The sequence below is a fragment of the Acomys minous genome, assembly GCF_964271855.1.
Source record: "Acomys minous genome assembly, chromosome: 5".
Classification (NCBI taxonomy): Eukaryota; Metazoa; Chordata; class Mammalia; order Rodentia; family Muridae; genus Acomys; species Acomys minous.
Genome location: NC_140494.1, coordinates 110,187,760 through 110,308,696, shown reverse-complemented (window position 1 = coordinate 110,308,696; position 120,937 = coordinate 110,187,760). Strand labels below are relative to the sequence as shown.

Sequence of the window (120,937 nt, the reverse complement as noted above, 5' to 3'; positions counted from 1 at the left end):
TGGAGCTAGGGCTCCGTGGGAGAGACTCTGATATATGTAACGGGTAGTTTAACTTATGTCACCCCTAGTGGTGGAGGCAGGTACAGCCTCCCACCTGGCGATAACGCTGCTAGTTTAACTTATGTCGCCCCTAGTGGTGGGGACAGGTACAGCCTCCCACCTGGCAATAACGCTGCTAGTTTAACTTATGTCGCCCCTAGTGGTGGGGGCAGGTACAGCCTCCCACTTGGCAATAACGCTGGTAGTTTAACTTATGTCGCCCCTAGTGGTGGGGGCAGGTACAGCCTCCCACCTGGCAATAACGCTGCTAGTTTAACTTATGTCGCCCCTAGTGGTGGGGGCAGGTACAGCCTCCCACCTGGCAATAACGCTGGCAGTTTATAAGCCCTTTAGCCTAGCAGTTCTGAAATTATGCCAATCTAGCCAAGCGTTTCCTTGGAAAACATTCCTATTATTTCTATTTACATATAAAGTTAAAACCATTATTTTCCTATGACATTATTTCAGTTTTGTCCAGTTTAATTTTGAGGAACTTGCAGAGTAGTTTCTTTGACAAAAACCAGGGAAGGAAATCCAGGTAATAGATCTTGCTTATGCAGGCTCGATCTTGTTGGGTAGGAGAAAGACAGGTTAAATATGAGTTTTAGAAATTTACCTGGGTCACAGTGCAGTTGATACATTTTACTCAGGGGACAGACCTTAAAACTTTCCTCTAAACCCAGTGAAAGAGAGAGAGAGAAAAAAAGGGAGGCCTAAAAACAGATTAATCAAGATAAAAGACTTTCTCAAATACTCTGCATTTTTTTCTAATTTATTTTGCTTTATGTATTTACTTTGAATGTTTTAATTTGTTCCCACGTATGCTAGCTCTCAGTGGGCCGTGATTGCAAGAATCATCTTTCTAGTCTTCCTTCCTCTTCCTGCTTTTCTGATTCTTTCTCACTCATGTTTCTTAGCTTTCTCAATTCTAATCTATGAAGTACAGTCCCCAGTGGATAAGAATGCCTTGAACATTTTATCCAACAGTCTCTTGCACATATATGTGTGTATAAGTTTCCGAGAGAGAGAGAGGAGGAAGGGAGGGAGGGAGGGAGGGAAAGACAGAGAGAGAGAGGGGAGGGAGGGAGGGAGAGAGAGAGAGAGAGAGAGAGAGAGAGAGAGAGAGAGAGAAGGGAGGGAGGGAGGGAGAGAGAGACAGAGAGAGGGGGGAGGGAGTTTCTAGGTCAGAGGACAATTGTGGGTATTATTCATTAACTACCATTCATCCTTTTAAAAAGAAAAAATATTTTGTGTGTGTCTGTATGTCTAAGGTCAGAGAACAACTTGCAGAAGTCATTTCTGGGGTCAGCTTTGTGGCAGACACTCTTATCTTCTCAGCCACACCCCCCCCCTTTTTTTTTTGAGACAGGACCTCTCAGTGTCCTGGAATGTGTCTGCTGGTCAGACTTGATGGTCAACAAGAGCCAGGGACCCACCCATTTCTGCCACCCTGGCACTGTACCACCCAGCTTGTTTGCTTTTTCAATTTACACGCTGGAGCATGAACCCAGGTCCTGGTGTAATTTTCCAGCCTTCATCTAATATTCCCATAAAGAGCTTCCCAGGAGTATATAGGAAGAATTGGGTCTTCAAAACAAAAACACTGTAGTTTAAGCCTTTGAAAATTAGCCCACAGAGAGGGAATGGCAGAACGCCATGATGAAAATTAGGTCACATGAGTTCCAATTTTGTCTAAGGCAAGTTACTTAACTTGAGGGGGGTCTCAGTTTCCTCATTTGGAAAACAAGGAAGCTGGATGTCAATCTTTAAGGCTCCCCCGCCCCCCCCCCCCCCCCCCCCGCCGCAGCCCCAGCATTCTGCAATTCTAGGCTATAGTTGAAGCCCTGAGGAAAGAGTCGTTTATATGGGGCCAATGCCCTAGCAGGCACTTCCTCCTGCAGTGACCCTCAACCTTGGGTACAGACCCCTTTGAGTGTCCTCTGACCCTTTCCTTGGCAAACACAGATATTTTCATTACAATTCATAACACTAGAAAAATTACAGTTATGAAGTAACAACAAAAATAGTCTATGGTTGGGGGTCACCACAACATGAGGAGCTGTGTTAAAGGGTCGCAGCATTAGGAAGCCTGAGAACCGCTGGAGAGCTATACACAACTATAGGGTATTTTTCAGACAATATTTCTAAATTTCTAGGAGTTTAAAAACATAGTATTGTATTAAAAGTAAAATGCCTTGGACTTGAAAAGCAAGTCTGATCCCATTTGTCCTGTCTGTGGAACTCCAGTCCCATGGAATAGGTGTGTGGGTTGGACAGAGGGAGCCAGCTGCGTGATTAAATCTCTACGATCAGGTGGGGAGTCTTCTGACTCCAGCCATGTCAGCACTCAACATTTCGGTTCTTTAAAAAACAAAACAAAAAACAAAACACCCACCTATATTGTAGCCAAGTGTAGTAGCACACGCCTTTAATCCCAGGACTCTGGAGACAGAGGCAGGCAGAGCTCTCTGAGTGTGAAGCCAACCTGGTCTACAGAGTTCTAGCACAGCCGGAGCTGCACACATAGTGAGGCCCTGTCTCAAAAACAAACAAACAAAACAACAAAACCCCTGTATTTAGTGTGTGTGTGTGTGGGTGTATGATGGCACATGTGTGAGGCCAGGGACGCCTTCTATCTTTGTAAAGGTCCCATGGATCAATCTCAGCTCAGCAGGCTTTGACACAGCACTTTTACCTACTGAACCATCTCACCGGCCAGCTGACATTTCAGTTCAGTAGCCCAGTTAGCCCCTACAATTAAATGTGCCATCTCACAAATGTCTGTATGTGGGACGTGGAAGCGATGAGGGCAGAACACAACAGGAAATTAGATCATTAATGACAGGTATATTTACTCAACTGTTAAATATAGACTTGAAAAAAAAAAGGTCAAATGCGACTGACATACTCGGAATGGGTGTGTGTGGGTGTGTGGGGATGGAGAATGGATGCTCCATATTTGCCAGTGAGAGAAGGGCATCCAGGAAGAGCCCTGGTGTGAGAGGGGAACAGAGGTACAGTGGGGGTGGGACGGTGGGTGGGGCCATTCTATCCTGAAGTGAAGAGGAGGAGAAGGAGGGGGTCGTGGAGGACTCAGACTATGACCTGCACAGCAGTGGGAAGGCACTGCAGCTAAAAGGAAGATATTCTGAAGGAGTGTGGCATAGGATTTGGTCAGCTGAAAATAGGCAGCAAGTAAAGAGATTAGGACAACTTAATTGGTTTCGTTATATGACTTCAAAAATAGGAATAATTTATTTATTCATCCCTTCCCTTGTGAAATAAAGTCTTACCGGGGAATACTAAAATATTATCAAGTACAGACCAGACCAAGTCTTCTGCTGCAGATCCTATTGATTACCAATGTTGCACAAGGTCATGTTTGCTTTGACAGAACTCGTTTGGTTTTGAGCCTTCCTTGAAAGAAAAGCTTGTTTCAATGCTCTAAAGCAGAGGTTCATAGAGTAGCTGAAGCTGGTTCTGGTAATCCTGGTCGCCATTTGCCTTTTAGACCTCATACTCTTACAAGTGGACAAGACAGTATTAGAGGCGAATTCTGCGTACCAGTGCAGCAGCCTGAAGACAGAGCGAGAAGCCTGCTGTCTCCCATTGTGCCAAACATTAAAGGGAGCTGTAAATATAGGATAGATGGCGGTCTCTAAAAATGTTATTTAAGTATATATATGATATACTTTTCTTAAAAAAAAAACCAAAAACCAAAAAACAAAAAACCAAACCAAACCAAACCAACAACAACCCACTAGGTAACTTTTAAAAATTCCTCTTTCTTTCTATTACAGTAATATGATAAGTAGCCAAGAGAACCAGAAGCTCTCTGGGGCCCTTAATAGTTTTCAAGAGAGAAAAGAGATTCTCTGCCCTGAAGTGACACTTTCCCACATCTAATAAAGACAGAGGAAAACACGTGTTCTCTTCCCTGTTCTGTGGTTACTGACTACCTGACTTGATGGTCAAGGAGACGAATTCCTCTCAGAAGCATTTTAGCTTATCTACCTCTCATTGTCATGCCACTGTGTCTGAATAAAGAGGGACAGGCCTTACCTGGGCCGAGAGGAAGGTTTTGGGGTCACTTCCCTCTTCCTGACACTGGATGTTGCAGAAGGTGGCGGCTGGAGCAGGCAGGCAGGAGAGCTGAAAGCATGGAGGCACAGAGAACTTGTGGCTCCAGCTTCAGTCTTCAAGAAAAGGACTGAGGCGTGAGGAATGAGGAAGAACGCAGCAAAGGGAGGAGACTGTGCCTGGCACGCCTCAGACCCGCCTTCAAGTAGTGCCTCTGTTCCAGGAGAAAAATCGAAGCAAAATGTTAGAAACACAGGCATTTCCTTTAATGTAAATGTCACTATTTAGTGAACCATCTCTTCTGCAAAAGTTGGGGCCTGGCCCTTCCAAAGAACATGGCTCTTTCAGAAGGTAAGGGAAGCAGACTAAGGAAATGAACCTGCTTGGTTAAGTAGAGCATCCTTTCTCACACCAGTGTCTGTTTTGAGGCTCTTGTCACATTTTAGCATGAGATACATTTATCTAATACTAGTGAATAATCAGTCATACTGGAATAATTTCTATAATATAGTCATTATACCTAAAATATCCCTAACATATACCTTTGGGGAAATAAATATCTTTGTATAGTATTTTCTTTCTTCTCCTTTAAGGCCTTATTCAGGCTTTTATCTTCCCAAGCTTAACACGGTGTCATAAGACACTTGAGAGAGGCTCTTCAGATTTACCTCTCCCCTCTTCTGTTTGTTTTTTCAAGACAGGCTTTCTTTGTATATCTCTGACTGTCCTGGAACTCTGTAGACCAGGCTGGCCTAGAACTCATAGAGATCCTCCTGCCTCTGTCTCCCTAGAGGCATGCTAGGATTAAAGGCATGTGCAACCGCTGCCGCAGATGAACTTCTCAATGGCCTGGAAACAGTCCATTTTTTCCCCACTATCATATCAATATCTCTATCATTATAATTTTGTCTGTGTGTGTGCATGTGTGGGTGTGTGGGAGTTGCACATTTATGTAGAGTCAGAGGCCAACTTCAAGTGTTGTTTTCAGAACTATCCATAATGTTTTTTTTTTTTGAGACAGGGTCTCTCACTAGGATGTGGGGTTCACAGGATTTGGCTAGCTAGGCTGATGGGCTAGTAAGACCCAGGGACCTGACTATCCCACCACCCAGTGCTAGGATTGCAAGTGAGCGCATCATGCTAATAAGTCTAAAAAGGGGGGTTGGTTTTGTTTCTGGTGTGTGTGTGTGTGTGTGTGTGTGTGTGTGTGTGTGTGTGTGTGTAGGGGGTTGAATGTTACTATTAACTATTATTTAATGTGAGCTAGCTGGGGATTGAGTGCAGGTCCTCCTGCTTGTGTGGCTAGGACTTTACTGGCTGAGTTGTCTGCTTAGCCCCACCATTAGAAATTTTTTTTAAAAATAAAAAGCTTGAGTAAAATTTTAACTAAAAGCTGGACATAATCGCTTTAGTGTCTAATCCCAGGGCACCTACAGAAAATGAGAGGCGGAGACAGGAGGATCCCCAGAGACTCCAGGGCTGGGTTGCCTGGGCTATGCCTGGCAAAGATACCCTAGGCTGTCCTTTGTCTGAAACATGCATACTGTGTCATTAGAGCACTTGTAGGCTCCCCTCCCCAAATGCAAACATTAAACAGGACCAGGACCATTTATTCCTGGGCTGGTGACAAATTTCTGGATTAAAATATTTAAAATATGATTTAGGGAGGGTTTTTTTTTTGTGTGTGTGTGTGTGTGTTTTTTTTTTTTTTACAGTGTTTCTCTGTCTCTGTGTAGCCTTGGCTATCCTGGACTAACATTGTAGACCAGGCTGGTCTTGAATTCATAGAAATCCACCTGCCTCTGCCTCCTGAGTGCTGGGATTAAAGGTGTGCGCTACCACCGCCCAGCGGGAGATTACTTTTTAATGCTTATTTTTAACTCATTGATACAGCCTTCAAAACAACTTATTGATATAGTTTTCAAAATTGTTACTTCTAAGGAATGGAGTATAAGTATAGCCTTGAAATAATAGCAGTATTTCTTAGGGACTTTTTATTCATTTCCAGCTAAAATTGTTGCTTTGTTAGCAATGGAAAAATTTTTTTTTTTTGCCAGTACAGAAATTGTAAAAGGGCTTCTAAAGCCCGGAAATATAAAATGCTGTGTAAGTAGGTAGTTTTGAAGGTTTTAAGAAAGAGGGTAGAGTTGTCATTTCCTAAAGTCATGAAAACATCATGTCCATGGCCTGATTACAGAGGGAGTGTGTGGTGAGATGGTTGGAGGGACTTGGTGTGATGGAGTACCAGGAGAAAAAGCAACAGTTTAAAGAATGTACTAGGAACAAGAGTGTGACTAAATCTGAAATGGCACGTTTTCATTCTCCAAGTGACAGGAAAGACTAAATGGTTGCTAGTCACAAAGTGATCAGCAAGGTTAGCTCAACTGTAGAGCATTGGGCTAGCAAGAACATGCTCCCGGGTCCAGTCTCCAGCACACACAAGAAGAAGGTCTAAAGCAGATGCCAGCTTCCTTCTGTTCTGGAGATGCAGAGTTACAATTTGTATACAAGGTTCTTTTTTTTATGATATAGAGTAATTATATGTTTCTGTATAGACCTGTTGGCAGTCCCTGGAAGATTCTAAGACACTGCCTAACTCTAACCCTCCACATCCTCTCACTACCCATTTAATTCATACCTACAATGAAGGTAACATTAAGACAATAAAGTAACATGTTACGGTTTTCTTTTAATCTGATAAAAAATTATGGGGAGTAGTGGCACACTCCTTTAATCACAGCACTCAGGAGGCAGAGGCAGGTGGATTGCTTTGAGCTCGAGGCCAGCCTGATCTACAAAGTGAGTCCAGGACAGCCAAGGCTACACAGAGAAAACCTGTCTCCAAAAACAAAAACAAAAACAAAAAATTATGCATTAGGATAGGGTTTTTCTTTATATATTTTAAGAACCAAATGGATAGTTATTTGTTTAGAAATAATACAAGATGAAGGTTGGGAGAGGGAATAGAATTTTTGATTTAATGGACTTTTAAAAATAACAATGCTGGCCAGGAGTGGTGGCGCACGTCTTTAATCCCAGCACTGGGGAGGCAGAGGTAGGTGGATTGCTGTGAGTTTGAGGCCAGCCTGGTCTAAAAAGTAAGTCTAGGACAGCCAAGGCCACAAAGAGAAACCTTGTCTCAAAAAAGCCAAAAAAAAAACCAAAACCAAAACCAAAACAAAAGGCAACAAAGCTAATGATAATAATATAGAATAGCTAAGATTAAAGCAGGAAGATTATAAAATCTGGTCTAGCCTGGACCAGAAAGCATGACTGTCTCACAAACAAACAAACAAAAAACAAGAAACCAACCAACCAGACAAAACATACCCCAAAATAAAACAAAACCCCACAAACAAACAAACAAACAAAAAAACCCCAAATAAATACTGAGTGGAGAACTTTAAATTTGCTAAATAGGAATGCTTGACATTTTAAATCCTTACATTTTAATTTCATGTTCATACCAAAAGTTTTTAGAAAAGCCATAGTCTTCTAATAAGGGATGGCTTTTTACTTTGATAATGGTCTCGTGTACCCCAGGATAGCCTCAAAAGTGGCCAAGGATAGCCTTAACTTAGAATCCTCTAGCTTCCACCTTCCTAGTGTACATGTGTGCACTGGTTTATGGGTGCTGGAAAAGGAATCCCAGTCGAGGAAAGTCCTATAAACTGAACACAATCAACTTTTCGAAAAAAAATGTATTACTTGTCCATCATTACATTACAGATAGTAAAAATTTCAACACAGATACCCACACTTTCAGGTAGGTACCCCTCACATCCCATAACAGAGAAGGAACATTCTAGTTAGCCACTTCCTAGCATTGATGCTAATCTTTAAACAAAAGGAAAACAAAACAAAACCCCAAGTGTTAAATAAGAGCTTTCTAAAGTGTACAATTACACGCTTAGAATTCATGGAGGCATGTCATTGACCTTTGTTTTATGAGGCAATATACTTGCTTCTGCACCAAGTCAACTAACCGGAAAGAATTTAGGAAGTTTGTCTGTGAAACTGCAGGTCAAAGTCGGCATGTGACAGTGTCTAATAATGATAAGCTACGAGTCTGCGAACCTTGTGATTTACTAAGTACTTTTTGAACGCTAGTTGTCACCTAAAAAAAAAATACACACACACACACACACACACACACACACACACACACACACACACACACACACACAGTTTTCTTTAAGGGTGTGATTCAGAGTTTCTCGCACCACAAAGCCGGACACAAATGGAGACTGTGTGCTAGAGGAACTGGCTGAATCTCCTCCTGTCTGCACCCGCTAGGCTGAGCATGCCCGTTCCTGAGAGAAATACTTAATGTTCTCTGGGGCAACGCCTCTCTCCTCCATGGAGACCACTTTTGAAGTTTACTCTTCCATCTGCACAGTGTGGGGAGCATGCTTTCTGTTTTTCGAAGATTCCACGTTGAGAGAAACAGGCGGGAAAATAAACGGTAGAGAGGCTCCAAGCCTGAGAGGCCTTCACGTGACCCGCGCGCTGCCTGCTGGGAGGTGTGCTCTTGGCGCCTGCGCAGAGGGGCACGAGGGCTTCGCCGCCTCCAGCTGACCTGAGGAAGCCGATCGTGGCGGAATCTCGGATTGCGAGTGGGACAAGAGGGTGAGTGCGCGCACGCAGACGCGCGCGAAGGGGAAGTCGAGTGTGAAAGGAAGCCGTGAGTGGGGATGGGCGCGGCGGCGGTGGCTTCTCCGGGTCTGGAGCCTGGCGTCGGGCAGCAGCACCAACCGGAAGGTGTGAGGGAGGCGAGGGAAAGAGGCGGGAAATGGCGCGAGGCAACAATAGTGTTGTAAAGGCGGAGCAGAGCGCTGAACGCGCCTGTAACCCCAGCGCTCAGGGCACGGGGACATGAGGATTCCTGCGAGTTTCAGTCCAGCCTCGGCTACCCAGTGAGTTCCAGGCTAGCTTGGTTTATCTAGTGAGTCTCAGCTCCAGAAAACCTGAGACCAAACCCGCAGAGGAAAAAAAAACTAAAGAAATAACAACAAACAGTTGTGCAATGTGACGCCTCAGATTTTCACAGGGTTAGGACGAGCCTGTAGCCTAGACTTGGACTATTCAGGAGTTTTAAATTATGACAGAGGTCACTTTTACAAATACAGAGTTATGTAATTATAGAAGTTTTATCGGATGTGTGTATACGTTGTTAGTTTGAAAAAGGAAAGAAGAAGCAGAAAAGAAAATTGAAAGGGGAAGAAGACTTTTTCCTCATGTTGGTTTTCTGAGTTACTTTTTGACCCTTTAAGAACATCAGTGTATCCACACGTGAATTTTTATTTATTTATTTATTTATTTATTTATTTATTTATTTATTTATTTATTTATTTATTGCACTTCAGCTTAGTACTGTGAAGGTAAGGGTAAGCACACGGAAGGACTGTGCTTTAAAATTGGGAGCCTGGCATGGTTCTGCACACCTTTAATCCCAGCCCTCAGGGAAGCAGGGGCAGCCGAGTTTCTAGGCCAGCCTGGTCTAGAAAATGCATCCAGGACAGCTACACAGAGAAACCCTGTCTGGGGGGGGGGGGGGGGGAATAATTTGAATGTAAATAGTTCTTCAATTCTAAGATGTAGAGATTATCCTTTTTAAGTTCCAGTGCTGTTCGAGTTTAAACCATAACATATCAAATCCCTAGGAAAATAGCTTCAGGATTTATGGGAAAGCAGTGTGGTGTCATATTAAGGTAAGGGTAGGGCAATGGAAAGTCTCAGACAAGAAGAATGAAGAGATCTTGTTTTATTTGTTTAAACATGGCCGACCATCTCTGCCCATTTCCTCATTTGGAAAGAGCGAAGGACAGAAAGAGGGGCGCCTCAATTTACAGTTTTAACATTTAAAGCTTTATAAAGGCAGAAGAATCTTAAATGCTGTAGTGCTGAAGCAAGATAGACTCGCCATGGCTCGTAGAGGCTGGTAGTTGCAAATGGCGCCATTGGTAAGTTGGGCTCAGATGGAGGGCCTTGGAGGCCACGTGATAAAACTTGAGTTTACTGACCCAGAGGGTTTTTGAATGAAAAGTTTTGAGAGGTAGGATGAATTAGAGAGGGGAGAAATTAAGTTTAGGAGGCAGGATCAGGAGAGCAAAAGTTAATAACAGAAGTGGGGAAAGGGCATAGATGAAGAGAACTGTCGTGTGGAGTTTATACTCAAAATTGGCATTTCTCTAAACTTTATAGTTTGTGTCTCCAGAGTATTATGGCAAACCATTTTGTAAAACCCGACTCTAGAAACTGCAAGAGGTCAAGAGATTTGGAGGTAAGCTTTATGCCCCCTGGAGCTGCTTACTGTATTTTACCTATTTCTGGTGGGGTTTTTTGTTTTGGTTTTTCTTCAAGAAAGTGATCACTCGAATTTAGTGTTTTCATAGTCCCACAGGTAGGAGGAACTAGCTTTTTCACTAAGAACAGCTGTACTGGGGACTTTCTTCTTAGTAGCTTGTAGCTTTAACTATAACCAGAGTGAGCCCATGTCTTTGTGGCACACAGGACTTACATGTGTAGTTATTTGCCAAGATGGGTACAATTCTTACGGACAGGTCAGGATAATACCATATCGCCAGATTTAGTGCTAACTGCTTTCTTTCACTGCTGAGCCATCTCACCAGTCTCTCTATTGCAAAAATTTGCAAGTATTTGGCTGTTGTCTAAATTACAGTTATTGTATTATTATAAAAATATCCATGGTTGCAAGATACCAGGATGTTTTTCATTGAGTTAAAAGCCATTTTCAAAATCTAAAACAAAATTTAATATTTTAAGCAAGATATCTCTTGAATCTAAAGGTTTCTTTGAAGATAAAAATGTAAATAACTGGTATGTAATCTCTAGTATGTTTGTTTGTTTGTTTGTTTGTTTTGTTTTTAGGTATTTTGGTAATTTTTCAGTGCTGGAACTGAGTCCAGTGCTTTGCCACTGAACTAACACCAACTTTAAGCATAGAGTTTCATTTTTAATCCTGAAGTTCTGGGGTTGAGCCTACAGCCTTAGATGTGCTAGTGTTTACTGTTGTACAGAACTATGTCCCTAGCCCCTCTGAACAATGTTTGGTTTGCTTTTTAAATAAGGAGAATATATATGTCTCAAAGATTTTACATTGATCTGTTTCCTTTCTTTTCTTAGCCTCAGATGTCTGATAGTCCACAGGTACCCTCTCTTGGAAAATCAGATTCATCTTTCTCTGAGTGTTCTGGACTCTTTTATAAAGAGGAAGCCCTGGAGAAGGAGTTGAGCGGTGATGTATAACAATGCTTGTATTTGTGCATGTTGACTGTATCATGTAGGTTGGTTATATTTATAACCCCAATTTTTTTTAACAGATATGAGCAAGGAAATTAATCTAATGTTGTCTACATATGCAAAGATTTTAAGGCAAGTAATTATGGTCTTTTGAGTATTTTTGTTAGAAATCCTTTTCTCCTAAAAATTCAGTAGTGAAAAACTTAATTTCATGGCTTACAAATTTATCTGGTGCTGGGCATGGTGGCACACACCTTTAATCCCAGCTCTTGGGGAGGCAGAGGCAGGTGGATCGTTGTGAGTTCAAAGCCAGCCTGGTCTACAGAAGTGAATCCAGGACAGCCAAGACTACACAGAGAAACCCTGTCTTGAAAAAAACAAAAACAACAAACAAACAAACAAACAAAAATTATCTGGTAACTAAAAATGTGAAGTTTTACAATTCTGTTTCAATTCTTAAAATAGATGAGTTGATTATTTTAAGGGAGTAATCCCCAACTTGTCCAAATATCATTTGTCATATTTCTAGTGCTAATGTCAGAGTGGATATGTCTTGGTCTCAAAATCATAGTATCTTTTACATTTTATACAGTTCTTTCTTTGATGGTAGTATTATTTGGTGAAATTAATGTTAATGGGTTAGAGTAAATATAAATAACATATTTATATTTTATCACTATACATTTGAAAAATGAATCTAAATATTGGCCTGAGAAAATGAAATTTTACAAGGTGCTTTATAAGCTGTCTGAATAATAGTTTGTTTAATTGTAATAATTTATGTAATTTATAATTACATTTATAGTATAATAGATATACTTTCTGTGTTTTAAGTAGACTGTTTTAACATTCTCTTGAAGAATATTAGTAAGTTAATGAAGCTCTCTCATGGCAAAGCCATGAAAATGAAATAGCTAACAGATGCAGCACAAAGAGCATGACAATGATGGTGTGTCTAGACTTTATTAACTTGTTTCAATATCAACTTTTTCCATATTAGTGAGAGAGCAGCAGTAGATGCATCTTACATCGACGAGATAGATGGACTCTTCAAAGAAGCCAACACTATTGAAAACTTTCTACTACAAAAAAGAGAGTTCCTAAAGCAGAGGTTTACAGCGATCACCAACACCCTGCAGAAGTAAAGTACCTGTACCAGCTAAGAGTGTTCCTGTTACTGCTCTGTTCTACCGTTAAAGGAAACATGTAATAAACTGTAACTTCTTCTAAATTTAAAAGAGGCTTTAAGATGGACATTAATAGGAAGTGTGTAATAATTACTTTGAGGATCAAATATTTGGCACAATATATAAAATGTAAATTAAAATTGTATACATGCTCTTTTCTTTATCCTTTACTCCCAAATCGCTTAGCCCTTCTTAAGCTGTGAAAAAGGACTCTGTTAATTAGATTATGCCTAATAATATTTGTTTAAATAGCAGATCATTTTGGAGATAGTTTGAAAATGTTTTTCTTGGTCAGTATTATAAAAGAACATCAAAAACATTAAAGGTAATTTGTCTAGTTTTCCAACATATAAAAAAATTTTACAATGTGCTACTGCCATTTAATATTCCCATTTGGTTATTTTTACTTTTAACCATTATATTTAACTAATAAAAATTTGGCTTAAAATATTTCTTGTGATAAAAATAAAAACTGAAAGTTACTATAACCTGGCTATTTCTCTATTTTTTAAGTGTCATGCTATATGGAATCCAGGTGAATTCATGGCGTAGCTGCCTCAGCCTCCCTAGTGTCAACACTAAGGTTATGTACCACTAAGTCTGGCTGTTTGAGTGGCTTTTTACCCATTGGCCACATTGATTTGTAAATTTAACGAACTATATTTAGATGCTTTAGCTATAGGGTGGATGAGATGGGAATTAGTAATATGGAACTCATGAAGTCAGCTTAAATGAACATGGCTTTGGCAGGCCACTTCAATCCTATGATAACGTGAAGTTGAGTCTGGTCTAGATAAGTGGTTCTTAACCTTCCTAATGCAGCAACCTTTAATACAGTTCCTTCTGTTGTGGTGACCCAACATAAAATTATTTTTGTTGCCACTTTATAACTGTAACTTTGCTACTGTTATGAATTGCAATGTAAATATCTGTGTTTTCTAATGGTTTTAGAGTCTTCTGTGAAAGGATCATTCTGCCCCCAAAGGGATCCTGATCCCCCGGCTCTAGAGGATCTCATATCATACTGAAAAATTCCTCCTTTGACACAAATAAAGTACAACTATGATTTTAATTCAAAATGACCTATGTGATATATAAATACATTAGTTTGATCCAAAAAAATCAGTCTCCACCTTTAATCATATAGACAGTTTGGTCTTCCATATGTATATTTTCCAATATAAGCAATTACAACATGGATGCATTTACATAGGGCACCACAGGGAATTTGTATTCTTAAATTAGTATCTTTTTACCTTGCTGCTTGTAAACTTTAAAATAAATTTTCATTTCATCAAGTTACTTTTCTGTTTGTTTGAGGTGAGATCTATGTAACCCCGGGTGGCCTAGAACTCGCTATGTAGACCAGGCTTGCCTCAAGCCCTCAGAGAGTTCCAGTTGCCTCTGCTTCTAGATTGTTGGGATTAAAAGAGAGAAAAAATGGTGGGCGGGGGGAGGGGGAGGAGGAATTCAGTGCTAAATCCCATATCTTGGTATTTTTGTATCTTAGCAGTATTTGCTATTTAGATTTTCAAAGATACTTGTTAGACTAATAAAATCATGTATTGTTATATATTTTCATGGTGTCCTGTTTTACTTCATTCCGAGAGAATGATTTTAATAACACTAATGGATGTAAAAGAAAAGGGATGAGATGAAAGGGGGGAAGGGCCACCTGTTGCCTGCCGGGCTAAATTTGGACTTTATTCTTTGTCCCAGTCATTCAGAGGAGAGACGTTGTGTAATGAACCCCTGACTCCGGTTCCATGGACTTAACTACAGGTGGGGGCACATTCCAGAAAGGGATGGTTAAGGAGGGAGACTATTATTTATCTGATTTTAATGTCAAAGATTATTTATAATTGGTTAGGATACTTGGCATAGCACTGAGACTACGCTTAGCAGTGCTTTGAGGCCCCTCCCTTACCTTCCTCTTCCCTCGCCCCCCTCCCCAGTCGCATTTTGTCACAGATCCAGGGACAACCAACCGGGCTCATTATTTACTTAAGGCGAGTGGCTGTAGATTGGGAAATCCTTGAGACCTGCTGCCGGCCCTGAACTGAGTTAAATACATTTTCTTAATTCTTTCTCTGCTTCCTCAGCAGCCTTCCTGGCACTGCAGTGGCGGCTTTTTCTGTGGCGATGGACCGGCTTCCAGGTAGGGACCGCCCCTCTACCCCTTCCTCTCCTGGCCCTCTTCTTACCTAGGGGCAGTAGGTTGCAGGCAGCACGCCAAGGGGGAGAAGTGAAAGAAGGCTTGGTTTGCCAACCACACGGTTGGTGTATTCATTACGGAAACAGCCACTGTGCTCACCCAGTTACTGTGACGCACTGGGACGAGATTGAGTCTAGAGATCTTGGATGCCACATAGGAAGGGCTTTTCTCTATTCTGATTTTTTTCCCCCGACTGAAAACCACTACTTTGTGGTCTGCTATAAATGTTTGGTTCTCCTATCTGTATTCTGGGAAACTGTCCCAAACCCTATGGGTTTCATTTTGTAGTTTTCTAGTTATAGCTACTACTTCAAGAATTTATTTTCAGCAATTAGTTGATATAGAACTGCCAGAAATGTCACCAATATGCACAGTAAATTATAAAGTTATCTAATCCCTTAGTGCTGCCCTATGTAAGGCAATGTGTTAGGTGCTAGGAGAGGGGAGGACTAGCGAGACTTTGTATTCAAGGAGTACTGCTAGGTTGTAAAGTGCGCCTATCTTTTTCACACAAGACAGCAAGGTAACGAGCCCAGGACAGCTACCTACAGGCAGCGCTTAGGAAGCGGCTGGCCCGGACCCTGGAGCTTGAAGGCCAAGTTAAATAAGCAAATTTCATGTGGAGGAGCTGGGAAATAGCCTAGGCGAAGAACGGCCTTGAGAAGAGACTGGGGAGTAGTTCAGTTAGGCTGGAGTGAACAGCTAGGGTGGGCTGAGACTGTGCAAGGCCTTCAGGTGCCTGGTCAGGCAGTTCCAACAATGACAAGTGGGTTGTTGCATTATGGAGGAGTAAATGATGTAGCCAGGTTCATATGTAGGACACTTAATTTAGTCACAGTGCTTCTCTGCCTGCTTCGTGTCATTGCACTGATGGAAAACCATCTTCCTTGCTCATCCAGATAAATGAGGACCTCAAGTCCTGATGAGGAATGTAGAGCTGGAGGCAAACGTTTGAGGTCTCTAACCCTTATAATGGCCAAAGGGCTCAAGGCACTCACTTAGAAGAAAGCTCTGGTGTGCAGAAGAAGCTTCATTCCTCACCGAGTCTCTCTTTGCAGCTTCTCCTGCAATTGGGAGGCGGTTGTTCATCCAGTTAAGAGTCAAGGGTCTGAGTTAGGCAGTGGAAGGAAGTGACACGTAGGAAGGAGGAGTTGAGGCAGCAGTGCTGAGGAAGATGGGTGTAGGCTAGGAAAAAGTGTGTAGTCCCAGGAAGGAGAGACTAGTGGAAATAGTTACTCATGCAGAATTTTGAGCCTGGGAAATTTGTGCATAGACCATGGAAGTCATCTTTTTTTCAAATTCCCCCTACTGGCCTGTGCCATTGTGGTCAGAACTGTGTTGTAAGGGTAGTGAATAAGATGAATTCTGCGCCCACAGAGAAAGTGAAGGGAGATGTTTGCTGGCGGAAGAACTGATTCAGAAGAGAAGAGAAGAGCGCTAAGAGTCGTCTAAGACATAACTGGAGAATTTAAGAGCCAAGACGTAATCACTAAGGGAGAAAGTTGGAATTAAAGAGTAAAGGTCCAAGGTTATATACCTCAACATTTATGTGGTGATAAGAGGGACAGGATCAGAGGAGGAGATTAACATTTGCAAAGTATCATTATATTTAAATACGATGATAGATAGAAGCAGGAATCATTAACCTCTCTTAATCCTTATTTTATCTTGGAAAAACTTGAAGTTCCATGGGGTTGAGATGTTTACCTAAGGCTGCCAGCTAACGCATAAGGAAGCTGACAGAAAGCAGCATAGTCAGAGGGCAGCAAAGTGAAAACCATAATCAAATGTTAAAATAGCCAAGAATGGAAACAGGTGTAGGGAGATGGTGGCAGCCATATCAAGTATGAGGATCGCCAGGAACAGGAACGTGGAGGGTAGAGCATACAGATAACGTAAATATCTAAAATGCAGGGGCCAGAGAGAGGCGGCTCAGGGGTTAAGAACACTGGCTGCTGTTTCACATGACTTGGGTTTGATTTCCAGTATACACATGGTGGCTCACAGCCATCCTTAACTCCAGTCAGGGAATCCAGCACTCCTTTCTGACTCCTGAGGGTACCAGGCATGCATATGGTGCAAAGACAAAATGTGGAATACTTCCAATTCGTGTGTATCTAGTTGGGCTGTTCACTCGAACTCTATGTGAAATAGCTACTCTACTTTTTAACTTATTTTTTTTTTAATTTTTATTTTTTGGTTTTTCAAGACAGGGTTTCCCTGTGTAGCCTTGGCTGTCCTGGACTCACTTTGTAGACCAGGCTGGCCTTGAACTCACAGTGATCCACCTGCCTCTGCCTTCCGAGTGCTGGGATTAAAGGCGTGTGCCACCACTGCCCGGCTGCTAATCTGCCTTTTATCAGGGAATTTTAATCTAAGAGGAGAATCAGATAAATTCACCACTGGGGAGAGTAAGATAAGTCTAGATTTCTCTTTACTTTTTTTTTCAAAGCACCTTTTTTTTTTAATCTTTGAATTTTTATTGGTTTATTGATTTATTTACTTTATATCCTGATTGTAGGCCCCTCCCCCCTCTTCCCCATCCCCTTTCTCCTATTCATCAGAAAAGAGGACCTTCCCCCCCCAGCTCATCAACTTGTGTCAGGACTGAGTTTGTCCTCTTCCCCTGTGGCCTGGCAAGGCAGCCCCACCAGGGGAGAGTGATCAAGAAGGAAGCAACTGAGTCCATGTCGGAGATAGCCCTCACTTCCCTTACTAGGGGACCCACGTGTAGCCTGAGCTGCCCATCTTCTATATCTGTGTAGGGGGCCTAGGTCCACTCCTCGCATGATCCTGGCTTGGTGCTTCAGTCTTCGAAAGCATCTCTGGGCTTCCTGTGGAGCTCCTGTCACCTCCAGATCCTTTTGTCCATGTCCTCACTTTTCCATAAGACTCCCTAGACTCTGCCCAATGTTTGGCTGTGAGTCTCCATATTTTCTTGGATCCTTTGCTGGGTGTAGCCTCTCAGAGGACAGCTATGCTAGGCTCCTGTCTGCAAGCTTAGCTGACTACTGTTAATAGTGTCAGTCTCTTTCCCATGGGCTGGGTCTCAGGTTGGGCCAGGCATTGGTTGGCTAGTCCCTCAATTTCTGCTCTATCTTTCTCCCTGCATATCTTGTAGGCAGGGTACGTTTTGGGTCGAAGTCTTTGTAGGTGGGTTAGTGTTCCCCTCCCTCCACTAGGAGTCCTGTCTAGTTAGAGGGTGTCCTTTAGTCTCCATGACCCCTACTACTAGCAGTCTCGGATAGAGCCACCCCCATATCCTCCCAGAAGCGTCCCCTGTCCTGGACCTCCAGCTTGTCACGGCGATGCCTCCGCCTATGGTTTCTCTCCTCTCTGCAGGCCCTCTGTCCTTCCGCCCCTGTTGTCCCCAGGTCTGATCTCCACCCTCATTTCTCTCTGCGCTCCCTCTCCTACCTTGTTCCCTCTCTTCAGCCACTTTCACTCTCTATTCTATTTCCCCTTCCGAGTGAGATTTAATCATCTTCCCTTGTTACTTATCTTTGGGTCTGTGAATTGTAGTATGTTTACCCTGTTCTATATGGGGAAGACCCGCTTATAAATGAGTACATACCATAGGTGTCTTTCTGGGTCTGCGTTACCTCACTCAGGATGGTCTTTTCTAGTTCCGTTTGTTTGCCTGCAAATTTCATGATTTCTTTGTTTTTTCATAGCTGAGTAGTATTCCATTGTGTACATGTACCACAGTTTCTTTATCCATTCTTTGGTTGAGGGACATCTAGGTTGTTTGCAGATTCTGGCTATTATGAACGAAGCTGCTATGAACATAGTTGAGCCAGTGCCCTTGTATGGTAGAGCATCTTTTGGATATATGCCCAGGAGTGCTATAGCTAGGTCTTGAGGTAGAGCTATTCCCAATCTTCTGAGAAAGTGTCAGATTGATTTCTAAAGTGATTGTACAAGTTTACACTTCTACTAGCAATGGAGGTGTGTTCCCCTTTTCCCACACCCTCACCAGCATGTACTGTCACTTGAGTTTTGATCTTAGCCCTTGTGATGGGTGTGAGTCGAAGCATTTTCTTAGTACCTCTAGTAGTACCTGTTGTTTCTGCTTTTCAGTACACCTGCCTGCTTTATCCCAGAGACTTACGTAATATTAGGTGCGGAGTGGAGTCTAGGACTTGGAATTTCTGCTCCTGTAAGAGAGAGTAATGGGTTGTATTTTTGTTGCAAATAACTTTCAGACAGGACAGAGACGTGATGCTGGAATGACTCATCTGACCCCCTGGGCAACAAGTTCCTCTTGTTGGGTTTGGAGGCTTTTCAGTCTCTCAGCAGTGTCTGGCTCTGTGTTGAAAAAACTAAGACAATTAAAAGAAAGAAAACCCTTAGTGCATCTTATTGTATTGATCATTAAAAGTTAGATAATCAATAGTAAACATTTTGGGGCTATGTATTGTGTTCTAAAGCTTTCCATAAACTGGCAAGGTCACTTATAACCTTAGGCATGATAAGAGTTTTTTTTTTTTAATTTCTCTGTCTTAGAAAAGAAGAAAAGGCACAGAAAGGTTGAAAACCTTTTGGAAGAAACTTAAGATTTGAACCTAGGCACTCTAGCCATAGTCTTTAAAGGAAGACAAGGCCTAACATTTGAGTCAGATCTTGAGCAAGAGGTAGAACTTTCTTCCCTCCCCCTCCACATATGTAGAGGTGAGAGGTCGATAGCAGTTGTCTTTTTCAATTCTTTTCCACCTTTATTTTTTGAGATAGGATCTCTCTTTGACCCTGAAGCTCATCACAGCTAGACCGGCTGGCCAATAAACAGTGGACTCCTCTACTCTCCCAGCGTTAGGATAACAAGGCTTGCTGCTGTGCCCAGTGTTTTGTTATTGTAGTTCACTATGTGGGTGTTGGGATTGTGTATAGCAACTGATTTACTGGCTGAGCTACCTTCTGGTTCTTCCACTTCTCCCTGCTCGCTCCCCGTCTGAGACAGGGTCTTGCTTGGTAGCCCAGGCTGGCCCCTTTTACTCCTCCTCCTTTACTTTTTGAGTGCTGGGATTACAGTTGTGTTGTACCACAACTGCCAAACCTTCTTCTTGTGTGTTTTATTTTATTTTATTTTTCAGTGTTGGAATCCAACACAGGGCCTTGTGCAAGCTGGGGAAGCACTGTGCCACCGATCTGCGTCCTCACCTGTCATTTTCTTAGGGAGAGGCTTCGGGAGGGGCATTCAGGGTGAAATGAATGGTTTTTTTTTTTTTTTTTTTTTGGAAAAACAAGAAAGAGCTGGGCCTCACTGAATGGTTATATTTAGGAAAGCATAAGGTCACGTGTGCTCCAAATTTAATATTTCAAAGAAATTGAATCATATACTATAAAATAAATCGCCAAAAGAACATAGATCTCTTGTCTTTTGGATAAGTTTATCTGTTAATTTTTCTTAGTCTAGACTCCTGTACCATTGATAACGTCTACGATGTAAAGGATTGTAGCCAAAGTTACAAATAACTTTGTTATAACTAAAGTTATATTTGACCACACCTCTCTGTACTTGTGCATACTAGCTGTTGAAGTCTTTTAAGCATGAAGTAACAGGGATGATGCTCTGCTCCTGATTATAAGATAGGATTTTACTCTTGTGACTAAGGACTGTTCTGGTTCAGAATTTCAGAATGGAGAATGCATGTTGGTACCTTGAGAAAAAAAAAAAAAGAGAATGAGGAAGAAAAGAGAGGAATTTGGAGGAATAAGCCTGTTAACAAGAGATCCTGTAACAATGTGTGTGTGTGTGTGTGTATGTATGTGTATATGTGTGTGTGTATATTGTGTGTGTGTGTATATGTGTGTGTGTGTGTGTGTGCACATGCATCCATACTTGTTTATATGTGTGTACACGTGTTATGTGCATTTTGCTTCTCTTTCACAGTTTTGAAGAAGCACATAGGGGATTCTCACCAGAAAGCCATGTTGGGACCAGGGCAGAGTCTGCCGTGTATCGCGCCGCTGCTGAGCACGGTGGAGGAGACTCTGAGCACCGTCTCTGCTCGGGTCCGAGGACACATTCCCGAATGGCTCAATGGCTATCTACTTCGAGTTGGACCTGGGAAATTCGAGTTTGGAAAGGACAAGTAAGCCTAGATTTTGGAGAATGTGTGGTTTGAGTCTTCAGACTATGCGCGCAACTGTCTTTCCTCCCTGAGGTGACTACTGCCACTCTGGCCCCGTGGTTTCAGATAGGGGAAATTGTTGCCTAGAGAAGGGAAAATATTTTTTTTTTTTAAAAACCATTTTGCTCTCTCATTTCCAGCTCGAATTGTGACTTTGAAGTTTTCTTTGAGTTTATGCCACGCAGGGTTCTCTGTGAGACTACTGAGGTATTTCACCACAAGGTCCTGAAGGAAGGGCACAGCCCTCACCTCCTACCTCTTTCTCTGCCACCCTGAACCTCCCAGTCACAATGACCTGTTTCAGTTCCTCATGGCTTTGTGCGTATCTTGGCATCAATGATCTCTTACTTGTCCTCCCTGATCTCCCAGGCCTGACTTTGTCCTTCTGATCTCAAAACTCACTTTCTTTGACTTCTCCTGTGACTTCTCATTTTAAAAACACCAAAGCTGACTGTATTGCCAGTTTTCTGCATTGTACTATTGTCACTAGTGCCCATTTCCTTTGTTCCTTTTTTTTTTAAATGACCCATTTACCATTTATTTTATTTGTATGAATGTTTTGTCTACTTGTAAAGTATATGTATCACGTATATGCCTGGTGCCCGCTGAGGTCATAAGAGGGTGTCAGACCCCGAGAAACTGGAGTTATGGATGATGTGAGCCACCATGTGGATGCAGGGAACTGAACACATGTCCTCTGTAAGCGCCATAAGAACTATTAACTGTCGGGCCATCTCCCCGGCCTTGGTTGTTTTTCTTTGTGTATGTACCTTAGCTGTGTTCTTTCACCAAGATATAAATTCCACAAAGCCAGAAGTGCTTCCTATTTTATCCAAATGTCCCGAGTATCCTGAATAGTAGCCTGTACCCAGCTAGCGCAATGGGTGAGAACCCAGCAGGTTGTTAGGATATCATTTCTTTGTGTGTCTAAGAGGGGTATGAAATGATTGGAAGACATGCCCATGGCTAGGAAGCAATCTGCTTTTAACTTTTTTAAATGTTAGAATATTTTTGTATGAAAACATTTGAACTATAGCGAAGTTATTAGGGTCGGGGTGGGGGTAGGCATGTACTACCCTACGTATATGTCCTCTCTCACTGATGTTATGTTACTCTCTGCTGGTCTTCTCCACTATTTCTATAGACTTTTCTTTCTTTCTTTCTTTCTTTCTTTCTTTTTTTTTTTTTTTGAGACAGGGTTTCTCTGTGTAGCCTTGGCTGTCCTGGACTTGCTTTGTAGACCAAGCTGGCCTCAAACTCACAGTGATCCACCTGCCTCTGCCTTCTGAGTGCTGGGATTAAAGGCATGCGCCACCTGCTCACATAGACTTATTTTTAAAATTGCAACCATCCTGGGGCCTGGAGAGTTGGCTCAGATGCTTAGAGCACTTGTTGCTATTGCAGAGGACCTGAGTTCAAGTTCCAGGGCCCACACGACAACTTACAACCACCCGTAATTCCAGTCCCAGGGGATCTGATGCCCTCTTCTGACCTCCCTGGGCATCTGGCATGCATGTGGTGCACATATATACATGAAATCAAGAACTCTAGTGCGCATAAAATAAAACCAAGCCATCCAAAACAAACTCAAAAGGAAAAGAATTGCAATCATCAGTGGAGTTGTTGTTCTGCTTTCTAAAATTTTCTTAATTATCCCAGCAGCGAGCTAGCTCAGTGAGTAAAGGTGTTTCCTAAGAAGCCTGAGGAGAGAACTAATTCCAGTGCGTCGTTCTTTGACCTCCTCACATCCACACACATCCACACCTAGAAATTCACACTGCCGCACCTTTATGCTGCTACAAAACAGGGCTCGTAGTTAGTTTCAATGACTCAATATTCCAGGGATTATTACCTTTTACAAATTGGGCAATGTATTTTTAGCATACAATTACTATTCTAAGTACTTACAAGGGTACAGTTCAGTGGCATTGGGTTCGCTCAACCTGTTGTGCCACCACTGTTGCATGCATCCATCCACAGAACTCGCTCCGTTTTACAGAAATGAGCAGGGTTCTATCAGAGTTAAGTCCTTGTTTTCTTCCCTCCTCTCCCTCCAACTACATTTCTATTTCTTTGTCAGCTACACCAGCAGCTGGGCCTGGCTGTCCCACTCCACCAGGCCTCTCCATCTGTCCTCTCCAAGGACCAAAAGAAACAGACACTCTCAGGGTATTTTAAAGATATATATTTCATATATATATATGTGTGTGTATATATATATATGTGTGTGTGTATATGTATATATATACATATACATATATATGTATATATATATATATATATATATATATATATATATATATATATATATTACATCTGAATTTGCTGAGCCCTGTGTTCACTGAATAGCCTGCATGCATGAAGGGCAGCAGAGCACCCCAGCCAGCTGCTGCAAGAGGCCTGTAAGAAGAAGTTACTTTAGAGGTTAGATTGCAGTGGGTGGAGAGGAGGATGGCGGCCTGGGTAGAGGCTGCAAGTGGAGAAAAGTCAAAGTACACAAACCAATAGATAACAGAGGGAAAACAAAGAGAGAAAGCATAGATAAATAAAAAATAAGAGACAACAAAGAAGTAGCCATTGAAACAGAAAAAAAAAAAAACCTGTAAGAGATTTTGCAGGTGTCAATGGCAGCTAAAATAGAGGCACCTATTAGAATATATATTTTAAAGGCACAGGCTCAAATTATTTCAACAATGATTCTACCAAAAATTTATATATGAGGTAGCCTGATATTGCTTTATAAATTATCTTAGGCCACTGGAAATAGAAGGAGATGTCCCAATTGAGTTTATGAAGGAACCTCATTTCAAGATATAAAGACAATGCAATAAAGGAAACCTCAGACTAATTATATTTATAAACACATATACAAAAGAACAAAATATAAAACAGTAATTTGACACCAATGAATTATTAACAAACACAATCTAACATCACATTACAAATATAATTCACAAAGATCAGGTGGAATTAAGTCCAAAAATGCAAAGCTGGCTCATCATTAGGAAAGGTACCCATGTCACATTAGTAATTGTCTCAGGAAAAATAATTGTAGAATTTTCCATAGGTGCTAGGAAGTCTTCTTGTTGAAATTTACCATCTGAGCCATGTGTGGTGGCGCACGCCTTTAATCCCAGCACTCGGGAGGCAGAGGCAGGCGGATCGCTGTGAGTTCGAGGCCAGCCTGGTCTACAAAGTGAGTCCAGGACAGCCAAGGCTACACAGAGAAACCTTGTTTCGAAAAACAAGCAAACAAACAAACAAAAAATAAAGAAAAGAAAAAAAAAGAAATTTACCACCTGTTTCTCATAAAATATTACAGGAAAATCTGACTTAACAGATAGTTTCCTAATATGATATATACATGAATATGTAATATCTCATCTCCCTCTTTATGCTTGTATCTTTATGCAAAAATAGTAAGGCTAAATTGGGAACTGCTACAAATGTTTTTTTCTATATCCAGGGAAGAGGTTCAGGGTTTCGGCACATTTGGACCAATGGAAAAATCATCTCTTGTTCTTGTACAGAATGGCAGCCTTTTAAAGGTTCATTTCCCATTTTTTTCTTTTCTTTTCTTTTGTTTTTTGGTTTTTCGAGATAGTGTTTCTCTGTGTAGCCTTCATGTCCTGGACTTGCTTTGTACACCAGGAAGGCCTCGAACTCACAAAGATCCACCTGCCTCTGCCTCCCGAGTGCTGGGATTATCATTTCCCATTTATTACAAGTACAATATATTAGTAAAAATTCCAGCAAGCTATTTACAGAGAATTAGATTGGTTGTTATCAAAGTTCATATGGAGAAATAAATATGCAAGAATTATCAAGACCACAGTGAAAATGAAAATTATTAGTGTTGTACAAGACATTAAAAACCTGTAAAACCGGGGCTGGAGAGATGGCTCAGAGGTTAAGAGCACTGACTGTTCTCCCAGAGGTCCTGAGTTCAATTCCCAGCAACCACATGGTGGCTCACAACCATCTATAATGTGATCCGATGCCCTCTTCTGGTGTGCAGGTGTATATGTGGTCAGAGTAATGAGTACATAATAATAAATAAAATCTTGAAAAAAAAACCTGTAAAACCTCTACAATTGAAACATTATGGCAGTGGTTCATGAGTAGGTGAACAGGTGACAGAAAAGGAAACCCAGAAATAGACCCAGTATCTGTTAAAGATGGTATCTGAAATCATGGGAATAAGAGGGCATTTTTCTTTCTTTTTTTTTCTCTATATTAAAAATGTGGTAAAGGGGCTGGAGAGATGACTCAGAGGTTAAGAGCGCTGACTGTTCTTCCAGAGGTCATGAGTTCTATTACCAGCAACCACATGGTGGCTCACAACCATCTAGAATGTGATCTAATGCCCTCCTCTGGCCTGTAGGTGTACATGGAGGCAGAGCACTGTATAGATAATAAATAAATTAATTTTAAAAATGTGGTAAAATATGCAGCATGTAAAATTTAACTTGAAGTTCAGTAGTGTCAAGTTAACCATTTTAACTGCACAGTTCAGTAGTGTTAGGTCAATCATTTTAACTGCACAGTTCAGCAGTGTCAAGTCAACCATTTTAACTACACAGTTCAATAGTGTCAAGTCAACCATTTTAACTGCACAGTTCAGTAGTGTTAGGTCAACCATTTTAACTGCACAGTTCAGTAGTGTCAAGTCAACCATTTTAACTGCACAGTTCAATAGTGTCAAGTCAACCATTTTAACTGCACAGTTCAGTAGTGTTAGGTCAACCATTTTAACTACACAGTTCAGTAGTGTCAAGTCAACCACTTTAACTGCACAGTCCAGTAGTGTCAAGTCAACCATTTTAACTGCACAGTTCAGTAGTGTTAGGTCAACCATTTTTAACTACAGTTCAGTAGTGTCAAGTCAACCATTTTAACTGCACAGTTCAGTAGTGTCACATATATTTACATTGTACTACATTTTCAGAATTTTCTCATCTTGCAAAGTTGGAACTAAGTGGTTAACTAGTGATTTGTCATTTCTCCCATTCTCCAAGTCCACTAACTCACCTTATTCCTGTTTTTATAAACATGAATATTTTATTTTAAATTTTAAAGTACATTTATTTAGTGTGCATGTGTAAATGTTCACACATGGCATCCACGTGGAAGCAAGAGGACAGCATTCAGGAGTTCTTTGGCTGTGTGGATTCTGGGATCAAACTCAGGTCATTAGGCTTGCCAGTTTTTACCCACTGAGCCAGCTCTCCTGTCTCTTGCCTACTTTAAATGCCTTATATCAGTAGATCATGCAGTGTCTGTACTTTGATGACTAGCTTATTTTATTTAACATAATGATTCTCAAAGTTCATCTGTGTTGTAACACATGACAGGATTTCCTTCCTTTTTAATGCTGAATAATAACGTGGTGTGTCTTGTAGAGGAAACAAACTATCTCCTCAACTTCTTGGAGGAGACAATCGGGAGGATTAATAGTGAAAAAAATTCATAAAATGTTTGCTTTCTAAACAAAAGTTTGTATGTACTTGGGAAGCCATATTTAAAAAAATATAACAAATAAAATATATAATAAAATATATAATAAAAAACAATAAATAAAAAAAGATAAGATGATGAATGTTTCTTTTTAAGAACTTGTTCTGATTTGGAAAATGTCATGCTTTTTCTCTGTCCTCTTAACCATAGGGAAATGAGCATAATTACCTGTGCACTCACCACTATAGGATTTTACTTTAGCCCATTGGAGACTGAGATTTTTGACAGGGGAAACTGTCACTCCTTAATTTCAGGCTCTCTAAGTGATTGGGTGGCTCTGGGACAGGTGCCTCTACTATCTTTATATTTAGGTGGCAGAAATAACCCTCCACCCCTCATTTTGATCCGTGCTTTGCATACTCATAAGTGAATTTCTATTCTTTCCTCCCATTTGCAGATACAATCATTGGTTTGATGGAATGGCTTTGCTTCACCAGTTCAGAATGGAGAAGGGCACAGTGACATACAAGAGCAGGTTTCTACAGAGTGACACATACAAGGCCAACAGTGCTGGAGATAGAATTGTCATCTCAGAATTTGGCACACTGGCCCTCCCTGACCCATGCAAGAATATCTTTGAACGTTTCATGTCAAGGTTTGAGCAACCCAGTAAGCAACCCTTAAAATAACAGTGATCATTTTAAAAATTAGTATCTTATAAATACAAATCATGAAAAATATACATTAAAAAAAGATATTTTTGTTTACGTATATGCATCTGTGATTCTGGGTGTCCGGCAGAGGCCAGAAGACGATGTCAAGTCTCCTGGAGCTGGAGTTACAGAGGGTTGTGAGCTGCCCTGTGCTAGAAACAGAAGTCAGGTCTTCTGGAAGAGCAATATGTGCTCTTCAGTTTTGAGACATTTTTCCAGCCCTTGAAAAAAATACACAGTGTGTGTTTGTGTGTGTGTACATATGTATGAGAGAGAGAGAGAGAGAGAGAGAGAGAGAGAGAGAGAGAGAGAGAGAGAAAGAGAAAGAGAAAGAGAGAGAGGAGAGAATGCACTCAATGTCTGCTCCCTGATTTCAGCGATGACTGACAACACCAGTGTCAACTTCGTACAGTACAAGGGTGACTACTACATGAGCACTGAGACCAATTTTATGAATAAAGTGGACATTGAAACTCTGGAAAGGACAGACAAGGTAATGTGTGGGCCCAAAATGAATAAAATAGACCCCAATTTTCTTTCTATTCAGAGCACCCTGTAGACTCTTGGTAGCTAAAGAAGAAATCAGAGGCTTATCCCCACAGCATCAAAGGCGCCCAGTGATTTAGGCCGCCATCACCCTCTGCTGGCATTAGAATGGGTTGTGGGGTTTTCTTAATGACAACCCCAAACTCCTAACTTAGTTTTAACATCACAAGGCCAGGGTGTAAGGGAAATAGCCCTGACAGGCTCATGTTCTTCCTAGACACAATGTATAGACCCACATTGCCTTGGCACATTAATTAATAAAATTTCAGGACAAGTTTGCTTTTGATACTGTGTCTTGCTCTTGGTCTGTAGCTCACTTTGGCCTGGAACTCCCTATGTACCTTCAGCTGGCTTTGAACTTGTGATCCTCCTGCCTCTACCTCCCAATAACTGGGAATATAGGTGTGTGTTACACCACCTCAGATGAAAAATTTTAATTTTACTTTTGATTGTAACTGCTATGCTTATTTTGAACTTTGTGTTGGTGGCCATGGTACTGCTGGTTCTTACTGTTTTGTTTTTCATCTGTTTCTTTTTCCTGAACAGTAAAACAACTTTTTTTTTTTAGATTTCTCATATCATACTTTCAATATAGATGACATGCTTCTATGATCTATGCTAATTTATGTTAATAAACATATATTGTGTATCATTTACAATTCTCAAATGGTCCTGCAGGTGGACTGGAGCAAATTCATTGTTGTGAATGGAGCGACTGCACACCCTCATTACGACCCAGACGGAACAGCATACAATATGGGGAACTCCTATGGACCAAGAGGTGACGTGAAGATGGAAGTACTTTTAGATATAATTAAGAGTAAACTGTTTCTACAAGCTTCATTATGCTTAAAGTATAAACATGAAATGTCATTTGAAGGGTTCAGAAAGCAGCCTCCAAAGAGGCTTTACTGAAGTCAAAATATATGATTTCTCATTAAGTATGTGTTCAGAGATCCTTTGTACCTGATCTCTTAGATGTCAATTTCAGTGTAATTTACATCTTTATGATCCACCATGATTTCACGTATTATAAGCATTGTAGAGCTGGGAGCAGTTGCACGCACCTGTAATCCCAGCACCTGAGGAGGCAGAGGCAGGCGAATCTCTGTGAGTTCAAGGCCAATATGGTCTACCTAGCAAATCCAGGACAGTCAAGGCTATACAGAAAAACAAAACAAAACAAAACCTAAAACAAACAAACCAACAAAAGAATTGTAGGCATTTTTAGTATATGAACTTTAAAGACACACTATATTGCAAAATCAAGAAATGTAAAATGCTGCAGAGAAGATATGTAGGGAGGGCCACTGTCTGTCACACAGGAGTAACAACTACAAAGTAGATTGAGTCACAGCTGGATGACATTCACAACTCCACACCATACCACCTTGGTGATCATCTACACACTTCCAAAGTTGCTACCAATCTGCTCCAGAATGTTCCAATAGCTAAAAAATTATAGCTAGTGTTTATTGAGTATCTAAGATGGGCTAGGGATAAGCATATTTCTCTGTGTTTTCTTCTTTAATCCATACACACCGACTCCCGAAGGGCCTAGTTTTAAGACAAATGCTGCAGTTTTAGTTTTTTTTTTTTTGGCTTAGGTACAGATAGAATGTCTCGGATACTTTTCAGCCCAACTTGTTTTCTTTACTCTCAGATTCTTTACCTTTGATTCTTTAAAACTATTATAGGAAACAGCAGTGATCTTCTTGGCAAAATAGTTCAATGGATATAATGACTCTGTAGGGTTTTTGTTTGTTTTTTGTTCCATCCATCACTTTTTGATTATTAAAAAATCCACTTCTTATTAACTCTATTAAGCAAGTAGTTTATTTTGAAACTTATTTGTAATATGAAAATATCATTTTTAGTTATATAGCCTAAAATCACGACTAGATCATCAATCTCAACCTCATGCATCTAAGAATTATCTAGAACGCTTGCTATCAGGGTCGGTCACTGGGCTCCATCCATCTGTAGGAATTCTGGCTTAGCAGAACTGAAAAGAGGCTTGAGAATCTGTACCCCAGGGAATCTATGGACCCCAGGGAAGCTTGGTACCAGTAGCCTCTGGCTCTCACTGAGAAACTCAGTCACCCATCATGGCTGCCCATGCATGTTACTCTGCCTCAATTTCCAGTTTCTGTAAAGTCTGGGAGACTCTGCCAGCATCTGATTCAAGGTGCTGAGCAAGGCAGGTCTCCTTCGCGTTCCTCAGTGCATTAGATGCCCCTCTTTCGGACTGCCTTCAGATTCCTGTAGTTAGAGTGTAATTCGTCATGTTTCTCTCACACCTACATCCAGCTAATCAAAGGTTCATCTCAGCACTGCCCTAAATATCTTCATAATTGAGCACCTCATGTTGCCACTCCCACAGCCACCTCACATCATCCCTTCCATGGCCACCGGGTTCTCACAAATAAAATTGCTGAACTAACCTTTTAATTGGTTTCTTTGATACCTCCTTCACCTTACTTTCCTGTTGTCTCAACATGGTGGCCACAGTTGGCCTCTTAACCCCACCCACCTCTCTAGTCTCATCTTTTAGATTCTCTTCCTTGCTTATTACACAGAACTCCACTGGCCTCTTTGTTGTTATTTGAACACTACAAACTGTTCCTGGCTGCATACGCACTTTCCTTTGCCAGAATATATTTTTCACAGATATGCTCGAGTATCTTCTTCACCTTCGTCAGGTCTTTGCTTGACTTCCCAAGTCTTCCCCAGACTCCCTTATTCAGAATGGCAAACAGGAATGCCCACCTGTACAAAACCACTACAGCCTGCATTCCTGGCTTGTTTTACCGTGCAGCTCATATCGCCATTGGATGCATTTTTGCTCATATGTTTTATTAGAATTTGAGTTTTAGAGATGAACCTATTTTATATGTTCTGTGTACTACTATATGCAAGAGTTTGGGATATAGCGTTTAGAACACTTAGAATAATGTTTGGAATATGATTGATGACCATTAAATGGCTTCAGAATAAATGAATCAAGGAAAAAAAAAACAGTGGTTATTTTGTTCCTAAGGAGCAATGGCGATTGTGAAAGTCCGTGTTATGCAAGTTCATCATGTCTTACACTGCAAATTATAATACCAGGATGATAGTTCAGCATTGCCTAAATAGTTATTCATTCACTGAGTGGCTACATAAACATATGCTATCAGTTAATCTACCAATAACTATTTATAGTATGCTCACTAAATACCAAGCCCTTGCAAAGGCATGGCTATCTTTCGTTCTAGAATGTAAGTAAAAATAGTAAAGGGAGAACATTTTTGTTGTCCAGGTTCTTGCTATAATGTTATTCGGGTTCCTCCAGAGAAGAAAGAGCCTGGGGAGACGATTCACGGAGCACAGGTGCTGTGTTCGATTGCTTCCAAGGAGACAATGAAGCCTTCTTACTACCATAGCTTTGGTGAGTCCATAGATGAAGCCTTCTTACTACCATAGCTTTGGTGAGTCCGTAGATGAAGCCTTCTTACTACCATAGCTTTGGTGAGTCCATAGATGAAGGCTTCTTACTACCATAGCTTTGGTGAGTCCATAGATGAAGGCTTCTTACTACCATAGCTTCAGTGAGTCCGTAGATGAGGACAGTTGCACTGGGCTCTGCCTTAATGTTTCTGTATCAGAAAGATTAGTTTTGACAAGTGTCATGTTAATAATTTATAGAAGCATTATGATAATGAGATCAGGATTGCATTAATACCAGTTAAGTTATTCTGTTTAGTCATGTATTCCTTATGCTGCCCTGCAGATTGCTTGAAGAGACATGGATGCTAAATATAAGTAGCTACTAGAAACATTAATTGATAAATAAAAATTTTAGTCAATTTCAAAGTCGTAAAATAATAGTCACAGATGAAAAGATCTGACTATTTCACGTGTGTGTGTATATGTGTAATTGTATATTCTACATAGATTGTTTCAGCCTTTTTTTTTTCTTTTTTTGGTTTTTCGAAACAGGGCTTCTCTGTGTAGCCTTGACTGTTCTAGACTCACCTTGTAGACCAGGCTGGCCTTGAACTCACAGAGATCGCCTGCCTCTTCCTCCCAAGTGCTGGGATTAAGGGCATGTGCCACCACTCCCAGATTGTTTCATCCTTTAAAAATAATGTTTTGTTAACCTTTGAGATGTTTTAGTCTTTATTCAGAACCCTTACTTTATGTGTTATAAAGGATGATAGCCAAAATATTCCTAGGTCCTTAGAAAAGGACTAAGGGATAAATGCACTGAGCATACGTGGCACTTTAATAATTTACTACTTTCTATTAGCCTTAAACCAAAATAATTTGAAATGGAAAACAAAACAAAACAACTGAAGGACATTAACCCAAGAACTCTTAGCAGTTCTCTTTTCTGTGTAGAAACAGGAAATATGTCGAGTTGAGCTGAGAAACAGCGAGGTATTTCTGGATGGTATCTGTTCAGGTCAGCAGTAACATGCCCAGTCATTCAGATGGGTCCCCTCACTGCCACACTTCAGCTCACTCTAGTTTGCCAAGTGACACCTTATTGTTTCCTGGAACCTTTTAGGGATGACAGAAAACTACATAATCTTCATCGAACAGCCTCTAAAGATGAAGCTGTGGAAAATCGTCACTTCTAAAATCCGGGGAAAGGCCTTTGCTGATGGCATAAGCTGGGAGCCCCAGTATAACACACGATTTCATGTGGTGGATAAACACACTGGACAGGCTGAGTATTTGAGCGTATTATAATGAAAATGTTGCCCCCCAACCCCCGAAGATGAATTTCTGCAGGGTTGGTTTTTCACCTTCATGGGGCATTATTTTAAAAGATGTTTCTAATTAAGGGTGTTACTTTCTTCTGCTGGTTGGGTTGGCTGTTTATTAATTAGCACAGTGGATGCTGCATATTGGGGAATGGTGGGGGATGTTTTTCAATGGATTGAAGTACGCTTTTTAAAAAAGATCTATTTAATCATTATTTATACATATTTTGCCCACATGTGTGCCTGCATGCCAGAAGAGGACACCATGTGGTTGCTGGTAATAGAACTCATGACCTCTGGAAGAACAGTCAGCACTCTTAACCTCTGAGCCATCTCTCCAGCCCTGCATCCTAAGTTTAATTTACCCCAATTACCCTACAAAATAATTTAAATAATGAATATATTTTTCAGTTAGTCATTTAATTTATAATAAGGATCGTAAATAACAGTATTTTCTATTAATCTTATAATTAAAGTCTAGGACCTATTTATCCTGTAAAACATTAGACCACATTTCAGGAGGACTTTTAAGTTAGTCACAATAGATGCGTTTGTGTCAAACAGCCTCAGTTCACTGATTAAAATGAAGTGAGATGACTTAAACAAGCAATGCTTAAATCAAAGTATATTTTCTTTTATACTCTGATTTTTCTTCTTTTATATCTACTGACCATGGCATGTGAGTGGGGCGTAAATCCGTGGCCATGGCTTATAAGTAGGGGTGCATAGTCTGATTTTTTTCTTTATCCCTACTGACCATTGCTTGTAAGTGCGGTGCATAGTCTCCTAATTTGAGCTTTGTTGATTTATTTCTGAAAGGAGGGGAGAGGAAAGAGAGCTGAGTGTCTCTCTGTGTTGTTTATGTGCCCTGCAGCCTCTCCCAGGAGTTTACTACAGCAAGCCTTTTGTTACCTTTCACCAAATCAATGCCTTTGAAGATCAGGGCTGTATTGTGATTGATATGTGCTGTCAGGATGATGGGAGAAACCTAGAAGTTTACCAACTACAGAATCTCAGGAAAGCCGGGGAAGGGCTTGATCAGGTAAACAGCTTGAACTCCTTTGCTTTCTGAGTGCTGGGTTAAAGGTGAGTAGCACCATGCCTGGTGTTAACATTTTACTTTTAAGGACGTTGCTTGCTCTATATTAATTAATTGTCCGTATAGAACAATATAAACTTAGGTTTAAATAAAAAAAAAACAAGCAGAAAGCATGGAGCATTTTCTTATGTATTTCTTTTCCCTACCTTCTTCAATATCACCATTTTAAATTTTGTTTTATTTATAGTTACTATATGTATGGTATGTGTGCATGGCCTGGGAATTGAACTCAGGCTGTCGGGCTTGCACAACAAACCATGGTACCCTTCAAGCCACCGTCTCACTAGCCCAATACTACCACCTTGCATTGGTGAAACATTTGCCATATTTGATGAGCTAGTACTGATCCATTGATACCAACTGAAGCCCACAGTTCTTAGGGCTCACCCATTGTGTTAAATAATCTTCTGCCTCTATACTCTGTATGTTTCACAAAGTCTGTAGTCCAGGCTGGTCTTGAACATGCAGCATCTTCCTCCCTCGCCCTCTTGAGTGACAGGATTATAGCTGTCATTCAAGACACTGCCACACCCAGTTTAGATCAACTCCCTCCCTCCCTTCCTTTCCTCCTTCCTTCCTTCCTTCCTTTTGGTTTTAGTAGTATGAAATTATAGTTCCTCCATGCCTTGTTGCGTGTTGATAGTTTTTTTTTTCCCCCAAGACAGGGTTTTGCTGTGTAGTCCTGGCTATCGCAGAACTCACTCTGTAGACCAGGCTAGCCTCGAACAGACAAAGATGCACCTGCTTCTGCTTCTCATATGCTGGGATTAAAGGTGTGTGCCACCACTGCCCTGCTGTGTGTTGATATTATTACCATTATTATTACTATTATTATTGAGCAATAGTGTTTTGTGTGGTTATATTAGTTGACTATCCATTTGATGATTGAAGAACAATTTTGGTGAATATTACAAAAGCCGTTATAAACATTTGTGCACAGATTGTGTGTAAACATAAATTGTCAATAAATATCTTTTTGAGACAGGGTCTCGTGAAGTGCAGGCTAGCTTTGGATTACTTGTATAACTAAAACTGGCCTTGAATCCTGGTTTTATTGTCCTTGTTTTTCAAGTTCTGGGATTACAGCCATGTGCCAATACATCCAGCCACACATTTTTAAAAAAAATGTATATTTTGTTAGATTGGGAGACTTCTCTTTTTATTTCTATATTACTAAGAATTTTCATCATGCATATAGATGTAGCATTTCATATTTTTCCTCTCTATTGAGAGTGTCACATGGCTTTAATCCCTTATTTTAATGGTGTGATGAAGTGCACTGATTCCTCCTTTTATTTTTTTATTTTTTGGTTTTTTGAGACAGGGTCTCTCTGTGTTAGCCTTGACTGTCCTGGAGTCACTTTGTAGACCAGGCTGGACTCAAACTCACAGTGATCCACCTGCCTCTGCCTCCTGAGTGCTGGGATTAAAGGCATGCGCCACCACCACACCTGGCAACTCCTCCTTTTAAAGAGTGTTTAAACTATGTAGAATGGCAGATGCTTTTAATTCCAGCACTTGGCAAGTAGAGAGTGTTGGATCTTTATAGGTTCCAGGCCAGCTGAGGATACATAGTGAGATCCTGTTTCAAAAGAATAAAGTTTATGCTGGGCCTGGTGGTACAGGCCTGTAATTGTAGCTACTGAGGGCTGAGGCAAGAAGATCACAACTTTTGGAAATTCACCTGTCTCTGCCTCTCATTTCCCAGAAGACTCTGGGGCATAATAGATGTTTGTGCTGTGAGAACCCTGGCTTTATATGGATTCTAGCAACTCGAACCAGGCCCTAATCCCTGCGTTAACAAGTGCCTTTATCTGCTGACCCACTCACTGAGCCTCAATATTGTTTTGTTTTGTTTTTTAATTGAAAATAATAGCTATCCAGCAGCTGGCCGTGATGGCGCATGCCAGCGTGCAGGGAGGCAAGGCTACACAGAGAAACCCTGTCTAGAACCCCCACTCCCCCCAAAAAAACTTATAAAAAATCATAAACATCCCAATGGGTGTGGAGTTGTGTTTGTGGTTTTGATTTACATTTCTCAATGACTAATGTTTTTGTGCATCTTGCTGGGCCCCCAGGGGAAGAGTGGTCTCTAACACCTGGTTCATCAGTAGATTTTTTTTCCTCCTAAATCTTGGCTGTATTGGCTCATCATTGCCTCCAAGCACCTATTTTAAACATTTTAATCCAGATTTTTTTTTTTTGGTAGTTCTTCTCAAAAGAATAGTTGATTTGCATCACCTGACCCAACCTTAAGTATCTTTTTGTTTAGGGAAGATTTTACAAAAGAAAACAATGTTGATCAAAGATAAATTTTAAAGAGGCAATGCTCCGTGAAGCTTAAGAATAATATTCTGGAAGTTTCAGAAAAATTCAAACAAAGAGCAGCATTGCATTTTGCTCAGCGAAAACGTCTCTGTGTGAGATGGAGGTGACATGGGGTAGGTAGGTAGGCCAAGGGAATGCTGCAGTTGGTTTTCTATCTTATTAATATTCCGAGAGAGAAAAGTGTGCTTAAAGCATGTGCTCACAGGAGCCATGCAGGCTCCCTTCGCACCTCCTGCTTAGACTCCATCTCAGCATTCAGGCTGTTTTGAAGCTCCTGGGATCGTCCACAGCATCCAAGTTCACGGGGAAGACTCACAAGGCTTAGCGCAGCTGTGAAGTATGAAAAGAAGGCTGGGATGAAGCTAGGCTCAAGCTTGCAGCCTTTTTCCACTAGCGTATTTGCATAGGGCGCATATAAAGGAGTCCCGACGCCATGTGTGGTCTGTTAGATTCCTGGGACGTTCGTGACCTGGCTGTTCGGGGATCAGGCTAGGGGTCAGGCATGTAGGTGTTCAGGCCTACACAGCTAACCACAGGCCCTGAAGTTCCAGACTCCTAGATGTTGGGTTTTTTTTTTCATTTTCACTGAAGATTAAGCCTTGGGCCTTATACGTTCTAGGCAAGCACTGTTCCATTGATCTACATCCTTAGCCCCCAGGTGTTCCTTTTAAAGTCACATCATTATCACAAACTGCATTTATTGACTACACAGTGTCATGCAAAGCCTCACGTACTCTTATCAGATACAGGAGTCTAAGAAGAACTCAGCTTGTAGGAGGCAGCTAAGGGTTAGTCTTGAAAATTGGTCTTGCTCAAGACTGTGTGGGTTTTGAGCAATCCTAGTCTGCTAAGCTGGCCCTTTTCTGAATCAGCAAACATGAAAAGGGGCCTTCTCTTGTTACTGTCTGGCCCTTGGGACCTTTGCCTGTATAATCATTTCTTTATATGATGCTAACTTATAAATACCTCATTTTATAGTTACTATTCCACCGCTAGAATCTAAGTTTCATGTTCAGTGTCTAAACAATACTCAGCCTGCAGTAGGTACTCAGTAAATATCTGTTGAATGAGTGAATGAACGGGAATCATTACTTGTACAGTTCTAGTAACGACTGGACTTGTTACTAGTTTGTTATCCTAGAGATGACTCCCCGCCCCCATCTGTTCATTCCTCTCTTCTGAACAGGTCTACAAGTCAATGGCAAAATCTTTTCCTCGGAGATTTGTCTTGCCCTTAGATGTCAGTGTGGATGTCCCAGAGGGAGAGAACCTCAGTCCGCTGTGCTATTCTTCAGCCAGCGCTGTGAAGCAGGCGGAGGGAGAGGTAAGATCCTGGTGGACGTCAGACTGAGGATTGGGAGGGCAGTGACGTCACTTTATCCTTTGGCTGCCCTCCGAATGTTTGGTGCCCTGCAGGGTTCATAACACGTGGCTGAGCTCGGGCGAGGTGGTGGAAACTTGTTTGCGCGAGAGTTAACAAACAGGGTGGGATGGGCACTGTGTTTGACCTTGAGCCAGATCTGTGCAACTTGCCCATGGTTGTGGAACGTGTGAGATTCTCGGGTTGACCCGACCTTTCCTATACATACATGTCTTACTTTTAGCAGAATAATACAGAAGCTCCCTACCTCCTGGGCCACTTGACATCTTAGGCACAGCACCTGACAACGTCATCTACTTGCACCCTTACTATGAAAAGGGGAACAGCCCGAATGATGACGTAAAGCCTCAGCTCTCAAATTCTGTCACAAGATGCAGAGGAGTGTATCCGTACACCAAAGAAAGGAAAGGGAATTAGGAGAAGATAAAGAGAGTTAAATGTCCACTTTCTAACCTTTGGGGATCTCTCTTAGATCTGGTGCTCTCCTGAAAATCTACACCATGAAGACCTGGAGGAGGAAGGGGGTATTGAATTTCCTCAGATCAACTATGGCCGATTCAATGGCAAAAAGTATAGTTTCTTCTATGGCTGCGGTTTTCGGCATTTGGTGGGGGATTCTCTGATTAAGATTGATGTGGTGAACAAGACACTGACGGTAATGAAAATCACTTTTCTTTTCTTTTTTTTTTCCAAAGACCTGCTTTGCCCTTTGAATTAATTTCTGCTTTGTTTAATGTAGTGTTCAGATGTATTATTTTTCTCAAAAAATTAATATTTGATGTGTGTGTGTGTGTGTGTGTGTGTGCACGCGCCTGAGTATATTATGGGCACCACATATATGCAGGAGCCTCTGGAGGTCAGAAGAGGGCATTAGATCCCCTGGATCTGGGGTTACAGGAAATTGTGAGCTGCTACATGGGTGTTGGGAATCAAACCCAGGTCTTCTGGAAGAGCAGCCAGTGCTCGTACTGCGGAGTTGCCTCTGAGCCTAGCTCTTTGGATTCTTTAATATTCCAACAGCTCAGCTATTTTCATAAGTCTAAGAATCACGGATCACCTAAGCAAGGGGGAAAATAATGGTAAAATTGATGTCAGTTTTGGAGGTGAAGGTTGTAGTGACCCCTATATTTCAGATTGATGGGAAATTTCTTAAGTGGCGATCTAGAGGCAGCAGAGGTTTCTCCTACCTGTATTCAATGCAGCAAGGCTGGGTTTGTGTTCGCTGTTGGAGCATTCTGTTGACAGCTCAATTTACACTGTGAGTGACAAACGCTATAGAACACCCCCACTTGCATGTCGCCTTTCCTCAGATGTCTTTTGTGTGTGTGTTGGGGGCACCTTGCAGGTTTGGAGAGAGGACGGCTTTTATCCCTCTGAGCCCATTTTTGTTCCAGTGCCAGGAGCCGATGAGGAAGATAGTGGGGTTATACTTTCTGTGGTGATCACTCCCAACCAGGTAAGCTTACTACCCAGTCATTAGTATTAGAAGTACAGCACTGATTTACTGGAACATGATATGTAGTGATGCAGCCCATAATTTATTTTGATGCCTTATGTAATCTTCTTTGTCTCCTTCCTATTTTTACTGTGTAACATTCTTCATTTAAAAAATCATAGAGTCCACATTTTATCACATTTTAAGGTCTTATTTGTAGAATCAAAACAGCATGATGTTTTCTTAGGAATTTGTTATATATAATGTACTTTCATAGATATTATGGTAGTTATTAAAAATTGCGGGGTACTATTTCATTTATGTGGAAGTTGTCACTTCAAGAAGCTGCAGGCGTCTTGCGTCTGATCTCACAGTGGTAAAGCCAGAGCTTAAATCAGGTGGCTTCTAGCCTGACGTTCATACCATCATCTGTGTTTCTAATTTCAGTGAACTGACCTAAAAATGTCCAATATCATAAGCTCTGGTGAGCATCTCAATAATGCTACTTACTGGCCTGTCTGGGCAATCTTATCTTATGGCAAATGTGTTCACCTCAAGACCAGCTTTGATCAATTATTAGTGGTACCTGGGTGTTGAGTGATGAGCCCTTTAATGGTTTAGTTAAAAAAAAAAAAAAGGCTGTGATCAATTAGTAATGTCTGCCGGGGGCTTATTCCATGCACTTAGCATCTAGTAATTAGGTCTGCATAAATCTCAGCCTGACTTACAATGCTGATCTTTGTACAGCTCCTAAGCAACATGAAAACGGAAACATTTCTAATTTGGGAAAAAGAATCTCCATGTACTTTTCAAGACTGGAAAGAGCCAAATAGAAATATTGTTAGACTCAAAGACGTCTTATGGGGAGGATTGGCATAAACAGCCTTATTTTTTTTGCTTTAGGGTGTGAACTTCTTTAGTCTTGGTGTTTCTATCCAGTCCAGCAAGTGGGCAAACATTTAACGGGTGGCTAGGTGAGGCTTTGCAGTAGGTGGCAGGACCAGGTATGAACCAGTGGAGATGGGTTCTCAGATGAAGAGGGAACGCTCCGTGTTGCTTTCTTTTTATAGAACGAAAACAACTTTCTCCTTGTCTTGGATGCCAAGAGTTTTGCAGAACTGGGGCGAGCAGAGGTGCCTGTGCAGATGCCTTACGGTTTCCACGGCACATTTGTGCCCGTCTGATGTCACGACCATGAGGTCTGGGAAGCAGGTTCCAAGGAGAGCACTCTACCAGAGAGAGAAAAGAGTGGGTCTTTCCCCCAAACTATTGTGCTTTGGACCTGACCCTGACCCCCACTGACTCATATTTTGAATGCCTGTTCCCAGCTTGTGACAGTATTTTGGGAGGCTGTGGAAATGTTTGGGGGTGAGGCCTTCTAGGCACCAGAGACCAGCTTTTGAAGTCCCCCATTCTTTTATGCTCTTTCTCTGCTTCCTGGTCCACTACAATGTGAACAGCCTTCACCCCAAGTGCCTCATCTTTCAACTGATGGAGTGCTCCATCATGCCTCCCTTCTGTGGTAGACTGAATCCCCTGAGATCCTCCCAAGGAAATCTTTTTATCTTAAGTTGTTCTGTCAGTTTAGGTTTGCTTTTGTTTTACAGCAGCAGCAGTAAAATAACTCATTAAAAAAACAAAACAAAACAAAAATTAAAACTCTGGATGTATGGTTTTACATTTCTATTCAAACATTTGTGGGGCTGGAGAGATGGCTCAGAAGTTAAGAGCACTGGCTGCTCTTCCAAAGGTCGTGAGTTTAATTCCCTTTAACCGCATGGTGGCTCCCAACCATCGATCATGAGATCTGGTGCCCTCTTCTGGCAGGCAGGCACACTTGCAGGTAGACCACTGAACATAATAAATAAATCTTTAAATGGAAAAAAACAAAACAACAACAACAACAACAAAAAAACCCAAACCCTCCACAGTTTGTGAGGTAATTATGATCATATATGTTTTAATACCATTTAAGAGATATACTGTATGTGTGTGAATGTTTTACCTGCATGTATGTACATGTGCCACATGGATGTTTGGTGACTGAGGAGGTCAGAGTAGAGCATCAGATCCCCTGGAACTGCAGTTAGAGATGGTTGTGAGCCACTGTGTAGGTGCTGGAAGCTGAACCCAGGACCTCTGGAAGAGAAACAAGTACTATTGATCATTGAGCCTTTTCTCCAGCTGCTATATTTATTTTTTAAGGATTTCCGTGTTTTGTGTGCGACTACGTGTGTGGGTATGTGCGTGTGAGTACAAGTACTCCTGAAGACCCATACAGGGCTGGCAATCAAACTCAGGTCCTCTGCAAGAGCAGTATGCATGTCCTCAACTGCTTAGTGATCTGTTCAGCCCTGCCTTTATATTGTCTCAGGGCTCTTTCTTGAAGCCACCAAGCAAGCATTGGTATAATATTTAAAGTTTTTGCAGAGCCAGGTGTGGTGGCACACACCTTTAACCCTAGCACTTCTAAGGCAGAGGCAGGCAAATTTCTGAGGTCAAGGTCAGCCTGGTCTACATAGTAAGCTCCTGTCTCCTGAATAAATAAATGGAAATTAAAAATATTGAAAGTTTCTCTTATTATTTGTTATTACTGCGTGTCTATGGACAATGCGTGTATATGTGCAGACATGTGTATACACATGCAGAAAGCTAGCGGACAGCTTTCTCCAGGAGGTTACCTCCTTCCACCTGGGACCGTCTGGGCCTTCTTCACTCTCTCTTTCCTATCTCCACATCGGAGTGCTGGGATTACAGATAGAAGGCATTGCATCTGGCCTTTTGTGGCTTGTGGATCAAACTCAGCTTAATGGGGCTGTGTGGCAAGTGTGCTTACCCATTGAGGAATCTGGCAAGCCCTGGAGAATATTTTGAGGATAGTCTGACATTTATTGAATATCCTTTTCTCTAGCTATAAGAACACCTCAAAAAGGCCTCAGCAGGTAAAGGTGCTTGCAGTGCAAGCTGATGGCGTGGACTTGGCTCCTGGGCGCACATGAAGATGGAGGGAGATAACTGACCCCACAAGGTTACCTTTGACTTTGCACATGTACAGTGGCACTTGTGTTGTTCCCACACCCCCACATACACACAATTTTTGAAATAGGAATACACACAAAAAGACTGAAATTAGGTCATTACTACTGCCACGTAGATGATCAGAGGCGCTGGGAATAGAACAAATGGCCAGGGACAGTAGTAGGCTTAGAACTGTGGTTCTCAACTTTCCCAAAGCTGCGAGTGAGTCTTTAATACAGTTCCTCACGCTGTGGTGATGCCCAACCATAAAATTATTGTTTTTGCTGCTACTCCATAACTGTAATTTTTGTGAGTCATAACTGTGTTTTCTGATGGTCTCAGGCAACCCCTGTGAAAGGACCCTTTGACCCCCAAAGGGGCCGAGATGCATATGTTGAGAAGCACTAACTTAGAACCTAAGCCAGCACTTAGCTCTCACCAAGTCTGTAACAGGTCACAGTCCATCTGTTACCATTGGCCCTAAGGTGTCTGGGACAAGAAGCCCGTGCTATCGTGTTTGGTGGCCTCTGAACCGGATGTTTCTCTCATGTCTGTGGCAGATGCTATGTCAAGTCACTTTAGTTTCCTCTTACAGACTGCCCACTATCATCCTATCTCTCCCTCAGCTCAGTCTTCAGGACTGGTTGTTTCGAGGGACATTGTTAAAAGCAGACGTTTATTCAAATCTCCAGATGGAATTTTCCAGAGATAGTTGAAAGTGAAGAGGTTCTTTCTGTAATTGGGCAGAAGGTGGCAGTAGAGACCGCATAATCGTCACATTTCCAAGTCCTCAATTTTTACTAACAGCTTTTAAGTCAACCACAGGCCCCCAGAATGCCTTGTTTCCTTTCCGTTCCTTTACCCTTGGCCTAGCTTTCTTCCTTCCTTCCTTTCTTTCTTAATATTCTTTATGCCTCTGTACATTCATTTATTAATTTAATTTTCTTCATTCATTCACCAGCTCGCCATTCTAGGAATGGAAAAAGAAAAAAAAAGTTTTCAGGTAAAAGGACCCCCCTGACACACACATACAAGATTGTGAGCCCAAGTAGAAAGCCTGGGAATGTGGCAAGAGAGGAAAAGATGATGCTTCATCTTTTTGCCCTCTGGTGCAGCACTGAAGACGGAGATGCAAAAGGTGAGGAGAAGAACAGACAGAAGGTCTGCGGTGGGGAGAAGCACATGAGAAGACCTTGCGGTTGAAGCGCCTGAGATGGGGTGACTTCGCCTTCAGCTCCCAGCTGCAACTCTTAGCTCTTTGCAACTGAAACAGAGCAAGTGTGCCACCTTCCCAGCAGCGTCTCCTCCATTGAGATGCGTCGGTGGCTTTTGCCTAAGGTTGCTTAGACATAAGCGCCAATCTCTGGAAAAGATTTTTCCCTCTGTGTTTGATGCTGTGGCTGACATAGCCTTCTCTCTTCTCTTTAATCTTGGAGCATCTAAACTACCCAGCGCCCTTCTGCCTGGTTCAGTCCTTGGAGGACCAAAGAAGTCCTCCAAGCTGTGATTTGGGCCACCAGTCAACTTACAGTTAGGTTCTTTGCACAGTCCTGGAATGTCACTTTCTTTAGGTTTCTGTAGGGGCTGTTCCAAACTCCATCAAACCCCTTCCTCTTCAGTGAAGTGTACTTTACATATAAACGCCTCTGTGGAAGTTTGCACCAAGACGGTGATTTATAGGGCCAAGTCCCATGGGCACTTTTGTGAGAGGCAGAACACGATGCAAAGACAGAGCTAAGACGGCAGATGAAGGAGCGTGGAAGCCGAGAAGCTGGAGAGGATGCGTCCCCTGATGTTGACGGAAGTCTGTGGGAAAAAGCATTCCACGTATTTCCTCAGACAAAACGTGGAGGTTTAACGTATCCTGTCTAGACATGGAGGTGGGTAGGCTCTCTGACTTCCGGGAAGCACACAGGTCTGAACTTCAGCCACGAACTTTTACTTCATCTCAACTGCCTTGCCAAAGGTGTCCATTTGAATTACTTACAGGGCTTTAGTTTTTGAAATAGACCTTGAGCTCACCATCCCCCTGCTGCAGCCGCATTGATGGGATTATAGATGTAGGCTATACTTGACTCTGACAGCGTTTAATAGATGCTAACCTTCTGGGCAGTGCAATGTTTCTGAGTTTCGAAACACTGAAAGCCAGCAATCTAAAGGCAGGATTCGCTGTTCCTTCTCAGGGTTCTGGAAGGTCAGTCTGTTTTCAGGCTGCCCCTGGTTTGAGGAGGTCTCTGCACGACATTCTCTCACTTTCTTATTTTTGTTGTTGTTTTAAATTTTTTAATGTATTGTAATTTATTCAGATTACATCTTGAACTTATCACCGGTGTGTTGAGGTGCCCAAGTTTTCCACTTGAGCTCGTGTTTTACTGTGTTGCCTAGGACAGACCGGAACTCCTAAAATCAACCCTCCCGCCTCAGCTTCCGGAGTAACTTTGAAGAAAGTTTGTCATCCTTTGCTAGGGTTTCCTTTTGGTTAAGGACACTCTTAATTTGGTACCGGGCTGGAGCTCATTTGATAAGGGCACCCAGCCACTGGGTTTGTCTATTCTAACTCAAAAATGGAGTGAAAGGGGAAGACACATTGTGGGCAACTTAAAAATGTGGCCCAGGGTATTTCTCACTGCTTAACAAAGACTGAACAGCAGAGGGCGGGCGGAGGGGCGCCCAGCCCCGAAACCACCCCCAGGAGCGCTTCCGGCGGGGAAGGCGGAGCTTGCACTGCGCAGCCGCAGGGAGCGGGGCGGACCTCCGCCCCGGAAGCCGGAAGCACCGGTCCTTCGCCGGTCGCTGGCCTGAAGACCATGAGCAAAGCGGGCGGCGTTCGTCGCCGTGCGCGACTGTCGCGCCTCGTGTCCTTCAGCGCGAGCCACCGCCTGCACAGGTGGGGTGTGCCCACATGTGTCGCCGCACGTGCGGGGCTTGAACCGCTATGTCCCTCCCGGGGGGCGTGGCCAAACGTTTAGATTCTAGCGGAGCTGGGGCAGGCGGAAGAGGAAATGGTTGAGGGTGCGTAGCCGCACTTACGGGCCTCATCCGGGAGAGGGCGGTAGAGCTCTGATCCGGAGGCCCCACTCAAGAGAGGCTGCCTTCCTTGCCTTACTCAGCACCTAGAGCATCCTGAAGGCAAAATGACAGGAGCGTGAGCTACCGAGTGCAACACAAGGTAGCTTTTATTCCCCCCCCCCCCCCTTTACCAAAGATGAATCCAGCCTTGATGCTTTCCAAAGGAGCAACAGGGTCGAGAAGTGAATCCCAGACACACAAGACCACACCCAAGAGTTGGTTTAGAAGGGAGCGTCGTTACTCACTAGGTCTACTCTCTGAACCTACATACCGTCTTGGAACGGTCATTTCCAACAGCATCCACCCACTCTTTACTGGACAAGGCTTTTTTTCCATGCTAGGATGTTGCAGGGAACAGCACACAAATGTCGCCGTCCCCTGTGTGGAGTTTAAAATGTGGCCAACTTTGTACAGTGTCATTTTTGCCTTGTGAACTGTAGTGCTCAGTGCACACAGTAGGAGAAAGTAAAGGGAACATGAAATACCTTAAAGAATTTAAATTTAAAAATTGTGTGTGTGTGCTTGTGTGTTGTGTGCACAGCTTGCATGAAAGAGCCGGTGGAAGCCAAAAGAGGGCATCCGATACCTTGGAACTGGAGTCACAGGCAGTTCTGAGCTGCCACTGGGTGCTGGGAACTGAACCCTGGTCTTCTGTGATGGCAGCACGCTCTCTTAACCACCAAACCATCTTTCCAGCCCTGCAGAGGGACAGTAGGAAGCTTAAACACAAGGTTAGGAAGGATGCGCAAGATAAGAAGCTGAGTTGGAACAGATACACAAATTCATTAAGTTAATGGCAGCTGTGTGTAGTAATTTTAAAGTTTCACCTAATATGAGTGCCCTTGAATATACTAGTAAGGTGTCAGTGAGGCAACAGTTGAGGCAGAGCAGAGCAAGGCTGTTAAAAGAAGAACCCAAGGGCATTATTTTTCAGGAGAAAAGAAGTTCTTAAGCCTCTGACGGACAAGCGTCTGTATGTTCACCTTTGCTCCTTGCTTCATTCTGCGCTTTCCCCATAGCTAATACTCGGTGTTTGTTGCATGGAAAAGCGGAGGTGGGATGTAGCTCAGTAGGTAGGGAGACTGACTAGCATGAATGACACCCTGGGCTCCAGCCCCAGCCCTTCATAAATCCGTGTGTCGTAGCAGATCCCAGCACTCATGAGGTGGAGGCAGGAGGATCAGAAGTTCAGAGCCATGTTACGCTACACAGTAACTTGGGAGGCCAGCCTCCCATATAGGAGGCCTGGGCAAAGGGGAGAGACGGCGGGAGAGCAAGTGACGCCTGTGAGCAGGTTTGTTGGCATCTTGCTGTGGAGTAAGTGGGTTGAGGTGAAGGTTTCTGGTTATTTTTGTGGCGCTATGGCTTAATTAGGGGTGATGGAAATGTGGCTCATGAAGTCCGAGTGATTCTGTCCAGTTCATCATCATCTGAAGTGAAATCAAGCTACAGGGTTTTCAGAACCCCGAGCAAAACTGATGGAGGGATTTGGGTGTCTTTACTGTGTCCCACTAAGTTTTTCTGTTTTCCTTTTGTCAGTTCGTCTCTGAGCGATGAAGAGAACTTGAAAGTGTTCGGGAAATGCAACAATCCAAATGGCCATGGGCACAACTATAAAGGTGAGGGAAGAGCACACTAACTCCTGACTGACCCATAGCGGAGTGTGTAAGCCCAGGGGTCATGAGGAGAAGCCTCGCGGACGGGGTCAGGGTTCTGAGCTTCAGTAGGAATTCAAAACAAAGATCTGTCATCGTCTTGTTGGATATGTTATGGGTTACCTCAGAGCCGTCTACTCAGTGAAAGATAGTAGAGCAACAACGAAAATTATTTAAAGCATTTTCTTTAACACTTGAATGCACAATAAAACTGCTGTTAGCCGTTTCCTTTTAATTATGTAGGGCTGAAACTAATGCTAAAATTTGATTATGATCAATGTTTGAGGAGACAGATATGTTTAACCTGATTGAAACATCATACTATATATGTATGAATTGAAATGTCAAATAGTGCCTATATATATATATATATATATATATATATATATATATATACTTTTTATATTTTTATGTTAACAGTTAAAATGTAAAAATTTTAAAACTTCATAGCAAAATAAAAAATTATTATTTTGAGTAAATAATGGCCAAATAAAGAGGTATATTGCTTAGGGGGTGTATTGTATGGCAGAAAAGTAGTTTGTATATAAAACTTTGCTGGTAGTATTGTAAGAAAGTAATTTGTGGGAGGAAAAAGGAAAAGCTTTTTTGAAAAATACCTGATGCTTCAAAACACGCTGCATAAGCCCTGGAGTGTATGTGGTGAGGTCGGGCGAGGGTTGCAGAAGGCTTCGCATGGCTCTTCTCTGTGTTACCTCTCTACCTCAGTCTACTTGTTCACCATCCAATAACCGGTGGTGGTTGTGTAGAATGGGGGAAAAATACAAATTTGTAAAAGGCATTCATTTATAAAGGTACTGACCAAGTTTTCAAGCGGTCCATGTGAACACCTGCTGTTTTATGAGCTGAGGACACGTTCTTGAAAGGGAAGATGAGTATTTTTGGCTCTGAGGAAACAGGCCAGTCTAGTGCATAGCTGAGCGTGCGTGTGCGCACCCCACTTGTACAGGCAGAGACTGAGTAACGGCTCTCTCCTCCCACGGGCCTCAACCTGACAAGCAGAACATTTCCACACTGTGCTGGATTAGGCTGATTTTCTCTGCCTAGCCAACACTTCTGCCAAGCTCCTCTGTCTCGGTTGAGTCTTGCATTGATTGAGAAAGAGATTTTTAACTAAAAGAATAGATATTTGGAGAAAAATTGAAGTATAGACTTGTGAGCTAGAGATCCGACGGTTTATTTTGCTAACTTGTCGTATGTACTAATCTGAAGTCATATGTTCTTGTTGGTGTTTTTGTTTCCTTTCTTGTAGTTGTGGTGACAGTTCATGGAGAGGTACGTGCTGGAAATGGTGTGTGGATGTGTTCAGATTGTGGGGCCATCTTCCAGACACTGAGGAAGTCTGTGTGGAGAGCTTGTGTGTCAGATGCTTCACTGCTGGCCTTTCCGTGTGGTGAGCTGCTGCCATGCCAGGCCTCTGTGCTGCATGTGGATGGGGAGAGAGCCGTCCAGTGCACAGGGTGCTCGAAGTACATGGTGCTGCTGCACTGAGAAAAATGAGTGTGTGTAGGCTGAGGGGACATGGGCACAGTCTGCATGTTGTACAGCCTTTAGTAACCAGAGAAGTTTATTTTACTTTTGAGACAGGTTCTCGTGTAGCCCAGGCTGTATTTGAACTTCCTCTGTAGCCAGGAAAGGCTCTGGACTCCAGATTCTCCTGGTCCTGTCTCAGAAGGGCTGGGAGTACAGCCATGAGCCACCCGCCCAGCTTTGTGAAGGTGGACGCATGGAGGGCCTACTAGAGTGCTAATCGCCCTTGTTTCCTCCTTAGATTGACCCTGCTACAGGGATGGTTATGAATTTGACCGACCTCAAAGATTACATGGAGGTAATGCCATCTTGGGCGCTCATCATGTGCTGCCCCCTCTGTATAGTTTGTAGTCCCTGTTCACCCTACCTTGTGAGAGGCCGTGACTGTGCGTTGGGGAAGGCGGAGGGAGAATGAGCACAGCCTCTAGTTATTGGTCTTCTTAGTAGAAGGAGGCGAAGTTGTGTTGTGATGTGGGGACAAATGTCACATGCTCATCTCCTAGTTTTTGTTGGAAGGGGCTCATTTTCTCTCTCTCTTTCTCTCTAAAGATTTATTTATTTATTTATTTATTTATTTATTTAATGTATGAGTGTTCTATCTGCATGTACGCCTGCAGGCTAGAAGAGGGCATCAGATCACATTATAGATGGTTGTGAGCCACCACGTGGTCGCTGGAAATTGAACTCAGGTTCTCTGGAAGAGCAGTGCGTGTAACCACTGAGTCATCTCTCCAGCCCCTAATTTTTTCTATTTATCAAATTTTACCCTTCTTTCTTTGAAGCTTTGCTCATTCTCTGAATGTTGTACCATTAATAAAAAAATTTAAATACAACACTTTCCTTTTTTAAAAAAAGGAATTATTTTTAATTATATGAGTCATTTTTAAAAAAAGCTTAAGTATTGGAAATACAAAGGTGAATGAATGAATCATAACCCCATAAGTATACCAGTGCATTTTGTGATTGTAAAGGCTGGAAGCCTTAGATCTTTGGAGCTAGAGTGAGATGGTTGTGAGCTGTCTGTTGTGTATGCTAGGACCCCCAACTTGGGTCCTCTGAAAGAACATCAAGTGCTCTTAGCCGCTTAATCTTGAACCATCTCTGTAGCCCCAACGCTACACTTACTTAGCAACTGTGGCTTTATGCTAAGTTACTGAGGCAATTCATGATAGAGTTAACACCAGAAAGTATTCATTAAAGAGTTTCTTGACTGTACCGGGTGTGGTGGCGCACTCCTTTAATCCCAGCACTCGAGAAGCAGAGGCAGGTGATCTCTGTGAGTTCGAGGCCAGCCTGGTCTACAGAGTGACTCTAGGACAGCCAAAGCTATACAGAGAAACCCTGTCTCAAAAAACCGGAGTTTCTTGGCTGTGTCATTGTAAAATTCTTGTGCTGTAAGAGATTTTAGAGATTACTTATCCCAGTTTTTTTATTCCATGGATTAAAATGAGGAATGTTGGACAGTCAGCGCCATCGCCCCAGGTTATGTGGTCTTTCTTGTTCATAGAATTGGGAATTTTTTTCTCATCTGGTTGTTCCCACTATCTCACCATTTGAGCCTGCTCGTTCAGGTCTCATTTCAGCTTACTTACTTTTTTTTCCCACCCATTTCAGCTTACTTTTATTCTCAGGTTACTAATGTCCACTTTCTCATATTGTTCATATAGTCAACTAATTTGTTTCTTTGTATCATTTTAAAAGCTAATTATTTGAAATACAAAGATGAGTGAATGAGACATAGTCCATAGAATATACACATTATCTTTTCTAGGAGGTAAAGAATAGTAATTGGTCAACTATTATTACATAAACAAATAAGGGAACGATGAATAGCTCTGTGCTTATTAATTTAGAGAACTTTTAAAGTCAAAGGCTTTGCATTCACGGGGGGGGGGGGCGGGGGGGCACAGAACATATACACACAATACTATGTGCTGCTATAAGACAACAGTGAGCCTCAGCAGGCAAAGGATTAGATACTTAGGAAGCTTTTGAGATTTCTTCCTCTTTTGGGTGCCTTTATTATTAAACACTCCCACCAGTAAAGGCGGCTTCTGTGGCCACAGAGCGAAGTTAAAAGTCCTGTAGAAACTTCTATGGAGACGTTGGGGTCAGAACTGGGATCCAAGATAGAGCAGAGATATTTATTTTCTTGGTATTCACATGTCTCATTTGATTTGTTTTTAAAGATTAGTTGATTTAGGAGTTTATTAAAACTCACTCCTCTTATATGAAGAAAACTGGTTATTAGTGTGCCTTCTTGAAATCGTGCCAGGTGGAAAATTAGTTTGTTTCACAAATACTTAAATTTTTGTTCTAGAGCTAATGGTAAAAATTTAGAAAGAATAATGACAAAGGAACATTATTTAATATTTGTAAACATTAGGAAGTGATCATCTCTACATGTTTACTTTTTTCTTCTAAGACAGAAGATCATCGTTAAGTTATTCTTCAGGGCAGAAATGTAGAAAACATCCATCATTCAGACCAGGTCTTTTTTAATTAAAAAAAGTAAAAAAAAATTTTTTTTTTATTTCTTTGGTTTTATGAGACAGGGTTTCTCTGTGTTTCCCTGGCTGTTCTGGACTCACTTTGTAGACCAGGCTCGCCTTGAACTCACAGAGATCCACTTGCTTCTGCCTCCCGAGTGCTGGGGTTACAGGTGTGTGCCATCACGCCCGGCTTTCAGACCAGGTCTTAGTGACACGGGACCATTCTGTAGGCAGCACTGTGCTGTGGAAGAATGTGTCCGGTAACTGAAGACAGATTCAGAAGTGCTCAACTGAGCTGTGACTCATGGCGGTTGTTTCTAGAAAGAGCAGGACCTGCCTGTTTTTGTGGTTTCTTCCCTCTGCATTCAGGAGCAAGGACACGAAGTCAACACAGGGAACTAGCTCTGACCTTGTTTCACAGCCTTGTAAGGCTTCTCTGTGGAGCCTGGAAGGGATGCTTCCCAGGGGCCAGTCTTGGCTGAATGGGGGATGGGGGGAAAGGGAGGGGGAGGGTGTGTGTGGGGGGGGGTTGGTCAGAGGCTCAGAGACTACGGGGTAAGGGACCATTTGAAGTTTGAGTCCTAAACCATGCCAGCGGAGTTCCTTTTCTCTGTCTGCAGGAGGCCATCATGAAACCCCTTGATCACAAGAACCTGGACCTGGATGTGCCATACTTTGCAGATGTGGTAAGGTGAGTGCCACTGTCTCCCTTGGGCAGTAGAAATGAAACAAATTAACAGTGTGATTATCATATGATTGCTAAGGTATTGGCATAATCGTAAGTTTTGTTACTGGAATTCCTGTTTTTTCTATGTATTAAACTTGAAATTTTGTTCATTATTTGCATTTTAAACTTCTTTCATTCTTCTTCTTCAGCACGACAGAAAATGTAGCCGTCTATATCTGGGAAAACCTCCAGAAACTTCTTCCAATGGGAGCCCTTTATAAAGTAAAAGTGTATGAAACTGACAACAACATTGTGGTCTATAAAGGAGAACAGATCTGAGGGTTAGTATTGCGGAAAGGTTGATTTCTTTCCATATTTGAAAAAATTCTTCGTTATTTTAGAATACACAGCAGTTACCATGTACTTTTGTCTCCATGTTTTGTGGTCTGGAGTACCTGAGCATTAAAATAACTGTAAGGTCCATATTTAAATGTATTGTATTTAAAATCAAACGTGCAGTGTATCCTGTATATGCTTTTCATGAGGAAGCAGAGGAGAGCTGAGGGTTGGAGCCAGAGCCTCCTACACGCCGAGCAGGCATATACTTCTGAAATGCATTGTCCTCTCAGTGACATCTTGAGAATCTTTTACCGAGAGGTTCAAATTTATTTCATCTCAGCTAAATGTTTTGGTGTGGAATTATTTAAAGGTAAAATAAACCCATTTTGTTGTTGTTGTTGTATGTATTTTCTGTTATCTACCTTATTTTCAGCACTTGTTTGTTTGTCTTGTGTATTATAAATAACAAAAATGTTTATGCAGTTTTGCCAGGCCACAGAATGTCCATGTTTGTACAGCAGCTGGGAGCTGTGTTGATGTCTCTGGCCCAAGGTGCCACCAAAGACCATACAGATGTCCTTGCTCTGGGCTTCTGCCTGCTGTATGGGTCTGTGGTGGTGATGGTGGGGGACATAATGATCTGGTGGCCTCTGCTGCTACCTGAGGCCTTGGTGATAACCAGGTCTGTGCTGTCACTGGGGGCCGTGTCTGGGTCTGTGGTCCTACTGTGGCAGAGGGCTGTGTTGATGTTGGTGGTCTGCACTGCCACTGGAGACTGTGCTAAGGACCATGGCACATGATGACTCAAGAGACCATGTGGATGTCTGTCTCCAGAAACCATGTGCAAGTCCATGATCCAAGCTCCTGCTGACTGTAAAGGACAAGGAAACTTGTGCCACGGTATTTGATGACTGCAGACTCACAGGGACATGGAAGGTTTTTGTGACAACCTCTACCCTCACCTCCACCCTCCCACTTCCCCACCCCTGCCAAATGGCAACAGCTTAGACAGAAAGCCACCTGTCAAAGAAGAACTCATTTTTTTTAAAGGGGTTGTCTGCTTGGAGTTCGACCATGCTCCAGTGAATATATAGGCAACAAAAATTGGACTTATTTTTTGTTTTTGTGATTTTTCTATCTCCTTTTTTGGGGGGTAGGGTGGGATAGGGAGGTCATAAGGGGGTAGGGGTGGACCTTGGAGAACTAGGAAGAGAGTGTGCTTAGGGTTCATGATGTAACATTCCCAAATAACCAATAAAAATATTTTGGAGAAAAAAAATTAGAGGGGAACAAAGTTTGGAGACTATATTTCTTTTTAAATATTTAGTTACTTGTAATTGTGTGTGATGATATATATTATATATAACATGTAATATACATTATATATTTTTTTTCTTTTTCAGTCTGGTGTTATGGCCCATTTGCAATTTATTTGTTAAGTGGTCTTAAACAAATAGCTTATTTTTTTAAATTTAAACTTCTTATCAATAAATTGGAAAAAAATGCCTTCCCTAAATGGTATTTGTAAGATTTGAAACACAAAGTACCTTTCAAAGTAATAGCAGCAATTCTGCCTTTCAAGTAATCAATACAAACTGTTGCACATAAGTAACATTTTTGACAACTAAAACATACCCTAACTTAGTTAAGTGGGCAGGGAATAGTCAAAATTTGTAATAAAAGTCCTTTGTTTATTCTCCACGGGTCTGTTTTTCTGCAGATGTTCCTAGAATCATTATCAGTGCATAAGTCCTCTCAGGACTCATTAGGCGGCAACATTCTGAGAATCCAATGTGGACTGGTTGTCATGTGGAGAGATGTACACAGTCCTATGTTTAAGACATTTAGAATACAAACAGGCTGCAAGATAAGAGCTGCTTGTGCAGAGCAAGCAAATACATTCTTGAGAATTTGGTCATGAAGAAAAGATAATGAAGAATACCAGGAATATAGTTCAGCTTATGAGTAAGTTCAGTGATCAGAGCAAAGCAGGATCAATCAGGAAAAGAGCGTGCTTAGGAGAGGCTTTACCAAGTAGCACAGCTTTTTTGTGTTGACTTTTTTTTTAAACAAGGCATACAATTTGTAGTTACTATGCAGTCTTCTAAATTAAAATTGTGCAGGTGGCCATGACATCTGGAATTCCAGACAAATATAAGTAAGCCGTTTCCTAACAGTGATGGTATATTTGATAAGCAGTTCCACAGTAGCAGCTCACATTTCATTAAGCTGTGCAAGATTCACTTTTCAGTAACCTGTTCAAGATTATAGTGGATAATGCATGTAAAGACAGCATTTCTGTCAGCCTTGATACATTGTCATTATGTATATCAGTCTTTGCCTCGCATAATTTGTGTGTCCAGTTTTCACTGAAGAAACCTGTGCCTTTAACATAACTAGAAGTAATTAAGGGCACTCAATCTATTAAGAAATTTAGTCTCTAGGGGCTGGAGAGGTGGCTCAGACGTTAGGAGCACTTGCTGCTCTTCCAGGGGACTGGAGTTTGGTCCCCGCGTCTACATCAGGCGGCTCACAACACCCTGTAAGTCCAGTTCCATGGACCCATGTGCCTCCTCCCGGTCTCCGTGGACATCTGACCTCAAGGCAGGCTTTGCAGCAAGTGCTTTTACTTAGTGAACTTGCGGGCCCAAAGATATATTTGCTTTTTCAGTTTGCCCTCTCATTAAAATCTGTCTTGAGCTGGGCATGGTGACACATGTCAATAACCCCAGTATTTGGAGAGGCAGGTGGATCTCTGAGTTCGAGGTAAGCCTGATCTACAAAGAATCCAGGTCAGCCAAGGCTACACAGAGAAACCCTGTCTGGAAAAAAACAAAACAAAACAAAAAAAACAAAACAAAAGTCTGTCAACTTTCTATAAAGCAAATAAGTGAGTGAATGAATGTTCATTGAAAGGACCAAAGATACTACAGAGGTGGCTTGCTTTTCTGTGGGGAGGCAGACTGACCTAAGACTTTCTTAGGGGCCCTAACAAAAGTTCCTATGTCCTGTGTTCTTCTCTGGAAGTGGACTTGACAACGCCAGTCTAGGGCTAGAGAGGTGGCTCAGCCGTTACAAAGGCTAGGTTCACAACCAAAAGACAGGTGCCTGGATAGCTCAGTCAGTAGAGTATGAGACTTTTAGTCTCAGAGTCATGAAATCAGGCGCCAAGTTGAGCTTCACTTGATCCAGACTTGCAGAAGAAAAGTAGTGTGTTCTCTCCTAGAGCCCATGACCTGTCTAGCCATAGCCGGATAGTGGTGCCAGGTATGGGTTTCATCTTGTGAAGCAGGAGTTAAATCCAGTATGAAAGTGGTTGGTTATTGTCCTGGTTACTTTCTATTGCTATGAAGAGAAACCCCTGAGGTTTTCAAAAGCCCAGTCTTTCTGTTTCTGTCTCTCTGTCCTACCTGCAGATCAGGTGGCAAACAGGCAGAGGACTGAGGGCTCTACATCCTGATCTGGACAGAGAGACAGAGACAGAGAGAGACAGGAGAGACAGAGGCAGAGAGTGAGAGACAGACTAGGCTTGGCACAGGCTTTTAAAGCCTCAAAGCCTACTCCCAGTGACACACCTCCAACAAGGCCACACCTACTACTCCATCTCCAACAGTTCAACAACTGGGGACTAAGCATGAAATACATGGGCCTGTGGCGGCCCATTCTCACACAAACCTCCACAGTTCCTGTGAAGGCACCAGCGGTTGCTTGTGGCTGTTGCTCCAATGCATGTCTTTCCAGGCCAGTCACTGTTGGAGCTTGCAGGGTTTGCAGCTGGAGAGGATTACTTTTCTCCCTCGGACAGTGTGCTTAGCACTTTCTAGCACTATGAAGGCTAGATCGTAGCGATGAAGCTTCCAGGTCAGTACCAGTTGGGTTTCATCATGGTTTTATGACTCAAGCATGTTGTGTCTTCAGCAATAGGCTTTTATCATCAAATTCTGGAGGATAACCAAGAGCAGTGACAATATCCTGTGATGTTTAGCAATGGAAGTCACTGGCCAACAGCCACAAAAGAGGTAAGCCACTCTGGCACCGGGCTTTTTATTTGTTAGCCTGTGCTGTTCCAGTAGGGCCATTTCCTGACAGAGCCATGGAACTGGAGTTTGAGATTCTTATGTGGGTGCTGGGAATCAAACCCAGATCTTCTGGAAGAGCAGCCAGTGCTCTTAACTATTGAACCATCTCTTCAGCCCCTCTGTTGCTTTTATTGCGAAGATTAAAATTTCCAACAAACATAATCATTTATTTCACATTTATTCAGTTTTGGGGGCACACATGCCATGGTGTGCATGGAAAGGTAGAGAAATACGTTGAGGAATCAGTTTTTTTTTTCTTCCTCCAACACTATAGGATGGGGCAGCCTGCAGGGCTTTGAATGGTAATTTTGTCTATTTCCTTTCAGGAATAGAAAGTTTTTGAAGATTTTATTTCATGATTACGTTTTAAAAAGATAACTAGATGTCAACAAAGCCAAGAAAGCTGTGCAAAGCCACGGCAGGGATCTAGCTGTGAAGCTGTGGGTGTCTGTACTGTGGTAGTGGCCGGGGATACAGATGGCGTCAGGTATTTATCTAGACAATTCCCCGCCCCCTGCTTTTAAAACCCTGTTTCAAAACTGAAAATTTAGGAAAGTGACAAGGCTTCCCCATGTAGTCAAGAATGACGCTGAACTCTGGATCCTCTAACCCCAGTCACAGGCATGTGACTCTACCTGGCCTAGGTGCTTTGTATTATTTTATCCTTGTAACCGCCCCGTTGGGCTAACATATTAGTTATCTACTGTTGCATAACAAATAGCATAGCTTACACATGACTCAACGCAGTGCTCTGTCGTTATCTCAGTTTCGGTGGGCCCGCAAGCCAAGGGTGGCTAGCTTGTGACTTCTGGTTCAGGGTTCCATACAAGGCATCACATGGCCTGGCCTGGAGGGATCTACTTCCCAGCTCACTCAGGCACTGATGGCTGAACCCAGCTCCTCAGGATGGTTGAACTTAGACCTCAGGCGTTTCCTGTTTCCTGCCATGATGGCTGCTTCCTCAGAATGGGCAAGGGAGACTGTCAAAAAGCCAGTCACCACTGTGTGTATCTCACACTGTTTCTGTGTTTTATTCTTTACAAGCATATCACTGGCTCTAGCCTACAGCTGAGAGGAAGGAATCGCATACACATTGCTAGTGGGTAAACTGTCACACAGAGATAACTAGGGCTGAGGCTGGAAAGGTGGTCAGGATGTGTAGTCTGACTTTTTGACAGTGGGGTAGGAGTCTCATCAGCAATGGTTGCTCACAGAGAGAACTGTGGAGATTAGGAAAAAAAAATATTTCTTTATTATGTGTACAGTGTTCTGCCTGCATGTGTGCCTGCACTCCAGAAGAGGGCACCAGATCTCATTATAGATGGTTGTGAGCCACCATGTGGTTGCTGGAAACTGAACTCAGGACCTTAGGAAGAACAGACAGTGCTCTTAACCTCTGAGCCATCTCTCCAGCTCCCACTGTGGAGATTTTGAAAGCACAATTCTTAAAATAAACACTTCAAGACTGAACATTCTAGTACACGTCTTTAATCCCAGCACTGGGGAGGTAGAGGCAGACGGATCTCTATGAGTTCGAGGCCAGCCTGGTCTACAGAGCAACTTCCAGGCCAGCTAGGGCTATACAGAGAAACAGTTGTTGTGGGTGAGCTGAGAGAGGAGATGACAGCAGCAGCAGCAGCAGCAGCAGCAACAATAACAACAACAAAAACTCTAAGGGGAGAAATTGAGAAAAAGTAATCACTGTATCTTTGTCCTTTGTTTGAGGCAGAGGTGTGTGTGTGTGTGTGTGTACATGTGCATACATACACACATGTGAGCAAGAACACTTGTGGAAGCCAGAAGACAGCTCAAGCACTGTTTCTGAAACAAGGTCTCTGACTGACTGGGGCTTGTCAAGTAGGCCAGGCCTGTGAGACCCAGCCATCTGCCCGTCTCTTCCTCCCCAGTTGGAATTACAAACCTGTGCCACCACACTGGACTTTTCTATGTGGGCTCTGGGTTGGCTCTTCATGCTTGTGTGGCAAGTGCCTTACAGACAGAGCCATTTATTCATGCCTTTCCCACCCCCACCTCCTTTTGAGACAGGATCTGTCAGTAGCCAAGGCTGGTCTCAAACTCATGGCTTTCCTCCTGAGGGCTGAGGCTGCAGGTATGAGCCACCCTGCCTGGCTTGTTACCATAGCTTGTGGGCATAATAAGTGAGCTTCGCCGCTGTTTGTATTGTTTTGTAGCAAACACAAATAAGTTATGAAAATAGCCAGACAGGGCTGGGCATGGTGGCACAAGACCAGGTGGGTGTTGACCAGTGTTGTACAGGTGGCCACCAGTACACAGCTGCTTTGACTTTCAAACTCCTGGTGTTGGAGTATGGTCTGCCGCTTTGTATTTGTTAATTGCTTGACCCTGAGATTTTTACTGTTTACGAACAAATCACATACTTCAACTATGTGTTTAGCCTTTCCTAAGAAATTATTTCTGATTGACTGATTAAAAGGCCAAAACCTGGGCTGGGCAGAATGGGGTGGGTGTGGCCAAAGTTCACGGGGGGGGGGGGGGGGGATGGGGTGGGGGTGGGGCTCTGGGAGAGAAGGCTCTTGGGAAGGAGAAACAGATGGGAGGAAGATGGAAGGAGGAAGAAGGAGGAGAAATCACTCTGAAGTTCCATGTGGAAAGAAACGGCTCAGATGGACAACCTTAGCAAGTGTTTTGGGATATGAGTGGGAGGTAGCAGAAATAGAAATTATTAGAAGCAGATGGCATGGGATGAAGGCTGGGAGATAATGGAAGGTAGCGTAGGAGGTGACGTCTGCCGTGCCCCAGGGGATAAGGCTAGTCTAACATGTAGCAGGTATTTGTGTCTTTATTGATTGGGAAAGTGGGTAAACAAATACTACTGTAATAAGTATAAGCCTAATAATAAACATTTATTAGGCCGTACCATTAAACTACCAGCAACATCCTAGCTTTTAAATTCTTCCTGGAATGGAAAGGACCTTAAAGATGGGAAACAAATTGTGCTCGGTTTGCTGTTGTTGTTTTAGGTATTTCCAGCCTCCCTTCCAGGCGGAGGAACCACTGTTAGTTTCACTTTGTAGCAAGGTTCTGTTGCAGTGCATTTTTGGGAAATGGTGCAGACCAACAGTTAAAGTCTCCATGTAGCTGCAGAGAGATCTGTTAGCACACAGAGGGGGTGCAGGCAAGGGGCCCCTGTGCACAGGAACAGTGTCAGAGCAGTGAGGGGGGCAGCTTTCTCCTCCCTTATATGTCTTATGTACACATATGTTGAGAGGTGACATCAAGTTCTCATTTCTTCTGCCCAAGGTCATCTTCATTTAGTACATTGATTTCCCCACCCCACCCCACCCCCACCCCTGGAAAATCCCAGCACAGTTGGATAATAAGCCTGAGCCAACATTTCAAACTCCTTTTTACTTCTCATTGTATTTTAATAAATAAGAATATTGTCAGAACACCTGGAAGAAATGGGAGAGACAGTGTTATTATTTTCTTAACCATTACCATTTTTATCTGATCACAAAACTACAGATGGCTATCTCACAGATGTGACAAACTTAACCTCTGCCAACACAGAACTCTAATTTCTCCTTGTCTGCCAGTCTGCCAGTGCCACTGCCATCCAGTCTTTTCCTCAGGTCAGAAATCTGGGCATTGTCCCTGGATCCTCCTTACGCCCCTCCCACCACATGCCACCGTCTCACCTCCTACACTTAACCCATCAGAGTACTGTTAGCTCTACCTCCCAAATGTATAATGCTTATTGTCTAGTGGTCCTTTGCTGGTGCTGTCACCCTAGTCAAAACTGTCACCATACCAAGCATCCTGACACATGCCTTTAATCTTAGCACTCAGAAGGAATGGTGGGCAGTTCTCTGAGAGTTCAAGGCCACTCTCATTTCCATAGCAAGTTTCTGGTTGGTCAGTGTTACATAGTGAGGCCCTGTTCCAAAAACAAGACAAAACAACAGAACCTGCCTCCATTCTTTCTTGCTTAGATTCTGACATTACCTCCTAGCCTGCTTTTACTGGGTTCTCTCTCACGCTCCTTTCTAAAGAGTGATGCATGGGCTGGAGCAATGTGGTTAAGAGCACGTACTGCTCTTCCAGAGGGCTAGACTGTGATCTCCAGCACCCATGTACCCAGCTTGGCTTATAATTGTCTGTAACCCCAGCTCCAGGGGCTCCCACTTCCTCTTCCGGGGCCCACACATCCGCTTAAGTGGTTCAGATCTTCCTCTCTCCCCCACATGGCCCCCTTGAAAGCACCCTCTTACTTTCAGAATATAATACAAACTCCACTCTGCCTCCCAAAGTCTATAGAGCCCAGCGCCTCATAGGGCCTATGAGAACCCTCAGGTAGACTTTGAGTTGTCTGTAGGCTCGTAATACCTAACACAAAGACCTTGGTGAGTAGCTGTTGCACTATTTTTGTTTAGTGCGCCTGTATATGTTCAGAAGGGATGCAGTCCCCTTTCCCAAAGTATTTTTTGATCAGTAGTTGGTCAAACCCATGGTCATGGGACCACAGACACAGGGCCCGAGTCCAGTCATTTACTGAATAATGAACACACCAGCCTTGTCTGAAAACTTGGCTGACCCTGGCTTGGTAGGTGTTTGAGAACCATTCCGATACTTTTTCTGAACTTCAGAAAACAGCCCCCAAGATTCCCTTCAAATCTGTTTGTCCAGCTCACTCTACCTTCCCAGGCAGGGAATTTTCTATTTCCATTCTGAGTCAAACCTCTTCTGGTCCTTAACTACCAGTATGGACAACAACCGTCTGGAGTGTTCAGTCTCTCCTCTTTCACTGCACTTCTTACATCCACACCAGCCTTAGCAGCCCTGACTTAGGGCTCCTCTTACAGCGGGATCCAGTGGCAAGGCTTCAGCAGTGGCACTGGCAAGCTCTTGTCCAATTTCTTGTAGCTTTGCTTTAGCTGAGCCTGGGACAATCTCTATTCCTGGCCTAGAGAGCAAGGAGTCTTGTGCGATGCTGAGCTGAAGGCAGTGTGCTTTGTCAGCAAAGAAGGGTCTGACTTCTTCGATTACTGACCATAACCTCAGTGATTTTCTAGTACTAGTATTAGTATCAGCCTGAATGTATTTCTATGTGTGCCTGGTGCCTGTGGTGGCCAAAATATGGCATTGGATTCCATGGAACTGGAGTTACAGATGATTGTAAGCCACCATGTGGGTGCTGAGAGCCACATCCAAGTCCTCTGGAGGAGCAGTCAGTGAGGGCAGTTAACCATTGAGCCATCCCACCAGCTCAAGACTCCATTCTTGAAGAAGGAAAAGAGGTGGAGTTTAAGGAGGGGTGGCTCACTGGAGAGCTTACAAGCTTGAGGACTGGATTTGAGATCCTAGAACCCATGCTGGGTGGTCATAGTGGCCCCATCTGGAACAAGATCTATTCCCAGAGCAATCTGGGACTAGCCAGATGGCTAAGCCTTGGCTTGATCGTGAGACCTTGTCTCAGTGGCTAAGATGAATAAGAGCAGTCGGGGATGATCCTGATGTCAACCTTGAGCCTCCACAGGCCCGTGCACCCATGCTCTGCCCACACACATGCAAACATGCTTACACAGACACACACACCAAACACACACACACACACACACACACAAGATATGAAAAAAAGAAAGAAAATGGGGGCTCTCGAGATGACTCAGAGGGTAAAGGACTCTGCCAACAAACCTGATGACCTAAGCTCAATACCCAGGACCCACATGGTAGGACCCATAGATTGTAGGAAAAAATGGACTCCTGAAAGTTGTCCTTTGACCTCCATTCACCTGCCAAGGGCTCCCTACTCAGATGCATACACTGAATAAATACAGTGTAAAGAAAAAATAAACAGAAAAGAAAGGCAAGGTGTGGGTAATAAGGACACTTGAGGCTATGCTGTCGCAAGGTTGCCCCTTTCAGGATTTGGCACACTGGCGTGTGTGTGAGTCTTGTGCCGTCCGTGGTGCATTTGCTATGCTTCAGTCAATTACTTCAGCTCTCTAGGGGAGCAGTCATCTCCAGTTTATTGATGAATCTGAGGCTCAAGAAGATTAAGAACCTCTTTATTTGAGACAGGGTCTCTGTCACTTTGGAGCGCTTTGAGGTCCTGGGTTTCCTGCCTCTGCCTCCCAACCGCTGGAATCTCAGTGAACTGCCGTACCTTGCCAGCTTCGGAGTCTTGCTGAAGGACATCCTGTAAGTGTGAACTTGGGTCTCTTTTGCTTAAAACATGAGTGAGGTTGCACAAGTGTATGTGGATGATCACAACACACACACACACACACACACACATGCACACATGCACACATTCGCTCGTGCGCGCACGCACACACATGCCTTCCAAGCATAACAGTTAAAATGACTATTTAAAAACTTTCCAAGCTTTTTAAATATGTATTACACGCATATCTTATTTTTTTAAGGCCTTTTGAGTTCGTTGGGCTACAGCTTCTGTCCACAGTTATTTTTACACGATCTGTGTGTGGAAACAGAAATGAATATGGAGATTTTTGCATATGTTAATTTATTTCCCACTTCTATCGAGTATATATGTAATTTCATTATACCTACTCACATGCATGTAATGTACATAAAATCAGTGTGGGACAGTGCATATGTGTTGGTTTTACTGAGTCGTATCCATGGAAACACAGTTCAGCAATCAGAAGTCAAGTAGTTTTCGTTTTCCTTTGCACCCATTGAAGGGCATCCAGGGAGAGCCAGTCTGTGACCCACGGCAGCCTCTGAGAAGTCCCCGGGGGTGTCTTTCCCTGACTCTGAACTCTGCATCCCAAAATACTTAGTCCAAAGTTTGCTTTTGTTCTTTTCACCTGGCCTTGTCCCCCTACCCCCACCCCCCACCCTTTCCCACATCAGCTCTTAATTATGTAGAACAATTTAATCTTCTTTTCCCATTATCCATTCTTTGAATTCTCTGTAAAAGGACAGAGGCCAGGAGCTGAGCCAGACAACTAGAGAACATTCTGCTTAGAAGAGGGAAGAGGCGGAGCTGGGGCTGGAGGACCGGAAGACAAGACAGCACAGCATCCTACCTTAGCCAGCTCTTTGAGAAGTTACACATTTATAATTTTGGCCCTGGTTTGAGACACCATTTTGTGTATATTTTATTGTTTATAATGCTTGGTCGTCTTGTGTACCAGTATCTACTTTGATACCTTTTTAGGCATTAGATAGCAACATTTGGATGGTGTACACTGGGTGCCAGCCACGTCTTAGGCGCTTGCTGTGTGTGACTTCACCTTCACGGCAGCCTGTTGGGTGGCTGTTACTGTCCTGAAGCAAAGAAGCCAAGTCCAATGGTTAATTAGAACCACATGGGACTGGACTCAGGCGTGTGGCTTCAGGAGTTTTTTTTTTTAGCCACTTAGCATGCCATCCATTCGATGAAAGAGTAGATTTCCACTTAATCACTAGTATTTTAAGCATTCTCTTGAAAAGTAGCCTGATATGGCAGTGCACTGTGATTCCAGCACTACAAAGGAGGAGGAAGGAAAGTGTATGAGGGGCTCAAGGCCAGCCTTGGTCAGGTGGATAAAAAGCTAAGGGTTAATGATCCACGGTGCTAGGTTTTCTTCCTGCTTTGAATTCTTGGTGTAACAATTGGTCTGCTGATCTGGTTTGGGGCTTTTTCTGAAGATCTTGGAAGTAACTAAGTTTGGAAGACATCACTCTTTTTTCCTCCTTTCTCAGAAAGAAGGGTCACATCCTTTAGGTGGGTCCACAATTTGTTCCTGATGATTGATTGAACTATATCGACTTCATAAAGCATGAAGCTATAAGCAAAGCACACAGATGGGAAAGCAAGGTGAGGCAGCGAAGTGGCCACTGTTCACTTCCTGTCTTCTCTTCCTCCAGTGGCTGAGGCGCAGCCCTCGGGCTTCCTTGCAGCTCTGTGCATGCATTTGCAAGGTATCAGTTTCCAGTTAATGAGAATCAGAGCCGGGCGTGGTGGCGCACACCTTTAATCCCAGCACTCAGGAGGCAGAGGCAGGTGGATCGCTGTGAGCTCAAGGCCAGCCTGTCCTGGACAGCCAAGGCTACACAGAGAAACCCTGTCTTGGGGGGGAGGGGAAGAGAGAGAGAGAGAGAGAACCAGAAGTTTGCATATAAATAGGAGACCAGGATTCTCAGTTCCTGAAACTGCCCATGCGCACACCATGTTAGCTTTTCATAGCACTTCAGCACTTGCACTTAACTCTGTTGCCTTGCACTTGCTGCTTATGTGAGCTCTACTATAGAGCCACCAAGCATGACAGTCACCTAGAACCTGGGCTGCTCCAGTTCTGCCTCCCGAGTCCTGTGGATGACTGCATTCCTCTGAACCTCTGAACCTGCTTCACGGTCCTGAGCAGTGCTCCCGCAGCCCTTGGTAGCTGGCCAGATGTGGCATAAGGTAACACCTGTATCTTTCCCCTGACTAGATTTTTAAAACTCAGACCGAGGGTCTGGAGAGCTAGCTCTCAGTAGTTTAAGAGCACTTGCTGTTCTTGCAGAGGACCCAGGGTCCGGCGCTCATCACTCACATTGTGGTTCACAACCATCCATGGTTTCAACTCCACGGTCTCTGAGACTTCTATAGGTCCCAAGCATGCATACGGCGCACACATATTTGCGCAGGCAAACACTTATATACATAAAGTAAAATAAAAATTGAAATTCTTTTTCTTCTTTTTCTTTTTCTTTTTTCTAAAGAAGAATTTGGATTGAGCACAACAGAGAAACCCAAGTGGAGAGAGCTAAGACTGTAGGGTCGAGCCATGTCTGACAGATGGAAAACAAGGCTGTGGCGTAGCGGTTTGTCTTCCCTCACCTTCCTACTTATTAGAAGGTCAGACATGTTGGCTCCGGGCTGCCTGATCCCATTTTTTTTTTTCTCAGCTGCCTGGCTGAATTCTGCCACTCAGATTTCTTCATGTCTAAGAATCTTCAGAGAATTCTTTTGCCAGGACTGCAGCACCTTGTAACAAAGTCAACATTTGTCACACCTTCCACATTGAACCCGAGATGAAGGACAGGCTGAGCCACAGAAGATAAACACAAAACCGCTCCCAGCTTGCTGGGTCAGCGCTCACCAGTGTTTGTTTTGGAGATGGTACCAGGCAGTGGGGCCTGAGGAAACCATGTCAGAGAATACAGCTTGTGTGGCAGCAAGGGACACCTACACCTGCTCATCATATGACCCAGTCAGCTAGTTTTTCTGGGGGAATCCTTGGTAATTTAGGAGCTATTCAGGAGTCCCAACGTGTCCTGATTAAGGGCAGACTCAGAAGTGAGAGAGACTAGCCTTTTAAAAGGCAGCTTCACTACTTTCTTGCTGACTGAACAATATTCTCTCTCTCTCTCTCTCTCTCTCTCTCTCTCTCTCTCTCTCTCTCTCTCTCTCTTCCCCCCCCCCCCCCCCCCCCCCCGTCTCATTTTTGTTGTTGTTTTTATTTTGAGACAAAGTGTTACACTGTAGCTCAGAGTATTTCATGTAGCCTATATTGGCCTCAAATTCATGGCAATCCTCTTGTTTTAGGCTCTGGAGTGCTGGGAACATAGTAGAGTCTCTACCCCTGCCTTAGTGTAAGGATTAAATGAGATGGTTCATGTACAGCGCTCAGCACAAGGGCTGGCAGAGTCACTAGTCAACACCAGGTGATGTAGGAGAAAACCAAGGAGCAGGAGGTTCCACACCCTGCTCTCTCCACCGGACCAAGCATTAAGATAGCAAGGCCAGCCAAACTATTCAAAACAGAAAAGAACAAGCAAACAAAAAACAGCTATCAGGGTAAAAATGCTAAATTTTGGCATTTAGCAAAATCTACAAGGCCACTGGTTCACTGCTGAGAAATCAGAAAGTTTTGTGACCCCACAGGAACGCAGTCTGCAGCTATAGTCGGCAACAAACGCCAGTTTATTGAAATCTTGAGGGAATCAGGTTTCTAGAGTCACCACATTGTAATATTCAAAATACCCAGTTTTATTTTGTTTTCTTTTCTTTGTTTTGTTTTTGTTTTGAGACAGGGATTCTCTGTGCAGCCCTGGCTGTCCTGGATTTCCTTTGTAGACCAGGCTGGCCTCAAACTCATAGAGATCCGCCTGCCTCTGCCTCCTGGAGTGCTGGGATTAAAGGTGTGTGCTACCATGCTCGGCAAAACACCCAGTTTTCAATAAAAATTTATAAAACATACAAAAGAACTGAAAAGTATGGCCAATTCAAGGGGGGAAAAAAGCAGATATTATTGCCAAGGAAGGCCAGCCATTGGGCCTACGAGGCAAAGACTTGATGCTAACCACCTTAATTATGCTCAGAGTAGAAAGGAAACTCTGACAAGAATTGAAACCATGGAAATTATTTCTGAACAGAGAATGCTGGTGAGCAAAGAGAAATTATATCAACAAGCCAAATAGAAACATTGGAGCTGAAAAATGTAACAGGTAAAATTAAAAAAATTGAGGTTTAACTGGAAGACTTGAAGAGGCAGGATAATTGGTGAACTTGAAGACAGATCAGTTGAAATGATCTAGTTTGAGGAGGAGGAAGAAAAAAAAAAAACGAAGGGGGAAAAACGGTCTGTGGGATACAATGCACTGGCATATATACAGCTGGAGTTTCAGAAGGAAAGGAGAAGAGGAAGCAGAAAGAACAAAGAAATATGGGTGGAAAATAACCAAGAAGACATGAGTGTCTGTCTCTATTCAGAAAACAGCAAACTTCAGGAAACGCAAAGGCATACACGGAAGCTCGGCGTGGGGCGCTCACCTTTAATCCCAGCAATCCAGGAGGCAGAGGCAGGTGGATCTCTGTGAGTTCCAGGCCAGCCTGGTCTACAAAGCGAGTTCAGGACAGCCAGAGCTACACAGGCAGAGAAAGCCTGTCTCAAAAATAATTAATTAATTAATTAAAATTAAAAAAGAAAAAGTAAGAAAAAAGAGAGAGGCCTTCGCTGAGACACATCGTGATCTGGCCTCCTGTTGCCTCTGTGGTTGCTGTTTCTGCCATGAAAGGCACTTTTGCACTTTCATCATTTCACACCCACTGAAGCATGGCGGCTCCTATTTTAGCCCGTTAAAGGGCAGGGCCAGCTCAGAACCTTGTGGTTATGTGGGAAAGCAAGCGTTTGGAGCAGATCTGTGTTCCTACTCTGCCTCTCACCATCTCTGTGGCTTCTTAGTCCTTTCCTGGCTCCCTCTTTTCTGACCAGATTGTGCCCAAATTTACCCTCTCCTCGCTGCCTGCTGAGGGCTGGGGTTGGGGGGAGGCTGCCGTGCCCAGCGCTGTGCTTAGGGCTGGTTTCCCACGTTCTCTCACCCCTCCGTCTTATCTTTAAGAATGTATAGAGTGACTGGAAAACTTTCAGGATGGCACAGTTTTGTGAGACTGGCGCATGTAGCACACGTGAAAGCAGCTACAGAGTCAGCACACAGAGGAGAACACTGTTATGAGGGACTTTCTTCACATTGTGTGGTGGTTAGTTTTATATCAACCTGCCACAGGCCAGGGTCATCTGGGAAGAGAGAGCTTAAAGTGAAGAGATTCCTCCATCAGACTGGCCTGATGTCTACACATCCTTGGAACATTTTCTTGATTGGTGTGGGCAGTGCCACCCCTGGGAAGGTGGTCCTGGATGGTGTGCGAAATTAATTATTAAAGGAAAACTTTATTTCTTTATTACAGGCTTATTGCTAGAAGTAACTTTTTTTTTTTTTTTACATTGTACTATATGTATTACAAGGGTTTTGGGGTTTTGTTCTTGTTTTTGTTTTGTTTGTTTGTTTTTTGTTTTTGTTTTTTGGTTTTTGTTTGTTTGTTTTGTTTTTGCCCATTTGTTAGTGAAATTATCAGCTAGGAAGAAATAACCAGCTTTGACTGGAAAACAAATTGAGATAAATTAACCTTGTATCTGTTCTTGGAAATAGACATACTTCATTCATATTTTAAAAACATCAAGTTAGATAACACTGTGTTTTTAATCACTCATTAAGGCTTACTTTCTTTTTTTAAAAATATTTATTTATCATTATATATGCAGTATTCTTCTTGCATGTACTCCTGTACACTAGAAGAAGGCACCAGATCGCATTATAGATGGTTGTGAGCCACCAAAGTGGTTGCTGGGAATTGAACTCAGGCCCTTCGAAAGAGCAGACAGTCTCTTAACCTCTGAGCCATCCCTCCATGCCCAAGGCTTACTTTCAATTTAGCACATTCATTATTCTTGTTCAATGTATCATTTATTTGATTTAGGAAAAAAAAAAGTCATGTGTCCTGACATTGGCTTTTCAGGCATAGTTTTCATATGCTTTCACTCTTCAAAACCTACTGGTCTGGGCACAATGGGAATCTGCTAGCAGCCACAGGATTATCACTCATTTCTCTTTTTTTCCTTCAGTCACATAAGTCACAGAAGTTCTTTGTAACCTGAGTAGGTTTGGCCAGAAATCTGAAGTCAGCCTGAAAGTAAAGAAGGATATTCCTTCCCCACCCTGAAACCCAGGAGGCTCATGGGAATCCTTTGGCAAGAACCACAAGTTCAGATTGACTGTCAACATGTTAACCTGAGAGTCAGAACTCCAGGTCACAAGTAGGGTGGTCTAAGCAGTTACAAAAAAACAGGATTTGTTTCCTGAAAGGTCCAGAAAAACATTTGTGTCCTTCAAATGCACCAGTGAGTGTCACAGGTCTACAGTCGGAGGTGGTGACGTTGCACACTGAGAACATAAAGCCTTCATTCATACGTGTTTAAGCACTAGCCTGGAATGAGTTTGGGAACTTGGAGATTTGCTTCCTCAGTTTCCTTTAGAAGAGGAGTTTACTGATGAGAAAAACAAGCAGGATGTGGAGGGCACCTGTGAGGGGGCTGGCGAGAATGTTGATAGCCAGGCTTTTGGTTGTGGCCATAGGTGTGGTCTTTGCAGTGGTCTTAACTGTGGCATTGCCTGTGACCATGGGTGTGGTCTTGACAGTGGTCATGGCTGTGGCATTGGCTGTGGTCATGGCTGTGCCATTGGCTGTGGTCTTGTCTATGGTCTTGGCTGTGGTCTTGGCTGTGGTCTTGGCTATGGTCTTGGCTATGGTCTTGGCTGTGGTCATGGCTGTGGTCATGGCTGTGGTCTTGGCTGTGGTCTTGGCTGTGGTCTGGCTGGTCTCAGAAATCGTAGGTGGGGTGGGGGTCAAGATTACAGGAGCTAGAGGACAAACAAACAAGCAAACAAACAAACAACAAACAATTTTACTTTTGTATAGAGGTGGTTGGCATTAGAGAAAGAGGCTAAAGGCTGGCAAGATGGTTCAGCTAGTGAAAGCACTTATCATTGAATTCAGTCTCACACAGAGGTGAAAGACGAAAACTGATCTCTGACCTTCACAGAAAAGTTGCTTGCATACGCACACAATAATAATGTGTTTTTTTTTTTTTAAGGCAGAAAAGCCAGAGACCATGAGCACACATCAGTCAACACTTCTCCAGGGCCACCTGGGGGGAGGGAGCTGTAGGCAGCTAGAAGGTTCAGATTGTTAAGCAATGAAAGTAACTAAGCCTCTGTCCTTAAAGTCTACATGATCTTTGTTCCTTCATTTTATTTTGCTTATTAATTTAAAAAATGTATATAGATGTGTTGCCTGCATGTATGTATGTATGTGTGTACATGCACCACATACATGCAGTGCCCTCAGAGGCTAGAAGAGGGCATCAGATTGCCTGGGACTGGAGTTACAGATAGTTGTGAGGGCCATGTGGGTGCTGGGAATTGAACCTGGGTCCTTTGGGAGGGCAACTACAAAATTCACAGATGGAATAATTATTTCCAACAGCAAATTTTAAAGTGTGTATGCCTAACCAAACTATTATATGACACTCTTAACACACCACACACACACACACACACACACACACACACACACACACACACTCATATATTCACTCACTCATTTTCTTCCCCTTTAATACTTGGTTACAAGAGGAAGAAGGAAATTGTTACTGGCCCAGGCTTCCTTCTGCCTGCCTGGAGGAAACCCCCGTGGTGGAGACAATATCTGCTCTCTCCAGCATCTCTCCAGGACAAGTGTTTCTCTGGCATTCCATGCAGTTAGAGAGCAGATTACAGCCACGCTTTCCTCTTCCTTTTATTCTTTTGTTTTGTTTGAGACAAGAGTCTTTCTCTGTGTAGCCCATGCTGGCCTTCAAATTGGGATCTTCTGGCCTTGGCCTCCTAATTGCTGGGAACATAGGTGCACATAGGCCTGTTCCCTGATTCTCCCTTCCCTGCCCCCCCCCCCCATGCCAGAGTTGAGGACTGAACCCAGGGCCTTGTGCTTGCTAGGCAAGTGCTCTACCACTGAGCTAAATCCCCAACCTCTTGTTCCCTGATTTTTAAACTGATTAGAGAGAAACATTTCCCCCACTATTAGCAGCATTTCTGCAAGTATCTTTCTCAAAATTGTCCTTGAGGAAGAAAATAACCTCACAGAGGGGAAAACCATCTTGGGAACAGTTCAGAGTGTCTCGTGTAATAGTTTGATTAGGCATACACACTTTAAAATTTGCTGTTGGAAATAATTATGTGAATTTTGTAGTAAATGACTTGCAGAAAACTCACAGCATGCTGCCTGTCTTTCAGCACATGAGGAAGCCTGTTCTCTCCCCCCATCCCCCACCTTCTCTCTATCTCTCCATACTGAAGATTTGCATTCATGGCCTCACAATGCTCTTGGCTAAATCTTACAATAAAACTGGCCTTAAAACGATCGCTTTAGTTTTGACGTAAGTCTAGGGAAAGTAGAAGCATGGATAAGACGTAGAATCGGAGCCCTCGCTCTGCTACGGCCTTTCTCCATGTTCTTAGGCAAGTTCGCTATCCTTTCTGAACTTCAGTTTTGAATGCTTTGACATCTTACAAGGAGATAAGAAAGAGAGTAGAGAGAAAGAGCTGGGCAAAGTGTGAGCCCGGGCCAGTACCCTCCGGACAGCTGGTGGCAAAGTGTGAGCCCGGGCCAGTACCCTCCGGACAGCTGGTGGCAAAGTGTGAGCCCGAGCCAGTACCCTTTGGACAACCAGTGGTTGTGCCCGAGGCTGAGGCTGTTAGGAACTCATGAAAGGGCTTTGGGGCTGGCTTAGTCAGGAAAACTCTTTTGCACAAGCATGAGGCCCTGAGTCTGTTCTGCCTAAACCCACACAAACATTCTAGGTGTGATGGCACAGGCTTGTAATCATAGCACCAGGAAAGCCAAGAATATCGATCCCTGAAATCACTGAGTCTCAGGCCAATGAGAAACCCCGTCTCATAAAATGAGGTGAGATTGACCACATATGCACACGCGCGCGCGCGCACACACACACACACACACACACACACACACACACACACGCACACACACGCACACACACACACACAGAGAAGGGGTCAGGATGCAGCTTAGGGATAATGTACTCTTTTAGCTTGTCCAAGGTGCTAGATTCAATCTACCTTCCAAAAACAGAAAGCGCTAACAAGAACTGACGACGTTATTAATATTTCTGTGATACCAACTCTTTTTGTATAGCTAGTGACACCCTCCTCCCGCCCAAGAAATTCCCTTAAGATTCATTGGTTAAAATTGACCATGTGAAAGGCCTTGTGTGAGTGGGGTTTCAGGTTGTGTGTGGAAACAGAGTAGTGCTGCTTTCTCATGCTGATGCCTGTGTAGCACTGAACAGACACAGCCCCTGGGGAAGCAGGGGTTTGGAGCCGCACGTGACCGCAGGGATTTCTGAGAACTTGCACAAATCGTTGAGAGGGCTTTTGTCTTCCACACAGCATAAAACAGGAGGATGGGGGAAGTCTCACACAGGTTCCAGGAGGGTGGGGGAACTCAATCAACCGGTAGCTGGGTAAAATCACTTTCCAGACTGCCCGAGTTTACTGCCAGATACACAAAGGTTTCACAACAGAACTTACTTGACTGATTCAGTCTCACAGATACCATTGCAGCTGTGCGGTTGACGACGACGAAGACTCTAGGGAACAAATCGGTGAGAGAAATGGTGAGGATCTTGTCCGTGCAGCTTATAGGTTCCATCTTTGCTTTTCGGCATCACCCCATCCTGTCAATCTCCTTTGAGCTTATTTTTTTTATATGGCACAATAAGCAGACCATTAAACGCTGACCTGTTTGTATTGACTTGACTGAACTCCTCCGGGGTCTTAACTCCAAACAGGCCTCCCACCCCCACCAGCTTCATCATTAGGAGCTCCCACAGTGCTGGCTCTTGTTCAGGTGGGTGTCTCTGTCTGTAATAACTTTCCTGGGCACATCTGTTCAGAAACTCAATGGTCTCCCTTATTGTTAACCTGGACAGATCTCACACCTTTTGTTACACTGAACTGCAGTGAGCTTCTCTACCCTCTACAGGGTTGGCTCCTGGAGGGCGGGTACTATTGCGAATGATGCTTATCGTATTATTGGAGGTGTTTAATATTCATTCGGTTATCCTCAGAGATGCTTCTGATGTTATTAAACCAATGGGTCCATGGGAATATTGGCCCCTTTGTCTATACATCCAGTGAGTCACTAATGAAAGGACACAGTCTACATGCACACGGACACACGGTGCCTGGTGTGAGCAGACAGCAGTGAACCTAACTGTCATGGCTTTCACGCCCGTGGCATTTATAGCGTCTCCGGAGACACATTTTGGTGACTAGCCAGATAACTAGTTAAGGAGTCAGTTATGGTTGTGGGATGTATAGGCAATGAGGTAGAGTCTGGGGGATGTGTGAGCCTGGAGTCTGCATTTTGTGGAAAGCTGGTGCAAACTCACGGTGGAGACAGTGGCTGCGGCTGCTAGGAGCTCATCAAAGGGGCTGTGGAGATCACACTTACAGTTGTGATGTGTGTGACGGAGTAGAGGAAGGCTGGGGAGTGTGTAACAGTTCTGAATCTACATGCTCAGGGAGAGCAGAGGAAGCATTTCACCCAGTGCTCCCCAAACTCACTGTAAAGCCCATGGGCCAAGATCTTTGACATCCTTTTGTGCCCTACTTAGCTTAGTGTCCCCTCTGGTCGGGTTTCTTGTGTCCTCTCTCCTTGGGTCAGCTTTGCTGATCAAGGCCGTGAGTGTACGCACGAACAAACAGAAAGACTACTGTCTCACAGTGTACAAGTGAGGATGCAGCCCGCACTGTCAGCGAGATTTTGCTGTTTCTCCTGAGGCTGTCTCTGCTTTGTCACTGTTGACTGTACCTGCTGGTGCACGGTGTGGTCAGGGTCCTTACTCTAAGTAGATCTGGCTGGTTTCTAAGCAACTGTTGCTGTGGTAGGGTTGATAGTAGTAGCTCCCTTTGGATTCTGCTTTCATTCATCCCTCTATGGGCATAAGCGTTCCTCCTCCAAAAGTGATGAGGCCCAGCTAGGTCCAGAGTGTGGCAAGAGAGGGAGGAATAGGTTGGCAGCATCACCAGCTTCCAGATAGACAAGGATGCCGACAGTGGGCACAGCCTACTCGTCAGGGTTGCCCCTTCAGGAGCATAAGTTCTTCACAACAATTGGTTTCTAAAGTCAATGCCAGGTCCTCCAAGTGAGAGACATTTGTGAAAGTGTATTGCTAGCCTCTAGGTGACCTTTTCTTAGAACCTCAGGGCATCTGTTTTTTTAGGACAGGAAGACACTAGTGTCATTACTCAGCTGTCTCATAGCTACCCATTTCCCAAGTGAGTGTATGTTTTACAAATGATTATCCACTAGATTTACATATTATACACACACACACACACACACACACACACACACACACACACACGCATGAAAGTAGAAGGGGGAATATTTGCAGGAAGGTAGGTAACTGAAGGAGACGGGGAACAAGAAAAAGTGGGGGTGAATAGGAGCAAAGAAAAAAAAAATTCTCCAGTTTGAATACAGAGAACTAGAAAGAGAAACAGTATAGTCTTCCTGATTATGCAGAGCACTGTGCACTGGGGTGTGTGAGTGTGTGTGTGTGTGTGTGTGTGTGTGTGTGTGAGTGTGTGTGTGCATGAAAGGTACCACAAAGGAAGCCGAGGTAGACAAGAAGTGCTTTTCCACTCGCACCCGCAGTCCAGCCCCAAGTGAAATGAGATCTTACTGCAGGTTGACTTTAGTCACGTCCTCGGAATTGGGAAGTTGCAACGTCGTCTTGAACTCTGAGCTGCCTGAGGATGTCAAGCGATAGACACTGGTGTCGTTGCATTTCTCGAAATCTCCACTCCAGGTGCCCACTGAGTCGTTGTTCTGTTTCACTGCTTTCAGGATGATGGCGCTGACTGAGTCGCTCACAGGGACCTTCACTAGGAGGGGAGCATGAGAAGCTGTTAGCTGAGCCGAGTGAGACCAGAATGAAGTAAGAGCACAGGGGGAGCAAAGTGCCACGTTTCTGTTAAACAAAGCAAAACACCCGAAGAAGGGCCTGGAAGACAGTACGAAGATACTAACAGGGAGCCCAGTGTAGCACATGCCTGGAATTCCAGTGCTTGGAGGTGAGGAATGGAGGACCATGAGTTCCGTGTCCTCCTCAGCTACAGAGAAGCTTAAAACCAGCCTGGGCTACGGCAAATTTAATATTCCTCCTCACGCCTCCCCCCCCCCCCCCCAGGTACACCACAGTGGAAAGTGGATATGAGTCCGACCATCCTCTGGTCCTGGTTTTCCTACGCGGGGACAGATCCTAAGAGTGAGTGGCTTAACCTCTCCTCAAAGGTAGGGACCCCTGAGAGAGTTAGGAGGTCTCCTAGGAAGTGCTCCAGGTATACAGGGAGTATTGTTGCTAAGTAAAAGCAAAACCCTGCTCCTGACCCAGAATTACTGATGCTCTTGGCCTCTTGGGTTTTGAAGGTGAGGATGGTGATGAGGTGTGAGCTACAGAGTCCTAATCCAGACACCAAATTACCAACTTGGGGCATAGTCTGTCTTCCCACGTGACCCAGCCTGCCTGCATTTACAGGGGACTTTGCTGACATTTTGTTAATTTTAATATGAGGATATTTCACTCTCTGTTTTTTTTTCTTTCTTCTTCTTTCCCTTAGGAGAACCTGCATGAGTAAATTCCTCAATATTGGGGCACCTCAGATCTCTGAAACTCCTTCTAAGACTTGTTCACATGGCAAAGCGAGGGCATCATGCACCGTAACAGTCAGACTGTCCGGGTCTGTATCCTGGCTATACTACTCAGGAGCGGACAGGTCCCCTCCAGCTCTGGCTTCTTGCTCAGTGACCACTGTGCCCAATTTGTGTGTTTTGAAATAGGATCTTATCCTAAACTGGACTCAAATGTAGCTGAGGGTGACCTCGAACCCCCGGTTCTCCTGATTCTCTGTCTCGTGTGCAGACATTCCACATGTGTACCGCCATGCCTGGTTTATGAAATGCAGAAAACTGAACCCAGAACTTGGTGTGTGCTGGACAAGCACTCTGGCTAATTAAGCTACATTCCCTGACCGTTAGGTCCTGCTGCAGGGCGTGGCTGCCATGGCCTGCCTTCTACCTAGGGGCGGGGCTTCCCTTCTCCCAGAGATTCACTATATAAACCAGACATTTTGGTTCCAGGTCCTCCCCCCCCTTTTCCCTAACCTCCCTACCCTCTCTCCTTCCCTTCCCTCTCCACCCGACCCCCAGCATGCGCTCCCCCTTCCTTTTCCCCTCCTGTTCTGCTTCCAATAAACCTGCATTTATATATTGTAGCGTCATTGCCAATTAGCTCGTACTCTTTATTTACTCAATCACTGACCTCTACACATTTTTTTTTTGAAGTTCCCACTTTGTGCTGGCCATAACTCCGGGTCTGGGGAATGACATTACCCCTCATCGTCTGGGTTGATGCTACCTATCAGTAAAGACTCCTGATTGGATTAAAAGAGAAAACGCTAACATGTGGATCATGTTGGAAAAATTGTGATTGCTATTACTAGTTTAAGCACGTTGCGTTTCCTTGCCCCAGTTTGCTTTGCTAAGAAGCTGACCCAAGTCCCATATGTCCTGACTCACTCAGAGGAGCTGACTTTTGCCCTACATTTTTGCATCATCGTGTGCCGGAAGGTGATGCACAATGGTGAGTCTTTTAGATAGCCGGTCAGCCATCCCCTCAGCTCTCCAATGGTGTTTTCCTGACTGGTCCTTTTTCTGCTTTCCCCCTTTCACTGTGGGCTTAGCTGTCCTTTCTTCTTTCCTAAGCACTTGCATTCTCTGGATCAGTGGCTTCAGTCTCCCTCAGGATGCCTTGCAACATGCCCGTGGTCAGACCAGACTTCCTCATATAACCTGTCAAGTGGGCTGTGTGCCTGCCCATGGAGAGAATATAAACATTTCTGCTTTCACACTCCCGTCTCTTCCCCATCAAAGATTAGAGCCAGCACATATCTCAGGACTCCAGGAACCCAGCCTCCCTCTGTCTGCGTCTGCCTTCTACTTTCAGGTCAGCAGCTGTTTCCCACCTCCCCCACTCCCAGCTGTTCTGCAAATGCAGCTGGTCATATCTTTCCCACACCTGCGCCCGGTGTTTGTTCATGTCTGGGTGCCTGTTTGGAGCTCTCCTCCTTTGCTTTCATTCATCCCACCCCCACTTTCACACCCAGATCTCACTCACATCTCTTCCCCCTCATACTGAAACATTTCACACCCTTTCTATAGAATTGAATACTTAATTATATTTTAGAGCTTCGTAGGCCAGCATCTGGGCAGTCCAGTGTTGGTCACTAAGCAAGTAGTTTTGATTGATTCTAAAGCCGGGCATGGGGCTGGGATGGAGTGTAGCTTAGTAGTAGAGCACTAATCTATAATGTTCAAAGCCTGGAGTTCTGTCTCTAGCTCTAAAAAAAAAAAAAAAAAAAAAAAAACCAAAAAAAAAAAAAAAAAACAACCCAAAAACCTTTATCCAATGGAGTTCAATGTCCTTGAAGCTGGAAAGTTCAGGAAGTAGAAAATTACATCCTTCATGTCCATAGAAGTGACCAACAAACAGGGCAGAGGCTGACCGAGCACTGTCTCAGTGTAAATATTAAAGGCTTCTCTCAATAACAGGTCTGGAAGGTGCTCTGAGACACTGGCTAAGCTGTAGCTGCCTCTCAGGTCTGCCAAGCCATTTATACATTGCTTACCAGTGTTGACACAAGGCTGAAATGGAAAAGGATTTCAAACCAAAGCAAGGAATGGTGGCTGCCGCAGGGTCTCCAGAAGACCTGAGTCCCCGCCCCGGCGAGCTCTACAAAGGTATTTATAAGGCCTTCTTTGTAACTGTAGGTGTGGCACTCGGCTCTTCTCACTCTCATTGACAGAGGGTTTTTGGCCCTCAATTTAAAGTATGAGTCAGATTTACCTCAAATGCGTTTTGGTTTGAAATGGAATCTGATAAGGAGGAAAGCACAGGCAGGGAAGCTGACTTCTCTTTCCCGAGGCTACTGGAACTGCTGTGGGTGCCCTCCCCCTCCTCCCTCTCCTCATGGTCTGTGTTTCCTGCTTCCTGCCTCCCTCCCTTCGGAAAGACTCCCAGGTCTTCATCTTATCTTGCCCCACTTCGCTTCTCTTTCTGTCTCCTGTCGTGCCATCTTTCATCAGAGGCCTGGACTCGCTCTTGCAGTAATGGAGTCACACACATACTCACCTGGTATTCATCTTGAATTACCGACTTATCTTCCCTGCTCTGGCATGAAAAGCCCCACTTCTCAAGGGAGTGGGCCCCCTAGGTCTGTTACAGCAGGAGCGCTTGCTTAGTGACAGCCCCCAGGAAACAGTAGAGAGACAAGCAGGGCGGGTGTGGGAAGGCATGGCGTGGTGATTCACCTGTGAGGCTGGGGCTCTGCAGACTACTGCTGTTACCATGGTGATCTCTGCAAAGTTTGCTTAGACTTTTAAGAGGGGAAGGGTGACGACAGAGGAAGTAAGAAGGCAGTGCTGAGGCTCAAACATTAGTTTGGTTACATCCTATTGACCTCGGGTAAGTTTTTGGCTTCTATAAGCTGTAACATGGAGGTCAATACTAGTATTTTTCCCCTGGAGCAAAGCCCAGCACATAGCAAGCTGTGCTAGCATTATAATGTGGACTGACGTCTAGTCCCGCCGTTTTGGCAGCTCTGTGACTGGAGCAAGTCACTCAGGGTCTGTCTGGCTTCCCATCTACTAAATGGGGATAGCAACAGGTCTGCCTACGGGGTCGGAATGAGGACTAAACGTTCTCCTCTGTGAAATGCCAAAGACAATGTTGCTACTGTAATTAAACTAGGGGTGTGTGTGTGTGTATGGTAGGTGGCAACTGAGAGGGCTCAGTGGGTAAAGGCACTTGCTATCAAAACCTGGTGACCTGAGTTCAAGCCCCAGAACCCACAGAATAGTGGAAGGAGAGAAAACCTCCACAAAGTTGTCTTCCGACTCCACATGAATACACACATATACAAAAGAATGCACACTATAAAAAAAATCAATTGAAGATTAAAAAAAATAAAAGAATAAAGCTATATAGAAAGCATATTCCTTGACTAATTAGAAAGCATTCCCTCACCCCACCCCCACCCTTCAAACAGGGTTTCTCTGTGCAGCCCTGGCTGTCCTGGACTCGCTTTGTAGACCAGGCTGGTCTCGAACTCACAGAGATCCGCCTGCCTCTGCCTTTCTGAGTGCTGGGACTACAGGCGTGCCTTGCCATGTCCAGCTAGAAAGCATATTTTTTAACTTGTAGGTTTGTTGAATCCCAACAGGGAAAGTTATAAACTGCTTTCCAGAAACATTAGATTAGGGTTGAACAACTGAGGTTCCCAGAGCCTCTGCCACTTCCTGGCGGTGGGTCCCCAGCAAGTCTGTTAGCACCTCCAGGCTCCAGGCTTCTCACAGATGAAGGGGTGGGGCAGGAGGGGGGAGGGGAAGACTACAGATGTTTTCCTCTAGCTCACATGGCTTTCCTCATACACAAAACGCAAATCATCCTTCCTGGTGTCCTGTGGGGCACAGTCATTTTGTCAAGTGGATGCGAAAAGACTGTAGACTGCAATGAAGTCCCTCAAAATAACACAGTGCCCATTTAATGCAGCCCATATCTGCCCAGGTGCACTCTGGCTGGCGCTTATTAATTTGAGCACTTGGGTTTTATAGCACCCGTGATTCAGTTACCGTGATTCAGGATACAGAAATTGTCCTTCCAATCTGCTCTTTCACATAGTCATCACCGCTCCTCATTTCCCATCTTTTATACACACACACACACACACACACACACACACACACACTGAGAGCAGCGAAGGAGGCCTCTGTCCTGAGAGTCTGGTTAACCGGTCGCTCCTCAGAGAACAAAGGACGGCAGAGTGAATGGCTTTGACTCACCTGTATAGGTTGTGTTCCCATCAGAGACGTTAGCCTTAGTGCTGATTTCCAAGTTGTCGGAGGCGGAGACTTTATCAAAGATCACACAGGAGTCATTATTACTTGCAGAGAAGGCAGGAGAAAAGTACAGAGCTAGGCACAGGAACAGCCCCAGGTGTGGGAGTAAGGAATGGAGCACAGCCATGGTCCTGTCTGTTTGGGTTGCTGGGCCAGGCAGCAGAAAGACTGACTGACTTAGGAGTGCAGACTCTCCAGTTTATATGCTCGGGGGCTGGGGCTTCTGGGTGAGGTCATGCATGCAAATTACCTTCTCTCCCTCCCTCCCTTCCTCCCTCCTGAAAATACTGCCTTCTGGAATTTGGCCCAAGACATCACCTGAATGAATCACCAACCTCCACTTTTGTGTCACCAACACAACTTTACCAATTCCAGTTTTGCTCAAGAAGGCTGGCAAATTATTTCACATGTCCCTCAGCTCAGCGCCTGATAATCTGAAGAAGTGGAAAAGGCTGGCGAGAAGTGGTAAAGGCCAGAAAGTGGAAGTCCACCGTTGAGTAATTACACGTAGGTGGTCTGTTTGGAAGCCCTGCTTTTCCTCTGCAGAAACTTGGGCATGGGTTTCCTCGTTATCTCCTCCAATTTCCACAGCACCTCAAGACTAGCCTAGAGCTGGAATGGCTGGGTATTTATTTACTTATGTTTAAATTACATTTGTTGACTTTGTGTGGCGGCTGAGGAGATAGGAGATAGTGTGTCGGGGGAGGTCAGAGAACAACTTTCAGGAGTCATTTCTTTCCTTCCATTATATGGGCCATTACAATTGAACTCAGGCTGTTTAGTGGCAGATGTCTTTTGTCACAGAGGCTACTCCTTCCGGCCCTACTCATTTATTTATTTATTTATTTATTTATTTAAGACAGAGGGTCTTATGCATTCTAGGCTTGCCTTGAGTCCTCTGTACATGAGGATGGCCTTGGATATCTTAAAAATATATATTTATTTGTTTTATTTATTTTTTGAGAGAGGTTCTTACTATGTAGCTGTGGCTGGCCTGAAACTTGCCATGTAGCCCACACTGCCCTCTAACTCTCAGAGATCTATCTGCCTCTGCCTCCTGAGTGCTGGGATTAAAGGTGTGTAGGACCATACCCAAGATTTATTTTATTTTTAATTCCATATTTGTGTGTGTGTGATCGTGCTTGTGTGTGCATGCATATGTATTTGGAGAGAGAGAAAGGGGGGGGGAGAGAGAGAGAGAGAGAGAGAGAGAGAGAGAGAGAGAGAGAGAAAGAGAAAGAGAGAGAGGGAGGGAGAGAGAGAGATAGGCCGCAGTTGCCCTGGAAGGCCAGACGTGTCAGATCTCCTGGACCTGGAGTTATAGGCAGTTGTGACATGGGTTCTGAGCACGGACCTCCTGTCTTTTGTTGTAAGGGCAGTGTGAACTCTTAACTACTGAGTCATCGCTGCAGCCTAGGACTTTGTATTTCTTTTCTTCCTGCTTCAGCACCCCAAGTTTGGAGATTCCTGGGGTGCACCATCACTCCCAGTTGATAAGGTGCTGGGGTTGGATCCAGGACTTTTTGAAAGAATTGAGACACATACTCAACATCTGTACTTTTATTTGTTTATTTGGAAGGAAACACTTAGGTCCACATTGTTCCTGAAACTTCCCTCCATAGAGCCAGAGCACAGGAAAACTATTTTTAAGTTAGAAAATAACTCTTAATATCCCCACTACTCCTAACATAATTTATTCACCGAAGGAGATGAAGGAGAAGAAGTAGGTTACTTTGTGGGTAGAAAAGAAACAAAAATACTATTGAAACAAGGCAACAATTTTAAACTGTTTAGTTAATTAATTTGTGTGTGTGTGTGTGTGTGTGTGTGTGCATGCATGTAGATCAGAGAAGAACTTGTGGAAATTACTTCTTTCCTTCCTCCACGGGGTTCTGGGACTTGAACTCAGGTCATCAAGCCTGGTGGCAAGTACCCTTTACCTGCAGAAGCATTTGTAGGTCTTGAGTCACAGTTATACGCTTAACTGTCCCTTTAAGAGAAACATGAGGTCTTGGCTTGAGGACCTCTGAAAAAAAAATCTGCTCAGCATTAGCCGTGAGAATATCAGCAATAAGTTCCAGACCTGCTTTTCAGAAACCTTTAGAAATTAATCAAAGGTTTTCTTTTTTTAAATTAATTAATTAATTTATTCACTTTACATCCTGATTATAGGCCTCTCCCTCCTCTCTACCTGGTCCCACATGCCCTCCCTCTTCCCCCATGCCCCCTCTTCTACTCCTCAGAAAAGGGGAGCCCCCCACAACCCATCCCAATACATCAAGTTACATTTGGGGAAGTGATCGAAAGCAGGCAACAGAGTCCATGTCGGACATAGCCCCTGCTCTCCTTACTAGGGGACCCACATGAAGACTGAGCTGCCCATCAGCTACATCTGTGTAGAGGACCTAGGTCCAGTCCATGTATGGTCCTTGGTTGGAGCTTCAGTCTCTGCACCTCCTCCCCTGCCCCTGGGGAGGAGCTCTGGTTAGTTGGCTCTGTTGGTCTTTTTGTGGGATAATCTGGGAAACGTATTTAAGTAAACAGAGTAGTTGGATGTCATTGTAAAAATGGACTGTAGTGGTATATTATCTTGTCCGGACCCACTCTCTTACTTCAGCTCCATGGTGGCCACAGAAATAGACAAAGTTACTATGGCGGTGTGGAGACCAGAAAACTAGTAACTGATGGAAGAATCGGAGCACGGGTCTTCCAAAATAATCGCATCTCTGGTGAATTGTCTGTGTGACAATTCTGGCATCTGCTTGTAAAGTTACGTTCTTGGTCCTTACAATTATTGTGACTAGATTCAGAACTTTCTATATGAACAACCTTATTAATAGGGTGTTGGTCAAAATGGGGATTTTTTTTTTTTGAACCTTAGGTAAAATAATCCTGGAGACACTATTTTTTTTTTAATTTTTTAATTTTTTTTTTTTAGCGTTCTGTAAAGACAGAAGTAAAAGAGAATGAAAGATAAATGTGAAAAGTTTAAGATTCAGTCTGTAACGTAAGGCCTCTGTCTTACTCCAATATCAATTAAAACAAAAACAAAACCAAAAACAAAACCACCAACCACTATGAAAATAGGTCAAATAAGTCACGAGAGAATGAAAAACCACTTCATAATAAAATATATCATCCAGCACTCATGGAAGCAGAGGCAGGTGGATCTCTGTGAGTTCGAGGCCAGGCTGGTCTACAGAGGGAGTCCAGGACAGCCAAGGCTACACAGAGAAATCCTTTCTCAAAAAAACAAACAAACAAAACAAAACCCAGCTTTGAATAGAACTGCTTGCTGTTCTTCGCCTCCTTCTCTGCTGTGCACGTATATACAGCACATCGTTTCCTCGGATGAGCACATCCTTTCCCTGCTCTTCAGCTCTCCGTGTACATCCTCTTCCGTCTGCCCCAGTGCTATATTCATGCAGCCATCAGGGCAGGCCAGGACCCTACCTAGATAATCCACACCAGAATTTAACTTCACCACAACTGGTCGCCAGATGGTCTGCTTCAAGAAGTCACTGGGAGTTTGCTTCCGCAGACTCATTTTTAATAATCTTGGGAGGCAGGAAACCTGAGTTCTAATCTCCTCTGCTACTTAAATGGCTGTACGCCTTTGGGTAACTCCTCACCATCTCACCTGTCATGGCCCCAGGCTGGTCTTGCAGCCGGATCCTGAGCCCTCAAAGGCAGGCCCTCCACGGATGCAGCGAAAACCGAAACCTCACCTGGGGATTTTTGAATACTGTCTTGAGGCAGTGATTCCTTTTGGGACCAAGGGATTGAATTAAAAAAAAAAAAAAAAAAAAAAAAAAAAAAAGGAAAAGATATACATAGAGAGTATTGAATGCTCCAACAAATTCCCGGGTAGGTAGGCTGCGTGAGCACACGGCTCTACGTGTGCCTAGGAAGGGGCCAGGGAAACTTCTTTCACCTTTGACACCCGTGAGGCTTTCACAAACAGGAAGAAAAGGCTAAGGTAGAGCCATAAAACTGCGCAGCTGGCCACAGAAGACATGCCCCAGATGTAGAGAGTGGGAGAGTGCTCCGCGCTAGCCTGGGAGTAATCTTGTTTAAAACATTGAAAGAGAATTTCTGTCCGTTCATTAGCTGACCAGTAAGCTAACTAAATGGGGCCTCTCACCACCAAGCATGCTAAAGAATCCGGGCACCATAGACTCAATTCAAGAAGCTCAGAAACAAAACAGCAGCAGCCTACTACAGCTGCAGGGAGGGGAAGGGAGTCGTGCACTTAAGAGTTGACACAGCATAGTTTTGAATGTTCACTCTTCCGCGCAGAGTTACCAGATGGGGGCTGGGAGTGTCGCTCAGCGGTAGAGCGCATGCGTAACATACCCAAGGCCTTAAGTTTGATTCTTGGCCCTGGGGGGAGAAATGAACAAAACTACAATACACATAAAAACCCAACTATGGTCTATTAAGAAAGGGAAAAAATACCCGTAAGCGGAAAGCGTACTTGAAGAAATCCAGTTGTTGAATTTGGTAGATAATATATTAATATATTTAAATAATTAGGAATTATGTCTAAAGAGTTGAAGGGACATAAGACCAAATATAGAGTAACAATAAAGAGACAGAGTTGTTTTTTCTTTTTTTTCTTTTTTCTTTCTTTCTTCCTTTGTTTCTTTTTTTTTTTTTTAAGGCAAGGTTTCTCTCTGTAATAACCCTGGCTGTCCTGGAACTCTCTTTGTAGAGCAGACTGGCCTTGAGCTCACAGAGATTTGTGAGACCTTCCTCTGCCTCCCGAGTGCTGGGATTAAAGCTGTGCACCACCCCAACTGGCTTTTTTCTTTTCTTTTTTAAAAAATGTATTTATTTATTTACTATGAATACAGTATTCTGCTAGCATGTACACCTTCAGGCCAGAAGAGGGCATCAGATCACATTATAGAAGGTTGTGAGCCACTGTGTGGTTGCTGGGAATTGAACTCAGGGCCTCTGGAAGAGCAGTCAGTGCTCATAACCTCTGAGCCATCTCTCCAGCCTGGTAGAGATGGTTTTTAAAACACAGAGAACCAAATAGAAGTTCTGCAGTTAAAATTCTAACAGTAAATTTATTAATTAATGAACTTATAGCCTTGGATGGCCTTGAGCTCACAGAGAACCACCTGCTCCTGTGGTGTTTGATGCATATATCTAAATGCTTGGTCATTAGGGAGTGGTGCTCCTTGACAGGGATTAGGAGGCGTGGCCTTGTTGGAGGAAGTGTGTCACTGGAGGTGGGCTTTGAGGTTTCAAATGCTCTAGCCAGGCAGGGCCAGTGTCTCTCTCTTCCTGCTGCCTGCAGATCTGGATGTAGAACTCTTAGTTACTCTCCAGCACCTGTGTGCTGCCAAGAGGGAAGTGGACTAAACCTCTGAAACTGTAAGCAAGCCCCAATTAGATGTTTTCCTTTGTAAGAGTTGCCGCGGTCATGGTGTCTCTTCACAGCAATAGAAGCCTGACTAAGACAACCCCTAATAATAACTTATTTTAAAACTACTAAGCTTGGACAACAGATCTCAACTGTCTGTGGGAAGTGTTAGTGAACTGTAAGGTTGCTCACCTGAATAGAGTGAACGAGAGGAGCACAGGATTTATATCCTGGAAAAACTGTAAGGACCCAGAATAGCCAAGATGGTCTTGGGAAAACTAAACAAAACAGTTTGAGTGATGTGAAAACTTAAGGCAAATCTATGATGGGACGGGAGAGTAATCACCTACACACAGCTATGTAGATCAGCGGAGTAGAAGCCATCCCCCGTGTTTATGAGCAGATGACTTATTTAGTGTTTTCTGGTCCTTAGACTCACACCCAGGGTTTGCATATGCACGTTTGTAACAGTGAGTTGTATTCCCAACCTTGACCAACCAATGTTTAAACAAAGGGAACAAAATGGCTCAAGGGGGAAGAACAGTGTTTTCAACAAATGTTGTTACTAACTGGATATCCATGTGCAAAAGAATGAAGTTGGGACATATATACACATTAACTCTTTATGAACCAAGGATCTAAATGTAAAGCTATGAAACTTGTAGACAATGTATAATCTTTCTGGCCTTCATTGGAACAATAGCTCCTTAGATGGGCTGCCCAAGACAAAAATAGGAAAAGATTAAAACAAAACAAAACAAAAAAGATTGAATTTTATCAGAACTAAAATATTTTGTTTTTCGAAAGACACTATAAAGGAAAGTGAAAAGATAGTTCACATTATTGGAGAAAATATTTATGAATCTTATATACTTGATAGAAATAATGTGTGTGAGCTAGGTGGGTGGGGGTGGTGGCACACGCCTTTAATCCTAGCACTGGGGAGGCAGAGGCAGGAGGATCACTGTGAGTTCAAGGCCAGCCTGGTCTACAGAGCAAGTTCCAGGAAAACTAAGGCTACACAGAGAAACCCTGTCTTCAAAAACAAAAACAAAAACAAAAAGAAAGAAAGAAAGATTATCCCCAGTAGTTTCAAATTGACTTTGAATAAATAAACAACACGTGGTATATTTTTACAGTGAACTGTCACTTAAAAGCAGGACTGGACCATGGATTCATGCACTGCTAGAGGAGAAAGCTTGAGTACACTATACTTTGAAAGCGCTAGATACAGAAGGCCGTGTGCTGTATGATTTCCCTACCGTGAGATGTCCAGAGTACGCAACTCTGCAGATAAGGAAGCAGGAAATGGTTGCCAGGCCAGGTTCTCAGGCCTGAGGGAAGGTGTGAGAGGGAAGTGAAGTGGGTGCTAATTGCTGCTTCTTTGGAACTGGTAATAACTTTGAAACCCTGAGAGTGAACTAATACCTCCAGGGTGAATTTTATGGCCTGTGAATTTCCTCTCAATATACATTTTCATTTTTACTGTGTGCTCTGTAGGTGAGCTGGGGTGATGACCAGAGACAGGGTTAGTAGCAGGTGTTGGACAGAACGCTAGCTTTTTCTAACTTATTTAAACAGTAGTTTACATATTTCTTTTGCGGGGGTGGGGGGAGAGGGGGAGGTAAAGTCTAGAAGTTAAACCTGGGGCCTTAGTAATAAGGATGGGGGTCTTACCCTGAGCTATCCCTCCAGCTCAAATCTCTTTTTCTGGGAATTAGGGTGATAACACCAATTCTGGATACTTTTATGAATGTTAAATGGGAACTATGTGTGAATTGTTTTGAAGAGTTGGGTAGGCTGTCAGAACAGTATTTTAAGAGTTTTAAACAAGTTAATTTTCTTTTTCCTTCTTTCTCACCTTCCCTTCCTTCCTCCTTTCTTTCCCCTCTCTCTCTCACTCTTTTTTTTCTGCAGGAAGTTCACGAGTTGCTGCAATACCCCTCTGGCCCTCTGGGAAAGACCACCATCAGGAACCAGAAAGCACCTATCCTTCCAAGGTCAAAGTTTAGAAAGGGAGTCCCTTAAATTCATGGGAAGTGGCCGATAGTTGAGACAGGGATTGCTGGACTGAGGAGCCCTGGGGCTTTGATCTCTTCTCCTAAGTATGTCAACAGTGTGCTCATGTCGTGGCAAAGAACACAGGCCTGAGAACACAAGGCTTGAGCTAACCTGCCTGAGCCTTTTGTCTGATTCCTATTAGAATACCACATTTTCCTGAGAATGGTATCCAGGTTTAAAGGCCGTAACACAATGTGCTTGCTCCAAGTGAGGCCCTCTCTGGGATAGGTGGTTTTGTTTTTTTTTTTCAGCATAGCAGGTCACTGTGCTCACTCTATGGAGAATGGCCAGAGGGGACAGAGCCAGAGAGCCTCTACCTTCAAGTCCATAGCTGCTGACTTTACTGTGCCCTTGTTGCCTTATGGTGGTGGTATTTACGGTCGTGAGGGCGGCCTCTGTGCTTCAAGGCTAACAGTAGTCAGTGTTTTAGAAGATGCAGGCTAGACTTCTCATTTCCCAACAGAGTTCTCTATGCCAATTAACAAGTTCCATCTCATCTTCTCCTAAGAATAATTGTCATGTTGCCCCTTTATATGATGGAGGAAACTGCACAGAAAGATGAAAGAACTTGCCCCAGGTACAGAAGTCCATGGATCCTGGCCTCTTCTTAGTGGCCAGAGTTCCTCTACTATGTGCTCCTCTACTGTATAGATTGCTATGGGATAGCTCTCATACTGTGTAGCTTCCCTATGATATAACTCCAATACTGCATGGCTCCCATATGTTATAGCTCCAATATAACTCACTTGTGGTATAGCTCTCATATTGTATAGCTTCCATACCATACAGATCCTCTTCTAATAACTCTGCTGCTTGCTTAGTTAGCACATGTCTGCTCTGCTTAGCATTTTTCTATTCCCAAATACAGCCAAAAACACAACATATTTTAACTTGCCATGTATGTGCTTTCTAGAACATCTGAGACTCTCGCCTAGCCTGCTTGCTGTTTGTGGGCCTTAATGTTTGCTGTTACAACAGCCAGTTGTTATAAGGATTTCTCTGATTGCATTTGTGTCTCCATTTTATGTGACTTTGAATTAAGTGCACAGTGTGATATATATACATGAGGGTCTACTTTGATGGTTGGGTTTGTGTCTGTGGTCCTTGGTTTGGGCGTTAGGTGAGCTGCTCAAGTTCACGATGTCTAAGGGGGCACTATAGTCCCTTATCAAGCTCCAGGCTGGCCACGCCCCCCAGAGTCATCCTGGGAAGCTCTTCGCTTGTCTTTGTAGAATGATGGAAACAACAACACAGCGGCGAGGTTCTTTTTTTTTTTTTTTTTAAAGAAAACAAAATGTATTTTGTTTATTTGAAATGGGCAACTTTTGACTGCCCCCTTTTCTAGTTTATTTCTTTTCTGTCTCTCTCTCCTTTAACTCTGCTGTATTTACCTTTTAAAAGTGAAATGTGACTTGGACAGGACATTTCCACTCATAAGCCTAGCTCAGCTACTTCTCACCCAGGCCAGTTTGACAGGTCGTGGGGGAGTTAGGGCTTTGTTCCTCAATACTTTACTGTGGAAAAGAAGCTGTGGGGAGTCCATCCCACAAACTTGTTTCAGTTTAACTTATTCCTAAAGTACTCATCCATGCTAAACTAACCACAGGAGGTGGAAGCTTTAACAAGTGGAGCCTACATTTTAACAATTTTTTTTTCTTCTAATAATTAAGATGTACTTCAGAACACGTTGGCGACAAACGATTTGATCTACCAAGAAATCCATTGGTACCAAAACACTTCAGACCACAAGGCAAATAAGACTGCACACTAAATTTTACAATAAAGGGTCTGGGAACTACATGATGGCTCAAAACTCTTTGTAAATCTAGTTTTAGGGGGTCTGATACCTTCTGGTCTCTGCAGGCATCGGGCGTGCATGTGGTGCACAGACATGCTTACAGGCAAAAATGCTTATACAATAGCATAAGGCTATTAAAAAAGGCTTTACAACAAATGAGGTGTTCAGGGAGGTGCGCAGATACGACCAGAATATATTATATATAAAATTCTAAAAGAGTAAGCTATAAATTAAGTAAGCCAAATCAAACTGGAAAAAGTGTTATTAGCTTTGCTTGATTGCCTAAGGCTTGGAGTATTGCTTGAAAGTAGAAAGAAATCCGATGTGCCTCTCAAGTATCATGCCTCAGAGAACCTTAGCATGCCAGCACAAAACAGAGCAAAGCATTCTGGGAAACGTCATCAGAAGGAATAAGGTAAGCCCTGAACAAGTATGTGACTGTTTCTCCTGGAGAATCTTTGTCTCCCTCTTCATGTGTGATGTCTTGTCATCTCCGTGAAGGGCTGCCACCCTTCAGTCAGCTGCCCACAGTGAAATGGTCTGAGGGCAGCTCTGACCGTCCTGTCAGCAAGGTCCTGGGGAGTTTCCACATTGAAGCCAGTGGACAAGAATGCAGTTCCACATGACAAGGCCCTTCACAGATTGTCCTTGTCAGCCTCTGCAAAGGGTCTCTCTGCTGCCTGGTTACCCTTTGTTGCTGTGTTGGCGACTGACTCTAAGGTCTTCCCTTTAAATTTCCTCAGCTGTTGAGCACAGCACTCACCAGTGAGCTCGGTATTAGGTGTGTAGCCCGAGACAGACTCACAGCTCTAAAACCTTGTTCTGACTTGAGGAGTCTCCAGGAGTCCCAGGGTCTTTAGAGAAACGCTCACAAACTTGCCATCCTTTTTATCTCCTCCACTTCAATGGATAGTTCTAAGCATTTATTTTCCCATTAAATCCTTTCTGACAACTTTCACATTTTTGCTTTTTTTTTTTTTTTTGCAATGTTTCATGGGAATTCCTTAGCAGGAGCTCCTTGGAACCCACCACCCCTCTAATAAAATTCAGGCTCTCAGGGTTCCAACATCCTTCAACAGAAAAATGCTCCGCCTTCTGAGGCTCTACCCAGCTGTGCGTCTGGCTCTTACAGGCACCGCACCTAGTGTCATCAGCATTTCTGGCCCAAATAGGTTTTGTTTTCTTGAGTTCCTCTTGATCAGTGGACTTTTCTGTAATCAGATTTTTCTTGTCACCTTCCTCTCTTCATCCTCCCTCCTTCCTCTCTCCCTTCATTCCTCTTTCTCCTTCTTCAGAACAAACACTATTTCTGGCTTCAATCAGGTGGCCTCCCAACCTTCTCTTCCTTCTCTATCCTCTTCTCCCTTCCCCCCTCTGCCTTTTCTTCAACCGCGTGGCCATCGGTTTCTTTATCCTGTTTGTTCTCCTTGAAAAGAGAAATGAGACAGTTGGTTACCTGAGAATGTTTCTTTGCAACCTCCTCCTTGATAACTCTTTCCTGCTAGTATTCTGTCTGGTCTTCTTTCAGATATAGGGTACCTTTAGTTCCAAGACCCAAACAGTCTCCTCAGCCAGTCCTCTCTGCGAATGGCCCCCAGCTGAGGGTTCCCAGGCATGGTGCCCATCATCCTGTTTGATAATCATAGCCATTTCCCCAGCAAACAAATACAGAGAATAAAAACCACCACCCAACGGGCTAATCATACAGATGTTTACATCAGCCTGCAAAGTCTCCTTGAAGGCTGTGGTTGTGGTTCCAGGCTTGGTGGTAGTGCTAAGGTTATTAGCCAAATTGGCCTTAGATACTCCATTCTAGAATCCATTGTGGTGAGGGTTTAAACTTGTTTGTTGAAAATGAGTGTAGGGCTGGGATCTATCAAACTTTCATATCTGATTTTATCTAGAATGTTTGATGACCTAGAAATGAACTCCAAAAGAAAATCTCTTTGAGTAGAAAGTACTGATGATCAATACCATGGATGGGACAATTTCTGCCTGAAAGGCAAAAGTCTCAACCTCTTTGTCTTCATTAGTTGGCTTTGGGTCTGGATGTCCTCAGGTGTCTCTGTGGAGTGACCACACAGGTTCTGTAATGTAGCAACACTAGAAGTCTGGATTTTGTTTTGTTTTTCAAGGCAGGGTTTCTCTGTGTGACCTTGGCTTCCCTGGACTCACTTTGTAGACCAGTCTGGCCTCTGCCTCCCTGAGTGCTGAGATACACTAGAAGTCTGAAGGAACTCAGAAGTTGAAAGTTTGACATTCAAAATTCTTTTGTTGCAATTATTTGTTTATCCGGTAAGTGTATATGTATCTGTGTGGGCACACAGACCATGGCACAAATGTGGAGGTCAGAGGTCAACTTTGGGGAGCCCATACTCACCTTGTACCTTGTGGGTCCTAGGAATCAAACTCCAGGCATCAGTTTTGGTGTCAGCCAGCTTCCCCTGCTGAGCCATCTTTGTCTCCCCAGTTTTTCTTTATGTTTATTTTTGAGATTATAATTTACTTGCAACATTTCTCTCTTTTTTTCCTCCAAACTCTCTTATATACCCCTCCCCCTCTCTCCTTCAAATTCATGGCCTCATTTTTCAGCAATTGTTATGGCATGGAAAATGCATTTGTGTGTGTATGTATCTATGTTACTAAATATCGCCTGTCGAGTTCTTGTATGCATATTTTCAGGGTTGACCATTTGATGCTTCATCTCAGCTTTTTAGAATTCTGTCTGAATGCTCATCCCTTTTACATTAGCTATTTATTTTTTTAATGTCCTTACTTGAAAGAATGAAAAAATTGGTGCCAAATCTAGATCTTTGATATCCACAGTCTAGAAACCAGGAACCTAAAAGTTTGCCTTGTGTAGTATTCAGAAACGCCCTGTGTTGCTGTGGCAAAGGGAATGGGTGGCATTTAAGGAGGAGCTGGAAGTCTGTGTCTCAGGAAGGATATTCACTGTCTAATGTCTCCCCAGGGTTAGACGCCACAGCCTCCCTGAAAGAGGAAGTTGATTTCATTCATTTTAAGGCAGACATTGAAACGTTGAGGACACCGGTGGTCTGGTGAGTGTGGGTTGGCTGGTGAGGAAGTGAAATAAGACAAGAGAAGTCATGGCTCTGTGTTTCCCATTCCCAAACAGAAGAGGAAGGAGGAAAGGTGTCACCCATTAGAGGAAGAGTAGGAGTTAGGGTGGGGGTGGATGCTTGGACACCCCTAGGCCACTTGTATGTGACCTCCTCCTTAAGAGGCCAGAATGTAAGAGGAGCTCATCACAGCACCTTGCAGAGAGCTAAGCAAACCATACGGGGCGCGGCGGCGGGGGGGGGGGACATCAGAACTGCAAGGCTCCTCTTAGTTCCTGTCCACTGTGGGTGGTCCCATCCGTAGGCAGGTGGGCCTGGGTTTTATAAGAAATCAGACTGAGCAAGCCAGGAGAGCAAGCCAGTGAGCAGCACTCCTCCGTGGCGTCTGCTTTAGCGCCTGCCTCCAGGTTCCTGCCTTGACTTCCCTCAGTGAGTTGTAAATTAAAATAGACCCCAACTTGCCTTTGGCCAAACCCTACCTAGGACGGGTGGTATTTGGATATCTTAGAGAAACACCAGATTAAAATGTGTTAACTTAAGAGTGCAGGGAAAAGAAAGGTAGGAAGGATACTAATACACGGGAAGAACAGGACTCATCCCATCAAGCGTTTGCCAAATGTCTCTGTGTTTGGTGCCGTCGTTGGCTCTGGGAGAAGAGAAGCCCTGGTCCCAAGAGCTGTGTGATGTCATGTGCACACACTTCCAATTAGTCACAACTTGGCTATGAAGAGCAGTCCTAAGTCCAGTCCCAAACCATCTCTGTGAAGTATCATCTCATGAACGGAATCACAGGAGGGCTGCTGAATTCATTTTATTGCCTTCAATGCAACTAGTGATTGCCATTAACGGTCAACTGTGGTTTTTCCCTTGGTGCTGATGTGATACTGTGTAGGAGCATTCAAACGTCATCACTGTATGCCAGCTTTTCTATCCTGTGAACCAGAACAAAGGACAGCATCTACTCTCCTGATGACAAATAGCTCCTCTTTTAGACACAGGCACAGCTACAATTGTGCTATGCATGTAATTCGTTACTGATACATTAACTTCAGGCTTATTTGTAGGACTGTTCCCCCAACTACTGAGAAAGACTTAAATGAAGAATCATGCTCTGCGCTGTCTTTACCACTTAACAGTAAGTTTTTATTTATAGCATATAAAAATTTAATAATTTCCTAAAAGTATCTGTTTATTTAAAAGCATTTCTTTATAATTTTTGATGTACTTAAAGCATTATTTTTATAAACATTTCCATATAACCCATTTCTGTTTTGCTCACTAGTATCATACAATTTTTGAATAATCATTAAACATTCCAGCTGAGGATGTAACTCAGTTGGTAGAGTGCTTCCTTAAGAAGACCTAGGTTTGATCCTCAGCAAACAAATAAACTGACCATGGTGATGCATGCCTATAATTCCAACACCACTTGGGAGGTGAGGCAGGAGGATCAAAAGTTCAAGGTCATCCTCAAAAACACAGTGAATAAATAAGACCCCATCTAGAGATAGATAGATAGATGATAGATAGATGGATGGATAGATAGATATACAAATCTACAAGCGTTTTAATGAAATATTCTCATCGTAAGAATATGGTAGACGGCATATGAAGATGAACTGATTTGCAGAGGCAATATATAATTTTCAAGCAGAAAATGATTAATGTAATATCGCATTTTTAGAGTTAACGCACATATTATACTATCAACTTTTGGCATCAATAAAATGACATGAAAGATAATGTTATTTTATTATGAATGAATATATATATATTATATATATATATCGATAGTTATGCTATGCCCCTTCAAGCCAGAGATTCTGATTTAGTTCATGTAAGAAAGATCCAAACAAACCAAAGTTCCTGATGACCTCAAGGGTCTGGTGACAAATAGGAGGAGGGAAAGAAGTGATTATTTTCAGGACTTCTTGAGACACACTGTACTAAACAGTTGCTTTCACCCATTGTAGGTGGTCCTCACAGCTGTGAGCTGTTGTGAGATGGAGGTGAGGGGACACCCAGTGAACTGAGCAGAGCCAGCGTGCGCAGGGCTGAGAATTGGACTGCTATTTTTGCTCCACCTCTTTACAGAGTGACTTGGGACTATGGAGTGGAATGTGTACCCAGGATTAGCTGCCTATGCGTTCCTGTAGCTCGTGACTTCCTGTCATGATAGTTTCCAAAGACAGCAAACAATTTGGTTCGGAACAGCAGGAAGATATGTCTTCATTCTCTGAAACTGACACCCTGGGGCTTTTACAATGGCTCTCAGGAATTTTCATTTATTGACTGTGAGTAGTAAAGGCTGTTTGGTTAGAGGCAGAAGTAAGTTTTCTTGCTGTCTTCGTCTATTTATTTGTTTACTCTTGAGCAAAAGTGCTCACTTGTGAAGGTGACTTTTGCCACCGAGGAAGTATCTGGTGATGTCTGTGGGTATTTGAGACTGTCACAAAAGTGGCATCTGAGGGTACAACTGTAATCTAGGGAGTGGAGGTCAAGGGGTGTTTTAACACACAGAACAGTCCTTATGACAAAGGACTGAAATGTCAGTAACCCTGCGATCATGAAATTTTGCTGTATAGAGGAAAAATATTCCCTGACGAAATACTATTTCAATAGCGGTCAATAAATCACACTTATTAAATGTGCTTTGGTTTGCCAGCATTGTATATTGCTGCCATTCCCAAGACACTATCACAAGCTGGTTTCGAATCTTGGGAGAGTTAGACTCCCATGGGATAAGAGGAGCACCATCACCGTCCATGAAAAGAGGATGAGCTTCCTCTTCAGAGCAAGGATAGCCCCCGAGTGGTTGGTGACAGCGGGATCTCTGAAGTGGATGTGTGTGTTGGTGACTCTGTGACTCGCTTGCTACCTGTGTGGCCTCCAAGCATCTCATGATCTAGTTCCTGTATCTCTCACAGGGATTTCCCATTTGCTGGGAGCTATTAGTGAGCTAACATATACAAAGAGAAAACACTCAACGAATGTTAGCTTTCAGTACTGGAGAGATTCTACTGAGGTGAGCCGCCTATTGCTTCCCTGGAGGGGAACACCAAGTTTCCTAGACTTCTTTCCCTTCTTGAGCAATGAAAGGTGAGTCAGGGCTCATATCCTCCTCACAGACACCCAGATGTGGCCCAGCCAGCTGGTGTCCCCTCATGCAGCTGACATGGGGTGGATCTGGCAAAGGGGAGGTGGAAGAGAGGAAAACAAATTCCATTTTCTTGTGAAACTTTGTCAACAAAAGGCCATTATCTCAGTCTTGGAGGAAAACAAGGGTGGGTGGATAGGAGGCTGAAGGTCTCGACTGATGAATGAAAAATATATGAAAAATATGAGCAGGGCTGAGGCTGTTTGCAGTGAGAGGGCATAGAAATCTTCTGATCAGCCCCCCCTCTCCCCCAGGCAGGAAACACCTTCTCTGCCCCTAGGACCCTGGGCTTTAAGGCAAGAATATGACAACTTGAGGAGGCGAGACGTCGGATTGGTTGTCAGAGAATTAAGTAAGGACAGAGGGTAGGTAGCATATTCTCACAAGGACCTCTGTCTTTTCACTTGCATTTGGTTTGGGGCTTACAAGAGGAGGACACCTTATCTTTATTCTTTCTCATCTACAACCCTCTGCCTTCTTTTGTGTTCTGTAGAGATAAGATGATAGTTTTAATTTTCTTTAGCTGTAGTTATACCAACCTAGCACCCCAGTCTTACTCATCCAGAAGCGACACCTTCTGCCATAGGACCCTGAGGAAAGAGTGCAGGGAAGGGCCATGGTCTGCCATGTGTTGGCATGGGGATTATTGGCTCTGTCTCTTTTGCTGCTGTCTCACAACGTTGCTTTGTTTTTCTGAGGTCTTGGGCTTTAGCTGTCTTTGGCTGTCTCGTGTCTCAGCCTCTTGACCCCTTGTGTTGTCGTCCTGCTGGGGAAGGCTGCTGCGAAGTAGGTTAGGAGAGGACGGAGTCTTCTCAGGAGAGGCGGTGGGACAGCAGCTCCTGTCTACTGAGGTCCGTGCGCATGCACCTGCTATCCACCTGGGTAGTCTGTGGATACTCCCTGTCATGACCTAAGCCAGGAATCTCCTGAAAGCTAGTGTCAGAGAGGTGACGGCTGCGTGTTCAGCAAGCAGAGGTTGAGTAAGTGCAAGGGAGAAGCTGGTTGTGATTCAGAGTTGTGGATGTTCATAGGCACACTGGCTGTGTCCAAGCTGGCAGCATCTAGACTTAGGAGGTGAGTAGGTCTGGTCTAGTAGTTTAGTGTCTCAGGGCTCTTCCTAGAAATGATGAACTTAGCTGGATGAGATGGCACGTTCTTGTAATCTCAATGCTCAAGAGGCTGAGGCAGGGGAATCACCAGTTCCATGCCTGCTTAGGGGATACATGGTTAAAAACCTGTCTTTAAGAAAAAGAAAAAGAAAGAGAGAGGAAAAAACCAAAGAAACCAACAATGCCAAGGCCACAAGTCTGTATTTTCTCATTTTTCTAGAATCTTCCCTGTTTCATTTCCTTCTTAGGTTCCTCCTAGAGACCATCTTCCTGAGTGAGGGCTCATCTCACTTTCATTTTTATCTTTGTGCCTGACTCATGTTTCCCTAGGTTATAACTGAAAGTGCACTGACCGTCGGAGACTTAGTCTCTTCATGTGCACACCCCCTCACCTTCCTCCTGTAAGAAATACTCACTTCCATATTTCTGAGGGCCTAACATACGGCAGGTACTATATCAGCCCTTGTAAGTCTCCTTTTCAATAGCTTTTGGTTTGATGTTGCAACACAGGCCTATCAAGAGGTAATTTCAAAATAGCAGGCCAGCGTTCAGGTAGAGGTAAGCAGAGACCGCCTCAGGAGTGTGAGGGAAGGGCTGGGAGGCTTTTTAGAATAAAGAGTAGGTGAGCTGGTTTGAAAAAGGGTGAGTGTTCCTGAAGAGAGAAGTGTGGGTTGTAGAGGAGTGAGGTGTGAGTCAGGAATGACTAACAGGTAGGTAGGTAGGTGTTCAGGACAAAGAGAGGCTGGTGCTGGTGCGGGTGCCAGGGAAGGATGGACCAAGTCACGGGAGGGTCATGCCAAAGATGTTGAATCCTGTCCACAGGCAGCAGGGAGTTTTAAAGTAAGAATATTACATATCTAGATCTTGGGCCAGGTAATCAATCACCTTCGTGACTCTGGATAAGGAAATGGGTGACAGGGTGCTCCCTCTGGAACCAGGGGCTCTCATGACGAGGTCGCAGCAATACTCCGGATGAGGCATCACGAAATAGTCAGGGACAAGCACAAGACTGGGAGCTGATGGAAAAGAATAGGGCTATTCAAGGAGCGTAGCTTAGAGGAAGACTGCCAAACATAGGGTGAAGTTAAGGATGACTCAGGCTGTCTGGTTTTCCTGGATAGGTGGGCAGTGAGTGGTGCCACTGAGTAAGACAGGGATCCTGGGAGGAGCAAGATAGTTTAGTTTGAGGTGACCTTGGCAGATATGACAGGGATGTGCAGCTTGCAATTGCATATGCAAATCTGTCATTTAAGAGCAAAGTCCAAATTAGATACATAAATCTGGGAGTTAGAGGTGACAAGGAGAACTTCAGCAAGAGTGCTATTGTCCAGAAACAAAACAAAACAAAACAAAACAAAACAAAAAAACAGTGGTATAAGGACTGATTGACCCATGACCAATGACACGTGAATGCAGTGTCCCAGAGGGACCCATAGTGACAGAGAGAGTAGCATTACATTCACTAGAGGGTTGGACAGTTTGAGGACAGAAAAAGTGAGAAATACTGTTGACAGTGGTGAATTTCTCCACTGGATCTGACAGTGGTGGGTGCTGGCCTGGCCTGGGGGTTATTATGAACTCAGACAGCAGCAGATTGAGCTGGTAAACTGAGGCAGGGAGTGGGGAGAGCAGGTGCGGGAGGCAGCTGATGAAGTAGGGTTGGGGATGTAACAGAGCAGACAGAAAACTTCAGGGGTTGTAGCTACTGTGACCACACAGTCATGTCCTGTGGATGATGAAGAAACGAAGCCTGAAGCCTCTAGAGTTGAGTGTTTCAACCAACACTGTTGAAGTTGTTGGAGTTAATTAGAAAAGAAAGAGAAAGAGACACTCCCAAGTGAGAACTTCATTCACCTGGAAAGGGCAATGTGTCCTTTGTTACAGAACAAAGAAAACAATGGTGGGTAGGTGGTGGAAAGGTGCTTTGTCTTGTGGTGCACAAGACAGGGAAAGAATTCCTTCCCAGTGTTGGAGCTCCTTTATGAGCTAGTATAATATCTGAAGGCTATTGAGCCAAGGCGCCTTGCTCCATGGAGCACCTTAAGTAGAGGGCTTTGATCCGTGGAGCATTTGAAATTGACATCAGGGGAGTTTTCCAGTTGATTGGGGCCAGCGTCACACTGGGACCAGTCCCTAACTGCCTAATTTCCCTTCCTTCAACCCATGTAAAGGGAAGTTTTATACTTGATCTGAATGCCTATCTGCCCATCCATCCATCCATCCACCCACCCACTCATCCATCCATCCATCCATCCATCCACCCATCCACCTATCCATCCACCAATCCACCCATCCATCCATCCATCCCTCCACCCATCCATCCATCCATCCATCTACCCACGCATCCATCCATCCATCCACCCATCCATCTACCCACCCACCCATCCATCCATCCATCCATCCATCCACCCATCCACCCATCCATCCATCCACCCATCCATCCATCCATCCACCCATCCACCCATCCATCCATCCACCCATCCACCCATCCACCCATCCATCCATCCATCCATCCACCCATCCACCCATCCACCCATCCATCCATCCACCCATGCATCCATCCATCCATCCACCCATCCACCCATCCATCCATCCATCCATCCACCCATGCATCCATCCATCCATCCACCCATCCACCCATCCATCCATCCATCCATCCATCCATCCACCCATCCATCCATCCATCCATCCACCCATCCACCCATCCACCCATCCATCCATCCATCCATCCATCCATCCATCCATCCACCCATCCACCCATCCATCCATCCATCCATCCATCCATCCATCCATCCACCCATCCATCCACCCACCCATCCATCCATCCACCCACCCATCCATCCATCCATCCATCCATCCATCCATCTATCCATCCATCCATCCATCCATCCATCCATCCACCCATCCATCCACCCATCCACCCATCCATCCACCCATTCCTCCATCCATCCATCCACCCATCCATCCGTTTTTGAGATAGAGTCTTGCTATCTATACTAGGCTAGCCATAAACTTATAATTCTCTTGCCTCAGTGTTCTGAATGTTGGGATAATAGGTGTGCCAAGTTTGTACTTGCTTTTTTTAATTAAAATAAAAAGGTTGTTTCTTTTATGTATATTAGTATTTTGCCTGAATGTATGCATGTGCAGTATGTGCATGCTGTGGGAGACAGAAGACAGCACTGGATCCTCTAGACCTGGAGTTATAGATGGATGCGCGTCACCATGTGGATGCTGGGAACAAAACCCGGGCCCTCCACAAGAGCAATAAGTGTTCGTAACCACTAAGGCAGCTCTCCAGCTCCGTACTTGCTTTTACATGTTGTAAACTGGACTGTAAAACACTCTATTGCGGCGGGAAAGATAAGGAATGAAAAGTGAGGAAGAGCAGTTCCAAGCCGGGAGATTACAGGCCCGACCTGGCCTGAATCAAGGAAGGACTGTAGACACATGATGCCTAGTGGCCGTCCTGTGAGGTCACGAGGACACAGTGCCTTGTGTGTGGCTAGTGTGGTCAGCGGTGGCTGTGATACACACTGGCACTCAGGAAGATGAATGAGACTGTTATCTGTAAGACAGCTTCATTTTCTGCTGAGACGCATTATGGGATGGGGACTGATAGTTCCACTCCTTTTTCTTAACTCAGGGTCACACCCCTGGGAACTGGCTTGCTGCTCTGGTGGTCTTCCCTTTTCCCCTCTTCCTCTGTCCCCTTACTCTTCTCCGGAAGGAAGGTTCTACCATACTGGAGAGGGATAGGATCACATGTAGACATTTACAGGCCTTGAACCTCGGGCCCTTTGCTACCCTCACCACAGCCAAGGCACACAGACCTGCCTGTCTCACCTCACATCCTTCAGTGCACTGTGTTGCCAACAGGGATTGGTGTCTTTCTCTCCCTCCACGGGGAAAGGCCTCTCAGACGGAGGTGGAAGAGAGGAGGAAAGACAGGGATGATGGGAAAAAAAACCTTCTGCTTACGTTATTATTTAGATTTCAGTCACAGTTACCCTTAAAAAAGCTTTTTTTTGGTTTTAAAATATATGTGCATGTTAAGTAGGTGTTTATTTTGCAGGCTGGTCCTGGAGGCTACGCATTAGTAAGTACTTAAGGGGAAACTTGTCTGTGGTGACGTGAGACATGATTGGGAGAAAAGGAGACCTCAAAGGGGCTGGGCCACAGTGGCTCTGAGAGGGCAGAGGGAGAGAGCTGGCGAGGTGTCTGGACAAGCTGAGCAAGGAGGAAAAGGAGAAAGCACTAATACTAGTACGGTGAAGGCAGTGAAATGGACTGGGTCCGAGGACTTCTTTCTTGTGGTAATCACGTGTTTTTTAGGAGCTGTGACATCAGCAAGAGATAAGAAATAGTAAACACCAGAACTCTTAACCCCCCAGAATCTGCAGCATCAACACCTGTCAGATGGAAACCCCCTGACTCGGCAGGGCAAAGGGTTCGGCCAAGCTGAGGGTGGATGCTGTTGATGGTAATTTGATGTCTGTTGCTATCACAGAACTGTCTGAGTGTCTGGCCTGTGCTCCGGGTGCTCTCAGGTGCGCAGTGAACTTACAATATAGGAGTGGGCAGCAGGGAGTGGGTTGGGGACGTGGCAACTTGTTCCTCATGTATATCACTGAGTAATTAGGAAGGCATAGTGAAACTGCTCACGGGCATGCTGTGACATAGCTAGGAGTAAGATGCCACCCCTGTCCTGAGCTCCAGGTGATGCGAACAGAGAGGCCTGTGGATAACAACAGTGGTTTGAGGTTAGTCCAACCAGGCCATAAGGGAGGTGGAAACTCAGTCCAGGAAAGATGGCAGGAGAGGGTAATTGAGTTTAAAACATCTCCTATTGCTGCTTTGTTTTCTTTCCCAACTGTTGTTTAAATTCTTGGAGCACAGACAGCGTGTCTCCTTTTGTAGCTCCTATGGTGTTTGGAGTAAGTATTCAGTATACTGTAGGTGTCCAATATTTGTTTGTTTATACTTATTTTAATAATCCCTGTGTGTGCTAGCTGGCTGTTTTTCTGTTGTTGTTAGATGAATGAAATTAATTTTCGTTCTCTCAGATCATATTCCTTTAATTCTCGAATCCCTCAAGGATTGTGTATATTTACTAAAATGAATTATGAAATTATAAATGACTTTAGAAAAAATTGCTACTCCATCAAGAGTCAAGAATTAAAAAAAAACAACTCTTGATCCTAGAAATCAAGAACTTTATAACTTCAGTGAATATTAATACAAATAAGATAATTCTCAACATTGATAGGATTGCAGACAAATTTAACACTTGAATTGTAAGAGGAAGAATGTCCATTCCGTTGTAAGGATATTATTGGTCAGCTGTGTTGAGAATGCACAAACCCTTTGGCCAACATGTTAAAACTCTCTGGGGTTTGTTCTAAAGAAATAACCATTGCTGAGTGGAGAAAGTGACACAGGGGGAAGATAATCATAGCCCCCTCCAAGATGGTGAAAGTGGAAAATATCTCAAATGAGCATCAATCAGGTACTATGTGGGTGATAGCTTGAAGCCATTTGTAATAACATGGCATGCAAGTATTTGAAAAGTAAGAAGTTGTTAAGATGATGTGAAAATGTTACAAAAGAAGACAGCACAGAGAGCTGCCTGGTAGGGCTGCTAGTCTGTTCTTACTTGGTGCTGTGGCCTGCCTCTGCCTTCCTAGTACTGGCATTAAAGGTGTGCGCCGCCTGTGCCGCCACCACCACCACCGCCACCACCGCCACCACTGCCCTGCTCAGTGTTCTTGTTAAAAAGAGCGCTGACCACTCCCTTGCACCTTTGCTCTGAAGATCAGCTGTTTGTGCAGCATTTAGTCCAGCGTCGCGTAGGCAGCAGAGATGCTTGCTTCTGGGTGTTATTCCCCAGTTCTCTGGAGAGGGCAAGAAGCAGGGCGCAAGAATATTTGCACAGCCAAAGGCAGGAGGCAACCACAGCAAGATGTTAGCATGCCATCTCTAACTTGTTATTACTGAAGTAGTTTTATTTTCTCCTTTGAGTTCTCTCTTGTTACCATTAAAAAAAAATTTTTTTTTTTTACAGCGAATACATGTAATATATAACAAAACCAAAGCATTTAGAAAAGACATAGTCCTTGGGTTTACTTTAAGAAAACAACAGAGTTAAGGCTGGGGCTGATGTCAAGTGTTTGCCTAGAGCAAGGCTCGGGTTTTATCCTCAGTACTGCAAGGGGAAAAATCATTCCAAAGAAAGAAAGCACTAAAGAGCCAAGTTTCTTGTGTGTGTGTGTTAAGGATATGGAACTATAGGGACCATCTGTGTAACTTTGTTTTACAGTTCTATAGACTCTGGGACGGAAAGTGGCTTTGTCTAAGGAAATAACCAGCAAGTTTCAAGCTTGTTTCTTGAGCTGGTGTTTCAGTCCTCCCACCCCTGCCCATTATCTTTTAGAGTGTGGGGCTGCAGACTTCCTGATGACCCTGTGTCCCTGGAGGCATGTCTCTTCCTGCCTCTCCCAGGAAATGACTGCTGCCTCCCTTCCCTTCTCCAGGCAGGGCCGATAAAATCCACAGCTGCACTCTGTACAGGTTTGAGCAAGTTACCACTCCGGTGTCTGGTTGCTTTTTTTTTTTTTTTTTTGAGACAGGGTTTCTCTATGTAGTCCTGGTTGTCCTGGACTCATTTTGTAGACCACGCTGGCCTTGAACTCCCAGAGATCCACCTGCCTCTTCTTCCCATAGTGCTGGGATTACAGGTGTGAGCCACTTGGGAACACTGTATCACTAAAAATTGTTTGTGATGTTTCCAGGCCAGCGCCACCTGTTCATCCAAGGTAGGCGTCCTACGAGTGTGACCAACTTCATGTGTCTAAGAGGCAGCTGTGAACTTCCTTTCCAAACCTGTTTCTTCTCCTGTCCCTGGGAAATGCCAGCTGCAGAATTCAGGCGGCTGTCCCCACCCTCCACTGTCTAAGACCTTGGGGAGCAGTGAGTCACAGTGCTGACCTTGGGAGGCACTTTATGTAATATTTGGTGTTTTTTGGTGCTTCTTTCTCAGCCTACATGACACTGTTTCCTAACGCGCCTCACTGCCTTTTGTCCCTGCTGGTCTCCCATCCAGACCAAGAAGAGAGCATTGTTTGAGACAAAGCTGATGGCACAGACCCTTGTGAGTCATTCTGCAGCCCCACGCAGATGCTGAAATGGAGTGGACAAATCCCTCCATCAGTTAATTCCCCGGGCCTCTCCCATCTGCCAGAGATCTCTTCCCCCTGCCTGCCCTTCAGCTCCCAGCTCAGACAGCTCCCCACTAGTGCTCTTTCGAAATAGGGCAGCTGAGTGTGTTTACCAAGCAGGGTGTCTCCTTGTGACATAAACCTTATCTAGTCTTTAGGTCAGCTGCCCCAGCTTCTTAATCTCAAGGATCTCTGTCTCTCTAAGAACAGAAAAAGCAGAGTCATGTCTTATAGCAGAAACTAATGTATGGAAATTATATTTGTATATAATCACTGAGTCATCTTGGGGAAGCATCAGCTTTCTCACCCTCGGAGAGCCAGGGTTTTTTCTGGCATTGGTGTGCTGCTCCAAGCATGACGTAATTCGCACGTGTGTCTCTCTGCCTTAGCCAGTGTTTGCCTTCAGGTAAGCCATCGTGAGTGTTCTGAGTGGAGGATGTGTTTGGCCATTTCCTGATATAAGATAGGGGGCGAAGAGGGAGTCTGCTGATGTTATCTGCAGACGTGCAGAACCCTGCCCTGCTTCCTCCAAAGGGATATGCTCAATTCTGCCTTCGCACTAACAGGAAATGGCAGCCAAATAAGTTAGCAAAAATCAACAGAAGAAACGTGTGGTTCTCAAGGGTGTAGATGAAATGATTTACCTGTCTGTTTCAGTGGTCAAACAGACAGAACTCCTGTGGCTTGACTTCTCGGTCCCTCACGTACCAGGATGTTCCCAGTCTCACTTTGGCCCACCAGATCAGCTGAGTGATAAGCCACGGAAGCTTTACCTCAGGCCTATACAAAGCTCTTTCTCAATACATTCCCCAGTTTCCTGGACAAACATGCCTTGCTTGTTGACTGTTTTCTGGCACTCAACTCTTAAGGGTGTAGATGAAATGACCGACCCTTCTGTCAAACCAACATGGCTCCCTCCTATGGCTTGATTTACATGTATCAGGGTGGTCCTAAGGAAGGTGCAAAATGGGGCCTAAAGCTAGAGAGGCCTCAGCACATGTGGGCTGGCTCAACCGTCACTGTTGGAGACTCTGATTGATGGGCAGGTGGTTCCAGCCTTGGAACTCAACAATTTACCCAGAGACTCTAGGTTCCTGGTTCCTTGTTGGCTAGAACCTTGTGGGGGGTAGTTATAGGGTGTGCTATGTGGGAGGTGAAAGGCCAGGGAACAGATGAGTGGTAAGGAAGTTTTTTTTGCGTTTCTGGACTCTCTTCCATCCTGGTTTCAAGTTCCAAAGGGCAACAGGCACATAGGCCTCAGGAGCTATTGCCTGACGCAATCCCAGCTTCACCTTGGCCCACTAGCTCAGTTCCCTGGCATGTCCTTGAGGCTTTTCTCCAGGTCCCAGGTCTATACTAAAGCCCTTTCTCAGAACTTTTCCCCAGTTTCCTGGACAAGCATGTCCTTCTTGTATTGCTTTCTGGCACCCAATTTAAATATGTAGGTCCTCAATAAATAGTGTGAAACAAATACATAGCCAGGCCCTCAGGTAGATCAGTAGCCATCTGTTTGACGGTTTCTCTCACTCAGGCCTTCCCAGAGTCGGCGAGATAAGACTCTCCCTACGGCTGTTGGTTAAGGTAGGAGGAAACGGGCCCTTCCTCAGGGAGCTCGTCCTTGGGAGAGGGACTCTTGTATTTACAGACCCATATCTCAGTATTTGCTCTTGCCAAGAAGTAATGATTTCGTCTCCGTGTGTGGTCTCCTTCATTTTGCATAACTTAACTTCGGAGTAAGAGGAAGGCAGGAGCACAGTGCCTAGCATCCCCCCTCACTGTCAAATTCGCAAGTGGAAAGGGCTTGAGTTTCTTGTTTCCTGCTTTGGACACAAAGCCAGGAGTGAAAACAACTGCGATAGCTACAAGGACTACAAATCCATCAGAGCCACAGTGGGTGGCTGAGCTGGTCTCTGCGGGCCTTTGGCCATTATGTAGTCCGTGTTGGAGTTGCTCCAAGGGCCTGGGCCCTCCTGGTCTGGGCACACCGGTGAAAAGACAGTGGTGGGAAAGTGTTCAGGAAGTCTTCCGGGAGAGGGTAGGGGCAATCATGGGAGACAACCAAGGAAAGTAGGGTGGGGCTAAGAGCCAGCAGTGTAGAGACGGGTCCCAAAGGCTTTTACTTTTACTTTGTGGAGCTGGTGGTCTCCATACAGGTAACTTAGCCCCCGAGACCCATCAGTGTGCTGTGGTAAGCGCTTAGTTGGGGAGCAAAACTGAACTGCTCCTCAACAGGGCCACCCAGTGCAGTGGTAAGACAGGCAAAATGACCCTTTTATTGCAGCCCACGATGTGTAAAGACAGAAACAGACTTACCATGAAGCTAGTATTGCCTTGTCGTCAGGGCGTTCACTTGCATCAGACTCAACTGTTTTGAATGTGTGATTTTGGAATGTAAAAATTTATTTATTTATTTATTGAGACAGGGCTTTTCTGTGTAACCTTGGGTGTCCTGGACTTACTTTGTAAACCAGGCTGGCCTCTGTCTCCTTGAGTGTTGGGACTAAAGGCATGTGCCACCACGCCCGGCTTATTTGATGTTTTTTTTACTCACACAGACTAATTGTATGTGTCAGTGAGGTCCAGTGTGAGAGTTCATCACATGCACACAGCACGCGCTGCTCAATCCTGAAATCCAGCCACCTTTTGTCTTGTAAGACCCCCTGTTCCCAGACTCTAGAAATCATGACTCCACCTCACGCAGCTACTCTATTTTTTCTTTTTTACTGCATGTTTGTAGCCCAGGCCGGCCTCGAACATTCCATCCACCTGCCTCAGCATGCTGAGTGCTAAGTTCACAGGTGTGCACCATGGCGCCCAGCTGGATCTGTAACTTCCACATATTAGACAGACCATGCATTGTTTATCTTCGTGCTTGGCTTATTTCACTCAGTACAGTGTTGTTCAATTCCATCCAAACAACCACAAACACCGGGATTCCATTCTTTATGGCTGCATGATATGGAAACTTTTTCTAAAGTAAGGAGGGTCCTTCAGGTTGTTTGGATAAGCTTCAGGTCTCATGTCATCTGGATGATACAGGCTCTGTGAGATGGAGAATGAGGAAGTGACGAGCGACATGCTTAGACGGGCATGTCACTAGCAGCTCCATTAACACGTCATGGGTCTGTCATCCAGTCACAGACTCTCTCTGTGTGCTGTGTTCCCCACCTCACGGTGTTCAGCCGTGTTTCTTGTGGCTGACTAGCTGCATGGCTCTTCTCTTGGTTCCTCCAAAGCTCAAGGCCCTCCCTACACAGAGTTCTTAGAAGTTCTTCCCTCGGTTTCTCAGTTTTCAGACCTGTGGTTCAATGCTACTTCCTCCCAGGAGCGACTGTAGTGCTCCATGGCTTTGTTAGTTCTTGGAGTCATCAGGCTTTGATTTTTGGAGATCCTGTGCAAAGTAGACTCCTGTTGTTTACAGTGAATCTTCTTCACATTAGTGGATACACGCTTTGGATGTTCTCTGCCATATGATGTTGCGGTTTGGATTTCTGTTTTATAAGGCACATATCTTTGTTTATTATTCTACTTGGATACTAACCACTAAAAATTATATATCTTTATATATATCTTTATATATATATCTTTATATATATATCTTTATATATCTATATCTCTATCTATCTATCTATCTATCTATCTATCTATCTATCTATATATCTTTCTTTAAAATGTGACTAATTTGTAAAATCCAGAGATCCAGGAAGTCTGCTGCCAGCCAGAACAACACTAACTGGACTCAGTAGGTTGTGAGCATGCATGTGCGCACGTGCACACACACACAAACACACACACACACACACACTCACACATACACACATATAGATGTGTGTGTGAGATGTGTGTACCACAGTGCTAATAAAGAAGTCACGAATTTGTGAAGGTGTGAGGTGGGCACAGGAAGAGCTGGAGGGGAAGAGGAAAAAAGTGGTGTAGAAACAGTACTCACGTTTGACATTGTAAAAAAATTTTTTTAAAATCAGTGTGGCTCATTTTTACTTCACTTTGTGGCATAGGTTTTTGAATAAGCATTTTAATTCCCACACAATCACATTTCTAATCTTTAACTTTATGGTCAGTGTTGTTTTGAGTTTAAATTTCTGTCTTCTTCAATGATGTTTTAGAAAGATAATTACTTCTTTAAAGTGGAAGCTGATGTGCAAAGGAGCTGCCCAGCTTTTTGAAGTCCTGTATTTTGAAAGGCTAAGCAAGAAACTGTGCTAGTGGATTGGCTGTGGGGCGTGAGGACTTCCAACATTCCTTTCCTCTCCTTCTGGAACTTCTACTGGGTGGTTGTAAGAGCCTCTTAATCCACCTGCCACTTTTAGGTTTCCTTTTCTTCTCTTTTGAGGCTGGGTATTATGATGTAGTCCCGCTAAAGCAGGATGACCTACCTCTGCCTCCCAGGTGCTGGGACCATAGATGTGCGTGACCTTCCCCGCCTTAAGTCTCCCACTTCCTTGAGGCTGTGCTTGAGCTCTGGGTGATTCTATGGTGCCTATTTTATTTATTCACTTACTTTATTGTTAATGTGTGTGTGTGTGTGTGTGTGTGTGTGTGTGTGTGTGTGTGTGTGAGAAGTATGTGCTCATGGGTTTGGACACCCTAAGAAGCCAGAAGAGGGCTTCAAATCCCCTAGAGCTGTTCTCCATGTGAACTGAATGAGGCAGGAGCTGGGATCTGAACTCATCCTCTGGAGGGCCAGCACTCGCCTTCAACCACTGAACCATCTCTCTAGCCTTACTGGAAAAAAAAAAATCAATTACCTCTCAATCAGACCAGTGTAGAAACCTATTTTGGATTTTTATTTTCCAGACAGGGTTTTTCTGTGTAATAGCCTTGGCTGTCCTGGAACTCACTATGTAGACCAGGCTTGCCTTGAACTCACAGAGATTCTCCTGCCTCTGGCTTCTGGGTGCTGGGAATAAGTGTTCATCATCATGCTTGGACATTGTAGAGTTGTTTTTTTTTTTTTTTGAGACAGGGTTTCTCTATGTTATCTTGGCCGTCTTAGACTCACTTTGTAGACCAGGCTGGCCTTGAACTCACAGCGATCGCCTGCCTCAGCCTCCTGAGTGCTGGCATTAAAGGTGTGCACCACCATGCCCGGCCATTGTAGAGATTTTAACAAGCATTTTTAAAAAATGTAATGACATTTTTTTTTCTTTTCCAAAATTAATAAAAAAGATCTGCCTGAGCTGGGTGCAGTGGTACATGCCTGTGATCCAGCACTCAGGGAGGCAGAGGCAGGCAGCTCCCTGTGAGTTCGAGGTCAGCCTGGTCTACAAATCAAGTCAAGGAGGCTGCACAGAGAAACCCTGTCTCAAGAACAAAAAACAACCAAAGAAAGCCTGTCTGTTTTCTTAGAGGGTGGTAAGCCAGAAGACCAGTTTGCTTAAGTTTGCTTATAGATAGACCTTTCCAGGTTTGCTTCTGGCAGGAAGCCACAGGAGGTGCTGCTGTGCTGTAGGTGACAGTAAGAACTGTACCCTGCCCCATGCCCTCAACGCCCATCATGTCTGGAGGGGAAACCATGTCCTTTCCTGCCTTGCATCCTTGCCACACTCTTGCTCCACCGTGCAGCTGCAACCACAAGTCTGGTTCCTCAGTATCTACACACTGGAGGAAACGTTTGCACTACGCCACACTGAGAACACTGGGGCCCAGTCCTGCCGTCTCCTACGGGTGTTGCACCCCACCTCCAATTACTCCAGGAGAGACTGGTGTTTGCCCAGTCGAAAGCTTCAAAGGCTCCTAGACTCAGAGTTAGGGCCATGCTCCTCCCTCTATGCTCCCTCCCCCCAACTAGAAATGGGCCACGGGTACCCGGCTGTGTGTGTGTCTAGTCCTCAGAGTGGGTGGGCTTAGCCAATGGGTGCTGCTCCAGCTGTGTGTGCTGCTAGGAAGCAGTTCACCTTTGTTTGCATGACTGGGTTCGTTCTTCATTTATGACTCAGACATCCCCAGCACACTTGGGTCTGTTTGCAGGCTGCTTCCTGGAACTCACTCTATCTGGGTTGGTTTATCTGCTGCTGCTGCTGTTGCTGCTGGTGGTAGTGGTGGGCGGACTCTTAATGCTTTTTATGAGATAGAATTTGTAGGCTCATTTTTATTTTATTTATTTATTTATTTCTGAGACAGGGTTTCTCTATGTAGCCGTGGCTGTCCTGGACTTGCTTTGTATGCCAGGCTGGCCTTGACCTCACAGAGATCAGTGTAGGCTCATTTTATTATTTAGACTGATTTTATTTTGTGTGTATGAATGTTTTGCCTACATGAATGTGTATGCACCGCAGCTTGCATGCCTGACGCACATGGAGGTCGGAAGAGGGTGACTGATCCCTAGAAATGGAGTTATACGCAGGTGGTTTTGAGCCACCATGTGGGGGTTTGGAACTAAATGTAGGTCCATTGTGAGGGCAGCTAGAGCTCCTAACGCCTGAGCTCTCTCTCTAACCCCTTGGGCTCATTGGAGATGGGGAAATTGTGGAATGTTTTTCTTCCTTTTCCTGTATGCTCACCTTTACCTGTCTAGGTGTTTTGAGGTTGCGTCTTGGAACTTCAGTCCCAGGCCTATTAGTGTCCCCCTGAGTGGCTGGTCTGGAAACAGGCCTTTCTGATGATTGGTGACTGGGGCACTAGAGCACACCGAGGAGGGCTTGCCTCAGTTCCGGGGAAGGAGGCTTTGCCTCCTCCTCTTCACCCTTCTGAGGGAAGTCTAACCCCAGGCAGCATTTGGCAGCCGCTTTGTTCATCCCGCTAAATGCATCGCAGGTAACCCCACCCAGGATTGACACTAAGGAACACAGTGCTGTGCCTTTGCTTGCTTGAGACAAGGTCTCATTATGTAGCCCTGGCTGGCTGGGAACTTAAGAGTAATCCTGCCTCTTGGTCGTGAGTGCTGTGATTCCGGGTGTGCCCATCCCTTGGGCACCAGTGGAGTGCTTTTCAAAACTGAGCTCACAGACACTCTGCTGACTCCCGGAGCTGCAGCCCAGCCATCCCATAGCACCAGCCAGTCCTGGTCACGGCTTTGGGCTCCCTTCCGTGGCAGAACCACAAGTATGCTTTGTTTATTTTCTGTGTGTATGTGTGTTTGTGGAGGCCAAAGGTTAACCTGGGTTTTCCTCAGATGCCATCCACCTTGGATTTTTGTTTTTGTTTTTAAGACAAATCTCTTTCTGGATTTGCAGCTCATTGGTCAGATTGTTGACTGGACCTCTTCCCACCCCCCCCCTTACCCCTCAACCCCTCCATCACCCCCCCAGGACCCACCGTTCCCATCACACCTCCCCAGTGCTAACATTAGGGACTGGAACTCATTCTCGAGTGGCAACCGCTTTGTTGACCAAGCTTTCTTCCCATACCTTTAACTAACGACTTCTTTTAGTGCTTTGTCATTTCACTCACATTTGCAGTGTGCTTGGGAAGCTGCAGTGCAGCCAGTTAAGGCCTCACTCCACAGTGAGTCGTCTCCTGGCTGAGGCAGGCCCCATGCCTTTCCGACAAATTTGTAAAATCTGAGTGGCCATGGCTTCTTTTTGGAGCGGCTGTGTCCCCTGGTGGCAGGCGATAGTATGGCCCATACAGGAGAGGCCCATGGTCACTTCTCTCCTGTGGTTTCTCTGAGGTGGGAGAGTCTCAGAGGCCCTGAGAAAAACCTCTCACACAATCCAGCCGAAGCCCTCACCTGCCCTGGATTAGTTCCTTTTGCTTAAGTGTGGTGAAACATCTGACAGAGTAAAAGATTTATTTTGCCTCAGGGCGTCAGAGGATCCAGAGGGTGCGGTGCCTCGGTGGCAAGGCAGAGCTGCTCACATCAGAGGCAGCCAGGAAGCAGAGGAAGGGGAATGCCCTTGCAGCCTGCTCGGCTCTTTTCCTCCTTTCCTTCTCTCGGGGCCTCCAGCTTGGCCGTGCGGTAGTGCCGCTCACATTTCAGGTGAAACTGCCCCCTCTGCTAACTGCTCTCTGAAACCGCCCTTCACAGGCACAGTAAGAGGCATGTGCCTGCCATATCCTGACTCTAATCCAGCCAAGTTGACAATGATGAGTACCCATTATATGGCCCGTTTACTCCACACCCAAATGATGGCCTCTGTCAGACCGATTAGCTCTTGGTCCAACGATTCCTGTATTGAACAGCCAAGTTCCTCCTTGTATCTCCTGGCTATAGGTCCTACATCTGCCCACAGAAGCAGCCCTAGGTACCAATAGACCTTTCCCTGAATACTCTCAGTGATTTGAAGGCAGATGTCTCCCACATTTCCCTTTCTTTTCTTTAAAATATATTTTATACTATTTGTGTATGTGTGCTGTGAAGGATGTGTCTGTATGTATGGTAGGATGTGTGTATATTGTATGTATATGTATGGTATACATTTGTGTGGTATGTATGATGCATGTGTATGGTGTGTGTTTATGGTATGAGTGTGTGCATGTGTGTGAGTGTGTGTGTGTGTTGTGTGCGTGGTATGTATGATGTGTATATGTGGTGTGTGTGTGGTATATGATGCATGTGGTGTGTGTGTGTGTGTGTGTGTGTGTGTTTAGTCTCACACACAGCAGGCATTGACAAAGGACAATTTTCAGGTGCCACTCTCTCCTTTTACCTTGTTGAGTCAGGGTGTCTCTTGTTTCTGTCACTCTGATAGCTCATGTTGTTTCTAAAGCTCATAACTGGCCCATGAGTTTCCAGGACATTCTCCTCTCTCCACTTTCAATCTTGCCTCAGAAGTAATGGTATTACAGATGTGAGCCATCACATCTGGCTGTGAGATAGAGGTTTCAAACTCAGGCCCTCAGCTCTGGATGCCTCTTTAATCTCCCCTCACCCTCCACACAGGATCCATTGCTATGGCCTGGCTCTGGGAACTGTGGGTTATCACAGGAGCCTTGTGAAACATGACCTTGCCTTGAAGGAGCCTATTTGGATCCAGAAAGGATGCTGGCTTGTCCCTTTGGAAGAGATGGAAGAGAAGCAGGCGCTGCCCCCTGCTCTCCCTCCTCCCCAATCTCAGTCTCAGAGCCTTGCTCTTATGCCTGTTGACTTGCCAGGTCCGCACAACACTCATACACGGGGGTAGGGGTTGGGGGTGGGGTGGGGGGAGAGAGAAGAGGGAAAGAAATCTTCAAGGTCCCGCAAGGATAATCAGGAGTTCCAGGTCAGTAGCCTGGGTCTGAAGGGACCAGAGCTCCGAACCACTGCATTTTATATACTGTGCTGAATTTGTTAAAGATTCACTGAGTTGGGGCTGGAAAGATGGCTCAGCAGTTAAGAGCACATGCTGCACTTGCAGAGGACTTGAGGTCAATTCCTACAGCTTCTAATGCCTGGTGCAGGGGATCTGACACCCTCTTCTGGACTCCTCAGACACCTGCACTCACCTATCATGCACACAGAAGTAAAAAGTAAATATAAATCCTTTAAAAAAAAAAAGATGGGTTGAAGGATCATCTTTCCCCAAGTTCTCTTTTTCTCTCAGTATTTTCTTGATTTGAGCAAGTTTGTGGGTTTTTTTTTTTTTTGCTTTTTTTCTTTTTTTTTTTGGAGACAGGGCATCTCTGTGTAGCTTTGGCTGTCCTGGACTCGCTTTGTAGACTAGGCTGGCCTTGAACTCACAGCAATCCACCTGCCTCTGCCTCCCGAGTGCTGGGATTAAAGGTGTGCACCACCACACCCGGCGATTTGAGCGAGTTTGAAATGCAGAGTGTGATCTGTTGCCAAGTGAGCAGAACCAGACCACACGCTTTTGAAGAGCAGGTTTACTAACCCTGTAGGTCACTTACGGGAACCCTCAGGTTCTGTTTCCTCAGATGGTACCATTTGAGCCTAACACCTTTTATGGGGCCGTGTACACAGATGGTGCTCCGTGGCCCTGTTGGAGAAACAGTGAACAATTTGATGCAGAAAAATGGGAACAACTTGACAAGTGCTAATTGAAGCGTATTTAAATACTCTTGGGAACCAATTTTACACATCTAGGTCCCCAGGCAACCAAGAGGACATTGAGGCCGATGCATTTGGACAAGTGTTATAAAAGTAAATATGTATAGTGTATTACAATAAGTGGGAAGCATGGAACCCAGGGAGTTAAAGGGTAGTGCAGTGAGGGGGCAAAGCTGGAAGTATTATTTATAGCACTCCTGGCCAGATGTATTGGGAAAAGCCTATTACCTTTGGGCATGATAACCTTTCCTTCTGCTGCTCCATGTGGTACAGTGTGGAGAGCTGAGTGTGAGGGCTGGACTTCAGCCCTCACGCCCAGGCCTTTCCAAGTGCCTCTGTGCCGTGTACTAGTGCTTGTGGTGCCCGTGACTGGAGCTGGTTCTTCAATGAGGATTTCACTGTGTAGACACGACTTGCAGAAGAGAACGTAAAAGGAAGAGGAAACCCACGGCGTTCTCGAAGGAGGAAGTGGTCCTGGGAATGGTGTGGGCAGTCCTGAATGGGGCTTGGCAGCAAACTCTAATTGCTAGTGGAGACTATGGTATGTGGTGGACCAAATAATGACCTCGTGTGATGGCATCATTCTTATTCCTGGAACCTGGGAAGAAGCTGGATGTTAATGGATTTGTGATTTCAGAGCATCTTTAAAAAAAAAAACCATCATCTAGGTGAGCTGAGCGTAATCACCAGTACCCTAAAATGTGGAGGAAGAGTCACAGTCATGTCACGTGATAGACCCCTGACTTCTTCAGGCACCACTGTCTCTAAGGATGCAAAGGGATTCTGGCCCTCAGTGGCGTTTTCCTGTAGTCCCAGCTACTTGGGAGGCTGAGCCAGGTGGATACCTTGAGTCTAGGAGTTTGAGGCTCTGGGAAACAGAGTGAGGCAGTGAGACCTCAGCTTAAAATTCGTGGGTTGAGGGGAAGAAAAGGGAAGAGAGAGAGAACAAAAGAGGGCACAGCCAAGGGCAATGGAAAAAGGAAGGAAATGAAGTTTCCTTTGGAGTTACCAGAAAGAACACAGGCCTACTGACACTTTTAATATATCTAAATGCAACAGTCTTTGGATTTGGGACCTGCAGAACTGTAGTTATGTTTTCTTCGCACCGAACACTCACTACAGTAAGAAGAAAACGACTACAGAGGCAGCTAGTGCTGCCGGGATTCATTCAAGAGCTGAGGGGTCTGGAGGCTGAGAGACCAGTAGGATGTTGTTGGTCTAGTCTATAGCTTCTTAAAAGGAGGCTGTGACCCACTGCCCAGCTGCAGGTGAAGGTGGAGGGGAACTTGGCAACAGTAAAAGGTGCGCCTGTGTATAGCAATCAAAAGTTAACTCAAGGGGCTAGAGAGATGGCTCAGCAGTTGAGGGCACTGCTTGGTCTTCCAGAGGTCCTGAGTTCAATTCCCAGCAACCACAGGGTGGCTCACAACCACCTATAATGTGATCTGATGCCCTCTTCTGGCCTGCAGGTGGATATGCAGATAGAGCACTCATATACATTAAATTAAAAAAAAAAGTTAAGTCAAAAAGCATACAGTGAATCTTGTATTTCTGGTTGTGCTGCTCCATCTTGCATTGGAAGACTGTGCTACAGCTCTGGACAGCCAACATGTACACCCTGCATTGCCCTCACCAGCACGGCAGAATAAAGTGCTAGCCAATGCTGCCTGTAGCTCCTCTGCTCAGATTCCTGTCTTTGCAGGCTACCAACGGCAGTGTTTTCACTGCACATCCAGTTTCTGTTCTTTAAGAAGGGCAATGGTTTAGATTTGGAAAACAAAGGCTTTTGCTATTTCCCCCCACCACATCTTGGGGTTGCATCGTGTTAGAATGCTTGATTTGAAAAGTTGCTGCTGGATTTGGTGACTTTTAGTGAGAATCTTCTAATGAAGCTGGGCGCGGTGGTGCATGCCTGTAATCCTGGCATTCAGGGAGGCAGAGACAGGTGGATCTCTGTGAGTTCGAGGCCAGCCTGGTCTACAAAGTGAGTCCAGGGCAGCCAAGGCTACATAGAGAAACCCTGTCTTGAAGAACCCACCCCCCCAAATCTTCTAATGAATTTTGGTTTGTGACTAAGACAGGACTCGCGATAGTTTCTGAAATGGCTCTAAACACACTTCTGCCATCATCATCACCATCATCATCACCATCACCATCATCACCATCATCATCACTACCATCATCATCATCATCACCATCACCACCACCACCGCCGCCGCCGCCATCATCATCATCATCATCATCATTTTACATGAAGCAGAATCTCAGCATTGGCAAATAGAAGATCAAAATGTCAACCAACTTTGGAAAATGTTGACAGTGCTCTATATTGTAAGGTATCAACCATTCACTCAATATTTACTTTAACATTATTTCTTTATTTTTGCAACAGGATCTCGTGGAGTGCTTTGTAGCTGATGATGTCATTGCACTTCTGATGCCCCTGCCTCTACCTCCTGAGTGCAGGGGTTGCAGGTATGTCCTACGTGTCTGGTCTATGTGATGCTGGGGACAGAACCCAGGGCTTCCTGCACACTAGGCAGGCACTCTACCGAGAGCTTGACTCCTAATCCCTGAAGCTCAATTTTAAGAGCACCTCTACCCCGCTTATGGCAACCCTGGCTTCAGGGTTGATAGTGTTAACCTTTGTAGGAGGCCTGCTCTGGGCCAACAAGTCAATCCAATATAATTAATAGTAATAACAGGTTGGGATGCTTTTGGAGGTCTTCGTAGCCACAGAATGGACTGGACTGTCAACAGTTAACAAACTAGGTTGCATGGACTGGTTCATGCTGACCAGGGTGTGCTTGGCTGGTTCGTTTTCAGTGGCTTGCTTTTGTTTTCCTCCAAGGGCTGTTTAATCTTGCTGAAGTTCTTAGACCTGCCCTAGTTTTAGGGATGAGTGAATCATACATTGTTTTGCTCAAATAAATGGCATTGAATTTAATTGCTCTAAGGAATTTTCCTCCTACCCTCTGCCCCCCTAAGTTGCCTTTCCTTACTGTGAAGGATGAATTTTAAGACTGAGATGGATATCTAAGATGTGAAAACACCAAACCCTAAATTCCACATTTTTCCTGCCAATGCGTAAACACCTACGATAAAGTTCACTTAAGATTAGCTGCAGTAAGAGGTCAGCAATAATAAAATAAAAACCGTTTTGACTGTGTGCTGTGATAAATGCAAACAGCCACTTAGGGGTTGTCCCTGGAGTTGTAGGTAATGTGTTTAGGCCATGGCTAAGTGAGGCTGAGTTTAGGGACTGACTGGTTGCAGGTGAGGGAAAGGAGTGCTTCCTGACTAATGGGGTGGACAGCCAACACGGCTGGTCAGCTATTCTCCCTGCAGCAAGTGATTTGAGAGGACTGTCTCTGAGGCCATCCTATGGTGAGTGTGCGTGCATATGTGTGTGTGTGTGTGTGTGTGTGTGTGTGTGTGTGTGTGTGTGTGTGTGTGTGTAATATGCAGACCTGGATAGTAATCTTATTGAGGAAGGGTATAGTGCCAGGGATGGAGGCTGTCTCACTGCTTCTAAGAAGATAAAGGAAGGAAAAGTGTATGGCTTTGCTTGTGGGAACCAGGGCCATCTTCTCCTGTGGTTTTCAAGTGTTCCCTGAATAGAATCTTCTAGTGGCTCTGGGAAAGGGTCAGCGCGTCGGTATCAGGCTTTGTGGGCTGTAGAGCCTGTCACACCTGTGAGGATGTGTACATGACCAGCTGTAGCTGTGCTTCTTTGAGTGTTTTTGAAACCAGGTAGCAAACTGGATTTGGCCTGTTCTGCCATGGTTTGCTGAAACCTGTTCTAGCGCAGCAGGGGGTGGGGTGGTGGAAACATCCTGTTCTTGCCCTGGTTTTCTCTTTTCATAGTGCGTGCATAGTTCTCTACCACAATGGTTGGCTGTGCTGGAACAATCCTGATCTTTCTGATCGTCCCTCTAAGAGGCTGACAGGCCTTGGGAAGGTTTTGCTGAACTTTCTAGTCTGATAGCAACCTTCCCCCATCCTTACCGGTGTTGTATCCACTGGTGGTCGCAGAGCTGGCTGCATATCCTTCTTCCCTTGGGTATTGCATCACTCACTTGGCAGTTCCTTAGCTGATGGTACCACAAGTGCACGGAAGGAGGAACAAAACTATCGATGCCTGTTTAGAAGAGGATCTGCCAAGCCGGGTGTGGTGATGCATGCCTTTAATCCCAACACTTGGGTTGCAGAGGCAGGCGGATCCCTGTGAGTTTGAGGGATCCAGCCTAGTCTACAAAGTGATTGATTCCAGGACAGCCAGGACTACAACAGAAACCTGTCTTGAAAAACCAAAACAAACAAAACAACAAAATAAAACAAACAAACAAAAAAGGGTATGGATCTTCCTGTTGAATCTCAAGTTCAAGAATAGCCTGGACAACCTTAGTCAGACCCTTCCCCATCTCAAAGAAAGTTGGCAAATAGGTTGTACAATGAAATCCAGCAGCCACCCCTGTATCACCCAGTGTAACTACTTAATAGACATTACGCATGTATCTTTCTCCTTTGGTGTGTCATGAATTATAATGACAGTTTTGCCTCTGGCTTCTGTGATAAATGGATTCTCAGTATCTGAAATGAAGTTCAGGACATTGAGCTTTTGCTAAGGAATATTTGAATGGTGTGACATTAAAGGGGAAAATGTTCTTTATTATGCCTTCAAGGCACAACCTGGACATTTGTATTGTTCTGAAGCAAGGCTTGCGCTGCTTTGATTTTTTTTTTTTTGAGACAAGGTTTCTCTGTGTAGCCTTGACTGTCCTGGACTTGCTTTGTAGACTAGGCTGGCCTTGAACTCACAGAGATCCACCTGCCTCTGCCTCCCGAGTGCTGGGATTAAAAGCGTGCGCCACCACAGTGGCTTGCACTGCTTTGTTTTTTTAGTCACTTTGATACAAGCCAGAGTCATGTGGGAAGAGGGAACCTAAATTGAGAAAATGCCCAAATCTGATTGGCCTGTAAGTCTACACATCTTTGGGAGCATTGCTGATTGATGTAGGAGGAAGCCCATCTTACTTTTGGTGTTACAGGGGGACCTCGGGCATCTAAGGAAGCCATGGAGAGCAAGAGAGTAAGCAGTGCTCCTCCACGGTCCCTGCTTCAGTTCCTGCCTCCAGGTTCCTGTGTCAGTGCCTGCCTTGGCTTCCCTCAGTGATGGACTGTGACCAGGACACACAAGTCAAATAAGCCCTCTCCTCCCCATGTTGCTTTGGTTACTTTTTTTTTTAACTGAAAAAACAAACTAGAACAATGCCCCTCCTTCAGTATGCTTCAATTAAGAATAATCAGGTTGAATTATCAGTCAAGAATTATCAAGTATGAATGTGTGTTTGCAGCTTTGCGAGAGGCACGCTGTCAGATTGCATTTCTTTAGTTAATTTCAGTCTTTTCTCTAAGGCGTGTAAACAGAGCTATTTTCACCATGGACTGTGGTTTGAAGTCACGTTTTCTCTTCCTTTTCTTTACTTTTGAGATTATAATTATATTATTTCTCCCTTCCCTTTCTTCCCTACAAACCCTGCCAAATATCCCACCTTGATCTTTTTCAAGTTCATGGCCTCTTGTTTCATTGTTGTTAAATACACATATGTATATTCCTAATATAACCTGCTAAGCCTGTATGTCACTTGTATGTATGTTTTCAGGGCTGACATTTTGTTGAGAACAAGCATTGGTGTGCTCTTCCCTGGGGAAAACTATTTCTCCTACTCTCAGCATTCCTTAGTTGCCTGTCCTCTTCCTCCTCCTTTTTGTTTTTGTTTTTGTTTTTTTTTTTGTTTTTTGTTTTTTGTTTTTTGTTTTTTTCAAGATGGGGTCTTAACTGTCCTGGACTCACTTTGTAGACCAGGCTGGCCTCAAACTCACATAGAATCACCTGCCTCTGCCTCTCAAATGTTGGGTTTAAAGGCGTGCGCCAGCATCCCTGGCTTTCTCTTTTTTCTTTTACTCTCCTTTCTTTTCCTTCTTCTTCCTCTTTTGTGAGGAATTCTTGTTGTTTTGTAGAAGTAGCTCTGAAGCTTGTGATCCCCCTGCCTCAGCCTCCCAGATTCTGGGATTATAGTCACGCTGTGCCACCACACCTTCCAATGTGGAAACTTTGAGACAGAGGGACACACAAAACTGCCTGTAGCATCATCCTTTAGGAATTTTCGTAAGTATCCTTCTCCTCTCCTCACTGCCAGTTTGTAAGAAGCTCAGTACCACTTGGTAACAGAGATACAGAAGCAGACCATAGAGTTGGCTCTTCAAGGTAAAGACGTTGGAGCTGCTAAAACTGGATCTGGCAAGACTTTGGCCCTTTGTCATTCCAGGAAGAAAATGTATTTTGGATCAGAGCCTCTTATGTGAACAATTGTTTCCTGTTGGAGTTCCTGGCCAGACAGGGGCCGCATCTACTTTCTGCTCTTAAGCTCCTTAGCACCCGTCACAGTGCCTTGCCCATGGTAGGCACTCAGTCACTTATTTCCTTGAAGGAATCACTTCTGCATGCTGAAGGAGGTGGGTATTCCATGGTGGTAGTTTAGAATGGTCCTCTTCTGCCTCTGTGCTTGGCTTATTTCATTTGATACAATTCCTAGGAGACCTGCTGGGGAAAGCTGCCTCTGCTTTCACCCTTGTAACCTTGCCTGTGGTTTTTATATTTGCCACCTGCCAAGGGAAGGCTGAAATGTGCTCATAAAGGAGATCTGGGTGTTCGCTGAATATTTCCTGGGCCGTTGGTACTGTCCTTAGTGGCAGTAGCAGGGAGAACTGCATAGGAATTCACGTACCTCTCAGTTGCTTCTTTGGTCTCATTGGCCCTGAAAAAATGACAATCTTGTCCCAGGTACTACTAAACTGTTTTTTTTTTTCAATCTTTAATTCTACTTTTAAAAAGGCAGTGCCAGACTGGAGAGTTGGCTCAGTGGTTAAGAGCACCGTCTGCTCTTCTGAAGGACCCAGGTTCAATTCCTAGCACCCCCATGGCAGCTCACAACTGTCTGTAACTCCAAGACCTGACACCTTCACACAAATGCACATAAATTAGAATTAAATAAAAAATATTTTTTAAAAAAAGTCAGTGCCAATGCAACTGTTTAAAATTACATTTTGTGGCAGTGGGGGTGGGAGGGAGTATGTGTGGCAGGCAGAAGATAATTTGTGAGCGTTGGTTCTCTTTTCTATCTTGTGGGTCTCAGGGGCCCTAGAACTTGCATTCTTGTCGCTTTAGCCCCCTGAAAGCTGGGATTACAGCTGTGCCCCACCACACCCAGTCCCACCCGAGCCTTCTAACGTTTTCATGGACACTGTGAACACCCAAAGCAGGATGGAATGTGTGCCAACGTCATCAGAGCACAGAATCACGGTCTTCAGGAGCATGCACATTATAGCAAACGGGCTAGCAGTTAACAAAACACCTTGCTGTTTAAAATTGTTGCAGCGATTTTTTTTTTGTCTTCCTCCTACTGAAAATCAGAGAGTCAAGTATGTGTGTTTTGGAGCTGCAGATGGAATGGGCAATAAGTTTTAAGTTGTATTTTGACGTGACAGCTAGAGGTGTGGGTGTGTGGTGCAATGTGAGGCTTTGAGGAAGCGTCTTCCAGTGAAGTTGGACTCTGTGAGGATGTCAGTATGATCCAAGGCTTTCACTGTCTGTTTATTCTTGCCATGAAATGTTAGTCTAAACAGAAACCGTTATAAAAAAAAAAATGATCTGTGTTATCCTGGTTGAAACTCTTTAACTACAGAAACTACAGTAGATTCTTACTATGTTGAATAGATCTAAGGTTTCAAGGATTTAAAGGGAGCCTGAGCCTGAGCCCCACTGTCCCGGCTGATCTTAATGGATAAACCTTGAGATATATGATGAAGATGAAGATGAAGATGATGATGATGATGATGATGATGACGACGACGACGACGACGACGTGGTGTGTGTCTGTGTGCAGATATGCCATGGGCAGAAGGCAGAGGGCAGAAGACAACTCTGTGGAGCCAGTCATTTCCTTGCACTTTTATGTGGTTTCTGGGGATCAAACTCAGGCCGCTAGGTTTGCATGGCAAGCATCTTCCCCACTGGGCCATCTTGCTGGCCCTCTCATAGCTTTTGCTGCACGGACCTGGGAATTCAATAAACGGAGATGCATGAAGGTGTACTTTCTTCCTTGGCTTACTCTTGAGGCTTTGCTCTTTCACGTTTTGTTGACATAGTTATTAAAACTTTGTTCCAATAAAACTATTGAAGTCAGCTAGACTGAATTACTCAGAATGACTTTTATCCCTACTCCAGCTGCTGTAGATAAGGGAACTGGTGATCTGCAGGTCATAATTTTACAAAAAC

The 120,937-nt window shown here is 44.1% G+C and overlaps 4 protein-coding genes and 3 long non-coding RNA genes across 19 annotated transcripts; 6 read left to right on the top strand and 1 right to left on the bottom strand.

Annotated features, from left to right (window-relative positions):
- Positions 1 to 8,610: 8,610 nt before the first annotated feature.
- Positions 8,611 to 14,351, top strand: TEX12 (testis expressed 12). 4 transcript variants are annotated; one of them, XR_014779338.1, is made up of 6 exons: positions 8,965 to 9,035; positions 10,324 to 10,402; positions 11,266 to 11,377; positions 11,463 to 11,514; positions 12,383 to 12,588; positions 14,289 to 14,351. XR_014779338.1 is itself a non-coding variant. In XM_084782110.1 (5 exons), the coding sequence occupies exons 2-5, from the start codon at positions 10,343 to 10,345 to the stop codon at positions 12,525 to 12,527; spliced, it is 369 nt and encodes a 122-aa protein (XP_084638236.1). In that variant the 5' UTR covers positions 8,611 to 8,748; positions 10,324 to 10,342; the 3' UTR covers positions 12,528 to 12,765. The 4 variants fall into 4 exon arrangements, 3 of the variants coding, with proteins under 3 accessions (XP_084638236.1, XP_084638237.1, XP_084638235.1); XM_084782110.1 differs by lacking the exons at positions 8,965 to 9,035; positions 14,289 to 14,351 and adding an exon at positions 8,611 to 8,748 and having other exon boundaries at positions 12,383 to 12,765; XM_084782111.1 differs by lacking the exons at positions 8,965 to 9,035; positions 14,289 to 14,351 and adding an exon at positions 8,762 to 8,880 and having other exon boundaries at positions 12,383 to 12,765.
- Positions 14,352 to 14,438: 87 nt separating this feature from the next.
- On the top strand, positions 14,439 to 41,077 carry BCO2 (beta-carotene oxygenase 2). Of its 6 annotated transcripts, none has more exons than XM_084782083.1 (13): positions 14,439 to 14,578; positions 14,672 to 14,727; positions 20,675 to 20,876; positions 26,830 to 27,041; positions 27,463 to 27,578; positions 28,310 to 28,412; positions 30,933 to 31,061; positions 32,184 to 32,344; positions 33,257 to 33,424; positions 36,996 to 37,133; positions 37,663 to 37,845; positions 38,536 to 38,646; positions 39,696 to 41,073. In XM_084782083.1, exons 2-13 carry the CDS (start codon positions 14,712 to 14,714, stop codon positions 39,807 to 39,809), a joined length of 1,653 nt encoding a protein of 550 aa, XP_084638209.1. In that variant the 5' UTR covers positions 14,439 to 14,578; positions 14,672 to 14,711; the 3' UTR covers positions 39,810 to 41,073. The 6 variants fall into 6 exon arrangements, with proteins under 6 accessions (XP_084638209.1, XP_084638214.1, XP_084638210.1 ...); XM_084782084.1 differs by having other exon boundaries at positions 14,561 to 14,578; positions 14,675 to 14,727; XM_084782085.1 differs by lacking the exon at positions 14,439 to 14,578 and adding an exon at positions 38,324 to 38,448 and having other exon boundaries at positions 14,598 to 14,727; positions 38,585 to 38,646; positions 39,696 to 41,077.
- Positions 41,078 to 44,373: 3,296 nt separating this feature from the next.
- On the top strand, positions 44,374 to 51,816 carry PTS (6-pyruvoyltetrahydropterin synthase). 5 transcript variants are annotated; one of them, XM_084781151.1, is made up of 6 exons: positions 44,374 to 44,530; positions 46,252 to 46,331; positions 47,638 to 47,660; positions 48,157 to 48,213; positions 51,028 to 51,098; positions 51,284 to 51,816. In XM_084781151.1, the coding sequence occupies exons 1-6, from the start codon at positions 44,451 to 44,453 to the stop codon at positions 51,411 to 51,413; spliced, it is 441 nt and encodes a 146-aa protein (XP_084637277.1). In that variant the 5' UTR covers positions 44,374 to 44,450; the 3' UTR covers positions 51,414 to 51,816. The 5 variants fall into 5 exon arrangements, with proteins under 5 accessions (XP_084637277.1, XP_084637278.1, XP_084637280.1 ...); XM_084781152.1 differs by lacking the exon at positions 47,638 to 47,660; XM_084781153.1 differs by lacking the exons at positions 44,374 to 44,530; positions 47,638 to 47,660 and adding an exon at positions 44,608 to 44,812.
- A 15,658-nt stretch (positions 51,817 to 67,474) lies between these two features.
- On the bottom strand, positions 67,475 to 79,043 carry PLET1 (placenta expressed transcript 1). The gene is made up of 4 exons (XM_084781567.1): positions 78,798 to 79,043; positions 73,582 to 73,783; positions 71,420 to 71,478; positions 67,475 to 68,671 (listed from the first exon to the last, which is right to left on the bottom strand). The coding sequence occupies exons 1-4, from the start codon at positions 78,979 to 78,981 to the stop codon at positions 68,283 to 68,285; spliced, it is 834 nt and encodes a 277-aa protein (XP_084637693.1). The 5' UTR covers positions 78,982 to 79,043; the 3' UTR covers positions 67,475 to 68,282.
- On the top strand, positions 73,791 to 75,178 carry LOC311597316. Its single transcript, XR_014779184.1, has 2 exons — positions 73,791 to 73,972; positions 74,519 to 75,178. It is a non-coding gene; the product is annotated as an uncharacterized lncRNA (long non-coding RNA).
- Positions 75,667 to 87,173, top strand: LOC311597318. The gene is made up of 2 exons (XR_014779186.1): positions 75,667 to 76,697; positions 86,146 to 87,173. It is a non-coding gene; the product is annotated as an uncharacterized lncRNA (long non-coding RNA).
- A 420-nt stretch (positions 87,174 to 87,593) lies between these two features.
- On the top strand, positions 87,594 to 93,503 carry LOC311597317. The gene is made up of 3 exons (XR_014779185.1): positions 87,594 to 88,502; positions 91,059 to 91,146; positions 93,141 to 93,503. It is a non-coding gene; the product is annotated as an uncharacterized lncRNA (long non-coding RNA).
- The last annotated feature ends 27,434 nt before the right edge of the window (positions 93,504 to 120,937 follow it).

Coding starts and splice junctions, on each gene's coding strand:
- PLET1 (XM_084781567.1), bottom strand. CDS start 78,981: ATGGCTGTGCTCCATTCCTTACTCCCACACCTGGGGCTGTTCCTGTGC. Junction 73,784..78,797: donor TGGGAACACAACCTATACAG/GTGAGTCAAAGC, acceptor CTCCCCTCCTAG/TGAAGGTCCCTGTGAGCGAC. Junction 68,672..71,419: donor TGTGAGACTGAATCAGTCAA/GTAAGTTCTGTT, acceptor TTTGTCCTCTAG/CTCCTGTAATCTTGACCCCC.
- TEX12 (XM_084782109.1), top strand. CDS start 8,995: ATGAGGATTCCTGCGAGTTTCAGTCCAGCCTCGGCTACCCA. Junction 9,036..10,323: donor AGTCCAGCCTCGGCTACCCA/GTGAGTTCCAGG, acceptor TAAACTTTATAG/TTTGTGTCTCCAGAGTATTA. Junction 10,403..11,265: donor AGAGGTCAAGAGATTTGGAG/GTAAGCTTTATG, acceptor TTCTTTTCTTAG/CCTCAGATGTCTGATAGTCC.
- BCO2 (XM_084782083.1), top strand. Junction 27,042..27,462: donor GTCAAGGTTTGAGCAACCCA/GTAAGCAACCCT, acceptor CCCTGATTTCAG/CGATGACTGACAACACCAGT. Junction 32,345..33,256: donor TGGATAAACACACTGGACAG/GCTGAGTATTTG, acceptor TGTGCCCTGCAG/CCTCTCCCAGGAGTTTACTA.
- PTS (XM_084781151.1), top strand. CDS start 44,451: ATGAGCAAAGCGGGCGGCGTTCGTCGCCGTGCGCGACTGTCGCGCCTC. Junction 46,332..47,637: donor CCATGGGCACAACTATAAAG/GTGAGGGAAGAG, acceptor CCTTTCTTGTAG/TTGTGGTGACAGTTCATGGA. Junction 48,214..51,027: donor ACCTCAAAGATTACATGGAG/GTAATGCCATCT, acceptor CTCTGTCTGCAG/GAGGCCATCATGAAACCCCT.